The sequence below is a fragment of the Momordica charantia genome (assembly GCF_013281855.1).
Source record: "Momordica charantia cultivar OHB3-1 chromosome 8 unlocalized genomic scaffold, Mcharantia_2.0 BLBB01000008.1, whole genome shotgun sequence".
Taxonomy (NCBI): domain Eukaryota; kingdom Viridiplantae; phylum Streptophyta; class Magnoliopsida; order Cucurbitales; family Cucurbitaceae; genus Momordica; species Momordica charantia.
In genome coordinates, this window is record NW_028275166.1 from 11,555,085 (window position 1) to 11,699,263 (window position 144,179).

The 144,179-nt window shown below is 33.8% G+C and overlaps 11 protein-coding genes, 1 long non-coding RNA gene and 2 pseudogenes across 16 annotated transcripts; 7 read left to right on the forward strand and 7 right to left on the reverse strand.

The window, feature by feature from the left end:
* The first annotated feature begins 12,127 nt into the window (after positions 1–12,127).
* Positions 12,128–13,265, forward strand: LOC111025379 (uncharacterized). The gene has a single exon (XM_022303228.2). The coding sequence runs from the start codon at positions 12,195–12,197 to the stop codon at positions 13,086–13,088; it is 894 nt and encodes a 297-aa protein (XP_022158920.2). The 5' UTR covers positions 12,128–12,194; the 3' UTR covers positions 13,089–13,265.
* Positions 13,266–18,746: 5,481 nt separating this feature from the next.
* LOC111025375 (phosphoglucan phosphatase LSF1, chloroplastic) lies at positions 18,747–24,373 on the forward strand. 2 transcript variants are annotated; one of them, XM_022303219.2, is made up of 10 exons: positions 18,747–19,115; positions 19,513–19,619; positions 19,818–20,277; positions 20,450–20,521; positions 21,162–21,283; positions 21,577–21,792; positions 22,379–22,484; positions 22,573–22,685; positions 23,247–23,391; positions 24,057–24,373. In XM_022303219.2, the coding sequence occupies exons 1-10, from the start codon at positions 18,813–18,815 to the stop codon at positions 24,174–24,176; spliced, it is 1,764 nt and encodes a 587-aa protein (XP_022158911.2). In that variant the 5' UTR covers positions 18,747–18,812; the 3' UTR covers positions 24,177–24,373. The 2 variants fall into 2 exon arrangements, with proteins under 2 accessions (XP_022158911.2, XP_022158912.2); XM_022303220.2 differs by having other exon boundaries at positions 18,975–19,115; positions 19,485–19,619.
* A 663-nt stretch (positions 24,374–25,036) lies between these two features.
* Positions 25,037–32,565, forward strand: CA1 (carbonic anhydrase 1). 3 transcript variants are annotated; one of them, XM_088128201.1, is made up of 10 exons: positions 25,037–25,307; positions 29,466–29,521; positions 29,621–29,767; positions 30,085–30,133; positions 30,228–30,344; positions 30,426–30,479; positions 31,262–31,347; positions 31,666–31,771; positions 31,923–32,081; positions 32,353–32,565. In XM_088128201.1, the coding sequence occupies exons 2-10, from the start codon at positions 29,475–29,477 to the stop codon at positions 32,389–32,391; spliced, it is 804 nt and encodes a 267-aa protein (XP_087984327.1). In that variant the 5' UTR covers positions 25,037–25,307; positions 29,466–29,474; the 3' UTR covers positions 32,392–32,565. The 3 variants fall into 3 exon arrangements, with proteins under 3 accessions (XP_087984327.1, XP_022158915.1, XP_022158916.1); XM_022303223.2 differs by lacking the exon at positions 25,037–25,307 and adding an exon at positions 27,556–27,797; XM_022303224.2 differs by lacking the exon at positions 25,037–25,307 and adding an exon at positions 27,558–27,797 and having other exon boundaries at positions 31,923–32,116.
* A 1,116-nt stretch (positions 32,566–33,681) lies between these two features.
* Positions 33,682–40,974, reverse strand: ERA1 (Prenyltransferase family protein). The gene is made up of 14 exons (XM_022303226.2): positions 40,760–40,974; positions 40,572–40,658; positions 39,887–39,992; positions 39,572–39,607; positions 38,129–38,211; positions 37,992–38,045; positions 37,748–37,799; positions 36,988–37,052; positions 36,134–36,190; positions 35,765–35,837; positions 35,534–35,623; positions 35,358–35,463; positions 34,636–34,760; positions 33,682–34,106 (listed from the first exon to the last, which is right to left on the reverse strand). Exons 1-14 carry the CDS (start codon positions 40,879–40,881, stop codon positions 33,873–33,875), a joined length of 1,290 nt encoding a protein of 429 aa, XP_022158918.2. The 5' UTR covers positions 40,882–40,974; the 3' UTR covers positions 33,682–33,872.
* Positions 40,975–58,362: 17,388 nt separating this feature from the next.
* FDH (formate dehydrogenase) lies at positions 58,363–62,972 on the forward strand. Its single transcript, XM_022303229.2, has 6 exons — positions 58,363–58,600; positions 59,216–59,387; positions 60,809–61,349; positions 61,474–61,598; positions 61,999–62,111; positions 62,602–62,972. The coding sequence occupies exons 1-6, from the start codon at positions 58,511–58,513 to the stop codon at positions 62,713–62,715; spliced, it is 1,155 nt and encodes a 384-aa protein (XP_022158921.1). The 5' UTR covers positions 58,363–58,510; the 3' UTR covers positions 62,716–62,972.
* Positions 62,973–64,087: 1,115 nt separating this feature from the next.
* On the reverse strand, positions 64,088–66,794 carry PDE329 (calcium homeostasis regulator). Its single transcript, XM_022303227.2, has 3 exons — positions 66,393–66,794; positions 65,224–65,388; positions 64,088–64,522 (listed from the first exon to the last, which is right to left on the reverse strand). Exons 1-3 carry the CDS (start codon positions 66,756–66,758, stop codon positions 64,202–64,204), a joined length of 852 nt encoding a protein of 283 aa, XP_022158919.1. The 5' UTR covers positions 66,759–66,794; the 3' UTR covers positions 64,088–64,201.
* Positions 66,795–72,683: 5,889 nt separating this feature from the next.
* LOC148209512 (serine/threonine-protein phosphatase 7 long form homolog) lies at positions 72,684–74,708 on the reverse strand (annotated as a pseudogene).
* Positions 74,709–81,865: 7,157 nt separating this feature from the next.
* On the reverse strand, positions 81,866–82,390 carry LOC111025384 (uncharacterized). Its single transcript, XM_022303235.2, has one exon. The coding sequence runs from the start codon at positions 82,388–82,390 to the stop codon at positions 81,866–81,868; it is 525 nt and encodes a 174-aa protein (XP_022158927.2).
* Positions 82,391–87,437: 5,047 nt separating this feature from the next.
* LOC148209513 (uncharacterized) lies at positions 87,438–93,987 on the forward strand. Its single transcript, XR_015792692.1, has 2 exons — positions 87,438–87,612; positions 93,559–93,987. It is a non-coding gene; the product is annotated as an uncharacterized LOC148209513 (long non-coding RNA).
* Positions 93,988–94,967: 980 nt separating this feature from the next.
* Positions 94,968–95,713, reverse strand: LOC148209514 (uncharacterized; annotated as a pseudogene).
* Positions 95,714–103,457: 7,744 nt separating this feature from the next.
* On the forward strand, positions 103,458–109,199 carry LOC111025381 (uncharacterized). Of its 2 annotated transcripts, none has more exons than XM_022303230.2 (19): positions 103,458–103,792; positions 103,983–104,020; positions 104,170–104,192; positions 104,742–104,848; positions 104,954–105,005; positions 105,165–105,249; positions 105,411–105,501; positions 105,698–105,736; positions 105,855–105,922; positions 106,010–106,072; positions 106,163–106,218; positions 106,299–106,381; positions 106,599–106,691; positions 106,785–106,886; positions 107,004–107,084; positions 107,173–107,264; positions 107,380–107,395; positions 108,449–108,559; positions 108,641–109,199. In XM_022303230.2, the coding sequence occupies exons 1-19, from the start codon at positions 103,667–103,669 to the stop codon at positions 108,740–108,742; spliced, it is 1,428 nt and encodes a 475-aa protein (XP_022158922.1). In that variant the 5' UTR covers positions 103,458–103,666; the 3' UTR covers positions 108,743–109,199. The 2 variants fall into 2 exon arrangements, with proteins under 2 accessions (XP_022158922.1, XP_022158924.1); XM_022303232.2 differs by having other exon boundaries at positions 106,299–106,372.
* A 5,348-nt stretch (positions 109,200–114,547) lies between these two features.
* Positions 114,548–118,472, forward strand: LOC111025382 (serine/threonine-protein kinase 54). Its single transcript, XM_022303233.2, has 6 exons — positions 114,548–115,080; positions 115,969–116,090; positions 116,842–117,038; positions 117,156–117,330; positions 117,691–117,825; positions 117,983–118,472. The coding sequence occupies exons 1-6, from the start codon at positions 114,768–114,770 to the stop codon at positions 118,187–118,189; spliced, it is 1,149 nt and encodes a 382-aa protein (XP_022158925.1). The 5' UTR covers positions 114,548–114,767; the 3' UTR covers positions 118,190–118,472.
* Positions 118,473–120,654: 2,182 nt separating this feature from the next.
* Positions 120,655–125,479, reverse strand: CYP38 (cyclophilin 38). Its single transcript, XM_022303234.2, has 7 exons — positions 125,121–125,479; positions 123,950–124,243; positions 123,661–123,860; positions 121,918–122,153; positions 121,455–121,597; positions 121,157–121,228; positions 120,655–121,077 (listed from the first exon to the last, which is right to left on the reverse strand). Exons 1-7 carry the CDS (start codon positions 125,289–125,291, stop codon positions 120,850–120,852), a joined length of 1,344 nt encoding a protein of 447 aa, XP_022158926.1. The 5' UTR covers positions 125,292–125,479; the 3' UTR covers positions 120,655–120,849.
* A 5,824-nt stretch (positions 125,480–131,303) lies between these two features.
* LOC111025742 (bidirectional sugar transporter SWEET4-like) lies at positions 131,304–133,405 on the reverse strand. The gene is made up of 6 exons (XM_022303639.2): positions 133,123–133,405; positions 132,748–132,784; positions 132,425–132,641; positions 132,182–132,343; positions 131,951–132,070; positions 131,304–131,780 (listed from the first exon to the last, which is right to left on the reverse strand). The coding sequence occupies exons 1-6, from the start codon at positions 133,163–133,165 to the stop codon at positions 131,631–131,633; spliced, it is 729 nt and encodes a 242-aa protein (XP_022159331.1). The 5' UTR covers positions 133,166–133,405; the 3' UTR covers positions 131,304–131,630.
* Positions 133,406–144,179: the final 10,774 nt, after the last annotated feature.

The following is a 144,179-nucleotide window of genomic DNA, read 5'->3' on the forward strand; positions in this document are numbered from 1 at the left end:
TTTGGCAGCAAAGGAGAGAGAGAACTCTTCTGCTGCCTTAGAGGCTACCACCACGCTGAAGGGCGAGCTGCTAAAGGCCCAAGGCGAGGTGGGTATCTTAAGGGCCGAGGTGGATGCCAAGGCCGAGATTTTGAAGAAGGAGGGTGAAAAGCACAAGGCCCACCTTCGAGCAGCCCATGCGATTACCAAGGGGCTGGAGAAAGAGAAATTCCAACTCTTGAAGGAGAAGGACGATCTCGCTCAGGTCCTTGAGGAGAAGGATACCTCAATTGGGCGCCTCACAGCCGAGCTTAAAGACCTGAAGGAGCGCCTAACCAATGGATCTCTGCTGGAGGAGTCGTTCAGGCAACACCCGGACTTCGATGGGTTTGCCAAGGACTTCAGCGATGCCGGCTTCAAGTTCCTGATGAAGGGCATTGCTGCCGACATGCCCCACCTTCAGATCGATCTCAGCGATCTCAAGAAGAAATATTCTGAGAAGTGGGCTTCTGGGCCTAATGGGACACCTGGGCCTCAATCGCTGGTGGACAAGTACATCAGGGAGCTGGACTCTGACTACTCCTACATGGAAGAAGAGGATGCTCTTAGCCAAGAGCCCAATGAGATCGGCACAACGTAGGAGGAGGTTCCTTCCCAGCAGGATGGATCTCAGGAGGTTAACCTTCTAGGCTCCCAGGGCGAGCTGTCCTCCCACCTCGGAAGTAGCTGAGGCTCTCTTTCCTTCTATCTTTATATATTTTTTTTGTAAGTCTTTTGGGTAGAGCTGCAAGGTATATAAGCCTTGGCTCTGTCCTTTTTAATCAATGAAACTTCCATTTCTCCATTTCTGTCTGTTCTTTTACTACTTTTCCCTTTAAGAATCTTTTTAAACTTGCTCGTATAAGTTGGAACTTATGAAGGAACAGATCCATTTCGCACTTCTAACCCATAACTTTTGTAAGTTTAAAGGCTTGTGAGATAACTCTTTTCACATCGCACCTTTTTCCTAAGGTTTGAATTTGAGAGTCTCTTTTATTAATCTTTAATATTTCTCCTCGAACTCGGAAGTCCGAAAGAACACTAAGCAATTGAAACTTTCTACATCGCACCTTTAACTTGTACGTTCAAAGGGTTGAATTTTGTGTCCATAGTTAATATTCACATCGCACCTCGAACCCGTAGGTTTAGAGGATTGAATTTCTTAAACCTTCAACATCGCACCTTTAACTTAAGCGTTCAAAGGATTGAATTTTGGTTCGTAATTGATTTTGACATCGCACCTCGAACCCGTGGGTTTTGAGGATCGAATTTGATCAATTTTTGCCCTTACTTTGCCGATTTTAAGTCTTATAGGAGTCTGTGGCCCCCATTTAATTTCTAATCGAACTCGGAGTTATGAAATTAAATAACCTCATTTATTGAAAGTTCCGCCCCTTGAAAATTTTTACAAGCCCATTTTGGGACTATTTTGACATTTCAAGGGTAATAGCGCTTCAAGTGCTCCGCGTTCCATGGATGCGCAAGCACTCTTCCTTCTAGGTCAGCCAGCATATAAGTTCCAGGTCGGACTATGCCTTTGACTTCGAATGGTCCCTCCCAACTTGGGTCCAGGGTGCCGACATGACTCTGAATTTTTCTTAAGACTAAATGTCCAACTTGGAAGCTTCGAGGTCGAACTCGGGCATTGTAATGTCTGGCCATTCTGTTCTGATACTCTGCTAAGCGCAGCTGAGCCATTTCCTTTTTCCCTTCCAATAAGTCCAGGTTAAGAAGTAGCTCTTCCTCGTTCTTTGTTGGCTCGTACTGTTCTACCCTGTTTGTTGGTATGCCGATCTCGACTGGTACAACAGCTTCGGAACCAAAGGCTAGCGAGAACGGAGTTTCACCAGTTGACTCCCTTGGGGTGGTTCGATATGACCACAGAACCTCAGGTAGCTCCCCGGCCCATCTTCCCTTTCTGGAGTCCAACCTTAGCTTGAGTCCTCGCTTTATGATCTTGTTTACTGCTTTAACTTGTCCATTCGCTTTTGGATGCGCAAGGGACGAACTGATGTGGCTTATACCAAGTTTTCTGCAAAAGTCCTTGAACTTTGCATTGTCAAATTGTTTTCCGTTGTCTGTCACGATATCATTTGGTATGCCAAAGCGGCACACACGTGACTCTGGACTCTGTGATGTGGGATAGTGCCTCGGCTTCAGCCCACTTAGTGAAGTAGTCCACAGCGACAACGGCGAACTTTGTATGTCCTTTGCCCAGAGGAAAATGTCCTATGATGTCTACCCCCCACTGCGCGAATGGCCATGGGGCCGAGATGGGGGTGAGCAGTTCGGGAGGTTGATGGATAATGTTTGCGAAACGCTGGCAGTTGTCACAAGCTTTCACGAACTGCTTTGCATCCTGCTCGACACTGGGCCAATAGTACCCTTGTCGAACCACCTTGGCCGACAACGACCTGGCGCCATAGTGGTTTCCACACACCCCTTCATGGACTTCCCTAAGAATGTAAAGGCCTTCTTCGGGAGTCACACACTTGAGGAGAGGTAGGGAGAAGCCACGTCGGTACAACATTCCTTCTCGAAGTGTGAACCGAGCTGCTCTTCGCACCATCTTCTTTTGCTCCTTCGGATCTTGCGGTGGGTTTCCTTTGATGAACTCCACGATTGGGTCCATCCAAGTAGGTGATGGAGTATTAACCTCCATTACATCTGGCTCCAAGATTGAATGAGTGTCCAAGATCTCGACCAGGACTGATCTAGCCAGGTCGGTCTCATATGCTGATGCCAATTTGGCCAAGGCATCTGCATTAGAGTTCTCAGATCTTGGAACTTGACTTACCTCGTAAGTCCCGAACTGGGCGAGGTGCGATCTGACCTTGCTCAGATATTTTTCCATCCGGGGGTCCTTCGCTTGGTACTCCTCCTTGATCTGATTTACAATTAGCTGGGAGTCACTAAAGACCTTTATGTGATTAGCCCCCAGTCCTTTGGCAACGTGCAGGCCTGCTAGGAGTGCTTCGTACTCGGCCTCATTATTTGACGTCCGAAAGTTGAACCGCAGAGCATATTTGAATCGCTCACCTCCTGGTGCGAGCAAGACGATTCCTGCCCCGCACCCCCTCTCGTTAGAAGATCCATCAACGAAGATCGTCCACGGGAGGTCGGACTTGACCAACTGAGGTGGTGGAGTGAGCTCTGCGATAAAATCGGCCACTGCTTGTTCTTTCATCGCAGTTCTGGGCTCGAACTGGATGTCGTACTCGCTCAATTCCAATGCCCACTTCATCAAACGCCCTGATGTTTCAGGCTTAAGGAAGATATTCTTCAGGGGCAAGTTTGTAAGTACTACGACTGTGCGCGCTTGGAAGTACGGCCTGAGTTTTCGGGCCGAGGTGACTAAAGCGAGGGCCAGCTTCTCCATTTGAGGATATCTGGTCTCAACCTCGGTCATGGCCTTACTGGTGTAATAAACGGGGCTTTGGCTCGCACCCTCCTGCTTGATCAGTGCCGAGCTGACGGCGCTAGCAGATACCGCCAGGTACAAATAGAGTTTTTCCCCTAGTAATGGCTTTGCGAGTAGAGGTGCCGAGCAGAGATAGTCTTTTAACTGCCCTAGCGCTTGCTCACACTCTTCCGTCCATTCAAACGGTCCCTTCTTCCTGAGAACTTTGAAGAACGGAAGACATTTGTTCGTCGATCTTGACACGAATCTATTCAAGGCTGCAATCCTGCCATTGAGGCACTGAAGCTGCTTTACAGTCTTGGGTGCCTCCATCTCGATCACGGCCTTTATCTTCTCTGGGTTAGCCTCAATCCCAGGGTTATTTACCATAAAACCAAGGAATTTTCCCGAGGAGACTCCGAAGGCGCACTTGGTCGGATTGAGCTTCATTTGGTACTTGCGTAGCACTCCAAAGGCTTCGGTCAGATCGGAAAGATGCGACTTTGACTACTTGCTCTTGACAAGCATGTCGTCTACATACACTTCCATATTCCGACCGATATGCTTGGTAAACATTTTGTTCACCATCCTTTGGTAGGTCGCACCCGCATTCTTTAGGCCAAAAGGCATCACCTTGTAGCAGTACAGACCTTGGTCTGTTATGAACGCGGTGTCATCTTGGTCTGGCAAATGCATTTTAATTTGGTTGTATCCAGAGTAGGCATCCATGAAGGTGAGTAACTCGTGCCCGGCTGTCGCGTCCACGAGCTGGTCGATCCTTGGAAGGGGGAAGCAATCTTTTGGGCATGCCTTATTTAAATTTGTGAAGTCCACGCACATCCTCCACTTCCCGTTGGATTTTTTAACTAATACAACGTTAGAGAGCCACTCAGGATACAGAATTTCTCGTATATATTCAGCTTTTAAGAGTTTGTTTTCTTCCTCAACAATTACATCACTCCTCTCTTTATTTACAGGTCTTCTTTTTTGCTTTACAGGTCGGAATGATGGGTCTATGTTGAGGCGATGCACCATGATCTTCGGGTCCATACCAGGCATGTCCTCGTGAGACCATGCGAAGACGTCCGAGTTAGACCTGAGGAAGTTGATCAGTTCTTCCCTGTCAGTGGCCCCCAGCTTGGTTCCTATGCTTACTTGTTTTTCGGGGCTAAGTAAAGGAACAAGCTCGAGCTCTTCTGTTGGCGGGGAGAACTGCCTTTTGCCTTTATTTGGCAGGTCGGCCTCTGACTCCTGCAGTTTGCCACGATTGGTTTGTTCTTCCAAGGCGCATACTGCCGACCCTTTAAGCGCGGATGCATAACACTCCCGTGAGATTTTTTGCTCACCTGGGACCGTGCCCACCCCATTCGGGGTTGAGTACTTCAAGACTTGATGCAGTGTGGAGGGGACGGCCCGAAATGAGTGGATTATGGGTCTCCCGAAAATGGCGTTATAGGCCGATCTGCCGTCGATCACTATGAACTCGGCCATTTGCTTTACCTGGGTAGCATCTTGCCCGATAGTTACCGGCAGATCAATGCACCCTTCTGGGGAGACCGATTCTCCAGAGAATCCAACCAAGGGTGTTGGACTCTTCTTCAACTGTGACCTGGTCCATCCCAAGGCAAGATATGTTGGGAGACACAAGATGTTGGCAGATGCGCCTCCATCGATCAGTACTCTTCGGACCAGGACGTGGTCGATGAGAGGAGCGATCACAAGCGCGTCATTATGGGGCAAATGGACCCCCTCTAGATCGGCATCGCCGAAACTGATGGAGCAAGTGGGCTTCTGCTCCCTGATGATACATACCTCGCGTCTGGCCTCGCGAGCTAACTCTTTCCTTTTGTTTCCGGACTGGCCCCCACTCGGGCCCCCGAAAATAGTGTTGATGACCGCAGGTCGGTCATCCCGACGAGGCGGCGTTCTTGAACGCTTCCTCTCTTCTTTCTTTTCGACCGAGTTAGACCTTGGTTTGCCCACAAATTTTTTGAAGTAGCCGTCTTGAATGAGGTCTTCAATCTGGCGCTTAAATTCCCAGCAACTTGACGTATTGTGGCCGTGATCGCGATGAAAACGGCAGTCCTTGTCTTTGTTACGTTTTTCTGGGTCTCCCCGGAGCTTCTCGGGTCGCTTGAGGAGCTTTTCCATCTCAGTCTCCTCAATGTTTGTAAGTATTTCAGAGATTGGGATGATGGTCGGGGTATAACGTTCGTAAGGTCGGCTTCGGTTGGGGCCACCGTCCGACCTGCGATACTCAATTCGGCTACTGGAGAAGGATGGTCCCTTATCCTTGGACTTGACATCAGGCCTCCTCGTCTCCTAGTTCAATTTCTTCTGGTCGATCCGCTTCTCAGGTCGGCCAGTTTTGGTTCGGAGTAGCTCCTGTCCATCAATGACTTTTTTCGCCTTCTGCAATACTTCGGCGAAGGTGGCTGGAGCCTCCTCTCCAAGTTTTACTGTCAAGGTCTCATCGGCCAAGCCGGTGAGGAAGTAGTACATGGCCGAATCATCGGAGCAGTGTGCAACCTTCAGCTGCTCCTCATGGAGCCGTGTGACATATTCTCTCAGCGTCTCTCCTTCCTTCTGTCTGATGGTGGCGAGGTGAGTCGTTGTTTTCCTATCGTAGTGCCGAGAAGAGAATTGGCTTATGAACTCCTTTCTCAGCTGAGAATAGGTTGATATCGACCTAGCCGACAGTCTCCGGTACCACAGGCGCGCGCTGCCGGTAAGCGCGATCTGGAAGGCGCGGTATTTTATTGCATCCGTTGCCGCTTGAAAATCCATGATGCCTTTAAATACCTCAACATAGTCTTTGGGGTCCTTAGACCCATCATAGGGCTTCATGCTGGGAGTCTTGAACTTCGGAGGGATTGGAGCCTCCATAATATCCGAGGTGAATGGCGATTCTCCCAAGTCGCCATCGTCAAACGAGCTCTCCTTCTTCTCGCACCTGGCTTTGAGTGCCTCGACCTGCTCATCGAACCTGTGTTTCACCAGGTCGAACTCTTCCCTGGTGATCACAGCTTCTGGTGCTAGAGGCTTGTATTTTGATTGAGCCTTTAGGTTCGAGTTGGAGAATTCTCGGGAGTAGGAAGAAGAGTCTTCCGGCTCCCGAGATGCTCTCTTCTTCTTTTCAGTGAGATGCTTTCTCAGATCGTTATCCCGCAAGTTGTAATCCACTCCTTCATCGTTGGGAATGGGCTCGCGATCGCCAGGTTGGATAGATGGAGCTCCCTTTTCATCGGGTGCCCCCAGGGCTATAGAGGGAGACGCAGTTCGGTTAGCACGCGTTGCCTCGGCGTACATCTCTTCCACTGTGCGCAACCGATGGCGCATATAATCCAACTCGCGCTGGAGAGTAGACAGAGCTTCAGGGTCTGCTGTCTGGTTGGCCCTTTGGGAGGTCTTTCTCGACGTCCCTCCTCGGCCTCTGTTGGCTTTTAAGGGTTTTGGGTGAGCAGGTGGTAGCTCTTGGTTCGCATGGCGGGCAGATCTGCGCGGCAGATCTCCCTCTTGCCCTGCTCGGACCTGGTCCTCGACTATTCTTGCACCGAGGTCTCGCCGAGGGCCGTTATCAGCATTCACACCCCTCTGTTCTGTCGTATTGGCAGAGTTTGCTGGATGCACCATTTTTGCGTATATTTTTTTTTTAGATCGGGATGACTTAAGATGTCTTCCCCACAGACGGCGCCAAATGTTTATGCAGGAATTTGCACAACGGTTCTCCACGAATCGAGCTCGAACCCGATCTCCGGTTCCGACCTGAACACTAGAGTGGACCTGCACAAGAGGGTAAGCACTCCGACGCTCAAGTCAGTATAGATCGAACTCCTTATTTAGTTCGAGGTGAGATTCGATACCTGAGCGTGAAATGAAGCCCTCTATTTATAGGTGATGGATCCGACAGCACACATGACCGGCGGTTACATGTCTTTTCTCATATCGGACCTGTCGGGTTCCAAGCAGGTCGGACCCCAGTCAGGTCGAACTTTGGTGCCCATACTTCATCTTTTAAGGGGCAAACCCGGTCACCTCGGCGGGGCCAAGGTGGACCTAAGCAATCCTTTTTATCTAATTTCTTCAAACACGAATAAGGGTCCTCCACGTGTCCCGGGTACGTTTACCCCCAAACAACCCCAAACAAATGGTAACACTGTTCTCTTGAGATAAATTTTGTTCCCTCTATAATGCTCAAGATGTCACGAACAATTATCATTATTAATATGTGAATGCAATGGTTTAGCCACGGGACTCAACGAAGACTAGTATATAAACAGTTGTACAGAGAAAATAAGAGAATGAGAAACCCATCAAAGTTCTTTCTATCCAAAATTGAAAGGGAAAAAAATAATAAGAAAATATCCGTTAATATATAATGTTTGTGACTTTCAAATAGTCACATCTTCTTACAGAGAATTGTGTCTTTCGTTAAATGAAGTACTCATTCTTATAAAGTTGTTTCATTTATAAAATATAAATCTACTCACGAAAAGATTCTTTGCTATATTCCTCGGAGAAAAATAGTGGATTTGAATTCTCACCCAACAAAAAAAAAATCTATATTTTCTGTATTAAAAAAATTCAACGAAGAAGTACTTTTTCTCAACAAACAAAACATTAAAATGGATTACGAAGAATTTCGTAATCTGAATTTAATATAAAAATTAAGACGCAGAGATGAACATGTTACGTATGCTCATGTTTATCCATTGTACATGCTTTTGCAACTTGTTTTATTTATTTATTTAATATACCACCGATGAGCAAACTATTTATAGGGATAAAAGTTTTTTGCTTGTGTGTTCGCAGTTATTGATGAAACGACGGCCAGAAAGACTATTCAGAATATTTAAGATTTAATTTATAACAATAACAACAAAAATAAAAATAATAATAATAATAATAAATGTTGAATCAATCCTTCACAAATCTTATCCAGTATTATTGCCAAATGGATTCACAATGGGAAGAATTACTTAGACCGACAATACTTTTCATTTAAAGTATATGATGAATTACAATTTTTGTCCTTGCTGCTCTCAATTTTAGTTTTCCGTGGTCTTTTGAGTTTTTAAAAATTTTATTATAATTCTGATTAGGAGTAAATTATCGTATACTTGAAATGAGGCTATGAAAGCAACGTAAGTCAAGTAGTCAGAGTCAAATTTTCTGATTATACTAGGTCCAACTCGACCAGGTCGAGAGTCGATCAAATTCAACTGAGTATACATTCGAACCAACATATGCAGGCTCTCTCTATAAATAAGAGGAGAAGTTGGAGCACGAGGTACATTTTACAAACTCTACTTTTTGCTATCTTCAACTGAACTCACACACTTGTGGTCAGATTTATTGGGTGTGATGGGATTTAGGAGCTAAAACAACATCAGAACGGGTCGGGACGAGGCAAGAATGAAGTAGAATTGAAGAAGCAGGCTGCAAGGTCATTTTGGATGAGGAGGCAGCATCACGACGCCATCTAGACGTGTGCAGACATCTTTTGCGTCTATAACACCATGGTGCTAAAGATAGAAGCATGGTGTTGTCCCGATATTTAAATACAACAGTTTTTTTTTTTGCAATTTTAGTTATTGAAGTGGCACGAAAATTGAGGGGCAGCGGCAAAACTATAGTTGTAGTGCAGAGGTCGAGATCTTGGGGTTGTAGTGCGTAGTCGACAACCAATTCTCGAGTACTGGTAAGGTTTTTCATTCTTGTTTTCTATAATCATTTTGTGGTAGAAGCTAGGTGGCTTTTGTTGAAACATTTGGAGTGAGAGATACTGCATTCTCATTGTTCCAATCTTATTATAGTTGAACTCGCGTGTAACGAAAAACTGGACTGTTGGGTAAATCAATATAAATTTTTTGTGTCGTTTCTGTATTTTTCCTATATATTCTCTTATTGAGTGTTGGATTTAGTTTTCACTCAATAACTCTGAAAAGTGAAAATTTTCTTGGTAAGTACTTTTCTCAACAATGTGCTTAGGTGTGAACCCCATATCCAAATCTTGCAACAACTCTCATATTTTGATTAGATTAGCTCCCAAAATGTCCCTATATCGATGATCATTTAAATCATTGTAGTTTAAAATTATCTCTATCATAAAAAAATCTCATAAAATTGAAGTATCTCTCTCTAATTTGAAAATAAATTTGATCTCGAGTGATTCACATGTTTATGATAGATACTAAATTGACAAATTTTAAATTATAAAAGATTAAATTGTTACATATTAAAGTTAATAAATGACCAGACAAATTTTTTATACCAATTTGTTGTACCAAAAAAGTTACCTAAAAGCATAAGAGTTAAATTTTTCATATTAAATTTTAAAAACCTTAAATCTTTCATGGAAATACTAAATATAATTTCTAACCTAAAATATAATACTTTGAAAATTTAGATAACAAACAAATATAAATATGAGCTGATTAACCAAATTTTACTTCCCACCAAGGTTTTAAACTTCGATGACGTCAGTATAAATGTTGACAAAAATATCAAATATATATATATAGATTTTGATGGATACTTTTGAAAATAAATAAATGATAATAGAAATATTTAAAATAACAAAGAAGTATTTTACTATTTTCAAATAAATTAAAATATATTAATATTTTTGTTGAAATTCTTTATATTTTATAATTCACTCTTTTATGTTAATGTCAAATCTCTAAACGTATAGAAATGTCTAAAGATCAACTTTCTGTAACGTTCTCTTTCTAATATTTATTTGTCGTTTTTTGTTTCTATCTTTTTTAATAAAGAGAAACATATAACTACATTTAATAATTGTTTCTTATTATTTGTTTCTTTTTTATTGACAAAAAAAAATAGAATCACGTTTGATCAATTTTTTTTTTTACTCATCCTCTAAAATTTAAAATTTCAAAAGTAAATCTTTTTATATGAAAATTAACTTTTTAAATTAAATGCTTTTTATCTTGTATTTTTATTTTAAATATTTATTATGCATTTTATAAGTTAAGAATAATAAAACAATGCTTTTATTTATATTTTGGAAAAAATTAAAAACGGAAATATGAAATATAAAAATAAAATTAAAAAAAAAACTTGATTTTTTGTTGTTTCCAAAATTCCTACACAATTGAGAATATTTCTCAACAATGACTTGAGTAGCATTAAAATGACATCTACATGCCAAGAGAAGAGAAGTCGATGAGATCTGAAACATAACAATATCACAAGGCAGAGGAATCTAGCTCACAGCTGAGGTATTTCAGCCTTAGTAAGGTCGAGCTGAGAAATACAAAGGTAACCACTCTTAAGCCTATTATCTACCACCACAAGTCTCACACCAAGAATCACGCAGTAGTGTGCTAAGCGATTGGAGTGGAGTTGTTAAGGATCTCACGTTGTTAAGATGACCTAACAAGAAGTTTATAATATAAGTTTGCTACTCTTCTGATTGACAATTGATTTTGAAATTGAACCCCATAAATATTGATACAGTATCAGAGTCCAAAAGCTCAAACGACCATCTAATCGATGAGTGAAGAAAGCCACGATCTTTTTTCAATACTAATAACTCACAAATCTTTACTAACTTGAGCGTCAGAATATCTGTCCTGCTTTGAACTTTTTGTTATTTTATTTCGGTCGTTGTCTATTAAAATAGAAAAATATGGTGATTTTTTAAATTATATTTTTGAAGAGATTATCCAGGAAGGAAAACACTCGAAAGCGCCACGTGTTGGGAATGGGCGTTGGTCGATATGGGCGCAGAACGTGTTAGTGAAGTAAAGGGGAAGGATCTCACACACGGATTTGACAGCTGTTCAAGTTCGTTCAACTCCACCTTCTAAATTTATTAAACCTCATCCGTACACCAATTCCATTACCATTTTACAGCCGTTGAATTAATCAGAAAATAAATTCCTTTTCTTTTTTATTATACATTTCAAATTTCCACCGTGGCAGCCCTGAGTTGCCTGCCTCCCACCTTACAATTGGAACCTCAATCGAATGGATTAGTAAGCTTTTTATAGAGTAGTTTCGAGTTGCTACCCTTGTGTTTGGAATTATAATACTAACAAAATATAATGTTTTGCTTATTTCTTAGTTTTTGTTTTTATTTAAAGATTTTAAATTTTAAAATGGATTAAATTACAAGTTTAATTTATGTTGCGTAAGACACCTTGAGCTTTATAAAATTAATTAAATTATTTGTTTAGAAGTGTTTTACCTCTATTCTTTATTGTTTAAAAAGTTTAATTAAAAATTTTAAAAATTTAACGACTAAATTGAGACGACTATCAAAATTTAATTTCTAAATTTGTAATTCAACTTATTAATTTTAAATTTAATTTTGAAGAAAATTAAAAAACATTTTGGTCATTTATAGTTTTAGTTCTACTTTCTTTTTAAAAATGCATAATTGAATGTAGCAGACAAGACACTATTATCATTTTTAAAATTAATTTTTAATTCTAAATAAATAAATAAAAACTTTTTAAAATTTACTGACTAAATTTAGTCTAATGTCTATATTTGTAATTTAACTTATTAATTTTGATGTAGAAAAGAAAATTTTAAAACTTAAAAGAAAAAAAAAGTTTTTATTTTTCATATAATTTTGGTCCCATTTATATTTTTAATTCCATTTTCTTTTTTTGTCATGACTCGCGGACTCCGATTTCAAACCACTTCTCTCTCCACATATATATATTAACCATTCAATTCCATTTTTCTTTCATTCCGAAACTCACTCACAGCACTCTCACAGAACTGTGTGAAACAATAAGTCATGTCTCTGCAAATTCAAGAAGAAGATTTGGGAACGTGTCCGAGCTTCAGCAGCTACTCCGCCGGTACAGTCTCCGACGCCGCCAGAAGAGCCGCCGGCGAGTTCTCCGGCGGATCATGTCCTGACTCCGACCGCTCGTTCTTCGATTTCGATCCATCGCCGTCCGTGAACAAAGCAGAGGAAGCAGACGACGACGATTTTGAATTCGTCTCGCTCCAGAAATTTGGCGGCGGTCCGATCGCTCCGGTGTTTCCGATTTTCGATTCCGATCTTCTGTTTGAGGAACGTCAGGTTCGAGGAGCGGAGATCGATGATCGAGATCCGGTAATCGTGCAGCAGATTCGAATTCCGTTGGAGAAGCTTATAATCAGAGATCGCGATAACGATCCGCCGTCGCCTTCATCGTCGTCGTCGTCCGCGGCGGACGAATTGGAAGGAATTCCGTCTGGAACGTACTGCGTGTGGAAACCTGAATCCGTCGGAACGCCAAATCTGCCGTGCAAGAAGAGCCGATCCACCGGATCGTCGTCAACGAAGCGGTGGGGGATCCGAGACCTCCTCCGGAGGAGCCACAGCGACGGAAAGAATTCGTACGTCTCCTTCACGCCGTCGACGATTTCAGCCGCAACGAAGAAATCAAAAGAAATCAAATCGGAGACGAAACCGGCGAAGGAATTGAAGGAGAAGAAAGTTCATTCCGGTGACGTCGCCGAAAAATCGAGCGGCCGGAGATCCGCCGGAGATCAGAAGAGGATATTCTCGGCGCACGAATCATTCTACGTGAGGAATCGAACCTTGAAAGAAGAAGGTAAGAGAAAATCGTACCTTCCTTACAAGCCGGACCTGGTTGGTTTCTGGACGAACGTCAGTGGATTGGGCAGAGCCGCTCCATAATGGAGCATTTAATTTTGCAATTTCAAGTTCTGATCATGAGGTTCATTCATCTTTCTACATCAAAATGTTTAGATATGTAAAATGGAAAAATAAAAGGGATTGATGAACAAGTTTTTATTTCATCTTTTGAATATAAACTGAAGATTTGTATAAAGTTAAATTATATTTGGGATTCCATATGAGGATTTTGATGAAATTTGGGATAAACAAGTCTAACAGAATATTGGCAATACAATGAAGTTTAATTGGGATTTTTTTTTCTCTAAATTTATAAACCCAATTCAATTCCAACCCTGAGATAATAAGAAAAAAACGAAAATTATACTAAATCACGTAAAATAAATATGTATTTATAAAAATATCATCACTTTTTATTTTTCAAATGTCATAAAGGTGACTTTTTATGGTATAATTTTGTAATTTATGTTATTTTTATAAAATTTTAAACCTAATATTATAAATATAAATAAAAATTCCATGTGTGCTATTTTTTAATTCTCTTGAAAGTAAAAAATATATGTCTCAATAAATTAAGCTAGGTCTCGAGTTTGACATTAATTTCTTCGCTTAAAATTTTTTTACTGTTGTTACGAAATAAATGATGTACTAAAAAAGGAAAGAAATTATAATTTTTCAAATTCAAGTGAGAAAAATTGATAAACTTCAATTAGGGGATGTTTAGGTTTTGATTTTAGTAAGTTTGGCTTGTGTTCGCGTGTTTGAGCTCTATAAATAAGTTAGTATTAGAAACATTCTCTTATTTAATCTATGTTTGGTAAGTTCAAACTTGTATTAATGCATGACATAAAAATGGTTCAAATGTTGTTTTGGTTCTTTTTTGTTTAGTACCTTTTTTTAAGCAACTGAGCTCATGTTGGTAAAACGTAATAAATAATTATAAATTACACTTATAAACGCTAAGTGGTATAAGTTTCATTTTGCAAGCTAAACACTATGCATCCACAAAAAAAAATTATATTTTAACTTATGTGACAACTAATCAATCCATGACTTGTTTTCTCGGCCATTTTAGTCCCTGTATTTTTTACTTTGGTTCATTTTAGTCTCTTTATTTTCAAATTTTATTCATTTCAATAATTGTACTTTTAAAATTACGTCTGCATTGATACAAATTCATTGATAAGTTACAGAAATTTAGTGTGTAAAATGTCATGTTAAAATTATGATCGAAATAAATGATATAAAATAAAGAGATCAAAATTATCATTTTTTTAAGTAGTACAACGATCAAAATAGAAATTTTAAAAGTACAAAAATGAATCAAAAGTTAAAATTACATAAACCAAAATAGACAGTTTAGAAATAGAGTGACTATAGTAATATTTAAATATTTATTTATGTATTTGTTTTTTTAACTTTAATGTTGGGTGGGATTTGGGAAATTGATTTTGGCGTATCCATTGTCATTAGTTAGTCAAAAAATGAATGAAGAAAGAACAGAGAGTGGCGTGGAAGGAATTTGGGATTTTGGATTTGGCCACCCTTCTTTTTGGAGCCAAGTGGAGGGTGGAAGTTGGGGAAACAATAATTATAAACCATAATTAAATATTATGATCCGTCCGCCACTGGTGGGCTGCGCAGATGACGACACGTGTGAGTTGATGGCCGATTGGGGAAGCCCAATCTCATCCGTTATAAATAAATATTAAATATATATTCTAAATATTTTCCACGTTTTCAGTAATTAAATAAAGGTTAAGCATTTTACTTTTGAAAAGAAAAAAGAGTAAGAACTTTTAAATTAGTAACGTTTATAAAACCGTTTGTTGATCATGCACACGTAATGGTAATGGGGGAAGTCGTGAGGGAGAATATGATAGAGGATTATTTACGAGACATTGAATGATGGATATCATGCAGATCCTGTAAAGTTTGTCGAATATATTCATGGGTTGAGAATAATATTTGAAATAACAAATCTCTTTGGTAGGTTTGTAAAAGATATTTAAAGTAAGTCCAAATTATTAAAGGTTTTTGGCCTTATGAATTAAATAATATTTAATTTTAGATTATCCATGTTAAAAGAAATTATTGAATTGTTAACTATTACATTTAGAAACAACTAATATTAGAAAATAGTATGATGAAATTTACTTTTGATGTAATTACGTAGATCACTACTTGTGTTACAATACTCTTAAAACTTTTTTATCATTAAATATAATTTGGTTGAAACTATGATATCAATTTGATTGAGTTTAAAATTTAATTTGTGTTGCGAACTAGAAAAAAATGAAGAAAATTATTATTAAAAAATATAAATTAAGAAATTCAAAATTAAAAATCGATGGATTAATTGCCTCTTACAAGATTGTTTACAAATTTAATTTAATTATATTAAATAAATGGTTGAACATTTCCCTAAATAAGGCATGAAAAAAAAGCAAAAAAAAAAAAAAAACATTAAACCAAGACTACCCAACCCTACCCCAAACACATGCTGCTCAAACAAGTTACAACCTTGTACTTCAAACACAAGCTACACAAATCGATTGTTACACAATATCTCAAGGTCAACTCCACAAGCTTAACAAACCGATGTTACAGATGCCGAAGTTGCGGGCCAAACGCCTCCTTAGACTCCATAGGATCCTTAAAAAAAATTACGAAAGTTATGAATCATGGATATTGATAAAAATTGTTTAAGTTAATGAATGAGATATTAATTATAACTTAATTAGGCTATAATCCACCCATTTTTAATTGTCATTTCTATAATATTTATATATTAATATCGATTCTGACTCAATTACTTAATCATTATTTTGTCATTATATATAAAATATTAATATAAATATAATGTTGATGGATATTTCAAAAAAAGATTTATGAAACATATATAAATATCAATAAAACTATTGGATGGTTTTTTTTAATTCAAATAATATTAGACAATGATGAAAAATACGTAAATATAAATAAAAGGATCCTTTGTTTCAAAATTTAAAAATTATGAAATTCGTAAAAAATTATATATAAAAATAAAATAAATTTAAAATGTTTTAATATTGAAAGATCTAACTATAACTAGCTTGCTAAAATATTATTCTATTTTTAAAGTTTCAAATTTTTGGATCTTAAAAATTAAAACAATAAACTGAGGTGACACAAAGATGTTTTTAACGTGGTTCGGTTTCCCAACCTACCCTACAAGACCACGTCCAAAGAATAAGATTAACAATCAAAAGTTAGTACAATTTATGATCAATATTGACTTATATATGCAAAAAGAACTCCTTCTTAAATCATGTCGCAATACTTGATCGACTCCTCTTTCGATTGAATCTTTTCAAACACAAGCTCCCCTTATATTGCAGACCATCGCTTGAACTCCCTTCAATGGTGGATGTGTCTTCTCCAATACTCGATAGAAATCTCACAAAATAAAAAAACAACTCACAAAATTTCACTTATCGAATTACATAAAAAATTCTCTCAAAATTTTACATCATAAACAATGCTTGAACAATTTGATAGAATAAACAAACTTTGCTCCACACTTCTGGCTTGATATGTTCCAAGATTACACAATAAATAGACAAGAAAAATTGAGATGTGAAGGAAAGTGGATTTATCACCATTCCAATTCAACCACAAATCTCTCAATATACAATTAAAATACAATTTTCATATAATCAATTAGTAAAATATTCCAAGAAATAAAAGTTGGAAACATTTAAGAGCTCAAATTCAAATTCAAACATACAGATAAATTGAATTATACACATAAAATAAATTGAGAAAATGATTAAATAAAACTTAATGTTTTTGACAAAAATACCAATAAATAAAATTCCTTTAAAAAAGAATAGTAATAATTTTAAAATATAAGAAAATAGAAAAAAAAAACAAAAATAATTAAAATATTATATAATTATCAGTCTGAAATTAAGACTAGTATGAGGAGGAGAAGGTGAACTTTGAACCTTATGGTTGGCATCACTGAAGTCATGGAAAAAGAAAGGTGATATTGGGTATAAATACATTTCTTTCATTGGGCTTTGGCTTGGATATGATAGTGGCCGTCTGCTAAAATCTTTTTAGTTTTGAATTTTGGTGGTTGACATCTCGAAAGGCAACATGTCTTGAAAATATTGAAATGTGAGATGATATTTTGTTGATATAGGAGGAAAACGAAACCGAAATGTCAGACCTCTCGACATTTCGATATGTCATTTGATAGTTTATACTCTAGTTGAGAGAGTTTGTCTCTAATATGGGTGAGAGTAACTAGTAGACTAGATTAAACTTGATTAGAGTTAGAGCATCCAAGTATACTAGACCTGACTCGATTAGGGACTGGAGCACCCTACCAGAGGGGAGGAGTACCTCACCAGGACAAACATCTCCCAACCAAGTTGAACTAAACCAATTGATCATAGTAGATCCGACCAAGGTTAGACCACTTGAACCAACCCAAAGTTCAACTAGGACCTACCTGGTTGTGTTATAATACATATATTTGAGTTTTGGTTGCTTCTTGGCTCAACTAGCTTCTCGTCTCACCTCGTTGAACTACGACCTATCTAGGTTTTCTAGTATCACCTAATAACTTAACTAACAAACTATGGAAACACTAGTGAAATCTCAAGCAATGACTTTTTTTTTTTGTTATTTTCTTTCTTTTTTTAAAAATTATTTTCAAAATTCAAGCCAAAATTTGAACATTTTTAATACTCAATCTTAATCTTAGATAAGAGTAATGCTTTAGTAAAATGCATTCATTCACATGAGTTTCGTCAATCTTACACATTATAACTTTATAAAAGGATTGGTAGTTCACGACCATCATATATTATTTCACATACATTGAACTAATAGTAGTATTTGAGATTGTTCATATAGTTTCTTAAAACATGACCTTCATAAATTAAATACTTTAAAGTAATTAAATTGTCATGATGCATACGATATTTTAAAAGCTTACCTACTACCATGTTCCTCTCAAGTCACATAATCTCTGCACTATAATGGATATATATTGTAAAAATATCCATTTTTTATTCATACTATCAATTGATATTTCTCAAATGTTCTTACAGGATTTGCTGAAATTTGATACTTCTCAAAATTCATAAGGACAAATTTTTTTCCCCTAAATATTTTGAATTTTATAAGCATGAATTGATTTTAATATTTTCATAGAATTTAGAATTATCTACATGGATCTAAACCTAAACCAATTGCCTAATCTGATTGGGTGATTGGAATCTCAAACAATCATATACCGTTCATTTGAACGTAAATGATATCACGACACGTGTCCTCTATCCCAATTGGATACCTTCTGAATCTAAATGCTGTGTTGGCACGTTTTACCTTTTATATTTATGACATCAATAAAATCTGGCGGGAAGTTTTGTTTCTCTACTTCTCGATAGAGCATTGTTAATCTACAATCACACACCAATCCAATCAAACAATCCACGTGTCCCCTTAATTGTACGAAATGACGAATTTACTCTCTCTCTGGACCATAATTCGCTAATACAACAGGCGTACCACCTGAATTCATGGTCGCCCACGCAGATGAATAGAAAAAAAAAGAAAAAAGAAAAAAAGAGTAATAAAAATAATAAATATCCTCGTGAGTGGGACCCACCTATGTTCCACGTTAATCGTCTTTGCAAATTTCCGATTCTCACAAAACCGATTTGGGATTTCGATCTTCAGTCTTGTGAGGAGTGGAATTTGAGTTCGAAAATGGCGGTTCTGCAGCTTCCTTGTACGCGGACTATTGATAGTTCTTCTTCGCCATTGTTGAGAGGTAGTAGCTCCTCGTTGTTTTGGGGAAGAAATTTTATACTGGCTGGTCCGAGGGTGAAAGCTCGATTCAATGGTCGAGTTGTTAAGGTTTTCGCGATGACGGATGGCTCTTCTTCTTCTTCTTCTTCTTCATTTAAGATGAACCTCAATGAGTACATGGTTACTCTTGAGAAACCGCTCGGCATTCGGTTCGCGATTTCTGTCGATGGAAGAATCTTTGTTCATGCGCTCAAGAAAGGGGTATTTCTATTTTGTTTTGATAATTTTCGAGTTTCAATCTTGTTGCTTAGAGTTCTGTGGTGTTGTTTTTGGAGTACCATTTGGCTGAACTTTAGATTGAGCTGCGAACCTTTTCTATGGATGTTCATGCGAAATTTTGTTTCTAATTCGTCCTTCCTACAAAGAAAGTGAAATGTTGCCAGAGCATGATTTGAGTTTCGAATTCATCTGTTGATAGAGATGATTAATAGGGATAAATTGACATTTGATACAACAGAGAGAATCAGAATTGGACCAGAATTAGAGCCCTAGAAATATTAGTTGTCTCATACTTCATTGTAATTAAAATGTTTTCGCATTGATTTTGACGTGTTTCTTTTTTACTTCCAGAGTGATGCCTTAAACTTAATCTTTATAGGGTAATGCTGAAAAGTCAAGAATAATCATGGTGGGGGACACTTTAAAGAAGGCAAGCGATTCATCAGGCGTCAAGCTTATAGAGATCAAAGACTTTGGTGATACACAGTATGCACTTTTCACTTGATAGAGCATTTTATCCTTACATTGCCTTTTAATATTAAAAATTTGACCTAGTGTTGAAAATGTATGAACTAAGCATCTTAGTCTTGAAAGTAGATAGAATTTTTCTATGATTTGATTTTGAAGATTTTCCCCATTCATCATTTTTATGTTTGTTTTATTTTCAGTATTTGGTTTCTTCAGGATGATGCTGAAGGAGAAAGCAGGGTCTTTTAGTCTGGTTCTTGAAAGACCTTTCACGCCATTTCCGATTCAACAACTGCTGCTTTCAGACGATCTAGATATTCTATTTAACAGAGGTAGAGTACCTATTGCTACTTGGAAGAAAGAAGTTTTGGCATCAAATTTACAAGCATCAGATGCAAGCAGTGGGAGTTCTGGCTTTACGACTTTCTCCTCTAAGTTCTCAACATCACAAGGTTGGAAATTTCTTAATTATCAAAATGGAGATGTAAAATCACATATGCAGAGAAAAATTCTCACGCCTCAAATCAGCCAAATTGTTGGTATATTTACTGAAGAGGAGCCTGGAGATGGAGAATGGGCTCATGGGAGCTTCCCTCTAGATGAATACGTAAAGGCGTTAGAACGGTCGAAAGGGGAGCTATATTATGATCACTCTCGTGGTATGAGCTACAGTAAGGTGGGTTTTCTGTTTTCATTGTAAAATTTAATACCGTTTGTAGATTGCGTACAGATTTTACATTTTGGATCAAGAATTTGTTAATGCACTGAGAGAGCAAACTTTTTGCCTTTTCATGCTTCATACCATAGCGTGGTGCTAACCTTCTGATTTAAACGTGCCGTGCTGATAGATCACAGAGCAAATTTATGTGGGGTCATGTATACAGACTGAAGCAGAAGTGGAGACTTTGTCAAATAGCGTGGTTAGTGCCTTTTCAATGTTTGTTTATGTAATATAACCATCAGTAATGCATGCATAGAGGTTCATGTTGCTGATAGTAACCATTAGGAGGCACCTCTTATTGGAGTTCATTGCTTAGCTATGCTGTAGATGATCTTCCAGCATTATTCTCAAAAAATTGGAGAAAAGGTGTAATCCAATATCAAGATACTCACTAGATTTTTATGATACCAAAAGTTGATGTCGTCCTAAATTTTATGTGGCATGTTGTCGTTCTGTGTCTTGTTGCATATTTAGACGAGTACAACTAGACCTAGTTTTTGAACCATGTTCTTAGAGTGTGTTTGAAAGTGATTTTAGGCCAAATCACTTTCGTCATTGTCAAAATTTACTTTCCTTTCCATTGATCATATTTGGCAAATTAAAAATTTGATTTTAAGAAAGTTTAAAATCATTTAAATTGATTTTTTAAGGTATTACTTGGATGGTGATTTTAGAAAATCAATTATACTTAAATCTCTTTTTTAAAATCACTCATTATACCAACCATCACTCCCAAATACGCCACCCTTGTGTGTTGAAATTTGCTTTTCCTGATGCTCGTCTGCACTGTTCTGTTCTTGGTCCATCTTGGTTACACTTGTTTTGAACTTCTGCTACAGGGAGTCACTGCTGTACTGAATTTTCAAAGTGCAACTGAGGCAGGAAACTGGGGAATTAATTCCAAGTTAATCAATGAGTCATGCCAAAAATTTGATATTCTCATGATCAACTACCCCATCAGGTGAGTTAAGGCTTTGTACCACATCCCGCTCAAGTTGAAAGAATGTGCTTATCACTGTGGTTGTTTCATAAGAATATTTTCAATCTCCTAAACTAACTCCTTTTAGTCAGAGATTGAATTATAACTCCTTTGAATGCTATATAATTCTTTATATATATATATATATTTTTTTTAAAAAATTCTTTACTAATATTGCTCTGTCAAGATGTGATTCTTCTATTGTGTGAATGCCATGAGGTAGCAATTAAAAACATCGTAGCGTGACTGATTTGATAAAATTTATTTTCTTTCAGGGAGGGAGATTCTTATGATTTGAGGAAAAAACTTCCATTCTGTGTGGGCCTACTTCTACGATTGTTGAAAAAGAAGCACCGAGTTTTTGTAACTTGTACCACTGGTTTTGATCGATCTCCAGCAAGTGTGATTGCATATCTACACTGGATGACCGATACTTCTCTTCATGCAGCTTATAACTTTATCACCAGTTTGCACTCCTGCAAACCTGACAGGTTCGTTAATAAGGATTATGTGTTTCCATTGTAGAATATGTGTTAAAATTTGTAAATAAGGTCTAAAATGGTTATTTTTTAATAGTACAGAGACCAAAATGATCATTTTAAGTACAATAACTAAAATGAACTAAAGTTGAAATTAAAAGTATCAAAATAGTATTCTAATCTAGTCTTTTTCACACTAACCATCTTTTCAAACCTAATATAGGCATGCTTACTCGTTAATTTCCACATCAACTTTTCATTCAAAATATTAACAGATGTTTTCTTGTCTCTTATCTTTTAAAATGAATCTAGGCAAGCTTACTCTTTAATTGTCACATCAACTTTTCATTCAAAATATTAGTAGAAGTTTTCTCAATATATTTGAAACAATTATAAAAATTTAAGGATAGTATTGAAACTTTTGAAAGGGTAGAGATATTTTTTAAACAAATGGCAAAGTTGAAGGGTATTTTTTTTATAATTTAGCCTAATTTTTATTTTCTATTTATCAGTTCATTTGATAAGGATTATGTTTTCAATCTTCGCTTTTATATTTCTTTTCTTAGATTTAAAATACATTCTCAAAATCTTTTTGCAGGCCAGCAATCGCTTGGGCTACATGGGATCTGATAGCAATGGTGGAAAATGGAAGACATGATGGACCCCCCACTCATGCTGTTACCTTCGTATGGAATGGACAAGAGGTAACCTGTAGAACTAGTCTGCGTATCTTCACATTATTCTATTTGTGAAGAAAAAAATATCTATTCCCAACTTTTTTGTGTGGCACAGGGGGAGGATGTAAATTTGGTTGGAGATTTTACTGGTAACTGGAAAGAACCGGTCAAGGCAAGTCACAAGGGTGGGCCCAGATATGAAGTAGAAATGAAACTTCCTCAGGGAAAGTAAGTATAAATACATTATCTTGATACTAAATCCATCTTCTCTGTTGATGATCTTGGTTTCAAATTTTCATGGCGTTTTTAGCATCATTGGATAATCTCATCTATTCATCGGTACTAAATTCAACTCGAATTTTCTGCGTCACTTCAAATGGCATAGTTATTTGAATTCTTTCATTCTACCTAGTTTAACATCATTTTATTTCATTAATATGACGTGAATTTTTGTTCTTTTCTAAAATTTAGTTATGGGTACTCATTTTTTTTAAAAGAATGTCAACTTGAGCATGATTCAATTAATTAAAGTATTGGTAGTGGTAACTTTTTTATGAGTTTGAAAGTTCGAATCTCTATTCTATCATGTAAAAATGTGTCCGCTGAGGAACAAAAACTTAGAAAACTTGGAAGTTCATTGTTCATAAAAATGAGTGGCTTATTTACTTATCAAACACTCTGCACAATTCTACGGATGTAATAGAATAGCCAAAAAATAAAGAGCCACTTTTAAAGAATGGAAAGAAAATGTAGTGTTAAATGCAATATTTAATTTTGATGGGCTTTCAGGTACTACTACAAGTACATCACAAATGGCCAGTGGAGGCACTCAACAACTTCACCTGCTGAAAGGGATGATAGAGGGAATGTCAACAACGTAATAGTCATTGGTGATACAGCCAGTGTTAGGCCTTCAGTTCAACCGCAAATAAAAGTAAGTCGTCTTTTTAAACCCTATTTAGTCTTAAGTTTAAATATTATTTGGTACTTTAGTCCTGGTATGTTTAAAACATTTGTTTTGATCTCTATAATTCTAAAAAATAACTATTTTAGTCCTTATTTGTAAAATTTAGACACAAAATTTATACACAGTAGAAACTTTTAGTTACAAATTTATGGTTACATTTCAAGAAATTTGGTGGGTGAAGTATCGTGCTAAAATTTTGATAGAAAGAAATGAGATGAAAATAATGGGACCAAATTAGTCGCTCTTTAAAAGTTTAGAGACTAAAATAGATGTTCTAAAAGTACAGAGACAAAAATAATATATAAACCGAAGGTTTAATTATGTTTTTGAACTTTGAATGATACTTTCATTTAGACTCTATTGTTAATATCATCAACATAACGTTGATGTGGTATCTCTGTTAATCTACCAAGTTGTTTGTCATATCATGCTAACTCGGCCAAAATTCATTTAATAGACCTACAACTTTAGTATTCCGTTTATGGAATGGACTAAACAGAAATATAGTCTAAAATTTAAAGATGTAAATGAAATTTTTTAAAACTTCAGTGACTAAATAAACCTTAGACTTAAAGTTTGAGACGTATTTTGGGAATTGGTATGTGTCTTATATGAGTGGTATTGTTTCGAAGGATGCAAATATTGTGAAGGTAATTGAAAGACCGCTGACAGAAAATGAGCGGTTTACGCTGGCGAAAGCGGCTCGTTGTGTTGCATTTTCTGTATGTCCAATTAGACTAACTCCCAAGTAGTTTGATCACATTTTGAACTGTAAATTGCTCTTTGGTGTCCCCTACTTCATACATGTAATAATATTCACAATGTAATATGAATAGGATATTATGTTCAGTAAATTAGTAAATTAGTGCAGCTAAAAAGGAAAGAAATAATTGCTCCAACAAATAAACTTTTATTACAAAAGTATGAATATGGACCCACTTTGAGATAAGACTCACACTTTGTTCACTCACTCACTTGATTTATTGGGTTGATTCACCTATGAAAATCAGTCAAACTCTTTACCTTTTAGTCGAAAACATGTACATTAATCATGATATTAAATATCCATCGATACGTTGTCATGTCCATCAACATTTCTATGTATTCATGGATTCGACATCGACACGAGGAATAAATTGAAATTTTCATTCAATTATATATATATAATATTATTATTAGTCAATCTTAAATTTATTTGTAAATAGAAAAATATTGATTTGTTAATTTTGATATTTTTTACGATTTTTTAATTTCTTTTAACTTTTACATAAATATCTATCGATATAATCATTTTACCAATATTTGTATGAAATTGAGATACCTTGGGACCATATTTGTTACTAATTGGTATAGGTGGCTCCATATGAGCTCATTAGAGTCATGGGTGGCGTTTCCTTAGCGCTGTGGCCCCCACTCGCGTCCGACTCATCGAAACAATGTCAAGAGAATGTCGACATTGTATTGTAATGTGTAACTTGTACGTAACGCCTTTCTTCGCCATTTTCTGTCGCCAACTTCCTTCAAATTCCAATCAATGGAACGCCTCCTCTCTCTCTCTCTCTCTCTCTCTCTCTCTCTCTCGAAACATTTCCGCCATGGGAGACGAGACGGTGGCTTCATCTTCATTCCGCCGCCTTCTCGCCGGAGAAGGCACCCGGTTTTCCACAAACTTCCTCCGCGTAATTCGAAATTCCGCTCTCTCTCTTCCCCGTCGCCGGCGCCGGAACGGAACTGCCCAATCTCAGATCGGAGCGCCCCGGTCCATGCGATCATAGGGCTCTGTTTATTTGGGCCTGTTGTGTGTCGGCCCATCTACCTTGTTTAATGACTTCTCGCGAGGCCCAATTCAAGCCCACAACTTCCAGCCCGGCCCAACAACCGAGGTAAACATCTTCAATTCCTTCAACGATCGTGTTTATCGGAGAATTTGGATTAGATGATCATTTCTATACTGTGTTTTCAATGTTTTCAAATTTTCTAATTTTTATATAATTTTAGTGTGTATATAAAAGATGATTATAATAAAATCACTTGATCAGGATGATTTCATAACCATTTTATTTTTAGTTTGTTATTTTTAAAATTTATGTTGTTCAATTCATTGACAAAATTTTTGACTTTTAAAACATATTTGAATTCTTAATCAAATTTTTAAAAAAGTTTTAAATAAAATTTGATCGGTAGATTTTGAAAATATTTATAAAAGCTATTTGACAAAATATACGATAAATTAATGTTTATAAGTTTGATTTTTAAAAATAGAAACAAAGTTTAATTTTTAAAAATAGAAAAAAAAATGAAATGACTATCAACCTAGTCTCAATAATTCATAATTTAAATTTGACATCAATAAACTAACAACTTTATTTTAAAATTTCTCTAACCATGCAAATTATTAAATATTCGTAAATAAATTAAATTTATCCAATCCATCAACTTAAACTTTTAAATTGGTGGTTTATTTATGTTTGAACGGGATGTCATGTGTTGGTATAATTATTTTTTGAAATGGATGGGAAAAGTTTTTGCTTGTAGTGAGAGAAAGGTAAGAGAGAGTGAGATATGGGAGAGAGGAGAGAGAAGATACGAGGGAGCTTGAAAATGGTCCATGTGTCATAATTGTTTGCCATTGGAGTCCATTTTGAGGATAAGAGGTCGAGGATATCTCTTCTTTCTTTCCCATTGTCTCTCATTCACACAAATGCTTCATATCATAATTTTGTGGTACATATTCCTTTTTGGGGATTCAGGATCAAATTTTTGAGATCCAACCATGCCTCATTTTATCTACATTTTTCTCATTATTCCTAGAGAGAGAAAGAACACTACTTTTTCCAACCAAATAAAATACTTGAGACTTTGTTTTGTTTCAACGTCCAATTTAATTCCTATTTATAAAATTTTAATTATACACAATAAAAATTATTTAATATAAATTTATGGTAATATTTCAAGAAAGTCTTGTGCTAAAATTGTGATAGAAAAAAATTTGATAAAAATTAAAATAATTATTTTTTAAAAGTACTTGAATCAAAGTCAAAATACAAGAATTAAAATAGATGTTTCATAGAAAACTAAAATGAACCCAAATTTAAAACACAGATAAAAATATTATTTAAATAAAAAATTAAACTTTTATATTAACATTTTTTTTGTAATATGTTAAAATAAAGTAGTTTGATATATTTGTTTTTGTTTTTTAAGATTGTGCCAAATTTTAAAAAATGTTACTAAGAATTAGCTCGCCGACAAAAAAATTTGTGGACTGTTTTGACCATCATCTTATAATATTAAGAAATAACAGATTCTTAACCGTCGGGTCGCATTTTAAAATTATAAAAAAGACAATTACAATATTTTACTTTCTATTTCCATACATATGTATAATTTTTTAAAATTACCACAAAAGTTTACCTTTTCTATCAAAATTTTTTAGGTTAGGATGTATTTTGTGCTTACCAAAATTAAATATTTGACAACCGAGAGAAAAATGTAAAAATTCAGATTTTTTATTATTTTATTTTTTTAAATAATGAGCTATCAATTTTCTAAGGGTCGTTAGACATAAATTCTCGCTCGGAACAACCCTAAGTATTATCCTAAACAATTGATTTCATTAAGGAAAATATTTAGGTGTCGACTAGTGAGCACTTATCTTTATGTTAACTATCATTGAATTTTTTACCGCTCATTATTAAAAAAAACCTATTTCTTTACCTTCGTATCTTATTTGTCAAAAATCCAATACTCTTCTATATAAGATAAGAGGTGCTAGGTGCTGACTAGTAAACTTCTTTAAGTTCAAATTAGCTTAAACATTGTTAATTATCTTTGTTGTAGCCAATAATCTTCCTAAAATTTATTAGTGTCGTTAAAAGTCTAATTTGTTGTAGAAGTGTACGGCAGTCGAGAGCGATCGTCATTAGATAATATCTCTTGAAACGTTTGGAGCAGAGAGTAGGTTTCAATATTGAATATGTGGAGAAAAGGCATTGCAATGGAGAAGAGAGGGAGAGAGAGAGAGAGAAATTTGGAACACCCAAATCTGATCCAGCAAAGAAGAAGCTGTGGTTGAGTTTTGGTTCACTTTCATTATCCCAAAGAAAAGGAATTCAAAAGCTTTTATATTATAAAGCCATGCAATTGTGAGGCTTTGTGGCACAATGTCGACGGCTTCGATCAACACTACTGCTTGCCTTCACTCTCACTCTCTCTCTCTCAACAAGCCCTCTTCATTTCGCCCTTCTGTTTTTGCCAAACTCAACAACTCTTCTTTTCCTTCTTCCTCTTCCTCTTCCTCTCCTTCCGTCCCGAGCCTCATCCAAAACCGACCCGTCTTCGCCGCCCCTGCCCCTCTCATCGCCCCCACTTGGGTACGTATGCCATTCCCTCTCTCCATATCTCTCCCAGCATTTTCATGAAAAGAAACAATGTGTCGGACTGTTTTATATCGTTGGATGTATAATAGAAAATTAAAAAACAATACTAACTTTAGTAATGTAGATGTATGAAACAGTTATATTATGCCACGGTCGTTAGAAAACAGCCCCATCGAATAATTTTCATCTGTGCATTTACATTCATATGATTATATATTATTAGGAGTTTATTTCTTGGATGGATTAATATTTAATCTGTGCGTTTTTTGAATCTTTTGTTTTGTTTGTTTTTTAGTGATAGCTTAGCTAGGAATTTAGGTAGTTTGCTGTCAGTTGGAGAAAGTGTTGGTTTGGAATTTGCCCATTTCTTCCCAAAAATTTGGATACAATATATAAAATACCAAAATTGTCCTTTATTTTTCTGATAAAAAAAAATAATAAATCATTTGAAAATAATAAAGTGTTAAGAGACAGAGAGGAGAGGTACACTTGTCAGAATTGAGACCATGAATATTCTTCAACAGAATGTCTCTCTCTTCACCCCCACATATTCATTTCTTACGTGGGTGACACATCAAATATGAATGTGGGTGAGGAAAGATATTTCTCATTTCACCCACATTTAATTTTGTACCATTAATTCTCATCTTTCACATTTTTTAGTTCCACCGTTACAATTACAAAGTGATATATAGAATTATTGACCTTGATAAGGTGTCACCTCGAAAGGGTAAGTTGATTGGTAAGGATTTAGGGTCTCTCTTGATCATATTGATTTAAATGTCTCAAGTTTAAATTTTCTGATGAGTTTAATACCAAAAATTTTTCATATCTCTTGGGAGGTCGGACCTTGAGATAGATGCGGGTGTCTCTGAGCATAAAAAAAAAGAGTATATATACGTGTGTCTCGTCTACTGTACTCTACTCGAATTGACTATTCTTTCCACGAATTGACGTGGGTGCATAGTACTTTAATTTTACTCTTTTTTTTGCATCAAAATGAACCTTTATTTTTTAAAAATAATATTTATTCGTTTGAAAATTGTAATGGTGGCAGTCGGTGATGTCTTTCATCACCCACATTCATATAGTTTGACATGGGTGGGTGCAGTGAGAAATGAGGTGGGGAAAGTGATTTCTCATACGCGTGCATGTCACGTGGATTGCTCGCAGAACCCACCAACCTTTTTTCCTCCATCGTGGCAAGCTGCTATTGGTCTCCCATTGGGACACGTGGCAACATCCCACTGAACTGTGATGTTTTTTAATGTAACCGACATGTAACGTAATGCATGGCATCCCAACTTCACCCATCTGTTCCCTTTCACAACATAATTGTTACGTTAAAAAAAGTCTCTTTATTTCCACCTTTAAAAATAAATAAATAAATAAAAGCTCAAAAAAAAAAAAAACACAGCAGAAGTTAGTTGGCGAATTGCACACCAAATTAATCTCTAAATTTAACCAAAATTTTCTCTTTAAATATTTCATTTCAATACCTTCCTCTTCGCTGGAAAAGTCTCGTTTGGTAAGATTTTCGTTTTGCTAGACTTTTTGTTATTCAAAATTAAGCATGTTTAGGAATTAGTTCGTTATTATTTGTTATATATATATATATATATAACTTTGTATTTCTTATTAATATTTCTTTGCTTGTTGCAGAAAGAAGATATGGGTTCATATGAGGAAGCCATTGAAGCTTTGGAGAAGCTCCTCAGGTACTGCAAATAAGGTCTTGAATATATATAATTATTTATTTTTATAAAAAAAGTTGTGGTATATATTATTAATTATTAATTATATTTTGGTGGGTGCAGAGAGAAAGGAGATTTGAAAGCAGCAGCAACATCAAAGGTGGAGCAGATAACAGCAGAATTGAAAACTGCAGATGGAGGGAAGCCAGCATTTGATCCTGTTGACAGAATCAAATCTGGTTTCATTCAATTCAAGAAGGAGAAATATGAGTAAAATTTTTTTTCCTTTATAACTTCTGAATAATTAAGCCCCAATTTTCTTGGGATAATATTGAATTTTGTCGTGTCTGTGCCTATAATCTTAAAGAGGTATGTTATGGATCGAAAGACTTTAAAATCTTTCAAAGTACGTGAGGGTATAATTAATTACCTCCCTCATTTTTTCTTCGATTTGCCCGAATTGCTGATGCGGGTAGTAACACGATTCCATGAATGTTGACTGACCATAGTTTTTTAAAATAAAAAGAAGAAACAGTTACCAAAAGCATATCATCCGACTTGTTGTGACTTCCCTTTGTATGTTTCAGCAAGAATCCAGAGTTATATGGTGAACTTGCAAAGGGCCAAAGCCCCAAGGTATGACTTTTTTTTTTTTTTTTGATATAATTAATATGCTTAAAGTTGGATTATGTTGAGAAAAATTGAAGGGTTATTTGTGGAAAAAATGCAGTTTATGGTGTTTGCATGCTCTGATTCAAGGGTGTGCCCATCACATGTTCTTGATTTCCAACCAGGGGAGGCTTTTGTGGTCAGAAATGTTGCCAATTTGGTCCCTCCATATGATCAGGTATTTTCATTTCTCTCTCTTTTTTTAATATTATTTATTTTGTTGTGTGTGTTATAAATCTAAATATTGAGCTTTTTCCAGAGCAAATTCTCAGGAACTGGATCTGCCATTGAATATGCAGTTCTGCATCTCAAGGTATATAAATATATAAAAATACTCCCCACGTACACATAGATAGAGATTAATGACATTAAAAGGAGGAAAAAACTAAAAAAATAAATAAGTTATTTTTATGTTAGTTTGAAACTAATTTAGTGGTTAATTCTATCTAATATTCTAAAAAATAAAAAAGAAAAATTTTGGGATTGGATGGCTTTCTTTTATCATTCATTTTGTTTTGTTTTTGTCATTTTTTTCTTTTTAACTTTAAAGCTCTTTTTAGGAACCTTATTGTTTCTCGATTCTATCTCATCTTTCTTGTTATCTCTTTCTTTCTTTTAATCCAGAAAAACATAATTATGTTTGGTAACTCTTTCTTGCTTTTTGTTCTCTCTTTTTTATTAAAAAATAAACGGAAACATGTTTGATAACTATTTTTTGTTCTATGTTGTCTAAAATTTTAGATTAAAAAAACATAAAATTTTTATATAAAATTTAATTTTTCAAACTAAATAGTCAAATTTTTATATTTATTTTTTTATACATATTGTGCATTTCAAAAATAAATAATGATATGATAATGCCTTTTATCTCTATTTAAAAAAAAAAACTCAGAATTTTTTGTTTCTAAAATTTCTACACAATTTTAAAAATATTTCTTAAAAATAAGAAACGAGAAAATAGAACAGTTACCAAACAAACATAACATATATAGAACATTACAAAACGGATTCTAAATTTTCATAGGAATATTTAAGATTCGATTTTTTCATTTTTGTGCCATGTAAAATAGAAAATTGGAATTTATACTGATGCAGGTGCAATACATTGTGGTGATTGGCCACAGTGCTTGTGGTGGGATTAAGGGACTTATGACCTTCCCATTTGATGGAAACTACTCAACGTAAGCCCTCTCCTTCAATTTCTCTTCGATTCAATATAAATTTCAAAAAGAAAAGCTCGCGATTTTTCGCGATTAAATTACTCGTAAAAGTTGATCTTATCGTGCAAATCGAAACCATAATTCCAAAACCCGTAATTTTACGAGTGGTAGCTTCATTTGTTCTACTAAACAACATAGTCACACGTAAAAATATACTAATTGACGACAACCTTCAAAAGAAATAGTTATCGAAACATATTTCGACTGAAATTTTAACAAGCATCGTAAAAATTGTATTGAATCTGATTAGAACTCACATTTTCTGAGTTTTCAATACAGTGATTTCATTGAAGAGTGGGTGAAAATTGGTTTGCCTGCTAAGGCCAAGGTGAAATCGAAGCATGGTGATGCAGGTCTTGGGGAACTATGTGCACAATGTGAGAAGGTAATAATGTCATTTTTCACTTCAAAATCAGAGGTTCCAACTTACAAAGTTTGTGTCTAATAGGTCCTTAAACTATTAAAAGTGATAATTTGACCGCTTAATTCGGAAAATTTCATGGCCTTTTTTTCATTTTTTTTTTCTGAAAATGCAGGAAGCAGTGGGAGTATCACTTGGGAATCTGCTAACCTATCCATTTGTGAGGGATGGTTTGGTGAATGGAACCCTAGGACTGAAGGGTGGTTACTACGACTTCGTTAGCGGATCCTTCGAGCTCTGGGGACTCGATTTCAGCTTTACTCCGTCTTTGTCTGTATGAACACCATCTATTATCGGCGGATCGATCTGGTTTTTCTCACTGATTTTCATCATATGATGTACTTTCAATTGTACTGTTCTGGTATATAAGTTTGACAATAAATATGAGGTGGAGTTCATGAGTAACTCCAAGTTCTAAAAAAGTTACCTTTTCCCCATTTCTTTCACGCAATGAGAATGATGCAAAATTTTAAAACTATGCTTCATTTTTCTCTATTTTTCTTCTTTTTTTTACTCTACCAAAATTGCTACTCTTTCTTTGGTAGGTAAAGGATGTGGCCACCATTCTGCACTGGAAGCTCTAGGGACATGTTTAGAAGTTCAATCCTGCAAAGATGAGACTTCTTTTTAATAACATAATCTTTGGTTATGTAGAAGGAAAAAAAAAAGTCTGTTTTCCTGAGGACTGAATCTTCCTTCAATTTGATTGAAACCCATTTCAGGATTCACCAAATTCTAAAAGTTCCATTTCCATTTCATCTCTCTTCTTTTTTCTGATCAAAATTGCATTGGGGATGTAACCAAGATAAAGCACAATATTATTTATCACCAAAATTAAAATAAATTGTTTTAGGCATAAGATGAAAGAAAAAGAAGAGGAAGAAGTGGAAAAAAAAGAGATTCTTGGAGCAGCTTCCAACTTCTATAAAGTGGAAAATCTTGGATTGCATCAGTTTATAAAATGACAATAATATAAAGCATTGTCTAACTAAATTAACAATGGATTTACCGACACAAGTATTGCTTAACTAAAGGCATTACCTCCATAAATTCTCATGTATTTTAATGAATAATAATAGATTTGGTTGGTTTGAGGGTCAGCAAGGTGTCTGAACTTCATTTTTAAAAAACTTCAATTGGTACACACAAGAAATAGACCAATTCGACAGCCTTATGCTCAATTTCTCGTGGGATCAGATTCTGATCGGTATGAGTCAAGATCTAAATACCAACACTAACATAACTCGATGATTAAGGTACCTTGATCATTCTCTAAAGGTCAAAGATTCAACCTCTCATTCTCACATTTATTGTACTAAAAAGAACTAAGATGCGAGGGTCGCCAAGAATAAGCTATAGATGTGTTGGCAAGCACGCTTGTGTGTCTGTCTTTAAATTTTCCACTCTTCTTCTCTCTCTTAAATATATAATAAAAAGTAAAAGCTCAAGTTATATAGATTCTTTTTATTGCATCATTTCCAAAACTATCAATAAAATAAAATATAGGGTAATAATTATTTTGGAAATAGGACACGATCTTCAAAATCAGCTCCAAGAATGATACACCAGCCTAAGCATAGCTCGACTAGTTAAAGCATATATCTTCGACCAAAAGATTAGAAGTTCGAGTCTTCACCCCTACATGTTGAACTTAAAAATAAAAATTAAAAAATAAAAAATAAACCCTTCAAGAACGATATTGCATGAGTTTGCTAATTGTTTGGCCTCTTTTAGAACAATTTGTTTCTATTTTTACTTTGAAAATAACTAATAAACATGATACATATGGTAGCATTTATCCTCTTTGATATCGATGATAATTTATAGTAAACAAACAAAGGTCCCTTCTCCATGGTTATGATATTGACAAACAATGAAAGAGATGTAGCTAAAAATGACATTAGGACATTGAGATAAAAACTCAATATCATGGCATAACCTAATTAAATCCATTATCATTATGCATACACAAGATAAACCCATCCAAGAAAATGGAAGAGTAGACAGCCATCTGAGTTTTAAGGCCTAAGAGTATGCTATAGAGAGGTGAAGGGGAAGAGATTACCTATTTCCCCCTAAAGAAATCAAGTGCTTCAATGGAACGTTCAAAGACAACATTGTAAAGCGGATGGACAGGCTCCAAGAGGTTAAAATAGGGGCCGACTACCGCCTTGGGGAGTGGCGGAGAATCTTCCTTCGACAGGCTATACTGACATAATGAGAGGCCACTCAGGCAATAACATGTGTGGTAGTAGTCTTTTGGCTTCCCAGGTTTGTCTCTTAGTCCACCCTCTGGCACCTGCATCCGAGGAACGGGCAAAACTGAACTAAATAAACGAGAATACATACAAAGAGAGACCCGGGTTACAAATGATTGTTTCCAGGAAACACGATTGTCAATATTGGAACAACAAAAATACAGGAACAAACAAAACATAAAACTCTTATCAGGTAAATCACTCACTATGGTTATAAAAATACACTGTGGAATAAAATGATGAATGTGATCTAAAATGGGTGAATTCAAGGATTCCCAGTACAGAGGAACATTCAGATATTTTGTACAATGACCATACATCTTCACAGATGTCAGTCAATTACTTATAATTCTCAAATCAGTTTCAATATTTTACATATCATATCACATCAACGCTATATAAATGACAAACATAAAGACAAAAGTACTAAGCCAATTATTGAGTTAGTAATGTAAAATATCTAGGTGGGGGTTTCCTCTTCACCCGACTGTTTGGCTGTTCCGTTCGTTTTTTCTTAATATCGTCTGTTTCTTACAGAAAATATATATAAAATAACTCTTTAATGTTTACCTGCGCGCATAGAAGTATGTATTGCTGCAAGGCTAAGCAGTTGAAAAGAGGTTGACTACTTGGAAGCTTCTTGATAAACTCATAACCAATATCATTTAAATTGACCTTTTGAGAAGTACCTGTACCTAATGAGAAGAATAAACATCACAAGATTAACCTCGTTGAGGATGAAATCATAGGTATAAACACGATATTAAGTTGATACCAAATCTGTGGTGTAAATTTCATACTTCAACTATATGCGGACTCCTAAGAAATGTTTATTCTTCGTTAAAGTTGGTATATTTTAAGAAAAGACCACGAAATGGGTAAATGGGGGGCTACAGTGTAGTGTAAACTGCCCTCTCAGTTTGATGCAAGTTGGACTCATAAGAAATGTTGAATCTTTAACCTTTGTTCAGTTGGGAATTTTTGGATTCAGAAAGCAAAAGGAAAAACATGTTTTGGAATTGTGCAGTTTCAAGTTTGTGATGCGCTATTTGGCTGAAACAGGACAACATAATTTTTTTTAAAGAAAAAGGTGAGATGATGATGAAGACATTTGGAATAGGCTAAAAAATGTTCACCCGTTATTCGTCCAACAAAATTAAGCCATTAGATTCACGTTATTCTTGTTTTATTTTTAAGATGTCTTATTCTTGAGCATATTTATGATAATTAATTCATACGTGTGTTTACCTTAAAACAAAGAAAAACAAAAAGAAGAGGACTTGATGGCATACCAGTTAACAGGCTGTTGATAGAAGAGCCTTCTTCTTGAGCATCAGATCGAACCGATGGTTTATCAATATTCAAACTTAATCTTTGTAATATCGAGCACACACCTCCCTGGATTTCATAAGCTAATCAAATGGTTACCAAGAAACACTGTATCAAACAATACCAGAACGGAACTAACCTGCCAGAACGAGTAGCAACCATCTACCAACTTATTTGTTCTCCCTTGAAATCCACACTCTAAACCAGCTTGACGAAACACCACCCACTCCTAATGTAAAACAGTAGATGTCAGGGTTTCAATATTAGGCATATTATTTACCATGTAGCATTGAAACCAAAAGACAAGCTTATAACAAACATGAAACGGAGGATTAGGAATGATAATTAATTTTCCTCAGTAAAGTCTTACAACTAAACTCCGCAAGTCCAACCGGTGAACCTCATTGATCAGAATCATAGTAGCCAAACCACAAAAGGTGTACCTGATGAGGTAGGTCAATATTAAGAACAAAAAAGGTTATTCATAGGAACAACAAAAGATATTCTTAAGTTAATGATCGAGAATCTGGAATTTCATTCAGAGAAATGAAAGAACACAAAAAGATATTCTTAATGTCAAGCATTATAAGATTGATACCTACAACTTCCCTGATATTATGAACCTTCAAAGTATCTAGAGATTACACGTAAACAATCATATGATTGTTCATCTTACCACCGACAAAATGTATTGAACTTGGCATCCACGAAGATAAAATGATGAAAAGTAGAAACATACCCACCATGAGCTTCAGATCCAGGTTCTCCTGCAATGCCACCTTCAAAAGTTTGACAACTGCAATAAATTATAAACATAAGAAAACACAGCAGATATTGTCACTTGCCCATCTTAATCTTTCAACGAGCAACATTTCCAAGCTAATATAATAATAATTAACTACGGAGATTTCCACTAACTGCTCAATAGTTTCACTTTCGGCAGATTGTTGACTCATTTAAGGTTTTCATATCCAATCACTATGACTATATCACTATCCATAGAGAAAGTGTGCTCAATTTGTAACCCTATATCCCAGTTTATCCAGCAATAATAGGCATCCCATGGGGAACAGCTCCTGCTGCACAGTTTCGTGCCCACTAAGGTTTTTGCTTGAGTCACGCATCTGAAGATTTTCAGCGTACAGCCAAATTACGACATCCAATTTCGCAGTCTGCACTCAATTTATCTTTTTAGGAAATAAACTAATTACATTGAATAAATGAAATTCCAAAAGGGAGGGGGAAGAAAACCAAAGCTTCATGCCAAAGAAGATTATAAAAGTTCTTCCAAGTGACATAAAGAGTACTTGAACTAAAATTTTAAAAAGGTAAAAATTGCATCAAGCAAGAGGCACAAAAATGAGGGAATCTAATGATTCTTTCAAGCCACAGGTGCTCAAAAAAATGGCTCTAGCTAGCTGCAAATAGAATCTTCTTCTCCTTAGAAAGATGACCACCAAATATAAGAGAGAGGTGGTCAGGATTTACTTGATTTTTGTTTCTCAGTTGTTGGAAGAAGCTATAAATCTACAGGGTTCATCACAGACTCACAAAAGTACATGCATGAAAACATAGAGAAAGTTAGGAACCAACCTTAAAATGTAATTTCCAACATTTTGAACCAGTTCATCATCCAAGATGTTCAATATACTAGCAACCTGACAGGTAGAACAAATAGCCATTGTGGTTTTAGTCCCTATGCATTCAAAATGTCTATTTTAGTCCTTCAACCATAATAAATAGAAATTTTGGTTTTCTTTTCACCATTAAATTTGCTGCCAATTGTTTAAATAGTGGTAATGTGGTAAGCTAGTTATTTTTTTCAAAGTTCAGAGACAAATAGATATTTCAAAAGTTTGGAAAGACCAAAATGGTTAATTTTTATAAATTCAAGAACTAGAATAAACATTTTGAAAGTTAGAGACCAAAATGGAATAGTTCTAAAGTTTAAAGACAAAAATGAGATTTAAACCAAAAACAAAACTCCATAAATATCACCTGCAGCACTGGTAAAAGTAGCTAAAAGACAATTAATTCCCATTGAAACGATGGGCATTTCTTCCCTACAAGAATGAGTCTCTTTATCAACAATTTTTAGCTAGAACCTACAGATTCAAAGTCACCATCCTTGATATTGCTATGTCTATACTCATTGATGAATCATGAATGATAACTAACTTCAACAAATAAAAAAAGCAGTGTATTCATGCAATAAAATGCAGAGTCTATATTAATGCTAGAATAAGCCATCATCAATTTCAAAGAAATGAAAACATCCAATTTGCTTAAACAACCAAAAATTGCATGCATACGTAATGCAACACATTTAGATCCCAATAAGATGCTGACTTACAGAAATTGCAGTGTAGCAAGCACGGGCATCTATTTCTCCTTGATCATGCATTCTAGTAAAAACCAGCAACGGAGAATATTAAAAAAATCTCCACCACAGAATGATAAATCAAGCACTAATCTTGAACAATGAATATAGAGTTGCAATGATGATGTGAGGTGCCAAGATACTTCTTAGAAAGACATGAAACAAAAAAAAAAGTGGGATCATAACTAGGGTTAAGTTATTAGGAGTGACATGATACCTGAAGCCTCCACTAGGTTGTTTCATCTGCAGCAAAAAGGTGTATAGTTTATGTCTGAAAGATTTTTCAATGATAATGTCATATCACTGCAAAATTACTCAGAAAAGTAACTGATCCCAAGATCATAAACTGACCACCTATTAATTGACGACAAAGCTTCATGACTGCCCAATGTGACAAGTGAGTTCACTGCAGCATAAGTTGTTGCTAGGTGAGGTAACTGTGGAGAACCCAAAACTTAATTAGTACACAGAAAATATCAATTCAATTACATTGAGGACTGTAAAATAAAAACTGAATACTTTCTAGTTGTGCAGATCCACATGATTAGAAAAACCGAAACATAATGCTTGAACTTAGGCCAGGGGCCCAGGGATGGGATCAAATTAGTTAGACCATTGTTTAAGGCTTAGCAGGCTTAGCATGCGGGAGAAGATTTAGTGAGGTTGTCAGTAGCAAGTAGCAAGTAGCAAGTAGCAAGTAGCAAGTAGTATACAAGTGCAGGAGGGAAGGAAGAGAAATCTAGATGGAGAGGAGAGGACTCCAGACCTCTCATTCTCAACATTTGGTACTCCTACAAGTACATTTTTTTCTCAATTCAGCATTTCCTTCTCAGGTTCTAGTTCTACCCACGTAAGCAAACTGCTATTGAGTAGCCAATTTGTTGTAAGGCAAAATCTTAGAGACAACCAATTACTTTACTAAATTCCTTACAAGGCTAAAAGACTAATTTAGAGGGGAGAACTCCAAACCTCCCAACACTTTGGTACTTTCTAACTTTTCTTAGTATCCCACGAGTATTTGCTAACCATTGTGTATTTCTATCTCAGGGTTTCACATAAGCGACTTCAAATGATTGGGACTTCTGGCAAGTGACACATATGCACAAAGCACATACATTAAGATGAAATTTTGTAGTAAGGCAGAAACTAGGAAGCAACCTATTACTTAACTCCTTAAAAGCCTAAATGACTAAGTTGCATGTTTTATTTCTTTTTTCATATATCCGTGTGTCTGGGCCAGCTTACGCGCACCTCAACTATTCACGGGCCAACCGCCTAACCTTAATACATTTGGTTGACAAGGAAACTCGTAGGACGTTAAATCCTAGGTAGGTGGCCACCATGGTTTGAACCCATTCCCTCTAAGTCCTTTGCTATTTACATTGGCCCTCATTGACCACTTGGATCATCCCATGATGGTTGACTAAGTTGCATAATTTATGCAGAAAATACTATATAACATAGTGATTGTTTTTTATACTCAAAACCCCATGTTTCAATCTTGAGTGGTTTCAAAACTGAAAATGCACCTGACTTTCAACATTTCATAGTCAGGAATTCTTAAATTTTGATATCAAAATCGCAGATAGGTCACCACAAGTTGAATGAATATATGGACCTTTTACACATATTTCCACATTGATGCTTTTCTTTTCTCAATAAGAAACATCATTGCATTATTACTAACAAGGCTTTGTATCTTCAAAAACCTCCTAGAAATGAAGTTGTCTAACAAAAATCATATGCCAGAAATAGCACCAATTTTCCAAATAAATCATTATTATGAACTTGACTCGCCTGTCCAGGTCCACCTCCATATCCACCATTTGGATCCTGTAAGTATGGGAAACAAAAAAACAATTTCAACATTCAAATAATTAAATGTTGCATCCCTATATTAAGCATGGAATTTCAATTCATGCAGTATCTATTTCAAATAGACACCAGAGAAAAACATCTGAAGCAAGAATAAAAAAGGAAAGGTAATAAAAGAAGTTTAAAAAAACAACAATAATCATTCAAGGATGCATAGTTCATACTGAGAAGTGTTCCAAATCTAAGAAAGATACGTTCATAAATGATGCAACACAAGAAGAGGTGGAATGACCGTACTTGACAACGATTAAGAAAGTCAATGGTCCTAGCCTCCAGTTCAGCATGTACAGAGTCTCCCAGTAGAGCAATTGAATGCAGAATCCAATAGCAAATCCAAGGACGACTGATAAAATGTCATTAGAGGCAAGAAGAAAGACATGAGTAAGCTAGCATACAATGCATCATAACTGCTCAATCGGGCATGTGTTATATGGTTGAATGGAGTAACTGGGCAATCAAAAAACACAAGTAAAACTTTTCCATGGCACTGAGATTCCCAACTAAAGCCTTGACTTGACTGCAAATCATGTACTAATTTCTAGGAGACAAGAGCTTCATCAAGACAACCTTGCATTAGTATTCTAGAACCCGGCTGAACTAAAAGAATTACTCGTCTTAGATCTGCACTAAATCCAAGTAACAACAGAATAGTTAATAAACGTAATTACTTTCCAGTTAAGTTCCAACTTCTTAATATTTTCAGAGGAGACAACAAAATAGAACACTCGAACTAATCACTTAGCAACAAAAATAGAAGTTTAAATGAACTTAAATGCACAACAAACGGACTCGAAAACCACTTATAGAGTTTATCCCGCTTTAAGAAATGGAAAAAAAATCGTAGAAAAATAATGAGTTTACAAGCAAAGACTGGATAATATTTGAAAGTAAGAATTCAAGTGTGTATAAGAAATAGAATTACTTGGCATCCAGTACGCGAAACGAGGGTCCCAGATGATCGAGACCATTGGTAAGATATTCGATATGATTTTCACGTTGAAGCTCCAACCTAGAAATAGTGAAAAAAAAAAAAAAAGCAACCATTAAAAAAGTTCTCCACCTTCAAAATGATAAAGGATTTTGAGTCAGAAAAAAATCCTAGCTCATTACATGAATTCTTGCGCGGTGCGAGGAGACCGGAAGAAAAAGTCGTAAATCCGAGCAACCTCAGACTCCACCATCCTTTGATTTCGCTGCGTCACCGTAAGCTCCGCCGGTGCCGGAGCGTCCATGGTTCGCCGTCCGTCGACCCTGCGATTCTCCCTGGTTCGCTTCGCTCAAGAGCAAATTCACAATGACGTGCCGATTAATTCTTTGGCGCCAGATTCCTACCAACCCTAGCGCCTCGGGTTCACGACCCGATCCGGACTACCCGTACCCGGTTCAAAATTACCCGATCTAAAACCAAAAAGGCCCCTCGTAGATATAATAAAAAATTAATAGTAAATCGTAAATATTAGAACCCAGTAATATACTATTTTGTTATTTTTTTAGTACAACATGGAGATGAAGATCCAAACTTAGGATGGTCGGAGATAAGTACCTTAACTAGTTAAGCTATTAGTGATGTGTGATTCTCGTTGAAGTGGTGTGTCAGTAGTGATCTTGTGTGGGATATGATGTGACATTACAACCTTGGACCGATATGGTATCTGGTCTTGAGCAAAGGTTTAAATAGAATGCAAGAGATTGTATACCTGGTGTGACTCCTCCACCTTTTATAAAAGGGGAGCATTGGGAATCGAAGTTATCATCACCACTGTCAATACAATAATAGTCCTTTCACTAAATATCAACTAACTTTTTGCCAATCAGAATCATCCTAAGGTTGGAGCCAAACTGACCTCTACTTAATAGAAGAGGAGTCCTTCTTCCCCATCTTAGAATTATTCGAGGCTCGGTAAAAGGCTATATATTATGCCTAACTTTGCCCTCATAGTATTGGCCCAGAGGTGAGTTGTTGATCTCTTTATAGACAAGTCAACTAGGTAGGTCAACTCAAGTTTTCTCCTTCTACTTGAAAAGATTAAATGCAACAAGCCTGAATGATGTGGGAATTGGCGAGGCATGTTCGTCTCTCTCATAGAGGTGTGCAAAACAAAGTGTTGTTTCTGAAGGGATCGAATCCCAAGCGGAAGCGTTTTATCGATTGTGATTCAATTTAGTTTTAGAAGAAGAAACGATACCGGTTCTTATAAAAAATAGAGCAATTCTATTTAAAACCAAGGTTAAGCCTCACGGGGAATAAGAAAAACACTTACTTTTGAAGACCATTGGCGGATTCTCTTCCTCGAGCACAAGCGTCGTGATAGCACGAACAAAAACTCCCGAAGACGTGATTGAACACCACCACCAAGTTACCTCGCTATGTCTCAAGGACTTAAGAACGAGATTGTGGTATCTCGTATCTCGGAGAAATGAGAACGAAAAGAAAGGAATTGAGAATCGGTTTTTGTGAGAGAGAGCGTGTTCTTCCTTTTTGATCAACAACCTCAAAACGCAAGGAAATTCCCTGTGTTTTATAAAGAAATGAGGGAAGATGGAGACCAGAAGAAACTTCCCACTCTCCACCTCACCACTTTCCAAACAAAATTTCTGGGGCGTGGTGAGCAAATATATATATATATATATATATATATAATTTAATTTAATAAATTAATTAAATTAAAACTATTTTAATTTAATTAATAATTATTTAATTATTTAATTAAATATAATTAAATATTATTTAATTAAATAAATAAATATTTGAATCATATTCAAATATACATAGATTCACATCAAACTTTAACCTATAGTATTAATATGAATCATATTCATATTATTCTCTCATAATATATAGTTTTATAATGTATTATCATACATTATCTTAAATTGTGTCATACACAATTAACTCAAATTCCTTTTAATTAAATTTGAACAATTCAAATTACTTTCCAAGATTTTATATTCTTAATCCCTTTACGAGCTAGCAAGGGGACTTAATGGACCTACAGATCAGAAGCTCCAACGTTACGAGATTAATTTGGTTAAACTCATTAACCACCTTAATCAACATATGTTAACTACGGGTTACTCCACTAAAAACCCGCAGATGAACTCTTCTCACTATAGATTATTTCTATGTCAACGGATATCGACCATTAATGGCAAGTCAATCCTTCACGAGTGCTCGTAACTCAAGCTAGGTCAAATCACCGTTTTACCCTTGAGCTACATCTTACTCCTTAAATACCACTACTCCTTAAATGAACAACTCAGTTATGGTCCGACCAGTAACCGGAAGTCCCTATTGGGCCAGTGAGAGGGTGGAGCGCCTTGTTCAAGTCCCGGAGTCAGCATTTAAGAGAACACTCATCTACTCCCCTAAAGTCTGAGAGGAGTGAATTCCATCTTGTGAAATTATGTTCACAGCTCCTCACTCGGTCTCGTCCCCAAAAATGATAGGAGTGTTGAGTCGGAGACTCGGACCACTTTCACCCATACAGATTAAAGGACGAGTCCTCACGGGCAAGAGTCCATAACTCATTCAGGATTGAGAATGAGTTGTCTGATCATCCTATGAAATAACAATCTGTTAGTTAACGACGTTATATCGAAAGATTGACTATTTTGCGGTCCGGTCTTATACAAACTCATTGTATAGGATACCCTCACTCGCATGTCCCCACACGAACGACTTGGATCGAGTTGTCTGTAACATTTACAAAGTGGGTCGTATCCATAGTGTTGCCAGGATAAGGTACCCAACTTTATCCATATACTATAGACCTTTTAGGTTATTTACGGGACATTATCCACTTGTATATTAAGGATATATCAAATATATACCTAGTATATCAGGGGTATATCAATTAATACCCAGTATATCAAATATATACTCAATATATCAGGGGTATATCTATTGGGTGTGTTGCTCTAAACTCGTAGTTTGTATTTATGTAGAAACAAATGTATATTCAATAAAATTTATTCAATAAATTTGTTGTTGAATTCCTAGTATTTCATTGTCCAAAATCCAATAAACTAAACATCCAAGGTTATTATCATGTAACCAGAACAATATATATACTGGGTATATATTTGATATACTAGGTATACGTTTGATATACCCATTTTTACAATCTCTAATAATTTTTATAAATACCATAGAGGGACTTCCTTGAGCTGTGATTCCATTGATGGGCGCAATGGGAGACCATGCAGCTAGAATTTCAACTCCCGGCTGTTGGTTTTTTGGCCCTTAATCTCAAATTAATTAATTAATGTTTTGATGATAACAAACATAATTTTATTTATTGACATTTTGTATTTTAAAGTATCCATAGCGTAGAGCTCATTATAACGATTACAACGACTGTTAGATCATCCAAATCGGAGCTCAAACGGAGAAGTTACGATCGAAACAAGAAAGGAAAATACCCGAGAAGATGATGTGGACAGTTCGTAAGCTTGACAAATGACAAGCTTGTTTTGTTAATATATATATATATATAAGGAAAATAAAAGAAATGGTTAAAAAAAATTATCATTGTAACTTTAAAAAATTATAAAAAAAAAATTAATTACTTCATGTCAGCATTTAATACTGACATGTGTTAGTATAAAAAAAAAAGTTTTAAAAATTTTTACCGTTTCTCACGTGTGTATATATATATATTATTATTATTATTATTATTATTATTATTATTATATATATATTTCCAAAATTGTCACAACATTATATATATATTTTTTATTTTATCACATCATTATATATATATATGTTTTTTATTTTATTTTATTTATTTTATATATATATTATTTTATTATTATTATATATATATAATTGTTAATTATTTCTTTTTAAATTTACCTCAACCTTTCATTTTTAATAATTAAAATCTAATGGTCCAAAATTAAACTTAATTTTTTTACCATTTTTTTCCCTCTATTTAAACTCAACTTCTCCTTCAAAATTATACAACAATTCTCTTATTCTTAATCCTCCATATCTTCAAAATTATCGTTTGCTAATCTCTCCAAGTTCTCAACTTTTCTTTCCATCTTATTTGTGAGAGAAATTTATTGTTATGAGGATTGAAATTTTTGTGAGCTCAAATTTGTATATTTACTCTATTTGAGACTTTGTAAGTGTGTTTAGAAATTTCCAACTCATTGTGACGGTGTAATCCTCACCGTGGAGAGGATCGTCTTTGCTCTTGTCAAGAGCAGTGTACCGGTCTGACTCCTACGTGGAAAGAGTCAGAATTTCAGTTTACAACCCAAGAGATGCTTGGAAAGTGGGGTAGGACAGTTATGCCGAACCACTATAAAAATTTTCGGTGTCAAATTTCTCTAACCCTCTCTCTTATTTATTTTTGCAATTAATCTTAGAATTTTATTGTTTGCTTTAGGGTTGCCATACCTATTCAACACCAGCGCAGTCAAATCCGGCTGTATGAAATTACATTAAATCAGTATGGAAAATATTTTGTTGCAATGTCATCGCGACGCGGAGCGGCCGACGTCATCCCTTGACGGTTCTCTTTCGAGATTAGGGTTTGGAGTCGCCACCAATCATCTACAAGGTGTGATTGGTCACCTATTTAAAAAACTTGGTCTACGAAAACAGAATTTTGGTTCGGGAGTCGGTTGAGCATAGGGAAGGTGTTAACACCCTACGACACCCGTTCGAAAACGGTACCATATTTTGTCGAAAATTATCCTATTATATTTGGTCCAAATAGAAAAATACTTTGTGTTTGATTTTAAATGTCCCAAATTTATTGGTTCATATTTTACGATAAAATATGAACCAACAAACATGAGTGGCGTAAAGACCATTAGAAAAACAAATTGGAGCTTCCAAAATAATTATTAAAAAATGATTAAAAAAATGAAATAAAGTTTAATTTGAGGCCCGCAAGGACTCAAATTTGAGACATGAGTATTAATACCCAAGTACCTTGTCAATGTGCCAACACCTTAGGATGCAATTTAAAATTCTTTTTTATAATTCAAATTTTTTATTTTTGAATTTTGTTTAAAAAAATGAAAATCCTTTCTTTAAAAAGAAGAAAAAGCTTTTGTTTAAAATGATTATTTGATTAAAATAATGATAAAAAAATGAAATAAAGTAAAAAAAAAAAGGAAAAATTTTTTTTTTTGAGGTACACATGAAGACTTGAACTTGTAACATGGGTGTCAATACCCAATGTTATGCCATACACTATGATATGTTATTTAGGGTCTTTTTAAACAACAAAGTTTATTTTCGAAATTTATATTAAAAAAAAAAGAAAAAAAATATTAACGAAAAAAAAAACCTTTTATTTTAGGGATTTGAAATTCGTTTTAAAAAAAAGAATCTCCTATTTAAAATCAAATTGGTTTTAAAAGAAATCTTATTCACTTTTTTCAAAACTTAAATAACAAATCTTTACATACTTTTTAAAAATATTATTTCAAACCTAAAACAAGATCTTTAAAAAAATCATACTGGAAAGAAGAAAACAAATCTTACTATTTTAAATAAAAATTTAAATTTTCAAAATCTTTTATTTTCTTTCCTTTAAAATTTTTTTTGTTCTTTTTAATAAAAAAAAACTTTATTAAAAAAAAAACTCTCTTTCCAAAATAACGTTTGTTTAAAGCTAAAAGTTCCATTTTTTCTATTTCTGAACTCACCTTCTCACCTAGACAGTTTTAAACAGAGGTTCCTAGAATGTTGCGGGTCAATGAGGTGTATATCCGAACGGGTTCGCCGAAATTAATTTGCGCCAGTGTCGGAGTTGATCGTGGTCGAAGGTTGCCGGTGTAGGTGAAGAAGAACAGAAGATAATGGTAAAAAAAAAAAGAATGCTTTGATTTTTTCTCCTCTCTGTCTGGGTTTTCTTATGTCTCTATATGTCCTTTAAATACAAAAAAAAATAACAATAACATGCGTGAGTCAAGTAAAACCAGAGAGAAAAAAAAAGAAAAAATAACAGTAACATGCGTGAGTCAAGTAAAACCAGAGAGAAAAAAAAGAAGGGAAAACGTAGGGAATGACACCGGTAGAACCTTGACCAAGAAAAATCAAAGGGAGAAAAAAAAATTGTTAATATCAAACGTTTAAAATAAAATCTTTATTTTTAAATTTGTAATTTTATTAATAAAATCAAAATCTTTAAAAGAAAACCCTTTTTTTTAATTTAAATTAAAACTTTAGCTTATAAACAATAATAAAGTAATCTTTTTTAATGAAGATATTTAAAAATAATAATAATAAATAAATAATAATTAAAAATTAGCCGGACCAATAACGGTGTCTACAGCTTGCCCCCTTTGTGTATCCTTGTAGAACTAAAAGGGTAGACAAAGCCAAAAGACAAAGTATTGGGAAGGCGAAATTTTTGTTCAAAGAAGGTATGATATAGATGGACTCAGCTTGACACTAGGTGGGATCTAGACATGAAGGACCTGTACTTGACACAGACTTCGACCTCGATCTTGGATCAGATTGGATTTAACCGAACATAAGATGCAACGGACTTGGCTTTAACACAGGCTTTGACCTCGACATGGATCGGGTTCGATTTAACTGAATGATAAAATGTAACGAACCTGGCTTTAACAACAGGCTTCGACCTGGACTTGGATCGAGTTCGATTTAACCGAAGATAAAATGCAACAGACCTGACTTTAACAACAGGCTTCGACCTCGACTTGGATCGGGTTCGATTTAACCGAATGAGAAAATGCAATGGACCTGGCTATAAAACAGGCTTCGACCTCGACTTTGATCGGGTTCGATTTAACCAAAGATAAAATGCAACGGACGTGGCTTTACAACAGGCTTCGACCTCGACTTTGATCGGGTTCGATTTAACCCGAATGAGAAAATGCAATGGACCTGGCTATAACACAGGCTTCGACCTCGACTTTGATCGGGTTGGATTTAACCGAAGATAAAATGCAATGGACTTGGCTTTAACAATAGGCTTTGACCTTGACTTGGATCGGGTTCAATTTAACCGAATAAGATGCAACATACCTGGCTTTAACACAGGCTTCGACCTCTACTTGGACCGGGGTTCGATTTAACCGAATGATAAAATTCAAAGGACCTGGCTTTAACACAGGCTTCGACCTCGACTTGGATCGGGTTCGATTTAACCGAATGATAAAATGCAACAGACCTGGCTTTAAGACAGGCTTCGACCTCGACTTGGATCGGGTTTGATTTAACCGAAAGATAAAATGCAACAGACATGACTTTAATAACAGGCTTTGACCTCGACTTGGATCGGGTTCGCTTTAACCGAAGATAAAATGCAACGAACCTGGCTTTAACACAGGCTTCGACCTCGACTTGGATCGGGTTCGATTTAACCGAAGATAAATGTTTGATCACAAAAATTACTAAGCTAACGAGCTTGGCTCGGACGAAATTATGACCTTGAGGATGAGCTGAATTTTGCTGAGCATGAGACCTGCAAAAGAAAACACTCCGACGCCCAAGTTAGGAAGAATCCGAGTTGTATTCGAGGGAAAATACAGTGTTCGCGTACCTTGGATAGAAGCAAATGATTTCTATATATAGACAAAGTCTCTTACATAATTCCCGTCAAGGCCTCAACGGCTCTTTAAGGTAAGTGTGAATCACGACGTGATGTCACGAAATTAGACGGAATATATGGTTGAGCAAGACACATCTAGGTCGGTTCAAACAAAGAACGGGAACGAGACCAAAAGAGATCTTCGTCAGCTTGGTCATAACGAATGTTGGCTTGGTAGATAATGGAAGTACCGAGGTAAAAAAAAACTGGCTTCACAGACTTAAAGCCACATGTGTTTTTCTATTATAATAAAGATGTGCCACGTGTGAGGTAGAAAATCACCTCCAACAGATTAAACTGCAATTTCTTTAAAAAAAGGCTAAATTTATTTGATTTATTAGGAAGTTTGTTACCTAAGTTCAGGGTTTAGAAATCCTCTTAAACTAGCTAAATGCATGAGATATGCACTTGACACATGACAGTAAAACTAACAAAAACCATGTGTTTCATGCTAATGGGAACTTCCAATGGCAGTATGTAGTACTTATCGTAGCGGGAGTCTGACATCCGAGCGAGAGGTCAGACCAATTCTATTTATCTTGGCAACCGACACTACACTGCGTAGGTACCTGTGCAAGTGAGACGCTGGTCGATCCTAGAAACGCCCGTAGTGGCGTGAGGAGTCAACAACTGGAATGCCTAAAGATCATAAAGTATGAGATTGAAATGGATGCGGTGGAAAGCTGTACTCATATTAAATTGCGTCCCCTTGTAAACTAAAGAGCTCCTGCCAAAAATAGCTAATGAAGATTGGGGGTACCATGTCGCTAACAATTGAGTGTGCCTTATCAACTAGCTCTAACTCTGAAGGTCGAGGAAAAGCTAAAGGGATCCAAATGAGGCTCCACGGGAAACTGCTGCGCGACCTCTAATGCAACTATCTTATGATGGTTGTGTGCATCTACAAATGTATATTGCCCCAATGTCACGAATGATGCTCCATTTTATTTTGCATTTATTTTTATCACTCGAAAGTGTGTGACAGCCTACGATCTGTTTTTTATTTAGCTTAACTAATGAATTTGATCTTCAATGCATGATGCAATAATGTATTTGCATACTGAAAGCTAGAATGCAACATGTATGCATGATACTAATTTTGTTTTGACAATGGAATGTGATTATGAATGCACAATGCATGATACTTTAATTTTTATAATCTACCCATGATATGAAAACTTTTTTTTTTTGAAGAATATATATGTCAATGATGTGAATGAATGATTTGTGAAAATATAGTTGAGAGAACAAGAAGTTTTTTCCATATTTTGCAGAGATATTACTTTTTTGTCTACTCGCATCCTTCCTATTAGCAATTATTTAGCAAAGAATCAAACGAGAAAAAGTAATGTCGACATGGAAGAAACCTGCCAACTCTTTTTTCTTTTTCATTTTTCTTTTTCTTTTGTTCTTTTTTTTTATGAATGCCTTCACCAGACCAATCAAAGGTGTAACAACAATGAGACACTGTAATATTTTACTAAAGGACACACAATGTAATATTTACTATATAATATTTTATTAAAATCCGGGGGGCATGCCCCCGATCCCTTCATAGATTCGTCCCGTCCACACCGTACTTTTATATATAATTATAGATTACCACTTTTCCTTTACGTCATAGAGTATTTGCTAAGGTATCTATAAAAATATTAATTTTATAATAATATGTCAGAATTAAGTTTTTAGATTGATTGATAATTTAATATGATATCAGAGGAACTGCTTTGAACGAACAGTCAGGTCGACTTGACCTTCGATCCATCAAAAAATCTATTCAACTGACAAGCGATTGGTTTCTTGAAATTGCTTGCTATCCGGCATCGACCTTTTATTTTTATTATTTTATATTTTAATAACTATCCTACCCTATTAAAATCTATTATCTCCAGCTCAGGTTTCCAATTTTACTCCATTCTTCTTTACACTCTATCTCCCTTGCTACACTGTGATAGCACACTTTGTGAGCTACATTTCATGAGATTTAAATTGAAATTATTTGTTATTTTTCGTTTTTTCATGACAAAATTAAGCACATAAGATATTTTTGCAGAAATAAAGTATCGGAAGGAAACAAGACATATTTCGATCAAAATGAGAGAAAAATTGGAATCAATTAAGTGACCAAGATAGAATAACAACAATGTTTGAATCCAAAAACCTCATGAGATAGCGCCATGGCGCTAGCCTAGAGCGCTGTGGCGCTCCGAAGTTTAAATTTCGCGTTTTTTGAATGGTGTAGCGTCATGACCTTGTGTATAGCGTTATGGCGTTGCTGCAACAATTTTTTTTTTTTTATAAAAATAGAGTTTTGCAGCCGCCCGAGGGGGAGAAGTTTGGATTGAAGTTTTTTGGTAGTTTGACTTTTTGGCTAATTTGGGAGACAAGTAGACAATTGGAGAGCTTAGACACCGTCTGTCTCTCTCATCTCTCCCGACACGCCTCCCTCGTGTTTTCTCTCAATCTCCATTGTTTACATCGAAACCAATCGATCGACGCTAGCAATATATTAAAAAAATATGGTTTTTATTTTTAGAAACCGACCATGTCAATTTCAGTATCGCTTTCAACGCTGAATCAACGACGAACCCTTTATCACCCTAGTTGAGCTTAACCCAAAAGATTCACACTTTTAATGACTATATTTGACATTTGAAATATGTGAAAAACCACTATCCCAATTTCCTATGAATTATTTTTCCGAGTAGTTGCCATGTTGGAAAGATTGTGTTGGGTTGTGGGTCCACCTAGATCACACCAGATGGGCACTCCATCAGGCCACACCTTAACGAGAAGATGAAGCGAACACGCCACGTCAGATGTGGGCCCACGACAACTCTCCCGCACCCTCAAAACGACAAATCGGCGTGTCAAAATTGAACTTTGAGCTCGACATTTACTGTACGCCGACACGACTCCTGCAAATATGTTTTGGAATTGTCTTTAATTTATTTTTATATAAAAATAAAATTCTAGTGAAAATATTTTGAAATGGTTGTTTCTAGAGTGGATTCGTTTTACTTTCTAGATTTTCAAATATTCAATTTTAATTCTTAACTTTCATATAGAAACAATATTTTAGTTGTTATAAACGTATAATAAATTTCTTTTTAATGAGGGCAGATATTGGAATTTGAATATCTGAATATAAGAGAATGAATAAGATATTTTAATTATATTTATGTGGATTAATATTACATAAATTTAACATTAATACTCTTTTTCATTTACTCGATTAATTATTATATTTGAAGTAAAAAAGTTTCAAAGTTTGAAAATTTTTATATACAACATTTAAAAGTTGATATCTCAAAATAAAATAAGAAAATAATTGAAGTTATTATTTTTTTTCCTCGAGAATTATATTTGAAGTTATTTTACCCTTCATAAATTTTTGAAAAAATAATCTCGTATACGTTGACAATTAAGATTTTAAATGTCGACTTGGTGAAAATGTTATGTCTCAATTTTATGAAAATATTGATGGATATTTCTGGAGAAGTTATAAGAATAAAAAGATCATAAAGAATTTTAATTACAAAGAAATTGTCTTAACCTTTCTAAAGAATAATTAATATTAATCTTGTGCATATATCTCTCCTGTTAATATCGAACCTATAAATACATAAAAATATCGATAAAAACGTCGACATATCAACTGATATTTAATACTTTGATAACTACATTGAATCGGTACAAGTCACACTGTTTTTTTAAAATGTATTTCATGAATTAAGATTATTTTATAATTTTTTTTTTTTGGGAAAAGGATATTTTTGAAAACAATCAATATTTAAGGAAATGGATGCAGATGAGACGTTGTGTATCGTCACGTCAATTCTCAGTCAATCATTTAAGAAAAAAGCTGACTCAAATATTAAATTAATTGTATAAAAATGCAAATTAATTATTTTCCTTTACCCTAACAAATAAAGAAATTATATCATAAATTTAAGACGTACTTAAATAGAACATAAATTTGATTTGTTAGATGCGTTTTATATTAAATTCGAGTTTAAATCTGATTTGAATTACGCTATGTTTTCTTGTAAAAGTTAAAACTCAATACTATATTTTAAAGGCTTGAGCACAATAAGAAAATATATACGGTGGAGGTCAAACTGCATCAATTTGAATTAATCGAAAGTGGTAAACTAAGCTAGCTAAGGGTATGTACCAATATGACCCACTATCGAGTTGAGAGCCGAAACATCTCCCAACCGACTTGAGGATTCCGATCTTAGATCCGACAATAATCGATCTGGAGGCCTGACAAGTACAACCGCCAGTCGGAGCGGTTGTAACGGCCTTGTTCCCCCAATCTATAAAAAGGACACTTCACCTCATAACTCAATTTTAGTTCAAGAACGACTTACTGTAGTTTGCGCCTGTACTAACTTGAGTGTCGGAGTGTTTGCTCATTTTGTAGGTCTTTCTTGCCTGAAGGTCGCACCTCACTCGTCCCAGTCGCTACGTGGCTGATACGCAATAGTTTGGCAGAATCATGCATCAACAATATATATTATATTTGAAAAACTATATTACACAAAATACCTATGAATATCACCCTTTATTTCAAAAATACTTCTATCATTTCAAAAGTCTTAATACTACCCATGACATTTCATAAACGTTTTAAAATATTCTTTAAACAAACATCTGTTAATATTTCAACGAAGAATTGAAGTGGTAGAATTATGAACGATGTGACAATTGACGTGAAAACTTACTTATAACAATTAGCTGACCCTACAACAAATTTGATCTTTAACGTGGTCGATTATGGATTCATCATATTTATACTCAGTAATTTTTTTTACCGTCATTAAGGTTAATTTTGGTTTATGTAATTTAAAAAACGTTAATTTTAATCTATATACTTTCTACTTTTGTTCATTTTAGCCACTGTATTTTCAAAACATTCATTTTGATAATGTATTTTTAAAACGCAATCAATTTAGTCCATACTTACTTTTATACACCATAGAAATCCATTAATACAAATTTATGATCAAATTCCAAGAAATTTGATGAGTGATGAATCATGCTAAACTTATGATAGAGAAAATGAAATTTAATAAAAATAAATAATCAAATAGTCACTTTTTAAAAGTACAAAAATCAAAATAGACGTTTCGAAAGTACACGTACGAAACAAGAGTTGAAATTATATGAATTAAAATAGAAATTTTAAATGTATGAAAATAGTATTTAAATATTTATTTTAGTATGCTAATTAAATCGTATTAAAATATATAGGGGCATATAATTAGAGAGAAAGAATAGCTCAAAATGATAAAAACTTTATAGGACCAAATAATTAGAGAGAGAGTGTGCGTGTTAGTTGTATAAGATAAGATTTTATTTTAGTTTTGTTCCTTATCCCTTTGGGAGGTGCACGTCACGGTCAATCGGCGTCAACCAATGGGATTCATAATTTTGGCGTCATATTTTAAATTCAACTTATTGTTATAAGTTTATAACCAACAAATAATACTCATTTTGCTGTACTAATAATAAAAAATACTCGGTTTTATACAAAAATAAATAAGATTTAAATACTATTTTTACAGTGTAATTTCAGTTTGATTTATTTTAATCAATGAATTTTCGAAATGTCCATATATTTCATTTATCTTCTTTAATTTTTGTAGTTTCAAAACATATGGATTAGTCCCTAGACTTTTAAAATGTGACTATTTTAGTTAATATTTTAACAAAAAAATTATACATAAGAGAAACCATTTAATTCAAATTTACGATCACATTTTAAAAAATTTAGTGAATTGAGCGTCGAGTTAAAATTTTGATCAAATAAATGAGATAATAATGTAAATTGATAGACTAAATTCGTCGTTTTTAAAAGTACAGGGATAGAAAAAATATATTTTGAAACTATGGAACTAAAAAATGAACCAAAACTAAAAGTATAATGATTAAAATCGACGTTTTGAAAACACGAGACCGAAGTTAAAGCAAAACTAAAAATACAAAAATCAAGTTGTTTTTTGACATCGCTCCTATAAAAAATAATACTAATCTATGATCAGGAATGATTGAAGATAATTATACTTTAGCCTACGACTTCTATTTACTAGTTCAATTTCAACGAGTTGTTTTTTTTCATTTTTTTCTCAAAAAATAATATGCTTTCTAATATAAAAACTTTTGCAAAACTAACGTCTATCAAATATTTTAACTTTGCATAACTTTTTATAAACCTATATGTTTGCACTAATTTTTAGTTTAATAATACACGGGTTTGAATCCAGAGATTGGAGCTCTAAGTTAGTTTTTGCCCATTTTTTATTGAAACGAAATTATATTTCCATACATTTTCCCATTTTCATTTGTTTTTTTTTTTCTCGATGATATACTTTACATCGCTAACTTTGTATGCGCTATTTTTGGCCAATCACTTGGGACATCTTACAACTAATAAGATCTTTAAAATACAACCTATCTACGTTATATTTGTTCGTTAAAAACACATGCCCTACGCGTCATTGCTAAACATAGCTCAAAAACTTTATCCTTAGTTTAACATATGATAGCACATTATATTGTAGGCCTCAATGGTCATTATATATCTTCCTCGTATTACAAGCCCAAGGGTCCCAGCCACCTACTTGACACCAAACACAATTTGGATATAGGGGCGAAACTGATGAAGAATGCCCATCTCTTGATTTGTTTTAGATTAAAAAAAGGTTAATATATTGATAGTCTATTTAGAGATTATAATTATATAAAAGAATTTAATGTACAAAATTTAATTTTGTCATGAAACAACTCAATTTAAGATGACACCTACCATAAATTTACCATTATATCATTTTGTACCTACATCTAAATATTAATTATTTTTGAAAATCCAAAATTGGTTATTTGGAAGTTTACATTTTAAATCTCTTAATTTTTGTCTAATTATTCTTTCAAAAAATAAAAATTACCAAATCCCAAAATACTACTCAAATCCACAAAATCCTCCATTATTCCAAATTTTCAAAAACCTCCTTCCGACCTTTCTTCTTCCGTTTGGTTTCCTTCCACGAACTGTTCCTTCCACCATTGTTTCCGTCCGTTCAAGCTTCTTATTCGTTGTAAAAGCACACCGTTCTAGCTTCTCCTTCGTCTCCGACCGCCTGTCCATTGTTTTCGTCCGTTTATGACGAGGTTTGGTCGTCGACCGTGTATCTTTAGTCGCCGACCGGAAACCCATAGCAGGCCGTAACTTCTTCTTCGTCGTCGGTCGTCCGTCGACCGTTCGAGCTGTCCCCTTATCCCGAACATGCAGATATAATATATATCCACAACTAAGTACCATTTTGGTAGTTATAATAACTCAATAATCGGATATATTTTATATTTATCATATAGGTTTATTTTGTAATTGTATTTGATTGCATTTGCTAGGTTAATGTTAATAAGAGCAATTCATAATAATGAAGCATGTGCTAGGGTGTCTAAATTGATAGAATAGGTTAATGGTTATATACGGATATAATATATATCACACTATATAAGTTTATATGAGATTAGGACTTCAATAGTTAAAGATTATATCTGGATATATTTTATATCTATTATTAAAAATCAAATTGCAAGATACAATCCAACTCTGTTGCTTTTTGTTGCTGCCGAAAACTTTTGATGTTATACTTCATAATATCATTAAATCGTAGGTATATTTTCCAAAACATACATACAGAAATCTAAAATGTTCGGTGGTTGCCTTGCACTATTTACATTTTTGTCTTTTGGATGTCCGTGGTTCAACCATAAACCATTACATCGAAAGTGGGAAATAATTTTTTTTTTGACAAGGACAGTGGTTAGCTCCAATGTAATAAAAAATTTTCGTTACAATGACAATGGTTAATTGCACGGAAATATCAAAATTGGATTTTTTTAAATTAATAATAATGGTAAATCATAGGAAAAAATATTTTTTATACGAATCTTTTAAATTACAAAAAAAAAAAAACTATAATAAGAGTAAATGTAATAAATAAAAGTAAAATCGATATTATAAAAAAAATCCTACCAGAAGACATTATCTCTTAAAAAAATTATTGAAAAAGTTAAAAGATTTTAATTTTATCTCTAATTTACTTCCATCAATTTTTTTTTTCTTTTTATAAAGTTAGAAAGTAAAATTTTGCTTCTCTCCATAAAAACTTTTACCTTCACTCTAGTTTAAACACTACACGTAATAGGGTCTCTTAATTTTTTGCCACCAAGTCTACCAAGTCGGACCCACCGTATAAATATCTAAATCATACAATAAGATCTCGTCAACCTGACAACGAAAGACAAAATTTTCACTACAAAACTTTATCATGCTACATTCAAGTTCGCCTATAAAATCTATACGATTCGTTTGTTTAGTTATGACTTAGACTATTTTCACGTAAAACTATAATTGTTAGTATAAAATTTGAGTGATCTATAATTATTAAGATAAACAATTTGCTTTAACCACATCTATATATAATAATCTTTTAACCATCACATCTTTACTTGAACTGTCAAAATCATTTTGAATAATTCCAATCTACTCATAGCTAGATACTTTTGCCGTCTTTATTTCTTACAAGTATAATGGTAAGTCTCACGAAGTCATCCCTAAAGTGTGCTTTACCATCCATATATAAGATCTACATATTTTCTTTCTACTTTTTACTCGGCCATAAATCCTTAAATAAAGTAGAAATCACCTTAAAACTTTTAAAATCATAGGAATTAATTTTTTTTCTAAAAAAAAAAATTCATAGAAGCTAAACCTAAATCCTATAAAGAAAATTAAAAATAAGCTCAACCCTTGGAGATTAAATTTAAAATTTTAAAACTATAAAAACTAAATTAAAACTGTGACTAAATATGAAATTAATCAAAACTTTATAAAAAAAATAGTTTAAATACTATTTTGGTCCATGTAATTTTATTTTCTAACTTTTTTTTTTTCATTTCAGTTTATGTACCATTTTGTTCTTGTATTTTGACAATTTTGGTTTATTCATTTTCATTGTTATCTCATTTCTTTCAAATCATAGTTTTAACGTGACGATTCTCACTCACTAACCACATCCCGACCCAGCCACAAATTCTGAACTTTTTGGCTGAAGTCAACCTGCCACAGGCGCATCCAATGGATTCTGTGGATACTTTGTGCTTAAAGGCTTCTATCATTTTGGAGTCGTATTTGGATTCCCTTACTTGTGGTCGATACACCTAGTTAGACGTAACACAAAGTCTTGCTCAAAGGGTCAGCTCCGAGGATATAGTAACTCGAGATGATCTTAGTATGCTGCTCGGCCAGTTGCATAATCCGGACAGTGAAAACGGTAATTTAATGAAGTGTAGCTATATATTTATATTAACGGATTTTTTGGTCCCTTCATTCTTATTTTTATCTCATTTCTTTCGATCACAATTTTGACAATTCACTCACTAAATTTATTGAGACATAGCCATAAAATTGTATTAAAGGATTTCTCTATTGTCTATAAATTTTGTATTAAAATTTTGCAAATGTGGACCGAATTAGTCACTAAGATCACAACAAAGGTTTTTAAACCACAAGTATTAAAATGACCAAATGAACAAAAGTTTAAAGTACATAAACCAAAATATTAAACTTAAAAAGTCAAATAAAAAAACACCTTTGTCCCTTTACTTTCATTGAAGTAACGATTTAGTCAATGAATTTTTGTAACAATTTAGTCCTAGTATAAAGTTTGTAACAATCTAGTCCATATCGTGAAAATATTTGTTAGTTTTTTTTTATATATATTTAGATCAATAAATCGATAAGGATCTGTATTTATAAATTAAAAGACTAAATTGTTATGTGATAAAAATCGACATCTAATTTTGATGAGATTTTTTACGGATTTTTCTTACAAATTTTTTAACTATAAAAACTAAATGGTTATATATCAATGTTCAACAATAATACTAAATACGGAGGTGGAAAGTATTTCTTAACCCACGTGAACAAAATATGAGAGAAAAAGTAGAATCAAAACACTGTAAAAAAGAAAAAAGCAATATTTGAATATTGAATGAATAAAAGCAAAGAAAGAGAACACCGACGTGGCGGCGTGCAGAACAAAGGCAGTCTCCGGAGAGAACAGAACTGAAAAAGAAAGCAAAGAGCGCTTCGTCTTCCAATGGGACTTCGCCAACTATAAATACAGCGCTGCGAACCGTGAAACTCGTAATTCATCACCATCATTCACAATAAAGCTTTTTCAGAGAGAATCAGAAGGCGACAATGGCGATGAAGCAGGCAGCTACCACGGCAGTTCGAGCTCTTTCTTCCTCTGCAACCTCGCAATCATCGTCTCTGGTCCGCCATCTCCATGTGAGCCCCTGTTCTCTCTTTGATGCTAAACCAATTTGATTTTCATGTTCATTACGAAGTTCGAACTTCTTCTTCTTCCTCTTCCTCTGTGGAGGAGTAGCAGAAGTTGCGGATTTCTCCTTAATCCCTCGCATGCGGACTCCTCTTCTCTCGTTCTTAGATTCTTGATTTTTCCCCTATTCTTGGTTAATTAAGATTGATTGCTACAATAGGAAACCTACTTATTCGTATTTCTGTGTGATTTATGAGTTTGATTGGGGAGCTGGAGGAAGGATTATGGATTATTGAAGTTTCTTTTGAGATCTGTTAGTTTTTTTTAGTCTCCGATCATTATTAAGATGGATTGCTACAACAGGAGTCCTAATTTGTCTCTGTGTGATATCGAGTTTGATTGGGAGCTGGATGAAGGATTAATGGATAACTGAAATTGCTTTTTGTGATTTGTAATCTGCTCGAGTCCCCGATCGTAAAGATAGATTCATAGAACTGGAAAGCCTACTTTATGTCTCTGTTTGATTGTGAGCTGGAGGGAGGATTTATGGATAATTGGAGTTGCTGTCGTGATTTGTGAATATCATCTTAAGTGAATTAATTAATGGCTTTCGTTTTGAGCAGGCTTCTCCAGGGAGCAAGAAGATCGTCGGAGTGTTTTACAAGGCGAATGAGTATGCTGCTCTGAACCCTAATTTCGTGGGATGTGTGGAGGGAGCCTTGGGCATTCGCGAGTGGTTGGAATCGCAAGGTCATCAGTATATTGTTACCGATGACAAGGAAGGACTCGATTCTGGTACGCATTAGACAAATACTTACCCGATGTGCATGAATTTTCTACTTTGGAAATGGCCTGTGATCTTGGTTAGATTCAAAGAACATTCGGGGCCAGAGTAGGAAAATTCTCGTTTGCAAGCTGAAATGAGATAAAACGAAGACATTAAAATATTTTAGATATAGAAGTTTTTAATTGGGCTTCGTATTCTAAAGATAATATTTTAAATTTGAACTTTTCATTTCAACTTTAGTAGTCAATATTTTAGATATGTTTTCACTTTAATTTTCTTTTTACTAAAAAAGCATTACATGATTGCTAGTTGGACTTTGTCACTCAACTGTTCAATTTCAAATAATTGAAGTGTAATACCTTTTATGGAGTCCGCGTCAGGGGCTGCCGTTTTCAACTATCTGCAGATTCTTCTCAAAATTCAAATTCTCTTGGGTCATATTATTTAGCTCAACATGTATATATCTTTATGACAACTTAGTGTAGAAGATCTTCACTTAGACTTGTTTTCTTTCTAAATTTAGGGTTCACCTGATTTGTTTGCTTTCTAAATTTAGTCCTCTCTCCCTTCCATCTGAAATGAGAGCGTAATCAAAAATCAGAAAATTCCTTCTCCGAATATTTTTCTTCTCTATACTTATTTGACAAGATGTTTCCCAAATAAAACTAACAAAATTGAATGTAATTTCTTTTTTTTACGAGTACCACAACTCTGGAGTGGGATTTGAACTTTAAAATGAATATATATTTCAATTATGCTCATGTCAGAAAATTGTATAGACTAAAAAATATCCAATTTTTGGAGTATGCTAAACAATCAATTTAGTGCCTGATAATATTTTGTTCTTAATAGAGTTATTTGACCACTAAGAGACGTTAGGTAAGCCTTAATATGGAAAATCTTGATAATATGATCAAAAGTCAAAATTTAAGGCCTCGTTTTCTAATAGATTGGTTTTTAGTTTTCTATTTTTAAAGATTAGATTCCTCTCAATTTTTTTACTTCTTTTAACAAATTTGAATCCTTATCCAAATTTTAAAAATAAAAACAAGTTTTAAAAAAATAGTTTTCAAAATTTGGCATACATTTTAAAAATGTTTTTAGAAAGTAGATAATAGAGAAAAGTAGTGTTTACATGCATTCAAAAAAATAAAATAGTTTTAAACGGGACCTAAATCATTACCATTCTAAACACATAACTAGAAATTAACTTAAATTAATGAACATTACCATGATTTAAGTTATAAATATATTTTTTGGCATATTACTTATTTTAACATGACAGTATCAAATGATCTATGCATGATATCAAATTAGTTTAGAACATAAAAATATTTTAAATCCCTACAAAATATATATTGCAGGTGATTAATCACATATTATCTGTGTTCTGATTGAAGTCATGTGGTTTTCTGCATCCTTGTTTCAGAGCTTGAAAAGCATATTCCAGATCTCCATGTTCTCATAAGCACCCCCTTCCATCCTGCCTATGTAACTGCTGAAAGGATCAAAAAGGCCAAAAACTTGCAGTTGCTTCTCACTGCTGGAATTGGATCTGATCATGTTGACCTCAATGCTGCTGCTGCTGCTGGACTAACAGTTGCAGAGGTTACTGGAAGCAATGTGGTTTCAGTTGCAGAGGACGAGCTAATGAGAATTCTCATTCTTGTCAGGAATTTCCTACCAGGACACCACCAGGTTATTAATGGCGAATGGAATGTCGCTGGAATTGCTCATAGGGCTTACGATCTCGAGGGGAAGACAGTTGGGACCGTAGGCGCTGGGCGAATCGGCAAACTCTTACTTCAAAGGTTGAAACCTTTCAACTGCAATCTCCTCTACCACGACCGACTCAAGATCGATCCTGAACTTGAGAAGCAGATAGGAGCGCAGTTTGAAGAGGACCTGGATGCAATGCTACCAAAATGTGATGTACTTGTCATCAACACTCCTCTAACTGACAAGACAAGGTATTGCTTCAACTTTAGACTGTAAATTGAGATGATAAACATAAGAAAAACTTTGAATAATACTCTAAATTGGAAGCTTGGATTCTTCATACTAATGGAAATTGATTCTGCTTCGCTGCTGCAGGGGACTATTTAACAAAGAGAGAATTGCCAAGTGCAAGAAGGGAGTGCTGATTGTCAACAATGCTCGAGGAGCAATCATGGACACCCAAGCAGTTGTTGACGCTTGTAACAGCGGACATATTGGAGGTAATTTAAGAATAAAATTCCATACTAATGTGTCTGGATATAACACCTTGATCTGTCACGTACATCGGAAAGCTGAAGTGGCGCTATCGCCATGTCTTGTCAGCTTCCTACATGTAATCATATAACATATCAAGGTGTTCATTTAGCTTTTGTTGGCGATATTTTACTTTCTAGTATTATATAATCAGATAATTGACATTAAGAGACTAAATTGATATGTTTGCAAAAGTTTGGTGTGGAAGTATGAGATCAAAACATCACAAGTAGCAGAATATAGAGACTGAAATTGTAACCATTCAATAAAATCATTATGAGTTACTATGGATCCATTAAGTGAAGTAAAAGAAACTCGAACCAATTGCATTGTTGGCTAATACTTCAAAGAATTCTGAATATGCAGGTTACAGTGGTGATGTGTGGAACCCACAACCAGCTCCAAAAGACCATCCATGGCGTTACATGCCAAACCAAGCTATGACACCTCATATTTCTGGTACCACCATTGATGCTCAGGTATAGTTTCAAAATAAGAGCAATTGTTTTAAATCTAGAAGAATGTATATAAAATAGGCTAATAAATTATACCAAAATGGCTTTAGATTATGTAGCTGGTTTAAAACGTATATTAGGGGCAAAAAATAAAAGAAATGAATTACATAGAATGATCCTAAAGTGGTTTTTAGTTTCAATTTTACCCCAATCTTATAAAACAAATTAAAAGATGAAGGGTAAAATTGAAACGTCTAAAGCGGTAGGGGTAAAATTGAGACCATGATCGGCCAAAGCAAGCATAGTTCAGTGGTAATTGACATATATCTCCAATCAAGAGGTTGTGAGCTCGATCCCCCACCCCCACATGTTGTACTCGGAAAAAAAAATTGAGACCATAACCAGCCAAGAACGTTTTATATGCTTTTTCCAGTGATCTTGAAAGAGGTATTTTATTTTATATATAAAAAGTTAGAAGGTAAAATTTTATCTGAGTTCATGCATTGGATGGCAGTTGCGATATGCTGCGGGAGTGAAGGACATGCTTGAGAGGTATTTCAAAGGAGAAGAATTTCCCGCTCAGAACTACATCGTGAAGGAAGGAGAACTCGCACCTCAGTACCGATAAATAGTTCTCTCTCTGATGCTTCTCTGGCTTTGGCTTGGAATTTGGATTTAGCTCCCTCCCCCTTTTGCCATTTTAGTCAAAAATAAAAATAGTTTCCAAAATAAAAGTTGGCTTCCATGGGATCGGAGTTGCTTAACTTGTTTCCTTAAATCAGTTTCTTGTGAGTCTTTGTTGGTAATCAGACGTAATGTAATGTAATTCCATGTAAAATGGAATGTATGAGGATGAATGAGAGCTTCTTACTTTTCCATCCAAAAGTTGTATTCATCGAATTGAATGAATTCCCAATGAAAAAGATTGAAAACCAACAAAATCGACCAAGATTTCACTCATTTGGTAGAAAACTGGTAAGGATTCTCCATTGAAAAGAAAAATGTTCTATAGTAAATATGAGCTACTTCTCTTATGGCCGATAAATTTTGGGATGAGATCTATGAATATAATATGAGCCTAAAGAACTATGATTTTGAGAGGATGTATTAAAAATTCAACGTTGAAAAGATTTCATCTCGACTTGTAGTATTGATAAAACAACAAGAGCTATCTAAATTGACTTAATCAATGATGGTTCTATTTTGAGTTTCAAGTTACACTTGTTCCAAGCAAATACGACTATTAATAATGTAATGGATCTACTTCCCATTCATATTGGGTATTAAATATCTAAAGACATAGTTGGTATTTTAATTGACATTTCTAATATAAAATTTCTATTATGTCGTATAAAAAATTGTAACATAAAAATAATATCATAAGAATTTTCAATTTATTAAAAAAGGATGTTGTTGATGTCGAATTCTAATTGAGGTGATAGGTAGGCTTCTAAACTCATTAAGGTAGTCAACTAGAGTGAAAGTTTATATCGGTGTGCAACTCTGCCACATGAGTTAGTTTAAATCGGTGTCGAGTTGAGCTTAGTAAGATTATGTAGAATTGCATCCCTCTCTAAAGAATGAATCCCGTTTTCATAGGGGAACTTTGAGCAGTGTTATTCTACCATTTTTGGTTGGTGCTCTATAACTAATAGCTAGTGGATTCTACATCCGTGCACCTAGGTCGATGTTGAGCTGGTTATGTATGAATCATGTCTGGCCTTCCTTGGTCTTAGCTTGTTTAGTGTGAGGTCCAAACATTATTTTTTTAGATGAAAGGACCATGTGGCAGACTCTGATTCTACCTATAACAAATGAAAGACTTATTTATTGATTTAAAGATTTTTTAAAAAATATTTATCCAACATCAATATTTTTATCGACATTTCCATAAAATTAAGACATCGACATTTAAAACCTTGACCATAACATAATTTAATCGAACATTTTAGCTTTATGAGCAAATTATATCAACTCGATTTTACCCGAACTCACTACTCTAATCTAGAACCATATTGATATCGTAATTAACAGGCAATATTTTCTAGACAAGAGAACCGTGCAGCAGAAAATTCAATTCTTACAAATTATGCAACTCAATATAATCATCATTATTAAGTCTCACTCTTCTCTTGGAGGAATTGGAGGTCCTTCATTTGCAGCAAAATGGCTTCTTTTGACAAAGGCTTCGGCTCAGGAACAATGGCACTGTCTTTGCCTTCAGCAATTCTAACTGCCTTCTCTTTCACAATCCTTTGAATCTCAGTTTGCCCAACCGATGGAAACACAGCACTTAGCATAATTACTATCAGTTTCTCATCGTCTTCCTCTATCGGATCTCTCCCGAACGAACAGACATAGATAGCGTCGAGAGCTTTCTCGACTCGGACCTGCATCGGGATGTTTGGAGTAGCAGCTTTTACTTTTCCTCGTCTCTGGAAGAAGAATGTATATTGTTAGTTGGTGTAAGATGACTACGGTGCTTATAGCTTTCATTAGAAGAATGCAAAAGTTTAAATCTCATTTTGATCGTTGAATTACATGTTCATTCTATTCTGATCGTGAACTTTTGAAATATTCACTTTAGTCCGTGAATTTTTAAAAATAAATAATTAAATAATTTCGATTATTACTGCTATCGATTGTTTAACAAACGAATAACGTGGATTCAAATATGTATTAAAATACTAATTAGGGTTGATTATAGACCAACAATAAGGAAAAGACAATGAGAAAGTTGACGGTAGAGCAATGACAATGATGACGATCAAAATGATCATTTTTTGAGATTAAAATATATATTTTAAAAGTTCAAAAACTAAAATAAGACAAAGGTTGAATTACAAGTTTAGTCTAAGAACTTTCATCACTTTCAATCTCGTCTAATAGGTCTCTAAGCTTTCTTCTTTTTTTTTCTTGTTGAATAGTCTTGACCTATCAGACATTTTTTAAAAAAATCTACAAACCCATTAACACAACGCATTAGATACTTTTTAAAGTTCAGACATTAATTATATATTAAAAATTCAGAGACTAAACGTGTGGTTTAACTAAAAATAAATGTAAAAATTTCGGATGAAAAATAGAATTCGAAACAAATATAAAAAAAGATGATGTAAGAGCAAGATTAGCCAACCTCTCTAGCCTCATTCATCATGGAAAGGAAAGTCTCCTCTTCAAATTCAATATCATCTGAAATCCTGAGCCTTGCCACTCCCTCCAAAATCTCCTCTGTTTTAAGCAAACCAGCTCCCACAGCTGCCAGCCAACAGCACAATAGAACATACAATGGCTCTCCTGCCTACAATTACCAAAACTTCACTTCAAAATCTTATGATTGAATTAAAACAACATATTATTTTGGTGCTGTTTGATCAAAATATTTTCAAAACATTTATTTTGGTTCCATTTTAGTCCTTATACATTCGACTTTTCATTTTACTTTCTAAACGTCTGTTTTTGTCTCTGTACTTTCAAAGTGGTCCATTTTGGTTTTTGATTGCAAAATTTTAACACAGATTCAACAAAAAAGCTAGAAATCACTACATTTTAAGAAATATATTAAAAGTAGTGTTTGAAATTGTGACTAAAAAATGAGATAAAAAATAAAATAAAGAGACTTGATATTTTCTTTTTAAGTATAGGGACCAAAACGAAAAAAGTACCTAGATTAAAATAAATAATAATAATAAAAAAAACGAGACCAAATGAAAATTTAAGACTTCATAAGATTTGATTTTAAATCTTTTTAACTTCCACCATTAACTCTACTTAGAAAAGGGTTCGCCTTAGGGGTTTTTTTTTTCCCTGACAGGAGGGCTTGTGTAGCTGATTTTTTTAACTCAAATTTTAAAAATTGGGATCAATCAAGATATCAATCTCACCGTAAAAATATAGATACTGTCTATTTGGTCTGAAATAGTGAAATGTAGACTTTTGACTCGAGCTTGAATTTGATGTTTACATGGTCCATGAAGTTGCAAAACGAACACCTTTTAATTCTTAAAGTTTGAGAAATAATTTTAAATAGTTCACCCCAGTTAAAAAGGATAGAAACCAAATATTAAAATAGTATTGGAAAAAACTAATAATAGAAAATTTTTATCCAATCAGTGTTAACTATTTAAAACCACTTAGAAAAAACTATAATAAATACACTCTAAACTCCAAATAAATTAATAATTCTTCCACAGTAGAAAGAAGAGGTTTCAATTAAACACCATAACATTTAAAAAAAAAAGTGATTTGCTAAAGAAAGTAATTAATTAAAAATCTCTACATATATATATACAGTTACACACTAACCTTGCCTCTTCTGTTTTGAAATTCGTAGAAAGCCCTAGAATCCATGACCGTACATTTCTTCCCAACTCGTCTCCGAAACTCGGCGAAATCGATAATGTCGGTGCCGACGCCGCCTTCGTCGCTGAGAATCCTGGCGATCAGGCCGACCACCGGGAGAGAACCGATGACCTTGTTCGCGAATCCGGACAGAGAATTCGGATTCTCCATGTACGATCTCACGGACAAGGCTCGGCGGCGGCGGAGGAGGAGAATCGCCGGAGAAGTCGGAATCGGATTACAGAGGAAGCAGGTTCTGGGCTTGGGAATGGAAATGGAATTGAGATTTGGGCGGAAAGAAGATGAAGTGGAAGTAGAGGACAGGGACATGGTTTTCGAGTGGCTCTGCTGCTGGATTCCCAATTCTGACCTCTCCTTTATATATGTTATCCGATTTCGGATTCGAACTCTATTATTGGGCGTCAACCAGGCCCAATTCACTGTTCAATTTTGAATATTTAATCAGAAAATTAATTTTTTTTATAAAACTTTTACTTTTTTTCAATTTAAAAATCAGAGAATAAGAAACAACAAATTATCACCAAACATCGATTTTATTTATTGTACATTCTTTTGTATTAAAAAATAAGCAGTTACCTGAATGGAGTTGAAATAAGAAACAAGAATATTAACAAATGAACCTCAAATTTTCACTTTTCATTTTTAAGATTTGATTCTTTTTAAGTCTCGTTTACTTACAAGGGATAGGAATGGGATCAAAATGGAAATGTTATTTGTTGTTTTCTAAAGCAATAAAAAATATGTTTACTAAAATGGTATAGTTACGGAATAAGAATTAGATATATAACAATTACTATATATACAATTTTCTGATTTCTAACTAATTATAATTACATTATTGTACTAATTTTTTCAAACTAAAATAACAATAAATTTTAATTTATTTCATTAATATGATAGTAAATATTTTTTTATTAAAAGAATTTATGTAATATTAACCCATAATAAATAATTAAAATAAATTACAACATTTAAAATAATTTTTTATTATAAAAACCATCATTTAATATAAAATATTATTAAATTTTATTATTCTAACATTTAATAATAATGAAATCTATTTTGACCCATTTATTGATATTAATTAATAATAACAAAGCAAAATTTAAAATTAAAAAATTAAATAGAAATTTGTATTATTCTATATAAAATTACATAAACTATAATAAAAGTTGTATAAATTTATGTTAGAATAAAAACTATTAGTACTATAAATAAAAATAATAATAAATTGTAAAATAATTAATTAAAAGTTATAGGTCTCGTTAATAAATGAGAAGAGGTAAAAGTTTAAAGTAATTATAACAAAGATGTGGGGTCCATAGAGTAAGAAACGATAATGATAAGCTTGTAGAAAATGAATGAGATTACACATGTAGAAATAGTTACAAAGTTTGAGATGATCCCGTTCATTGATTTTAATCTACAATTGAGTAAATACCATCAAAGAAATGAAATATTTGATTCTCATTCTTTTGAAGTAAATGAGGCTTTTGTTAAAAAATATGTAGAGCGTGAATTTGAACCTCCAACTCTCTATCGAAAATATAAATTTTAATTAGTTGAGTTATGTTTAGGTTGACTTAAATTTTTTTTTAATATGATGTGATTGGTTTTATTTATATAAGATAAATATTATTTTAAGTTTAATTTAAACAATAAAGGACAAAACTCTAATTCATATCGACATATTTTCAAATATAATAACATGATTACGATTTTGCAAATATATATATTTTTAATTTCATATCTCTATTAAGACATTTTTATATAATTTTATTTTTACTCTGGTGTATATTACTTATATGTTTATCCATCTATCACCTGTCTATAATAATTGATATGAGACTATCACAGATTATCTATTAGTGATATAATATATTATTAATGGACTCTTAATAAGTGGTATAACATATCATCGATAGACTATAATTAGTGATATAGTCTCTTATTAATAGACGGATAGACCTTTCGAAGCTATTTTAATATTTTTAGTGAGTAAGAGCTTATGTTATTATTATTATTTTTTAATTTTAAAATCTAGAATGTTATTGGTATATTTGCAATTAATTGGAATTGTTTTGCCACTTATACAAATTCTTTGGTATATATAAGTGATAGAATGATTATTAATATAAATTTATCAATGATAATCTACCAGGAATATAGTATATATCATTGATAGACTTATTTAGTCTATGAGTGATATACTATATGAATGAGAGTCTCAATTAATGATAAAGGAAAATGAAGTCGAGGACTTCATTGTTGGGCTAAGAGAATAAAAAGCACAAACCTATTTTTGTATACTTCTTCATTATTTCTCCCTTCGAGCTGTGAGTGATTCTTTTGAGAGATAGCAAGAAGAGTTTTTCTGTAGGATCTATTATATTAAAGAGTTTTAAGAAGCTTGTCGAGTGATCTATGAGCATTTTCTTTGGTGAAAAATTGAGAGACACCATTATGGAACGATGGTATATTATTGAAAAATTCTACTTGACATTTTAGTAGAACCTGTAATAATTGCAAAGAACGGGACATAGCCATATTTGGTGAACCAACCATATAAAATTGATATTAGTTTGTCCTTAATATTTTTTTTTGCGTTATTATTTTGCTTAAGGTTTAGGTTGAGTTATCTATTATTTAAACTTTAGTTCTAATTTAATTAATTTCATTATAATTGGAACTAGAACTTGATCTATGATTAAGTTAATATATGTTGGGAATGACAAATATTATTTTGTCCCACATTGGAAGTATAACATTTGGGAGGTTGGTTTATAAGCATGACCTGTGTATTCAACTTATAAACTTGGTGTGAGGTAAGCCAAAACTAAAGCCCACACGCGCATTACCACCATCGTCAACATTTGAGTGTGTTTTCATTGTTTTTAGTAAAAGCTTCGGACCTCGTTCTAGCTACTTAGTCCAATCCTTATTCATTCTCCAAGTATATTTTTCAAACCAAATAACAATTAATATTGACGAACTTGTAAAGTTCAATCCCGTAGGAATTCGTTATAAAGTTATATAAACTTTGTGATAAAAGTTAAATTCATTTTCCATGTATAATTTTTAGAAAATAAAAACAAAAAATAGATATAGATTTAAAAATAAAGCTCAATTTAAAAAAAATTAAAAACACAAAACCAAAAAACAAAATGGTATTTATTAGACAATACCTAAATTACCAACAATTTTCATTCGATTCACTCATTTTCCATTCGCATCGTATTTTTGTCCAAAACCTACCCATTTACACTCCAAAATACAATCTATCATACAAGATTAAACAAAAAATACAAACAATAAGGGAAAGAAAAAGAAAACAAAATCAAATGCAGTAATTAAGGCTTAAAATACTTCTTAATAGTATATTACGCAATAAGAGAAAATGTCAAAGAAAACTGGATATCGCAAAGAAAAAGTTTCATCATGGAATAGATACACATTCTTGCACAATTGAAATTAATAACCTGCTTGTTACTTGGCTCGATATGGATTATGGAATGGTGAAAAGTCTTCTTAATACATTAAAAAAAACATTTCAAAACGTTTGGTTACATAATTAACAATAATCTATGTCTTTCGAAGTTGCATGATTACTTTAGTATCTCATCGACATAATCCTTCAAGACAAGAGTCTTGTTCTGCTATTGATATGTTCAGACCTATATATCTATTATGCTGTACGACTGAAGCCTTAATGACTGAAACTTTAATAATTGATGGAAGTCCCATGAAGAACTTTCTGCTAATTTCATAGTGATTTAGACGGAAGAAAAAATTATTCTACTTCTAAGTAACAAAAATATCAGGTATCAAGTTTCAGCAACCACAGGAACAGAAGCTTGATTTTGTCAATCCAACATATCAAAATAATCCACTACTTTTACAAAAATAAAAACAGAGAAACTTCACTAAAAATATGAAGGAGAAATTGAAAGAAAAAAAAAACAAAAATATGAGGGAGTTGAGAGGCTTACAGACAGCAACGACGACCTTTTCAGATGACCACCAGTGACGTGCGAGAATGGAGGGGGCGGGTTCAACGTGGATCAAAAATCAGAGGGGGAGGGGGGTTCAAAGCCGATCGAAAAATCACCGGGGTGTGTAGGACCGTTCGCCAAGGTCTAAAAATTGGAGAGGATCGTTCGCCGGGGTTTACAGAAAATGGAAAATGGAGGGGGAAATTTGGAGAGGAGCTTTTTTGATGACCACCGGCAACGAGCGAGGGGACAAGTTCAAGTCGATTGAAAAATCGGGTGTTTTTTTATTAATAATGTTAATAATAAAAGTTATTTTAAAAATATTGTATTTTAATTAAAATCGTTTAAAATATGGTATGTTTGGAAACTTTTTTTAAAAGTACAGTAGTTTTAAAAAAGTGGAGGGTGGACGACCATGTTGATCTGTGACGTATTCAACATCATGATGTATGTTTCTCCTCTAACCATCATGGTAAGTATCGCCCTCTTGTAGATGATTATAATGTTATAATAAAAACAAACATTAAAATCTACTCCTTAATTTCTACAGAAAAAGGTGATAGTGACAAAGAGTGTCAAGTATATGCCGTTTACACTTTCATTAGCCAACTTTCTCAATGGTTGCATCTGGACAGCTTACGCCGTCATCAAATTTGATATCTATATGCTGGTATGTGTATTCTCCTCCCTACTCCTAATACAAATTTTTGCAATAATGAAAAAACATATTCTTTTTCACTCCTTTCTAGTGTTTACCAAGTTAGAAACCATAACAATGTATCAATAAGAAGCCTTACATTTTTATTTTTTCGAATTTCTTTTTGCCTTTTTAGTATTCTTCCATCGATATTTCGTAGATTTTTCTATCCATAAGTTGGAAAGTTAGGCATTTCTTCTCGATATCAGGCCCTAGAAGCTTTTAATTTGACCAATATTTTAATTTATAAAAACCTTGCAGATAAGCAATGGTGTTGGAGCAATTTCATGTCTTCTCCAACTAGTTCTATATGCATATTACTCGGTATGGGGTTCAAAAGATGAAGAAAACACTACGAAGGAACCTAACAAGATTCAACTCTCCACCACGAAAGAACGATGCGAAGTTTAAAGACTCAAATGTTTTTAGTTTTTTTTTTCTTTTTAGTTCAAAATGTTATTCTTAGTCTACAATTAGATTAGTGAGTCTCTTTTTTTATTTTTTGAACAAGATTTGTGAGTCCTGTTCTTTATGGCTTGTTATTCAAATAATAATAATTATTTTTTTATTTTCATTTTCAGTTTTACCAAAATATTATATTTGTAATGTTTCATTTGATTCTAGATTTTTTAACAATTTATTTCTATACAAATTTGAGGTGTTGGATTTTTTAAGATGAGAGTTTAACGAGTAGGGAGATAAGTAAAGTTAAAACTTCATATTAAAAATGAACTAAAATGCAGTGTAAATTATTACTTAAGCATAACTGTGATATTCAAGTTACATAAGTGAAAATTATAAAAGTAAACACTACAAGAGTATATATATACACACACCATTAGAGAAGTGAAAAAAAAAAACTATTGTAAAGAGTAGTATATATTGTTTACATGGAAGTCGATTTAAAATATTACTTTTTTAAATTTTGTGTAAACAAATTGTAATTCTAGTTATAAAAAAATTACAAAAAAAAATAGAGAGAGAGAAACCAAGACTTAGCCTAATCTTATGCTTTTTTTTTTCTGCACATCTTTTTTTTTTGAAAAAAAAATAAAAGTTTTATTTTAAAGTAAAGTAGTAAAAAGTTTTATTTTAAAGTAAAAATAGTAAAAGGCTTTGTTTTTTAATATAAAAGTTTTGAGCAGGCCTCTATAAAGTTGTGGAGTAAAAAGTTTTATTTTAAAGTAAAAAGTTATTTATTTATTTTTTAGTTGAAGAGACGACCACATTATTTTTTGTTTAGGGTTTTAAGTATTTTTAAATAAAATACAAATTAGGTATATTTATTTATTTATTAACTGAAAATTCACTTTTAATCTCTAGTTATTATTAACTATATTAATTAAAAAATCCCCTCAAATATATTATTAACTATATTTTTAAAATAAGTTTTATTATTAACTATATTATGCTGTGTAAACAAAAATCATGATTTTATGATTTTCTTATATAATCATGAAGTTATCCATGTTAGTTCAAAATTGGAAATTAATATTATAAATAAGAGAACAATGTTTGTAGTCCGTCAATTTACAGTCTATCGATCTAATCCGTTCCACAATGGGGACGTCGCCGGTTACAATGTGGCTGACGACGAATTAGTGGTGCCGCTGGTGTCTCTTGACTCTCTGTAGGGTTTCGATCTTCCGTAGGGTTGAAGTATTGTCCATGCTCTCCACGTCCACGTCTATGGCCCCCTCCATAGCCATACTGCAGTGGCAAAGATGGTGTGTGATACTGACTAGTACCAGGAGTCGGTATCATGACCATAGGCGTGGACGGACTAGCATCATCCTGTGTCTGTGTAAATGGTGGAATGTCTTCAACCCTATGATAGATAACTTCAGGTACGAGATCGTCAAATCCTACTGGAGCATCTTGATCTACTTGACGTCGTCCTCTACGCCTAGGGCCACGAGCAGGAGTAGGTACTTTGTACATTTGATGAAGGCTCTGAAGATGCCTCCGCCAACATTGCACAACCTATTAATTTCGTCTGATGACGAGAGAATACTGATTTGCTCGAAACACGCAGCCTACATAAAAAAAATTAATGGATATGTATTTATTAATTTGAATAATTGTTATAACGAAATAAAAGATTGTACCGTAGCACCAAATGCTGTTCCTTCTCGAGTTATATATCGTCTGGTGATTATCGTATACCAGCTCATGTATCCTGGATCACAAGTACCGTCGTCGTCGACTGGAGGATTGATAACAAGAAATTGGCTACGTATGTTCCACCTCGCCACAAAATGTGCAATCTGATCCTGCCAGGTGCTATCTCGAATGTCGATGTCATGTATCCTCTTATCCCAGCATGACACCTCTGGAATTGTTTGTTTCATACCAAATTGTCTTGTAACTCTATCAGGATGATGCCACTCCACAATATGAAAGCATATGAGTGGACTTACAGTGCACCAGATGTTATGTCCATTGACACAGAAGTCGGGTAGGTTGTCAAATTCCTTATCATATGGCTTCCAGATCATCTGAAATTGTAATAAAAAATCGTGTAATTAATTATAAATCAATATATATTTTTACATTATAACATTTAAAAAACGTACCGAGCCTGGTGGCAAGAGGTCCAACATGTATCTGTACTGGATCAAAACATGTGTAGATACTTCTGTAACATAAAATTGATCTCTCCATCTACAATAATATTATAGGTTAGTACAACAATTGAATGCGTAAAAAAATTTTAAGAGAAAAATAGGACAATATTTATATCGACGTACCGGGCAGCTAATGGTCGACCCACGAGATCGTGATATGAGATGTGACGACGCTGTGGAGCCATCGTGGGGAATCGATCCCAAGCCCATACTTGTAGAAGTATAATTGGACCAGCAATGTCACAAGAGTCAGAGCGACACGCTTTGCACAGATTTCGATACAACCACGCCAAACATGCTCCACCCCAACTGAAACGTCCAGCTATCTCGAAATCGGCTAATAACGGGAGAAACATTAAATACACCAAGTTGTTAGACTTATCGGCGAATAGACTACCACCGATAAGCTGCATAATATAGGCACGAGCGTATCTGGCAATGGTTTCCTCATCAGCATCGTCGACTAGATTACGAAATTGGGAAGCTAGCCAAGGTAGACTCAGCCTAGAGGCTATGATGTGCGCAGCACCTGGAGTCACCCCAAGTAATGCTTAACAGGTGCTCTCCAATCATAATCAACGCGACCAATAACAGGCTCGCCATCTACTGGTAACCCAAGCTGCACCGCTACATCTTGTAGAGTGATAGTACACTCTCCATCACGCATGTGGAATGTATGAGTCTCTGGCCTCCACCGTTCCACAAGCGCAGTAATAAAATGCCAATCTAATTGGATGAATCCCAATCTGGCGAATTCGTAAAATCCAGAAGCGCGTAATGCAGATTCAATTAAAGGATGCAATGGGATGGTACGATCAAATACCGCCTCTCTACGTATGCAGTGCAACTCCTCGTTACACTGACCTTGCCAAACTAACTCTGATCGATGTTGAGTTTGGTCATACAATACAGATCGATCGATAGGACCTGGGTTTAATTCCATAATCTAATACAATAGATAATCATTAGTTGGAAAATCAAATATAAATTTTAAAACAATAGTCACAACACAGAGTATCAATTAAACTAAAGGTACAATTACATAGAGTTTTCAATTACATCGACAATTAAACTAACACAGAGTACAATCACATCGACAATTAAACTAACATAAATGATTCAGACTAAAGTTTTCAATTACATCAACATCTAAGAAGGTGCTTTCCGTCGTCTCGAGGGACAACTTCTTCGATTGTGACCAAGTTGATTACAAAGCCCGCATCTCTGTTGAACACTTGGTTCTCTCCAATCCATCTCGTTATGAATACGCGAGCTCCTTGGTCGTCCAGGCAATCTCAATAATGTTGGATCAGGGTGCAATATAGGTAAGTTTGGGTGAGCGATCCAATAATCTTCATTCGGGATTGGTTGAAATTGAGGAGCGTAAGACTCAGCATACCTTGAAAGCTTGTAAGGCTCCTCAATGTAGTCCTCGTAGTTAAAGTTTAAGTGTGAACAATCTGCCATTACATGAGAACATGGCATGCCATACGTTTGCCACTTGTTGCATGTACATATACGTTCTTCGGTAGTAATTCTCACTATTTGTGTGTTCCCTCCTTTCGAATTGTAATAGTGAAGCCTTGCTTTCACATGAAACACACCTACGACTCGATCATAACTGACTACAGTGTGTTTGCTGGATCTCACGACCCATCTAACAAGCTTATCGTAAGCATACCTATTAAGCTTGATAATGTAAGTTAACAACATTGACATAATGCAAGGATAGTAAACAACGCATTAAAAAATACCGGGTGTATTTTTCGTTTCTACTTAAAGCATCTCTTGTCTCCTCCCTCCGCTTCTCGAAATATTTTACGCATCGGTAGAACGTAAGTTCTACCAAGGCAGTGATAGGTAACATCCGAGCTCCTTTCAGCACCCCATTTATGCATTCGGAAAGATTGGTTGTCGCCCGCCCATATCTATATCCACCATCATGTGATAGGGTCCACTTCTCAATCCCAATGTTGCGGAAGAAATTCATACAAGAACTATTCAGTAATTTAATATTTTCCACCTCCTTGTTATACTTTCGAATTTGGAATTGAGCACCGGCACGATATACCGAATCTTTCAACTCTTTACAATTGTATTTTTTGTTGAAGTTGCTAGAAACATGTCGTAGACATAATCTGTGATGCGATTTAGGTCCGGTCCAACCATTGTCTGGATTATTAACCGTAGAGATAATACCACCATGTCGATCTGAAATTAAACATATCTCTTCATGCGTAACAACTTTTCTTAGGTTTTTTAAAAACCATCCACAGGTCTGACGACTCTCTTCGTCTACAATGGCAAACGCAAGAGGTAACAAATGTCCATTTGAATCGACTGATGTTGCAATCAATAGCTTCCCCTTATACTTTCCGTAAATGTGAGTACCATCTATTTGAAGCACGGGGCGAAACTCCTGAAAGGCTGCAATGCAAGGACCGAATGACCAAAATACAGAATGAAGAATGCCATGACCCGGTTGTCCATAGTTTCTAATTTTCCATTCAACGATTGTTCCTGGATTAGTGTGTTTCAGCATGTACATCTACTTTGGCAAAAGTTGATATGACTCATCACAGTTACCAAAAATACGAGCCAAAGCTTTTGTTTTTCCTTCCCAGACCCTCCCATAAGGAACATGATATTCAAATTTTTCCTTGATCAGATCTTGAAGTGTCGCAATACTCATAGAAGGATTAGCTCTCACTGCATCACAAAATTCTCTACTTATCATATTTGAATCCAATTGACAATGGCTTTGATTAAATTCTGAATATATGCAGGAATGTTGGTCCACGTACTTTGTAATCTCCCATAAGTTAGTACTTTTCTTAAGAATCGCACGAAGTCGCCAATTGCATCCATCTTGCCACTTCTTACATCTAACTGTCCATATAGATGGTGTCGACTCTACAACTTCGTAAGGATGGTGACTCTTTACAGCAAAACGTTTGACGATATGTTTGTATAGTTCTTTTATCATTACACATGAACCCCTTGTACAACATATCAGTTTCAACTGTCACTGGTCGCAACATGGACTCGTGTTCTGCAATACTGTTAACACTGTCCATGTCAAATGTTTGAGAAGGGAGCTCATGTTCACCATCGAGTTCCAATTCATCAAACTCATCATCTGTCGCTGTCCTGAGTTCTATAAACCTATTATCAGCAGTTAAGTCTATATCTTCATCTAAATTAGTCGTTGAAGGTACAACTGACTCAGGTTCGGGATCAAGACATTGACTATGATCAAGATATTGGCTGGGTCCCTCGAGATCCAATGATTCAAGAGGGATATCATGTTCACTGTCGAGGTCAAATGGGACATTCGTCATATTTCTAACATTCACATATAATTCCACTAATTGTGGACATGGCAGTACAATAGACAACGTTAAATCCAATGCATTCTGGTTCTTTAATGGAATATAAATGTATTTAATGGAACCCGATGGTGTTTGATTAGGGTGTCTATAAACAAGTTCTAATTTACTTCTCCCCATATCTAACCTCAGTGACACTCCAACCATTTGAACAAAATGTTCAAACTGAATACCACTGTAGACAGTAAAACCTCCACTTGACGGTCCATCGTAATCAATTTCATTTACACCATCAACAGTACCTCCATTCATATACAGTACAATCGCCAAACATTTAGCTGCCATTTCAATCCTAAATTGGAAAAGGATATATTTAATTAAGGTCCTAATTAAATTTAACTACACCAATCAAATAAATAACCTAAATTTATTAAACATTACGCACATGTATTAAATAAAAAAGCAAATCAATAAAATAAATTAATTACATAAATATATATTATTTAAACAAATAAATAATATATTAATTAACAATTAAAAACAATTAAATACATTCACCAACAATTAAAAGTAAATATATGATTTTATAATTGCCTAAATTCATCCAATAAAGAAACGAATTAAAAATATATGTACGTATTAAACAAATAAATTAAATACATTCACAAATTAAATATAACACAAAATACAAATAAATAAATAAAATTGAATAATAATAATAAAAGAAAAAGTACCTTTATCCTTTATAATTCCAAAAAGAAAGGAATAGAGTGGTCCCAAATCTAACAAAGGACAAATAAAATTAGATTACAAAACAATAAACAAACAAAACAAACAAAAAAACAAATAAAATTAGATTACAAAACACCAAACAAACAAAAAAACAAATAAAATTAGATTACAAAATAACAAACAAACAAACACAAAAAGAAAAAACGGAAAAAAAAAGGGAGAGGCAGCCGCTCACTGGAGGAGGCGACGGCAACGGAAGAGCGGAGGAGGTGGCACGCCGACGGCGGAGCAGGGAATCGGCGGGGGAATAAAATAATGGTGGTGGGGTTTGGTGGTGGGGTAGGCATTTTATAAAAAGGGTTTGGGGTGGGTTTTGTAGATGGTGGTCTCTAGACGTGGTCGTCTCTTGAAGAGACGACCATCTAAGGTGGTCGAAGAGACGACCACGTTCAAAACTGGTCAAATTTAAATAACATGCAACGTGGCGCCCGACGTGGCACCACGTTGCATGGTCGTCTCTAAGAGACGACCACGTAGGATGGTCGTCTCTCCTTTGGTTTTTTAAAACAACAATATTTTTAAAAAAAGTTTAAAAAACTACCCTATTTCGAATATTTTTAATTAAATAACAATATTTTTAAAATAAGTTTAATATATAATAATATTAAAAAAAATCCTTGAAAAATCAAGGGGGAGAGGGTACGCAACAAAAAATCGAGGGAGGAAAATATGTTCTGTCGTGGGAGAGAGGGAGTGGACAAAAATTAGGGCTGAAAACTTATTGCACCTAGTTTCATCGGAAATTTTTTGGGCTCGACGAAATATGGATAGTTTTCCAACGAAACAATAGTTTCATCGGAAAGATTTAGGCTCGACGAAATGTACTTTGTCGGCCTATGGGTTTTAGGGGTGTTCAAAAAACCCAATGACCCGAGCAACCCGAACAACCGAACCGAAACCGTAAGGGTTAGGTTGGGTTGGGTTTTTGGTAGAACCAAAAGTTCGGTTGGGTTCACGAGTTGAAGGGTTTTTTTCTCAGTTCAACCTGAACCGAACCTATACTAAACTAATATATATATATATATATATATATATATATATCTCCATTAGGGTTTTGTTTGCAACCTCACGCGTCTCCCTCAATCCCACCTTCCCTCCCCCGTCCCACGCCGTCCCACCCTCCATCCCATCTCCCACCTTCCCTCAGTTCCACCTCGCTTCCCTTCATCTCCATTCCCTTATTCTCTCGCCCACTTCATCTCCCTCATCTCTTGATTTTCGAATCCTTCGTCTCCCTCCCTTTTCTGTGTTGTTATTTTCTTCTTTAGGTGATTCACTCGGCCTCCTCTGCCCTTTCCTATATGTGTAGTTTTTTTCCCTTTTGTAATCATTCCACTTCCTCTGCCTCCCTATCGTCGTCTGCTGCATCTCTTCCTCTCCCCCATTCGTTTCTCTCCTATCCTTTATCTCCTCCCTTTGAAAATTTAATTTCAACCCGCCAACCCAACCCAAGCCGACCCGAAAATATAAGGGTTGGGTTGGGTTGCAAAAGTCATTTGGGTTTTTCAAGTAGTAGAGTCAACCAACTCGAATTTCGAGTTGGTCCAAAAAATCCCTCTAACCTCACCCGACCCAACCTGTGAACACCCCTACGGGTTTTGCTTGACGAAACTAAGTTTCGTCGGGAAAAACCCTGATACCATTATTCTCGTTGGGCACAGCTTATATATAATTCCGAAGAAAATAAAAGCGTTGGCAAACATTGCGTCGGAAAAAACCTCAATTCTTGTAGTGTTTTGAAATGAAAGATTTAGGAGATGCTGATGTAGAAATAAGGAAAAATAATAATGAGTGTTCCTTATGTCAATCATACTACATTGAGAGAATGCTGAAAAATTTGATCACTTTGATAAATCACCTGTAAGAACACCTTATGATGATACCATGAGTCTTAAAATGAATCAAGGCAATAGTATATCTCAATCTGAATATGCAAAAATCATAGGTAGTGTCATGTTTTTAATGAATTACACTAGACCTAATATTGCACATGCGGTAAGTAGATTGAGTAGATACACTCATAACTCTGGTAAAGATCATTGGATTGCTCTACATAGGTTGTTAAGGTATCTTAGGGGATAATGGACTATTGTTTGCATTTTAACAAGTTTTCTACTGTGATAGAAGAATATTGTGATGCAAACTGAGTTATAGATAATGATGAAGTGAGCTCCACTATCGAGTATGTGTTTACTTTTGGCAGTCGAACTATCTCATGAAAATCAGAAAAACTCAGACCTACATTGCTCGCTTTACCATGAAATCTGAGTTCATAGCACATGAATTGGCAATCAAGAGGTTGAATGGATGAGAAGTCTTCTTGGAGACGTGCCACTGTGGGGGAATCTGTACTTGTATCCATACACTGTGACTCATAAGCTGCCATATGGATTGCCAAAAATAGTGTGTATAATGAATGATAAGAGATGCCACATACGTCTAAGACATGGAACTGTGAAGCAGTTGCGAAAAGATGAAATCATATCCTTGGAGTATATGAGGTTCGAGAGGAATCTAGCAGATTCTCTCACCTAAGGCCAAACAAAGAGAGTAATTATGAAGTCCTCAGGATGTATGAGACTTAAGCCATGATACTTACTCACTGGCATGCATCCCTAGCCTTTCTTTTGGGTGGTCAATGTATGAACTTGATGGATGTAGTGAAACATATGTGAATCCATATCCCTTTTTTGGGTGGTCCATCCATGGACTTGATGAATAGTATTCAAAGTCTTCATAGCTCAATTTTTTAGTGGTTTATCTATGATAAACTTGATGAAGCGACAACATGACTATGGAGGTGAGACCGCCTTCTATGAAAGAGTTGAATAGCCTCTTTCTAGAGCTTTCACGATGACCCAAGGTGTATATGCATGACCACTAAAAGCATTTGATAACTATCGCAGAATCAAAATCGAGGATAAAAACGTGTTGTGGGGGTCTCAACTATAAACATTGGAAGTTTAAAAGGTAACTCACTTTCATTACTTAGGTTGTTGCCCTATTTCATTGTGCATTAATTCAAATCTAAAGATATTAATGCTTAAGTTTTTTATCATTTGCTCAGAAAATTCATCCTTCTTCTTACTTTTTTTTTACTATGTTGTCATTCATGGGAGATTGTTGGGAATGACAAATATTAAAACCTGTTTTGTCCCACATTAGAAGTATAATGTTTAGGAGTTGGTTTATAAGCATTGACTGTGTATTGGGCTTATAAACAGTTGGGAATGACAAATATTAAAATTTATCTTATCCTACATTGGAAGTATAACATTTGAGAAGTTAGTTTACAAGTATTGACTGTGTATTGGACTTATAAACTTGGTGTAAGGTAAGCTGTGCGCCGCCGCCGCCGTCTAGCTCGAGTTAGAGTCTGCCTTGCTTTTTGGGATAAATTTCTTCTACAAATTGGTTTTTACGGTTTTTTAATTTAGTCAAAACCACATGGCGATCTCAAAGGCATTGGTGGATACGTTGATGGATGAACGTTGGCTAAGGAAGTTAGAAGACGGGTGGTAGTTGTAAAGAAAGAAGTGGCAAGTTAGAGGACATGTGAGTGGCCACAATATTTCTGGATTTTTTATCTTTTAAAAAATTAAATTCTATTTTGAGCTTTTTCTTCAGTATAAACAAGGTCACTTCCCTGCCAAATTGAATATCCAATCTAGTCATCTAATCATCCAAACAAGGTCACTTCCAGTGCCCGCAGTGGAAACATTACCCTTTGGCTGCAGCCTTAGCCTTTTTCCTCTTATGGACAGCAGCGGGGACATTTTTATTCCTCTGTCTACCCTTATTCTTTTTGAAGTTCTTCGAACCCGAAGAGGAAGGTCCAGACTTAGTCCAAGAGGTCGAACCTTTGTGGAAGTTTTTGTTGGAGGTGACAACATTTGCCACTCCTTCAAGTCCCTTGTTTTTCATGAGGGACTCATAAGTCTTGAGCTCGTTGATGAGCGTGGTCAGGTTGTATTCCAGTTTATTCAGCGTTGTTGTGAAATTGAAGAAACCTCTTCAGAAGAGACTCCAAAATAAAACTGACTTGGCTGGACTCATTGATGATAGCATGATTCATCTTCACCACGTTGAAGTGGACCATCATACCGAGAACATGTTCCCGGACAGATGTTCCCTCCTTCATCCGTGAGTTGAAGATGAATTTGAGAGCTTCATGCATGACTTGTGAGGAAGGTTTTCCAAACATGTCATGCAATGAATCCATGATCTCGTGTGCAGTGATCATGGTCTCATTTTTCTTGTCCAAAACATCAGATATGCTGGCTAAGATGTAGACTCGAGCCTTTAAGTTGGCATTTGTACATCTGTCATATGCGATACGAACAACTTTCGTGTCGTGTGGTCCAGGGGCCTCCGAACAGGTCTCTGTTAAGACAGAGTAGAGATCATCTACTACGAGTATGGTGTTAAGGTTCATTTTCCACGTGAGATAGTTATCCCTAGTTATTTTATCGACGACGAAAAGTGAAATTAAAGATGTAGACATAATTGCTGAAACAAACAAATTATTTACATTAGAACTTTGCAAAAACTCTTTTAACAATCAAATTTAGCAAATTAAGAAAGAATCAACTCTAACAATTAAATAATTTGCAATGATACTCAATGATTTAGAACAATCGTCACCGAATGGTAGTGAATTATTCCCTCACTAAATTGAGACTATCTCAACCAAGCATTATACTAGGATAACTCTTACCCCTATAATGATTAGCTACCATTTCCTTTGGTCTAGAAATCATTCACTAATTTAATAATTTCTTGTAAGTGTAGCCCTTTCATTTTAGACCTTAAAATTCCGCCCCGACATGCCCACCGAAGGGTAGGACAATACCGTTGCAAAAACTTTAGAACCCTATCCATTTCTGGAGTTTGCCATAGCACTGATCTCATGCAAACACTTCCGAAGGGAGAATGCTCCCAAGGCACCACGAGGCCGAGCATGAAACTCTTTCTTTGCAAACTAATAAAGGAGACCGTAGGTCACACGACCTTCTCCCACTGACTTTAAATACTTTCTCTATGCACCTTGATATTGACCCATGCAAACACCTTCCGAAAGGGAGGATGCTCCTAAGGCACTATGCGGCCGAACATGAATCTCACGGTGTGAACTTCACGGAGAGTATGAGGGAAAGAGTATATATTATACATACCTCGTATATGAAACATACTGGTATGTTATATAGATGCAGTAATCCTCCCACCAAGTATTTTATAACTTAAGGTTTATTATTTAAGAAAAAACCGGCTAAAACATTTTCCTTAAATAAAAACATTTGCCCAATACAACTTGTTTATATTGGATAGTTTTACACTAATGTTTTTAGTTTATGAAACGATTTAATAAACTAAAACATTATTGCATGCTTTTATAAAATTTTGACTAATTCAACCCCCAGGTCGGCTTCCATATAGAAGTGTTCCCGAAACGGTTAGTTTAAATACCTCAACCTAGACAGAACCTTGCTAAGACATGATTCCCTTATAGGCAAGATTTTATAATTAAGTTTTATTTTTATTATTTTTATTTTTTAAGAAAAAACTCTAATCTTATTAGGAAAAAAAAACTTTAACGTAAGGTTAAATTAATTAATTTTAAAACTCTTTTTAAAACAAATTAAAACATGCAATACGAAGCTTTAAATATACATATAATTAAACTTACAGGTATGCATCAAATAACATTCATAAAAATATAACAATTATATTTACTAAAGAAATTCCATGCTCAATGCAACTTATTTTCCATTAATTAACATAACAATTATATTAATTACAAGAAAAATACATCATGCTTCATATAACAGTTACATTAATACAATGTATGATTATGCTATTACTTATGGTAGGATTTTAATCTAAATGACATACTTTATGCATCATACATTTAATTAAACATACGTTCATACATAGTTGCTGAAATTCAAACTCAGGACCTCTACTTCAACAAGGAAACATTGGACCGTCTGGGCAATCTCCCAACATTGTGAGAAATTTTGCAATCCGCCTATATTTGAGCACCCATCCAACTTTTTTTTTTTTCAAATTTACAGCCTCGGGTCTTCTCCTTCAATATCGAAAATTCTTCAAACTCGTGGCCATAAACCTTTGAATTTATACAGACACGGACTTACACAATGATTTACAACATGAAATGACCAAAAACACCGGACCCTTTACATTGTCAAATCAAACGAATTTATAAATCTAAATGCCAAAACCAACAAACATCAAATTGCAAAAATCCATAAACCTTGAACATCAAAATGCATAATAAAACCCACCATATTTTCTACAAAATTTCAACAGAAAATTCAGAATGAAAAATCACGCTCTGATACAATTGAAAGGATGTTAATCCCGGAGCGGAAGCAGTAGAATGCATTCTTGAATTTCTTTTGAAATTGAAAACACATAAAATATAAAACAAGGAAGAGCGTTGAATTTTACCTTTGAAGATTCTCCTTCGTGTGATCCCAATGAGACAACACCACTTGATCTTCCTTGCTATGTCTTTCGGTCGAGAATCCAGATTGTGGGATCCAAGAATTGAAAGAGTAAGAGAGTTGAGAGATTTCAAGCCTTTAGCTTTTTTCCCATCTAGCATTCGTTTAGGGTTCAACTTATCTTTATATTTATAAAGAGGAAAATCCTAACATCATTAGGATATCTTATCCTTTTGAATATTAGATATCTTCTCTTGAATCTAGGGAAAATGCCAAGTCCATCAGGACATCTTCTTATTTTTAATTAATAATAAATTAATTAATTAAATCAATTAACAATTAATTAATTAAATTAATAATTATTAATCTAATTAATAATTAATTAATTTAATTATTAATTATTAATATAATTAATAATTAATATAATTAAAATCAAAATATTAAATAAATAAATATATTATTAATTATTAATTATTTAACTTTTAATTAAATATCACATATTTAATTAAAACTATATATTTAAATCATATTCAAATGCATCTCTCTTGTATAACCTATAGTTTTAATATGAATCCAATTAATATTAATTACTTGAATCCTATTCAAATATTTTTCTCATAATATATAGTTTAACTATTGAATCTTTATTACAAAATAAACAATATATATAATGTATCATAATATACATTATATATATTCCCTGATATATAATTTGAACATTTCAAATTCTCTCAAAATCTTGATCATCGTTTTATCGTTGTGAGCTAGCAAGAGAACTTAATGGACATACAGATCAGAAGCTCCAACGATAGAAGATTAACCAGTCAAACTCATTAATCGAGTTAATCAACATTCGTTAACTGCAGGTCACTCCACTAAAGATTCGCAGTTGCACTCTTCTCACTACAGAATATTTTCATGTCCACGGATGTACAACCTTCAACGGCAAGTTAATCCTTCACGAGTGCTCATAACTCTAATTGGGTCAAATTACCGTTTTACCCCTAAGTACATCTTGCTCCTTAAATACCACTTCTCCTCTAATGAACAACCTGATTATGGTCCAATCAAAAACCGAAAGTCCCTCTCAGGCCAGTGAAAGGGTGGGGCCCTTTATTTAAGTCCCGGAGTCAGCACTAAAGGGAACACTCATCTACTCCCCTAAAGTCGGGGAGGAGTGAATTCCATCTTGTAAAGTTATGTTCCCAGCTCCATACTTGGCCTCGTCCCTAAAACGGTAGGAATATTGAGTCAGCGACTCGGTCCGCTCTCACCCATACAAATCAAAGGACGTGTTCTAACAGGCAGGAGTCCATAGCTCAGTTAGGATTGAGATCGAGTTACCTTGTTATCCTATTGAAATATTAAACTATTAGCTAACAGCGTTACAACTAAAGATTAATTATTTTGTGGTCCAATCTTATACAAACTCATTATATAGGATACCCCCACTTGCATTTCTTTACACGAATGACATGGATCAAGTCATTTGTGTTGGGTTTTATGTCCTAAAACTCATAGTTTGAAAATGACAGATATACTTTTATCATTCAATAAAGTTGTTATTGAAGGTTTTAATCAATAAGTAGTTATTGATCCAATAAAATATTCTTACTATATCTAAATCCAATAAAATAAAGGATCCTAGACTGTTACCTGAGACTCAAACTCTATGTAAGAGACATAAATATGGATCAAGTTTGAGTTAACAGCCTAAATGGTCTATAGTATAGGAATAAGGTTGGGCGCCTTATTCTGGGGACACTATGGATGCGGCCCACTTTGTAGCTAGTACAAACGATGTGATCCTAATTAGTTCATGTGAAGACATGCGAGTGGGGGTGTCCCGTGCAAAGAGTTTGCATAAGATCGGACCATGAGATAATCACTTTTACTTTATAACACCGTTTACTGTTTGAAACTGACTATCTCCACTTTGATGGCCTAGATAACTCGATCTTAATCCTGAGCTAACTATGAACTTCTGTTTACTCGGGATTATCCTTAGATCTGCATGGGTGAGAGCAGCTCAACAGCGCTGGCTCAATAAGCCTCCCATTTCAAGGGTAAGACCCGGTAGATAGCTAGGGACATAGGGTGCAAGAAGGAATTCACTTCTACCCAATTTTGGGATAGTAGAGAGGTTGTTCTCTTAAGAGCTGAATCCAGGTCTTGAACAATTGGCGCCACCCTCATCAAAAGGTTTGAGAGGATTTTTTGATTTGATAGTTGGACTACAAATCATTGTTCATCAGAGGATTAGTGGGACTTAAGGAACAAGAGGTAATTACAGGGGTAAAGCGGTATTTTGACCCAGCTGTAATTACGAACAACCTATGAAGGGTCGACTTACCGATCATGGTTATATCAAATGGACATAATATATCTACAGTGAGGAGAGTGCAGCTACGGGCTTTAGTGGAGTGACCGCGTAGTTAACGATTGTTGGTTAACTAGGTTAAAGAGTTTAACCGGTTAATCTCGGATCGTTGGAGCTCATGATCTGTAGGTCCATAAGGTCCCCTGGCTAGCTCATATAGGAATAAACTTGGAATAATTTGAAGAAATAATTCAAAACGTACGAATTAGGTTAATCATATGAGATATGATTAAGTAATTGATATATGATATCAATTTGAGAAATTTGGACAAAATATTTAAATAGAATTCAAATATTAAAATTATGAATGCGGATTCATAATCGGAGGCATGGATTTCATCAAACATCGGATTTTGGAAAAAGTCAAATAGTTGACTTTGACCAGAGAAAGTCAAAGGTTGACTAAAGTAGATTAAAATAATGTTTTTAACCAAGTTGGTAGAAAATTCCACTAACTTGTTGAGTGGAACATTTAAATAATCTCAAAAATCCACTTTTTGACACTTAGCCATGCCATGCATGAGTGGAATGTGTGTTGTAAGCTTTTGGTGAACTTAGACATGCATTTTGACACTTAGTCATGCCATGCATGAGTGAAATATGTGTTGTAAGCTTTTGGTGAACTTTGACATGCAAGAGTTGCATGTAATTTGCCTATTTAAGAAGACTTTTGTTCAAACATCAAGATCTCTTGGAACCTTTGGTCATTTGATGTGTTTTCAAAAAGCTTACATAACTCCTTTTAGCTCCACTTTTCTCTAATTTTTTCTTTCTCTAAAAAGAATCCCACCACTCTATTCCAAGCTTTGAGAATAGCTAGGAAGATCTCTTGGTGGTCCTTCATTGGAGCTATTTGAAGATTTTTGAAAAGCTACAAAGGTTTGTATTTTTCTCTACTTATCTTTAAGCATCATAATGTATGATCATGCATGTTTAATCCTAGGTTGTATTATGCATCTAGATTGTTATTTCGATTCTTGCTCACTTCCGCTGCGCATGTATGTATTTTCTCCATCAATTTGTAACTATTACAAAGTGGACCGTATCCATAGTGTTACCAGGATTAGGTATCCAACCTTATCCATGCACTATAGACCATTTACATTTTTACTGGAACATTATCCACTTGTATATCGAATATATACTGTATATAGAAAATATACAATGTATATTAAATATATATTGTATATCAAATATATACATTGTATATTAAATATATACATTGTATATTAAATATATACTTGTATTTCAAATATATATTGTGTATATTAAATATATATGTTATATCAAATATATACATTGTATATCAAATATATACTGTTTCAGTTACATTAAATAACCATGGATCTTAGTTTATTGGAATACGAGTAATGCAAAGAAATAATAAGATAATTTTTTTATTGAATAAATAATTCGTTCATAAATTACAAAAACACGAGCTATCGGCACCAAACCCAACAGGATGAACGTTGGCTAAGGAAGTTAGGAGACGGGTAGCAGCTACAGAGAAGGAAGTGGTTAGTTAAAGGACACGTGAGTGGCTACAATATTTTTGGGTATTTTATCTTTTAAAAAATCAAATCCTATTTTGAGCCACTCCGTCACTATAAATAAGCGTCACCTCCTGTTAAATAGATTCATCCAATCATCCAATAATTCTCTCCTATTCTCCAGCTCCAATCCATTCCACTACCTTAAATTGAGCATGGGTTTTGTCGCAACGTGACTGCGACGCGAAGCGGCCAACGTCCACTTTTTAAGGGTCTCTTAAAATAAAAGAAATTTTAGTCGCCACCAATCACGTCGAGGGTGTGATTGGTCACCCAATTAGAAATTAAAGAAATTTTGTCTACGTAAATTAGATTGAACTCGAGAGTCATTTGTGTATAGGGAAGGTATTAGCACCTTACAACACCCATGAAAACGGTTACCGGTATTTATTTTTTATTATTCAATTTATTAAATTATTGAAGGTCCACAAAGGTTTATTTTATTTTATTTTTAAATGTCCATGTTTATTAATCCACGTTTTAGAAATAAAATATGAATTAATTACTATGGGTGACATAAATGCCATTCAAAATATGAAATTTTATTTTAGGAGAAATTTCATGTATTTAAGAAATTTAATAAATTCTTAAAAATAATGTTATTAAAATCCCTTTTATTTGTTTAGAAAATTGTGAGTGACTTTTGAAATTTGTTTAAATTGTTTTTAATTATTAAAATTTATTTTAAAACCGAAATTTCATGTATTTATGGAATTTATAAAATTCATTAAGAGAACACTACTTTTTCTAAAATTATGGAATTTTTTATTTGCACGAGAATTTTCATGTTTTTATTAATTTTAAGAAAATCCACAAGGAGAACACTACTAATTCTCAAATTTGATTTATGTTGTTTAATGAAGCTAGCTTGTGAAATTAATTAAACGTTCATTTAGACATGAAAAATATCAAATAAAATAAATAAAGAAAAATAAAGAGAAAAAGAATGAAAATAATAATGCAGGGAAAATATGTTCAACACAGCAAATCAGAACAACTCTCATGAAATTCCTCTCACTAAAATAAAATGCTAAATTAATATCTCACATACATTTCGCAAAATTTGAAAAGAAACTAGAGAAAATATGAGATTTCAAACCTTTGAATGATTAGTTTGATTGGATTTATGGATTAGGAGAGACGTGAAATATCAATATAGCAATTGGAGAAGATGAAAATATATGGTGAACCTCAAGGTCTTCTTTTTTGTATTTTGTTTTTCTCTTCTGTCTTTCTCTCCCCTCTGACGTGTTAGAAGTAGGTTTTGGAGAGAGATTATCCTTCTATATGGCAGTATGAAAAAAAGATTTGTGAGGGGATAAGGAGAGAAAGCCTTCTCTAAAAAAAACTAAAAGATTATTTTATTGGAAGGTGACAAATGGATCTTTTGATATTCCAGAGAAGACAACGAAGACTTTTCCCTCCTGTTTTGTTCTTGTGTGCTCTTTTCCTCCTCCCCAATTACAATAACATCAATTAGTTTATATAGGCCAAAAGAAACTTGGAAATAAAGGAAGAGAAAAGTAGGTGTGAGAAGAAGAGGAATATTAGAGGGAGTGAGGGAGAATGTGATGAGAAAGAAAATGGAGAAATCAGTGGGAAGAAGGAGAATGTGAGAGTGAACGAGAAATTGTTGAGAGGGAGGGGGAAGTTGCGTATAATTGGATTTTTTGAAAATTTGAGGGTATTTTCAAAACAAATTGAAAAAGGTGGGTGATTTTCAAATTATTTGGGGAAATAGGGGGTTGTGTCTTTTAAAGAGACCCATTTGACATGCATTCAGTACCCCAATACACGTAAACGACCGTGACAGACAAACTTACAGATGGAGTTAAGACGCCCGTTACTCCGTCCGTCACGGGTCTGAGACGTATCTAACCTTGGAAATCGAAGGAATCCCTACTATGTAGGGATTCGGCGGTGCAGGGAACATTTCGGCCCTGCACCCGATTGGACGACCTCTCATCCTTTTTTGTCTTTTTTTGTAACTTCCCTTTACATCTTATCCTAACTTTTTTTTTCTTTTGAATCAATTGTTTTATCAATTTATATTATCTTTTGAATATTTTAGGTTAAGAATTTATTATTTATATTAATAAATATTCAAAAATTAATGACTATTTTTTACAAAAGATTTTATGTTTGAAATAAAATCTTTTATTATTTTATATTAACATACGTATTTCGTATTTTTATTAACTTAATAATTAAATTTTTTTATAATAAAATCTAAACCTAAATTTCATAATTTATCTGAATTTTTAAATTCTCTATTAAATATACTTCATAGATATAAACATAAAAATTCATAAAAATAAATACATAGTAAAAATTGAAATGCATGTCTTGAAATTTCATTGATTACAATAAAACAAACCTCAAAATTTTTGGACAAAAAATAAGACTTAACCTAATTCATATTCTTGCTCATTTGAATCATCATCGAGGATATTAGCTCCTCTTCGTTGTCGACTGCTTCTACGATCTAGTATGTCTCCTTCAAATTGCATCGATCGATATATTTTGGTAATATTAGATAAATGTATTCTACCGCTATTAATCATATTGGGCATGACATTCTAGCAAAAAGATGATAACAAATTAAATACTAATAAATAAGGTGATATAAAAATTTATTTATGATGTTAATTACCAAATAATTATATGATGCTCCTACCATGGTGAGAAATTTCTTTTTAATGTGATTGAACCAAGTATTATAATTATGATTAACGTCTGCACCTCATTTATAGGGTGACCATTAATAGTATTATTTTGGCGGTTTTCCCACTTTTGAATTTGGGGAGCCAAGTTCGTTCCCAATTTTGTTCACGACACCCGCGTAGGTCATATGTGTGAAGACGTATATCTGTGTTGCAAGGTACAAGAATATATTACACCCACCCAAATTGATGTATAACATGGTTTGGAAATTGCCACTCTACCGCATGAAAACATATGAGAGGACTCCTAGTTGTCCATATATGCTGATGAATAAGACAATATTTGGGTAAGCACCCGATTAAGTGCCTATATGGCTCCCAAATAATCTGCATTAATTTTGTAATATTAGTCCAAAAAAAAAAATTTAACGTTAATAAACAATCACACATAAATAAAATTAATAATACTTGATCCAGCATGAGTTGATCCAACATGAATCGGTATTGGATAAGTACGTGAGTCGGGGATTCAGTAACTCTAAAATCGTCGTTCCATCTACATTTACGAGAAATTGAGTGTTAGTTTTTATTGAAGAAACATACGTGTGAATTACTTGAACTAAAAATTAAAATTACGTACTATACTGCTAATAGTCTATCTCCTAAGTCATTCTCATGTATATGGAGTTTGTGGGGTGCTAGTAGAGGGAAGCAGTCCAATTTGTAGTAATATAAATGCTATATCTGCTATAGCTTGTGCATCTATAGCTATAACTTTGAATAACTGTCTATAAAGCTAGGCAAGACAACCCGCACCCCAACTATACTCAATGAGGAAAAAGGGAATTGCCATTTCACAATCGCTCTTCTACAACTACCTTTCGCCCAACATGATCACGAACGAAGACAGAGAATTGCGTAGATAGAAGGACGAAAGGAACTAACCCATTTGTCCTGATCGGAACGATTGAAGAAAGAAAGAGGCTGATGGCCCCTTTCGCCCAGGGGGCATCGTCGGAGAACAATGTCGGAGATAGGGGGAGAACCTTCCGTTGGTTACGCCCTTGTTGTGTTGGTTCTTCCATATTTCGTTCAGCTATATCAAAATCTGCTAGTAGAGGTATGTACATCAAGTGAACTCTATTGTTCGACTTATCTGAAAATACAATACCTCAAATAAGGGTAAGAATGTATGCCCTAGTATAACGTTGCAGAGCCTCATCATCAACATCATCTGGCAGATGGGCAAAATCATCAAACTGGTTTGCCAACCATGGTAAGCTAAGACGAACACCAACTAAATCTCTTTTTCCTGATGTAACACCTAGTAATTCAGTACACACATCCCGCCAAGTGTTCTGAAATGATCCAACAAGAGCTTCCCGTCTATAGGTAGTCCAAATTGGATGACAACATCCTGTAATGTGATAGTACACTCTCCATGCGGCAAGTGAAATGTGTGTGTCTCTTGTCGCCAGAGCTCCACCAAAGCTGTGATCAAATGTCAGTCTAACTGTATAAAATTCAAACGTGAAACACCATAAAATCCTACTTGTCGTAGATATGAATCTATGCAAGGATTTGGACATGTCAACCTACTAATAGCAGCATCTCGACGTCTACAATGTAAGGGGTCGGTGTATCCAGTTTGCGAGACCAACTCAGACTGTATACCTTGAAGATGTAAAACAGATGAATCATACGGTCCTATTCTATTATTATCCTCCATATTCTGATAGTTTAGTAGATTAATAAACCATATATTCATTAGTTTAATACAATATTTATTTGTTTACACTGTGAATTAAGTTAAGATTTAATGTAAAACATTACATTCATCAATGATTCCAGTATGATTACATGAAAAATGCCACAATGGAAAATGTAAAATGGAAAACACTAGGGCAATAAAAATTACACAGAAAATGTTACATCAAACATCAAGAAGTGGGATTATGACCTCGATTAAGGCAATTTCGTCGATTATGCCCTTCTTGCCTACAAATTCCACAACGTATTTTTATTGATGGCTCCCTCTAATCCATCTCATTATGCTTGTGAGATGTAGATGGTCTGCTGGCACCTCTCACTAAATTTTTATCAGAATGAATTTTGATGAAGTTAGAGGTGGGTTAGCTTCTTTTATCCGGAATAGGTTCAAAGATGGGTGAATAACAAGATATATAGGTCTCCATATTATAATGCTTGTCTATGTATAACAAATAATCCATGCTGACGCTTGCACAAACTGCAATGGCATGGGAACAAGGAATCTTGTACCATTGCCACTTATTACATTGGCATGATTGCTGCTTGCAATTCACACGATGTGTGGCTCCATCTGTAAACGTCTGTGGATTAATTGTAGTGGTAACATCAAATGTTTCACTATTCATATCAAACCTACACACATTGTGTGCAGTGCCACGTGCTTTGATTTCCCTTGTTTATAAGGATAAAAAGGAACTAGTTAGGTGCTGTTTTCTCCGTGTTTTAAGCTTAGTTTAGTGTCTAAAAACGTTTCATTTGGAGTTATCTTAGGTTATACATGCATATAGGACATTTTTAATTATTTAGAGTTGATTTCTAATGAAAATTACAATTTTGTGTAGAAAAAAACCCAAGCTAGGCACCTTGTCCAATTCCAAGAATGCCCTTAATGTAAAACACAAAGTTTTCGTGTGTTTTGAAGCTTCCCCAAGCCCTTCCACGTGTCCTCCATGCATTGATGATGGCCAATTCATCAAATTAACTAACTAAAAGATGTTGTAAAGGGATGACTCTCCATGAATGTCTCAACCTCCTAACCGTTTTGAAGTTCCTATAAATACAGCAGCTCCCCTCACTTCAATCATCATCCTCAAGTGATCATTTTCAGCTTTAGACACTTTACTCTCAGCTTATTTATGTTTTCCCTTTAAGTTTTAAGTTGTTATTGTTTTAAACTTTGCTTATTTCAAGTTCATCTTTTATTTTCCAGCTTGTTATTCTTCAATTGTACGTTTGATCTTATTTAATTAAAATTCCAGCAAGTTTTTTGATATTCGTCTCTCTCTCATTACGAAGTTGTAATCACACAATCTTGTCAAATCAATTGAGTATTGCTCCCCAGTCTTGAAAGAGAACGGGTTAGGATCATTCGGGTTACAACTCCACCATTTTCAGCTTGTTTAAATTCGATTCATCTTTTAATCATGTATCTTATTTACATCAATGTTAAATTCTGTTTTTACTTTAAAGTTATGACTAACTTTATTTTCCCAAGCTCGGTTATTGATGATTAGCTAAAGTTTTTAAAATCCAACAAGGCAAGAGGCGTTTTTCTCTTCTTTTATCATTTAAGGTTGTTTCACAAAGTTAAAACTTGATTTGACCAATTAGTGTTTTAGTCAAGCATCAATACTAAAAGGGTTGATACATTTTCACAACTTTAATGATTTAACTTTGGAGAGAAATACTCTAGTCATAAAGATTTCGCTCGGGTAGCCTAGACATAGGACATCGACCTAAGGTTACAATTGGTTTTTATTAAATTAAGTTCAATTTTCTAATAGACATATTAGGGATGAACTTATACCTTCAAAATCACTTAAATATAAGAAGATGGCGAAACAAAACCGATGAAAAATAATGAGAGGCGCATGGCGCCTAGTTGGAAAAAAATTGTCGTATTTTTAGCTAATTCTAAGTAACTGGGTTGCGTTTATTGCATTGAGTTTTAAAATACCAAAATCAACATTTCCCTTGATATTTGTTACCACAAATTCAATTTCAAAGTCACCGATCAACATCATTTTCATTAAAAAGACTTCATTTGTCCCTGAGGATCGATACTCGAAATACTCATTCTGTTTTACTACTTATGACGGGTGTACACTTGCACTCTATTATTTATTTTCATTCCAAAATCCCGAACATGCTTCCCAAGGAGTTAATATTCCAATGGCATACTTAACAATTATATTCAAATTTATTAAATGATCACATCATTTTCATTTACAGGAAATGTATTAATACAAATTTACCTTGTGAAGCATTCCCCATTTGCAATGGCAGCTTGTTTCTTAACTCTTCGTTTATCAAAATAATATACAGTTCGATAGAATGTTACTTGGACCAATGTAGTTATAGGTAACTTTCGAGCACTTTTTAGTACACCATTAATACATTCAGCAATATTTGTGGTACACCATCCATATCGGTGTCCGCCATCATATGCCCGTGTCCATTGTTTTGGATCTCATGAATTGAAGAATCTAATGAATTTTTCATTTGCTATTTCAAGCTGATCCATACATTTTTCGAACTTTGGAACTTGAAACTATGATCCCGCATGATATACCAAACTTTTCAATGTGTTATACTTATATTGCTCATTAAAATTACTTGCGAGATGTCGCAAACAAAACCTGTCATGTGCATCTGTCCATCTATTTACACGGTTTCTTATGGCAGATATGATGTCTTTGTGTCTATCAGAAATCAAGCATATATCCTTCCTATTCCTTACCACCTTATGCCTTAGATTCTAAAGAAGTCATCCCCATGTATCATCACTTTCTTCTGGTACAATGACATATGCAACACGGTAAATGTGGCTATTAGCATCGACGGATGTCGCTATTAACAATTCCCCTTATACTTCCCATATAAATGTGTTCCATCGATTTGAAGCAAGAGTCTCCAATGCTTGAAAACTTCTATGACTAGTCCAAATACCCAGAAAACGCGTTGAAATACAGCTTCACCAGTACCTTCTGCTCCCATCAATAACCAGTAAACTATAGTACCGAGATTAGTTATCTGTAGTACATTCATCCACTTAGGTAACATCTGGTACGATTCTTCCCAATCACCAAATACATTTATAATGGCTTTTCTTTTTCCATCACATACTCTTGAATACCCCACGGAATAGCCATATTTTTTCTTTAATATTTCCTACAGTGTTGCAACCTTGATGGATGAGTTAGATTTCACAACGTTATGGACTTCTACTGCAATAAGATTAGAGTCCAACAGTTTATGATCTTGACTCAATCTTACATAGACACAAGTGTGTGGGCCAATGTATTGCGTGATCTAAAACCTCCTATGCTTTTTCAGGTAGCTCGCACGTAGCCGCCACATGTAACCATTGTCGTATCTTTTGCATTTAACCGCCCAAGTTTTGTTGTTGGACTCAACAACTTCAAAATGTTGATGACAAAGAACAAAAAAAGCTTTTAACAACATTTTTTACATCAAACTTTGTTTTAAAAACCATTCCTACATGCAAGTTGTTAGAGCCACGAGTTTCTTCCACCAAATCCACCTCAGGCATAAAACTCATATTGCATCCATATCTAAATCAGTGAACATTTCAGGAACTTCATATTCACGATGCACGTCATTTGACTGCTCTAGACAATCTTCATCCTCATCAGTTAAAATATCCTCAGCATTTGTGGCGATAGATTGGTCATCAAGATCATCGTGGGGCAACTTCGTCGTTTGTCCTACATATTCTACTTCTTCATCATTTGTGGCGATAGATTGATCATCAAGATTATCGCTGGACAACTCTGACATTTGTTCTTCACCATCTACTTCTGCATTGCAATGCACAATTTGAGGAGAATTATCTACTTCTATAATTGGAGAGGAATTATCAATGTAAGATTTAGTAATGAAAATATCTAGAGTATTTGGTAGGGATGGAGTAATGGTCATCATAAACCTAAACTCATGCTCGCCTCGTAGTGGGATAGGAACTTACAAAGTTGATCCTGTCATATCAATACTTCCATATCTGAATATGACCTCTAATCTCTGTCTATAGATAATGCTTGACGTAAATAGTCTTTAAATGTGTCGAATTGGATCTCACGAACAACAGTTATTTGAAGACATGTGGGAGCATATTGTACTCAATACCATTCGGTCCATTGACAATATATCCATTCATGTAACACCTAAATCCCACACCTTGTCTCCAGGATGGTTATGCAACTACATTTGATGTTTGAAATTAAAAAAAATTGTATTAGAAAATAATAATAATCTATATATTTAGTTTTAATGTTTAGGGTGTTTAGTTTTAATGTTAGTATTTAGGGTTTTAATGATTTGTATTAGGGTTTAGGGTTTTAGGGTTTATGGTTTAGTGATTTGTATTAGGGTTTAGTATTTTAGAGTAGGGTTTGATTTCTATTAATGGAATTTAGGGTTTAGGATTTTAATATTGAGATTTAGGATTTGAGAGGTTTAGGGTTTTAGGTTTATGATTTTAGGATTTAAGGACTTGTATTAGGGTTTAGGGATTTAGTGTAGGTTTTAGTATTTTAGGATTTTAGGGTTTAGGGTTTAATTTGTGTTAGGGTTTAGGGTTTTAGAGTTTGGTTTTAGGATTTTAGAGGTTCATTTTATTGTTTAGGGTTTAGGGTTTGATTTATACTTAGAGTTTTAGGGTTTCGTGTTTTAGGGTATGCAATATACTAGCTTAAATAAAAAGCTATTATAAGTTTGAGATAGCAAGAAAATAGTACCAAAAAAGACTATTATAAGTTTATGATAGCAAAATTATTTCTTTCTATATATCATGTGATATAGTACAATAAAAGAGCTATTATAAGTTTAATATAGCACAAAAAGAGCTATCTAAACCAATAATAGTGTTAAATTAAAACGCTATTAAATGTTTTCATAGCAACATAAATATGCAATAATTTCTTCATTTATTATAGCGTACGCAGTTATAGCTATTGAAAAACGCTATCAAAAGTCATGGACTTTTAATAGCATCGGCTGTCACGACTTTCAAAAAATGCTATAAAAAGTCTTTTATAGCATTTTTCATGAGCTATCGCGTATCCCTTTTTTCTTGTAGTGGTTTAAGATTATAATGTTGGGATTTTGGGTTTAGGGTTTTAGAGATTTAGGGTTTAGTGATTTGTATTAGGGTTTAGGGTTGTAGTGATTAGGGTTTAGGTTTTTATGTTAGATTATCAACTTAAGAAAACAAACAAATATGTATGGCATAAAGGTGAAGACAAACATATTATTATTTCGTATAACTTATAAAAAGAAAGATAAAAAAATCAATACTATAGTATTTAACTCATTAAAAAACCAAACATAATATTTCAAATATATATAATACCTTTCAAAAATAGTATTTAACTTATTAGCCCATGCTCCAAAGTAAAAATAAAATACACTTTAAAAATAAAATTATGAGTAGTCTTTAATTACAATATTTTTTTTATATAAACTTTAACACACATTTAATTAGACAAAAAATTATTAGTTTCTCTAAGAGATATTTTGAAACTAAAGTATAATTTAATATCTTTCACAAATTGTCGAAACTTCTAAAATCTTTAAAACCAAATATAATATCTCAAATATATATATAATATATTTTAGAAAAAATCTCTAAATTTTTTTTAACTGGATGAATTTATTTTTTAGTTTTTTAACACTCCAAAGTAAAAATACATTTTTTTTTTTTTCAATATTTTGCTTAAATTTTATAAATATTTTAAAAAATAACTAAAAATGAAGTAATTATCAAAATCACGTTAATTCATCACAATTAAAGAAAAAATGGTTTGAGAGGGAAACGAAAGAGGGTGAGAGTGATGTGATGATTGATAAAAAAAAAATCTCTAAATTTTTTTTAATAGTATGAATTTATTTTTAGTTTTTTTAACACATACATGCTCCAAAGTAAAAATACCTTTTTTTTCATTTTCAATATTTTGCTTAAATTTTATAAATATTTTTAAAAATAACTAAAAATGAAGTAATTATCAAAATCATATTAATTCATCACAATTAAAGAAAAAATCGTTTGAGAGGAAAAGGAAAGGGGTAAGAGTAGTGTGATGGTTGATTAGGAACTTGTGATTATCACCCAAACTCCCACAAAAACACCAGGTTTCACTATTTTTAATCATTTTTCCGTTTTCATTTATCAAAACTTACAAACTAAAAAATAAAAATAAAAAACAGTTTCCTCATCCACGTTAGATTCATTATTTTTTCCTTTTTTGCAGTTTCAGTTTTTCCTTTTTCAATACAATTTTTATTTAAGTTTATGCACACATTAACTTAGTGGTAGCTTATAATATTAGTTTAAGATATATTAATTTCAACAAAAATATAAGTATTGTTTCTAAAAAAAACTGAAAAAAAAAACTAATTACAAATTTTAAGCTAAGTTTGTCGGTGGACTACTTATTTTAATAATTATTAATAAACTTTAGAAATATTAATCACTTACAAATATATTTTTTATAAATATAAATAACTTTAATATTGGATAAATGTTAAACTATTTTTAGTTAAAGTTTACATAAATATATAATAAAATAAAATTAAGATACCACGTGCAAGGCACGTATTAAAATACTAGTTATAAAAAAACGGACCACAATAAGAAAAATGAAATACACATGCACTTTTGAACTTCAATTACTAAAACAAAAATATGCAAAAACATGCCTCAAATAAATTTCATAAATTACAGATGATATATTAAAATCTTTCCATATCTCAACAATCAAATATAATATTTTAAATATATATAATAAAATAATTAAAGATACATGTGCGGTAGACAAAATCTCCAATAATATCTCCATGTTTGCTATTTGTTTTAAATTTGAACTGTTCATACAATAAAAGAAAATTAATAATAAAACTAAAATTTTTTAAAAATAAACAATAAAATATTTAACAATTGAGAAGAATGAAAAGTCAATAAAATGGAAGGGAAGAATGGAAGGAAAAAAAATAAAATGAGAGTGATGGGGAAGATAGAAAGAAGAACCAGAGGAACAAATTATGAGTTATGGGGTGAGTGAGAGGGAGAATGGAGAAATGAGAGTGTTTAATACAAGAAAAGTGAAAGGTGGATGAAAAAATAGGGTGTTTAATAAAAGTTAGGATGAGATGTGAGAGGGAAGTAAAATTGGAAAAAAAAAAGATGAGAGGTCGTGTGTGCAGGGTCGAAAAGGTTTCCTACACCGCTGATGCATGGCACGGATTCCTTTCATTTCCAATGCTAGATGCGTCTCTCTAAGATACGCATCTAGTCTTGTGACGGGCGGAGTAACAGACGTCATAACTCCATCCGTGAGTCCATCCGTCATGGTCGTTCACGCATTCGAATAACTACAGTCTTTGAAAGACACAACCCCTTATTTTCCAAATAATTTGAAAATCATCCGTTATTTTAATTTTTTTGAAAATAACCTCCAATTTTAAAAAAATCTCGTATAATTGGAAGATTGAAAGAGAGCGAGAGAAGAAAAAAAAGGAGTGGGAGAAAATTAGGGAAAAGGGAAAATTGAGAGAAATTAAAGGAAGATATTTTATTTTTTTAAAATTAAATTCTCTTTAAAATTCTCAGTTCAAAATTCATAATTTCAATTTCAAATTTATTATTTTAGTTTTTGTTATTTCTATATTTTATGCATTTTTAATAACAAATAATAAATACCGCAGAACAAATATCAAATAATAAAATGACACAGACGAAATACGGTATTTACAAGATTGATTACATCCCTATTTCGACGAGTGCAGTTTGAGTTGGAGGTTGTATTAACTTGGGAGTATACCGACAGTAAAAAGATTTAGCACCTAGGTTGTGTCGATTTTGCTTTCAAGGTAATAGTTCCGCCCACGACACACCAAATTTAGCTCCCAGCTCCAATTTTGTCCTTTATTTTCTAACAATATATATAATTGAATTTTGATTGAGATAATATATAGTTAGCTTTTTTTTAATCATAACCCAAGTTATTTTAGTATTTTATGTTAGTGGGCTTGGGTTGGATATTTTTTTTCCCTATATTTGTACATGTATAATGTTGTTGCTATAATTGTAATTAATTGGACTTGTTTTGCCAAATGGCCTAGTGGAGAAAGTATAACCTAATTAATAGGGTTAAGTTTAGGATTGGATCATTTTTCTATAACAAAGACGCTTCATTAAAAACGAACATTAGTCACATGGGCTACCGAATAAGTAGTATCAATGTTTGTTGTACACAAAAGCCAGGTGGGAAGTCGGAAAACCATAGAAAACTGGCCCTAGTGTTCACCGCTTTGGTAGCCAAACGATGCACCACAGAATTGAATTAGCTTGAGTGAAGTTGAAGGAAACATGAGAAAGTTGGTAAAGCCAAAACCAAGACCCACACGCGAGCCACCGCTGCCGTTCGGCCGACTTGAGCTCAACAATGAGTCGAGTACTTGGAACCCAAGTTCCAAATTCGTTTAGATACTCCAAATCGCTTGAAAACAGATGAATTAATGTCGTAACATAATAACCCACCTCATGACACACACTACTCCACTTCTTTATGTGATAAAGACTTTTGAAAGAAACATTGGTCTATCTTGGATACAATTGTGAAAATGTAGGGAAAAATCGAAATTTGGTAGCATCTCCTTTCACACCCTTTTCGCTCTTTTGCATCAAAATAATGCATGGTCAGTTGTTTCAAGGCATTTGATCCCTATAATCTTTATACCTCGTTTTCGTAAATTTTCTCTATTCTACCTCTGTTTCACTTATCGAAATTTGTGTGATGACTGATATATCGTCTGCATTTATTTACAAACTCTGGAAGCCTTCTATATTTCCAAGTCTCTTGTATTAGTAATACAACATGTTGGACAGGGGATTCGAACTCACAATCTCTTGGTTGGAGGTATATGTCAATTACCGTTGAGCTACGCTCGCTTTGGCGAAATGTGCTCTCCTTTGACATTCATTTTTGTCTAAGAAAAATTAGATTGTTTCACATTTCCCACCTTCATTCGGAGCCCCTTCATCAGGAGTTCATAAAGCTTATTCTTTGTTTATATTTGTGGTTTTAAGAAATATATTCAATAGTTTTCAATAGTTGATATTATTTCTCCTGCAACTTTGATTTTGCGTCAAAGATACCTTTCATTAAAATTAGTGAGTTATGTGAAATTCTTGTGTTGTTTTTTCTTTTAATTAAAAACTAGTAGGCAGGTGCAACTAAGGTTGAACAAAGAGTAAAAAATACCGTACTTATTCAAGTTTAAAGTTAAATTTGGTTCATGTATTTTTAGTGGAGTAACGATTTAGCTTTTGAATTTTATTTTGTAACGATTTAGTCCTTGTATTTTTAAATTTGTTACAATTTGGTCCTTAAACTATAGTACGTTAACAATTTAGTCTCAGTAGTTTTAAATTTGTAACGATTTAGTCTCAATCATGTTTTTTTTAATTCTTATACATTTAGATTGATAAATCGATAAAGGATCAAATGTGTTTATAAATTACACAGACTAAATCGTTATAAGATAAAATTCGATACTTAATTTTCACAATAAGGACTAAATTGTTATCAATTTAAAAGTACAAAAATAGTTTTTTAAAAAAAAAATTAAAGTACAAAAACTAAATTGTTACAAATTAAAGTTTATGGATTAAATCGTAACTTTAACAAAAGTATAGGGACCAAATGTATTTTTTAACCCAATTGAAATTTTAGAGTAAAATTATTAAGTTATAAATTTAATCCTTGAATATTTAAGATTTTGTCCAATAGGTTATTCAACTCTAAAAAATATAGGATAGATCTCTAAACTTTCACGTTTCAATTTTGTTGAACCTTTACTTTAATTTTGTACTGATACACAATTGAAAAAAAAATTATGTCCCTATTAGACATAAAATAAAAAAATTTTAATTATTTTTTGGACTATTTAGGACATATCAAACACAAAATTGAAAGTTAGAAATCTATTAAGTACGGTTTAAAGTCAACAACTTACATGTTCGTAAAAGTTCAGGAACTAAATTTGTAGTTTAATCGAATAAAAATTGACATATATTACTAAAATCAAGACAAAAATGATCAACAATGCCAAGGTGTTCAAATTTTCGTTGGCATGTCAACATTTACATTGACATTTCAATGAGTTCTATATCGACATAAAAGATGGATCGGTGCAAAAAAAAAAAAAATCAATAAAATATCATTGGTATTAATAAATTTTAACTTATTTAGAAAGAGTGAAATGTTTATTTGTACTTTAAATATTTATTTTAAATTTTATTTTTCTTTTCATATTTTTTTCAAAAATATTTATAGATACTGATATTTTTGTTTAATACAACATGTGTAGATGAAGATTTAAATAAATATATGTTTTAATTAGTTGAGTTAAAACCTTTTTTAATATTTCTATCGACATTTTTATAAAATCAAAGACATGAAAAATTTGACCCAGTGGTAAGAAACCTTAGTAGAGAAGTCTGAGGTGATTTTTCAACTGCTACGTTAAAACTATATGCTGGTCAGAGTCTTGCTCTTCGGTAATAAATCTCGGTTTAAGCCACAGAATCGATTCGGGAAAAAAAAAAAAAAAACGCATTTCCATCACATTTAAAAATTAGAATTTAGCAAAGCCCAATTCGTCGCCACGTCTTTTTGGCGGCACTTTCTCTCCACTACTCTCTCTTCTGTACTCCATTTCTCCGCTAAAACAAACGTCTCTTCTCTCTCTCTCTCTCTCTCTCTCTCTCTCTCTCTCTCTCTCTCTGCATCTTCCCATTCGCAACGAACCAAAGCACGTTCACTCCATCTTCCACACCTCTCAATTTTCCGTTTCCTTTCTCCATAAATCCGCGCTTCCTGTCTCTCTCTCTATCCCTTCGCCTTCGCCTTCGCCGGACGGAGTTTTCCGATGGGCGCTTCTCTCAACGACGAACTCTCCCTCGCTCCGGTTCACGACTTCAACTCCTCCTTCCAAGACCTCCGCTGCTTCAAGCACGTCCATGACAACGTCCACGGCAACATTTACCTCGATCCGGTAACCTCTTCTTCACTCACCAATGCTCGATTTTGAGCCGTAATCTGGATAATTTTCTGGTGTTTTTCTCTCTTTAATGGCTGCCTGATGGATTCGGTTCTGGTTTTGGTTTTTGTTGTGCAAATGTTGCGGTGCCTTCGACTACTCGGATTTGGAATTTGATTTTCTGAGTTTCTTCCTGTGCTTGCAGCTCTCTCTGAAGTTTATTGATACCGAGCAGTTTCAGAGGTGAGTTAGTGCTGGAGATATTTCTTTGCCTCTATATTTCGATTTAATGTATCTAGTTGGAAGAAAATAAGATACGGCTTGGTTAGTGGTTCTGAAGATACTGTTTATGAGTTGTAGTCTGATTTATTTGATTCATTCCCGTATTGCAGGCTTCGTGAATTGAAACAGCTTGGTGAGTTCTCGTCCTCGATTATTTATTGTCGTGAATGATGTATCTGGTATCCGTACTTGTTTATCCAGGAATTTAAGTTCGCTATGTATTTAGGAAATTTGTATATGGTACTGTCGGTTAATGAAGCATGGCTACCTGTTTTAAACTAGGAATCTGAATGCGTTTAGCGTTGAGTCAAATATTTTTTAGAGTGCTCCTCATTGTATTGAAGTTGTAGGTTAACAAACAACCATTACTGATGAGGAGCCCATGCTTCACTCGTTTGTTTGGTTTCGATATTATATATTGGCATGTTTATGGTGACTATATTGTGGAAATTTTGTACTTATTCATCGCCACCAGTGAAATACCAAGAAAATTTATATCTCAGTGACATGGTGAGGAATTTTTACCTTAAAGAGCTTATTTTTAAGATTGTTTTAGACTGAAAATTCTTCTCGACAGTGGCACAGTAAGGTCCACCTCAAGTCTGTTTGGCATAAATTGTAGTTATATTCAATGTATACTATTACTTTCATGTGGTTACGATCAAGCTTGTTACATGTTCAGGTGCGTCGCATATGGTATATCCAGGAGCTGTACATTCTAGGTTTGAACACTCGTTAGGGGTGTATTGGCTTGCTGGAGAAGCTATTCAAAAGCTTAAGAATTATCAAGTATACATTACTCTTTTTGATATTATGTTTACTTATGCAATACTTTTTTTTATAAAGCAGTTTTGAAGACAATTTCTTGTTGATTTGATGTCTTTAATCTTGTAGGGAGCAGAGCTTGATATTGACCACTGTGATATCCAAACAGTGAAGCTTGCTGGTAGTTTTTCTGTCTCACGTACTTTTTCTAATTTATTCAACTTCTCGTGTGTGATATCTGTTGGTATTTTACACCTTTGTTAATTTGTACTTCTAATTTATCTGACTTTTTATGTGTGATGTCTGTTGGTTTATTTATTACTTCTTTGTTAATTTGTAGGCCTTCTGCATGATGTGGGCCATGGGCCTTTTAGTCACCTGTTTGAACGCGAGTTCATCCCCCAGGTTTTCAGTGACTATGAATGGTACTTAGCAACTTTATTATGGATCACCTGTGGTTCTGAATCTGTATTTTTCTTGGGAAGAATTACATGCCTGAATAGTGTTTTATTTACTTAGTTATGCAGAAGTTATATTTGTTTTTCATGTATTTGATTGTTTTATTTTTTTATTTTTTCCATTATAGGTCCCATGAACTTATGTCAGTTAAGATGGTTGACTATATGGTTGATGAGCACCACATTGATATTGATTCTGGAATGATAAAAAGAGTTAAGGTAAACTGATGTCGTACCAACTATTCTGTACTTCTTTCTCTGAGTCAATGCTTATCATTCTTACATTGGCTACTAAAATAATTTAAAAAAATATGAACAGAAAATATTGGTCAACCGTTAAGATGCCTTATACGTTCAGACCTCACCAGTTAATGATTTAAAGTTTAATGTTGGTGGTTCTTATTGACTTTGCCAGGAGATGATACTATCTAGTTCTGAATTTACTCGGCCAAAGGTAGGAATTTTGTTTTTATTCTTTTGGGAATTAATTGCTGGGAGAAAAAGATCGGATAAATTGGAGGGGATTGGGAATGAATTTTATGGTTTGTACCTACTTTTTATGTGATAAATAGGGTTCAAGGGCGAAGGGTTTCCTGTACGACATTGTTGCAAATGGAAGAAATGGAATTGATGTGGACAAGTAATTGGTTATTGATGTTTCGAAATTATTCATTCAAAATTGATTACACGAGTCTGCCAGTTGAAACATTATAATTACTTACTTTAGGTTTGATTATATTGTTCGTGATTGTCGAGCTTGTGGTCTAGGATGCAATTTTCAGTTTCAGAGGTATAGTTGAAATTATATCAATATATTTTTCCTGGGGGGGAGTTGGCGTGAAGGTGGGTTCCCTAAAAGTTGTCTGTGCTTTACATGCAGGTTGATGGAGACTATGCGGGTTATTGATGATGAAATTTGCTATAAGGCTAAGGACTGTCAGTATCATCAGCAATATCTGTTTCTTTGAAGTACTTTTTGCCTTTAAATTTGTAGTTTATGAGTTGTAATTTTCTAGATCTTACTGTTCACAAGTTGTTTGCTACTCGGGCTGATTTGTATCGAACAGTCTATATGCATCCAAAAGTTAAGGTACGTACGGTGAGAATACTTCACTCACATTAGTTATTTGTCTATACGCTAAATACTCCCTCCCTTGCCAAAATTTATCCTCTTTTTTCAATCCTACCCCTATTTTTTATTATTATTTTTTAAGAATTCGTTTACTTATTAGAAATAGTTTGTTTTAGGAACTAGAAATAGAATTAAAGTCTGAGAAGACAATAAATTAAATTTCTTCTGCTTTTGGCTTGTGCAGGCCATTGAGCTTATGCTAGTTGATGCTCTGTTGAAGGCAAATGATTACCTTGAAATTTCATCCCACATCCATGATCCATCCCAGTACTGGAAGGTTTGAAATGCCATTTACCAGAATTCTCTTGCTCGTGTGATTGTTTTTCTATGTTAATTGCTTACCGTGTTTCTCCTATTGTTTAAAATGCAGTTAGATGATACTATAGTTAAAACAATCGAGACAGCTCCAGACCAAGAACTAAAAGAATCGAGAGATTTGATTTTGCGTATCCGAAGAAGAAATCTCTACCAGGTTTTGTCATTTTTTTTTTTCTTCACTGTGCCTTTTCTCTTCTATGTTGTGGAGTTTGGATTTATGTAAATGTGTACAATGTTAAGCTTACAGTGGTGAACTTTTCTGCATTTCCAGTTTTGTAATGAATATGCCGTCCCAAAAGACAAACTGGAAAATTTCAAGGATGTAACTGCCAAAGATATTGTTTGTTCTCAGGTTTGTAAACCTTTTATGCATACATGCTTGATATAGGGTAACAAAGTTTAGTCTGAATTTTAATATTGTCCGTGACATTGTTGTTTAGAAAAATGGTGGAGTGCTGCTGCAAGAGGAGGATGTTGCTGTCAGCAATGTTAGGATTGACTTGACACGTGGTAGAAATAATCCTCTTGACAGGTTGTTGAGAAAGTTTAGTTCCATCTTTTTGGAGTCATCCTGATGCGGTCGTTGTGATAATTTGTTTGTTGCTAACTTGATCTCTCTTTTTCTGCCTGTTGAATTCGATCTCCAGGATATATTTTTTCAAGGTACATTTCTTCACTCATTGGCCATTTGAACCTTGGTACTGTCCAATTAGATCTTCTGAGTGCTTACAAACTTTTTGTTATGTGAATCTTTGTCATTATTCAACCATGCAATTTTATATTTGAGGTGACATGACATGTCACCTTTGATACAGTCAATCATAAACCTTGTTGATTAGGGATTATGTTCACGAGTGTCATGGCCACGGTTTGGCCAACATGAATATAGCTTAGTGGTAAATAACATTTACTCGTTTCTTTGAGGTCGGAAGTTTAAATCTCAATACCTCACGTTTGTTGTATTAAAAAAATGGCAATAGTTGACCACAACCTATTTAAGTACATGCCAAAATTTCACTGATTATGATACCTCCACTTTTCTGTGGAACTCAACATTTTCCTCAGTTAAATTAAGAGGTTGAAATAAAAGATGTGAAGTAGCTATTTTGTTGAGGCACAAGTTTCACTTATAACAATTTCTTGGCATATGAGTACGGGACTTGTATATGGAAATGGTGTCAGTTGATCAATCTAATAATAGTTAGAACTTTGATCCTCTCTCTTGTAATAAAAATTTCCCTTATTTTGATAATTTATAGAGGAAAATTCCCTTTACCTTCTCTTTTGATAATTTTTTCCATACATTTTCCCCTGCCATTTTTGGAACATTTTCAACGTTGTGTCTAACATTCTTTGTCAACAATTTTGCGATATTAGATAAAAGTGACACTAACCTGCATTTAATATTTCAAACATCTAGTCAAGTTGAAATGTTGCTTGAAATTGGATTCCTTGGTTGGAAGGAACACAAAGTAACTTGATAAAGGGAATCATTGGTGAATGGTGATTACTACAGGGTCCACTTTTGGAATGTCAGTAAAAACTTTAATGACAACCTAGATTTAATTCCTACGAGTACAAATATCGTATATCTTATTTTTCGTTCTGAAAAATCTGTTTCTTCATATAGAATAAAAGATAAAATTCTGTTTGGCAGGATTTTTGTTTTGCCATCAAGTTTCTTTGCAGTATTATAACAAATTCGGTTTTGTACAGGATTATGAAAGCGACGAGAAATTCAAGATCTCTGATGATCGCATAAGCCATTTACTGCCAACATCATATCAAGATATGATAGTAAGGGTGTACTCCAAGAAACCTGAACTGGTCTGTATACTTTGATGCAAATTGGTGATCATGTTTTTGTTTCTGTGCCCAAACTCCAATACCTTTCCATGTAATTTACAGGTAGAAGCCATCTCAGAAGCATTTGAAAACTTTCAGTTGAAAATGTATGGGATTAAAACACAAGTTCATGCAACACCGGAGAAGAAGAAACGTCGCATTTGATATCACTTGTCAGGATTTCTTATATTCTTTCGCAAAATAAGACTACTACTACTATAACATCACACAGACTTACGATTATATAGGTTCGTGATTTTGACATTTCCTCCTAGAAACTAGATTCATGAGGAATTGTACATGATATCCCTTACTGATTTGGAGCTGGTTTAGCTGGAGGATCCTGCCACGAAAAAGTTTTTGGTCAGCTAGTTTTTTTGTCAACCTTTTGGGACAAATGCTGAAGATCTTGAGTCTGCGGAATACCCAATCTCGCCCGGCAGCTTTTAGTTTGCGAATGGTTATCTTTGACAAGTTTTTATTTGCATACTTGTCTTGTTGAATTCAGTATTGTACATCTTACTATACTCTGACTTGTTTGTAATGTCACATACGTTCCTATATAAAGTCATGTCAATATAGAACAATATTAGCCTTATACACAATGATTTGGAATTGTCAACTTTGAAGTTTGAACAATATTAGTACTTGGGCTTTGTGACACCTCTCGAACTTTTTTGGACAGAGTTCAACTGTTACAGGGTGGAGATCAAACCATAGACCTTTCAGATGGGAAATATGCTCGAAAGACTTATTCAGAAAATGCAGGCGTTCTAATATTTATTGGTAGGTAGAAAATGCATCATTTCTTCTTCTCTAAGAGACATCGTTTTCTACATTTTACAAAATCTACAACAGTAGTCTTTCCACAGGTAAAAAAAGTTCCATGACATACGGTATGTTGCGAAAAAATCGGGTTACATCTTACATGTTGATATAATCTGATTGTGCTGCCATTTGTATTGTTGTGTTGTAATTGTAAAGACTAAGGTCTAAGAGTTTTGGAGAAGTTGCAGGTTTGTGGAAAAGGGTGAATCTGGATGCATGGGAAATTCACGAGGCACCTCAAATCTGAGCCATCCACAGAAAAGAAAACAGGTACCTCACTCTTAAGCCCCGTGACTCTACCCTCCCCTTTAATCTCTTCTCTTTCAGTGCTCCCTTGAAGTCAAAAAGCTTAGGCTTCACGGGTCTTTTCCTTCTTTTACTGCATTGAACATTTCTTAATTTGCTCATTCCCTTATTTACCCAATAGTTTTTGGTGCAGTAAATAGTAACCTTTTTATTACTTTTCCACTTCAATGTTTTGTCCTCTCTGGTACTCGTTATATGGTAACTATATTTAAGGTTAAAATAATTTAAATATAATTTTGGTTTTGTACTTTTTGCCTTCGTTTATTTTAATCAGCGTACTTAACTATGGTTCATTTTAGTTTTTTTACTTTCAAATGTTCATTTTGATTTTTGTACTTTTAAAATGTGACAATTTTGGTACTTATTTGCAAAATTTTAACACAAATTTTATATAAAAATTACTATGGTTCATTTTGGTACGTACTTAAACTATGGTTCATTGTGATAGAAAGGAGGAAGGTAAAAATGAAAAATGAAGGGAGAAAAATTGTTACTTTTTTAAAAGTATAGAAATCGAAATATTCATTTTGAAAAGTAACCAAAATGAATCAAAACTAAAAATGCACAAGTGTAATGGAATTTGTGAGGTGAATATGTAAAATTGATCAGGTAAAAATTACTAAACATTGTTTGTTTACCATTGGAAAGTTTGCAAAACTATTTGAGAGAGATTTATAAAGCTAAGTTTAATTGAAGGTTAAATTATAGGTTGTAGTGCGTGAACTAATAATTGATGATATGTCATGAAGCCGTACAAGGGAGTGAACCAATAGGATAAAAATAAGGTTAGGGTTAGGTCGATCAAAAAATCGAGGGAATAAGCAAGAAAAATACATTTTAAATTGGATATTTGATCTGTCTATCCTTGGATTTATTCTATTAGCCTATTTCTTTATGCACGTCATACTTAATCATTACTAATTAATTACTAAGTAGTTTAATCAACATTTTAAGTAGTAGTATTATTAACAACTTATTAGAATTAAAATTATTTTTTAAAGTTCAAATAATTATCAAAGTTGGAAGAATATTAAATTGGTAAGTTGAGCATCATGGATACTTGGAACTTTAGTGGGGTGTGAGTTAGAGAGAGGGAAAGCAGCAAAACTATTTTAGAATTTTAGAATAAACGGTAGAAAGATACCTGGTTAAAAGATGCTTTTAGTTCCTACTTTCATCAGTCCCTGAACATTTTGTAACGTTTTAGTTTTTGTATTTCTAAGTTGGTAACAATTTAATTTCTGAATTTTAGTAGGTAATAAATTAGTGCTAGTAGTTTAAAATTTGTAACAATTTAGTCCATACAGTGGAATTTTTTTTATCGAAATTCAATGTTGAATTTTATTAGACAATAACAATTTGGGGTTTTGTAGTTTGTAAACACATTTGGTCTTTCATCATTTCATCAATTCACATTTATAAGAAACCTCATTGAATCTAAACAACATTATCTACAATAGATACTAAATCGTTACAAATTTTAAACTAATTGTAACACATAAAATTCAAAAACTAAATTGTTACAAATTAAAGTTCATGGACTAGTCGTTATCCCAACGAAAGTATAGAGAAAAAAAAAGTAATTTTTAACCAAGATATATATATTTTTTATTTAATTTTTTAAGGAGAGAGAGAAGCAAATTTAATAGAGGCTACAGTGAAATGTGCAGATTCTAAGTTTATATTATATAGTGAAGAGCATCATATTGCTCACCACTGGAATAGCATCTTATTCATTGTTTATAAATTTGGTCACTTTTAAATTTTTTTGACTGAAAATTCAGAGGTCACTTTTGCAATTGTCTGCCTTCACATCAATAACATTCTTTGTTCGTTTTCTAAAAGGGTATTAAGAATACTATTTTTCGTTTTAAAATATGTTATAATATTTCTCCTTTTCATTCTTTTTGGAGGCTAAGTGGGGATCTGTCTCGCCACAAACATTGGAGCACATTTAATTACATAAGCAATATATTCTTCAATCATAAATGGAAAATAATTGACAACATCCCACATATACACCATAAATGTCAGGTGTGTATTGATTGTTTGTCTACCTAACTGAAATTCATATCCTTGTGTTCGTGTTCGTGTTCGTGTTCGTGTTCCTGCAACATTTTTAATAGGTCTTTTTCTTATTTTTTACCTTGAAATTGAACTTTTTTCCTTGTAATATGTATTTAAGAAATATTTATAGCTAAGATTTTACACCTTTCAAAGTCTGTATTTAAGAAATATTTTTCTCAATTTAACATGTTAGGACTAAAAATACTTGACATCAGAGGTTGAAGAAATTGAATTTTATGTTTAGTATTTTAGGTTCAAACTATGATGACTACTTATTTAGAATTTAATATCTTATGAGCTTATAGATATAGATATCAAAATAGAAAAAAGAGAGCATATCATAATTTATAATTTTGCATCTTCTATCTCTAGTTTTCTTTTTTCTTTTTTAGGTTATAAGGTCAATATCATTCATTAAATTGAACTTGCCACTTGGGGTATAATTAAAAGTCTATCATCCAGTGTAATGGTTTATCACCAACCAAGGAGTGGAGTCATCTAAGAAAAAACTAAGGTGCAAATAGAGAGGGGCTTTTTCAGTCCAAAGATTTGCTATTTTGTTGAACTTCTATCAAACATGCAGAAAGCGAATTAAAATGAAAGAGAGTTAATTGAAGGATGTAAAAGACCTAATCACATTGGTCCCCCAAAAGTTGTTTGTATGTTTGCAAGATAATGAATTGCAATAAAGATACAACTTCAAGGTGAGTCCAATTGATACTTTTTTCGAAGCGGACCCCTAATAACTGCCAACAATTCAACTTACAAAGGGGTATATAGTTTGTGAATAATTCGGTTTGTCTAGGGTATTGCAACTATTGCGATAGGACGATGTCTAGACTAGTCGAATCCTTTCAATTGTAACATGTGGCATATGTATTTAGTGTCTCCAACTTTGGAGGTGGAACAGAGTCGAATGAAGTTGTTGCCATATTTCACTGAAATCACATTTATATTATAGAACTTTGTGCTGTGAGATTGAAGAATCCAATGAAAATTTTCTTGGATTTCAAGTGTTTTATTTTAGATTTTAGGTGTTTTATTTATGTGGTGTAGGTCTTGATCGTTCCATAACGCTCAATTTATAATTGTAGCTAAATTTAAGTCCTTAGAGAAGAAATAGGTCTTGGGTGGACCAAAAAAAGATCATCATTTCATACTGTCTTCACAAATTGACATCCAAATAAAACGTGAGTGGTGATCTCTTGATCTCCACCAAGAATCTTTAGGAATTGATTTATAAAAGTTGTGTATTCTAAAAACAGTTACTTTGGGGTAATAATTAACTAAAGGAAAATTTCATTTGTTTTGAAAGATGAAATTTAAAAGAGGAATGAAATTACTAAAGATGATTTTCGTAGGTCCCATCAATAAATTTCATCCCTATATTATTTCTTGATTTCTACTCCCTCGAATTAAACTTATACAATTATTTCTTTCAAGTTACCACGAATTGAAAAACTGATGTTTTTTTTTTTAAAAGATGAAAAAAATGACGTTGAGATATTCTTAAATTTAAACTTTAATTAAGATTTTTACAGCTCATTCTCGTACACAAACCCCATAATTAATTAAGTCAAACAAATCCTTAATTAATTATTGCTCCCTCCCGCGTAAATCTACACAGCAAAATTAAAATAATGCATCATCTTCAGTTCATAACTTCCACTTTAACTGTTTTTGCAGGTGCATGTGCCCCTGAAAACGGAAAAAGAAAAATTAATCACATACATTTATATAAATAATATTTTCAACAGGACATACATTTAAATAATATAATATTCAAAAATATAAATTTTTAATGCATGATTTTTTACTTATTTTAGTTTATATTTATTCCCTATTTACTAAAGAGTTTTGGGTTTAATTTTCATTTATTTTTACCCATAAATTTGTGTTAACGTTCACTCTTTGGTCCCTCACGTAACATAACCATTGGTAAGGAAATGTGAAAATCTATTTCTCTCCACTCTATTCTCCCCATTCTCTTTCGCTTCTACCAAATCCGGTGGTCGAAAGAGGTGGTAGAGGACCGAACGGTGGTGATCGACGATAGTATAGAAGGAAAAGCGGAAAGATGGATGTGGGGTGAGGAGGAGGACGGTCGGTTAGAGGAGAGAAAATGGTAAGGACGGGAGAAATTTTTTAATACTTTTTACTACATCACCTATTGAAATATTATAAAAATAAATACTTTTACCATGCAAGCATTAAATAATATAAATTAATATTAAACGATCCTAATTCTATGCAACATTTTAAAATTCAGCGAGCATGAGTGAAAAACATAGGGATAAAAGTTTAACATTTTAAATCCTAAATACCAAATAGAAATTAAATTCAAAATTAAAATGTAAAAGTCCAATATTTTAAATTTTAGAAACCAAATGGAAATTAAACTCAAAATTCAACGGTAAAAGTGTAACATTTTAAAACTCAACAACAAAATAGAAGCCAACATGAACTTAATTTAAACCAACACGAACATAACTCAACAGCTAAGGTATCTTATTCATTTCTTTGAGATCAAAAGTTCAATTCTAAACCCGTTGTACTAAAAAAAATATGAGCGCATCTTGCCCCTTCGGTAGAAGTCGGAATTTCAGTCCAATTGAAAGAATAGGACTTTCATCCAAAGAAATGAATAGTCAAATGGAAGAAAGTGGAAGTGAGAGTGAGAGTTTGAAATAGTGTTTTCGTGAGGGAGGAAAAAACCGATGTGGGTCAAAAACAGACGTCGTGTTCAGCCAAAATCCATGCGCCCACATGGATGATCGAGAGAGGAAACACACAGTAGAAGAAGTAGAACTACAACTACAACTACAATCCACCACTCCTCTCTCTCTCTCTCTCTCTCTTCTTTCTCTCTCTCTCTTCTACACCCTCAAATACACACAAAACCCATCATTCCACTACCCAAAAGAGGAACCACCCCTCTGCGCCCGCCCTCGATTTTTAATTTGTCCAATTGATTTCTAGAGACTGAAATATGAAAGAGAAGAGTGAAACCGGAGGTGGGTATGTGAGGGCGGATCAGATAGATCTGAAGAGCTTAGACGAGCAGTTGCAGAGACATTTGAGCAAGGCATGGACCATGGAGAAGAACAAGAGGAGGGAGGACGAGGAGGGAGGCGGCGGCGGCGGCGGAGGAGGACGAGGAGGAGGAGGAGGAGGCGGAAGGCCGGCGATCACGAGGCAGGAGTGGGAGATTGACCCTTCTAAACTCATCATCAAGAGCGTTATAGCTCGGGGCACTTTTGGAACTGTTCATCGCGGGATTTATGACGGCCAAGACGTTGCCGGTATGCCCCATTTCCCCAAATTCGTAGTATGTTATTGTTTTTTCTTTTCTGGGAAAATCTGTTCCTAAGTGCATGGTTGAAGAACGCTCAATCGGTTCTGTTTTCTCTGGTTTTTGTTATTTCATTGATTGTGGGTTCTCTTATTATCCGCATCTGGTGAATTTGGGTGTTCCTTGTTCACGGCGGAAGATCAGTTTATGATTAGCGTATCGTTATTTGCTCAAAAATGAAATGGGGTTTTTGAGTTTTTTGCTGGGTTCTGCTTGAATAGCTGAGGAATTGATAGGATTTGCCTTAATCATGTTTGAAATTATGACAAAATGAGAATCAGCTCTGTTCTTCTACATCCATTGTTTTAGAAATGGCAGAGTTCTGCTTAACTTTTTTTTCTTTTTTTCTTTCTTTCTTCTTTTTGGAGATATTGTCCTCAACAAAACCGTGATTCACGAGATTGGCTTGAGCCGACAGTTACTTGCATTAACTACTGCTCTGTTCTTTTTTTACAACTTTTGTGTGTCCCTATTAATTGTTCATGCACCCTTTTTCAAAAACACAGTTACTCATAAAATTGAAATAAAAACAACAAATTAATTTGAATTTGAATCGGAGTCCCTTCTTGCATAGTTAGCCTCCGGACTCCGTTTGCGGGCTGTCTTTCTGTATGCTCGTCTGTTGTCTTTGTTCTCCTTCATCTTTCTCGATGAAAACTTGGTTTATTATAAAAACAAAATAAAAACAACAAAAGTCATCTCAATCTTTAGGTTTCCAAAATTAGAAATCGTTTAAGCTTTGTTTTAGTGTTGATTTTTGCCTTATTCTTGATGAACTTTGGGGCATCTGTTTCAATAATGCGTTAGAAGTCTAAATGTTCATTAATTTTTCCCTCAGTTAAACTTCTTGACTGGGGGGAGGAGGGTCATAGGTCAGAGGCGGAAATCGCTTCTCTTAGAGCAGCTTTTACGCAAGAAGTTGCTGTCTGGCACAAGCTTGACCATCCTAATGTTACAAAGGTAAAATTTTATGGCGTTCTTCCTAACTTCCTTGTTTTGTTTAGAATTGGCTTTTGACGTGACCGTTTATAGTTTTAAATGGATGAAGGTTTAGAGGATTGTTACCTCTTTTTTGGTCATTAATGAATATACTAATTAATTATGAATGCTTCCCCTGTAAAGTTACCAAGTTCTCCTTGGATTAACACTTCTACTTATAGGTATGAAACTTGTCAAATTTTTTTATCATGTTGATGTTGCCTTTTATTCTATAATTACTATTGAGATCATACATCTGGTGTTTTCTGTATTGTGTCAACAACTGATTCCATCTTTCATATTTGCAAAGGACAAAAAAGTATGTAGTAGTAGACTATAGTAATAGTGATATTTGCGTTATTGGTGTCGAGTCTTTAAACTAGGTGTCTAAAACTGCAATGAGACAGTCCCCAAGGGATAGCTTGAGTGGCTTGGGGCCTTAAAGAATAACCTTGAGATCTTGGTACGCAACTTCCACCAAGTGATGGAGTATGTAGGTCGCCAACTCCTAGGTAGTAAAAAAAAAACTGCAATGAGACAAGCTACTGGCTGAATTTCTGATATTACTGTAATTGCACTATTCGGTGTTTGGAATAAAAAAGTATCATATTTGGACTGTCCCCTAATAGCCATTGGATGAAAATTCGAAAGTCTTCATGCTCTTAATAACCACTAGATATAGATTCGAGTTACTTTTGTGGTTTCTCTCTGCTAACCACATTAACTTTTGCAGTTTATAGGAGCAACAATAGGCTCCTCAGATCTACATATACAAACGGAAAATGGCCAAATTGGCATGCCGAGCAATATTTGTTGTGTCGTCGTGGAATATTGTCCTGGAGGTGCTCTGAAAACGTACCTTATAAAGAATCGGAGGAAAAAGCTGGCATTCAAAGTAGTCGTACAGCTAGCATTAGACCTTGCGAGAGGGTTAAACTCGAATCCTGAATCTCTAGTTTTTTGTTCACTCCCAGAACTCTGAATTCTGCAACTTTTTGTACATTAGACTTGTGCTTTCTTAAACTCAAGGGGAGCTACCATTTGTAGGTTGAGCTATCTTCATTCGCAGAAGATTGTTCACAGAGATGTCAAAACCGAAAATATGCTTCTTGACAAAACGAGAACAGTTAAAATTGCAGACTTTGGTGTTGCTCGTGTTGAGGCCTCAAACCCCAACGATATGACTGGCGAGACCGGAACCCTTGGTTATATGGCTCCAGAGGTATATGCTTGAATCGCCTTCTTCAATTCTGTGCTTCTCTCTGGCCTCCGTAGTTGCTTAACTTTGATCTCAATGCAAAAATTGCTTTTTTTAATCGGAAAACATATTCCATTGTAAAATTTGGGATAGATAAGTTACTGTGCGTTGTGCGTGGAGTTCGCTGAGCAACTTTCCTGGCCCAGAAACTTGTTACGCCTTGTACAAGCCCCAATTCTATCAATATTTTCCTGTTTCTTGAGATTTAGTCCTTCATTATGACTGCTGTTTAGTTTGTTTACTTGGTTAATATTATTAACCAGTTGGCCTTTTGCTTCTGCAATCCTTCAGACCTGACTTCAAGATGACTTGGAAATTTGACAGGTTCTCAATGGCAATCCATATAATAGGAAATGTGATGTCTACAGCTTTGGCATCTGTTTGTGGGAAATATACTGCTGCGATATGCCGTATCCCGACCTTAGCTTCTCAGAAGTGACATCAGCTGTTGTCCGACAGGTAGGTCGAACGGATATATCAGATATCTTTAGTTTCGTGAAATTGTGAATGAATTTCATCCATATCATAGCAATAGCAATAATATCTAATTCTGAGTAGACAATGTACCTAACTTTAGTATAAGCTGAAGATGAAAGACCATCTTCTCTAACTGCAGAATCTGAGACCAGAGATACCTCGGTGTTGCCCGAGCTCGCTTGCAAATGTAATGAAGCGATGTTGGGACGCTAACCCGGACAAGCGTCCTGAGATGGACGAGGTGGTAACCATGTTGGAAGCGATTGACACATCGAAGGGCGGAGGCATGATCCCCCTCGATCAGTCTCAAGGCTGTTTTTGCTTCCGCAGGTACCGGGGGCCTTGAACATGGTGTTTGACTTCTTCTTCGAGCAAACCAATGGCACGGCGGCAGCAACAACAATGACGCAGTATCGAAGATATTGAAATTGTAATTTGGTACAATTGAAAAAGGAATTGGAAGTTGAGAGTGAAGGGAATAAGTAGAGTGAAGGTTATAGGTTTAAGAGGAGCTGTGCAATATGTGTGGTGGTAGTGTGGATTTTGTAACCTTCCCTCTCCTTGTGAAGAAAAAAAATGAGTAAATTTTCCATGGAAGATAAGAGCTTTAATGAATGTTCTTCTGTTAACTTGGATTGAACATTTACAAAGCACCATTACTAAGAAGATTTGGGCAGCACTTCCCTTCAAAGGGTGGTCTTATAATCAATATATATATTTAGGGGTGAAAAAACCTTGGGTCGGGTCGGGTCGGTTTCGGGCTCTCTTAACTTTTTTTTCAGCCCTTTGGGTTGAGAAAAAAGTTTAAAAATAATGCCAGATCATATTCGATAAGATTCTAAATATTTTTGAGCAAAACAAACATTTCAATATTGAGATTTAAATTATTACAAAAGATACAAAGTCTTTTTGATTCATCACTTGCTGAATTCCTAATTTCTATCATGCCTTCAATTCTATTCTTAGACTTCAAAACTCTACCAAGAAACTAGAATTATTACTTAATATTTAGCATAAAATAAAATTTATATAAATGCAAAAATCTCTCTTTCGCCTCTTCTCCATGTCTCCATTCTGATTGATTCGCTTCTTCTTTCGCGCAAGCGCTTGATTTGCCCCTTGTTGTGTTGCATTTTGTGATCCTCCGCTTCAGTCTGCCTTTTTCGTCTCACCGCGATCTGACTTGGATTTCCAATTGAAATGTTAGCTCCAGGTTTTGGGCGGCCCATCTTCGGCTGCGTACTCCTCGTCTGCGTATCTCACACTCCCAAAGCATCTTTTTTCTTTCATATTTCATTTTCCTTTCCTGTATTTTTCTTTCGATTCGAGATATAGGTCGGCTTCGTGCATCTCTATGTTTCCCGGGGGTGCTCCTCAGGTATGCCCTTCCGGTGGGTTGTTCTCTTTAGATGAATTTTTAAAAGTTATGAATAGCTCAAAATATCACCAAATTGCTTCCTCATTAAGTTTGATAATATTTTTATGTAAAAATCATTATCTTGCCGCCCACTATTTCAACAACCCCTAGAGGGAGAATTAAGTGTGAGAAAAATAAGGACCTATTTGACACAATTTTGTTGGGTTGCTAACAATAGCAATAACCTCAAGATCATGCATTTCACATTATTAGAACCAAGAACATAAATGAAGAATGATCAAACCTGAATCCAATCACATTTTCGGTAACCAGAATTCAAAAAACTCTATGGAAATATGAGAACTGAAATATGTTTGGACTATTAGAGACCATATCCCTTGTATCCTCTCTTCCCTAGACCTCAATTAAACCCAGTAAGAGTAAATAAGTATCTACCTAAATAGTCCAATAATAATTATATTAATATGTGTTCCACGATTTATTATTAGAATATACAAATATTCTAACAATTTCAGATACTATTTAAACTTTAAGAATCTAGATATAAAATTAAACATTTTAGGATTTGTTAACTTTTTTTTTTTTTTTTTGAAATTTGCATAGGCCAAATCAACTAAATGGCTATAAAAAATTCAAAACTATCTATATATATATATATCTGATCGAAAGGACTAATCAGATGAAAATAATCAAGTTTGGCTAATTTTTTATTTTAAATGTTATGAAACTAAACAAGTAAATAATTAAACTAACTGCTGTTTAAATTAGAATTTCGTAAAATTACGTGTGTTATTAAAATCGATAAAATTACAAAAATCAAAGTAGTTTGGTCCAAGATGATCACAGAATGAATATATAGTTTTTCCTTTTGAAAGTCATATATAATTACTATATTAAAAAATAATCACCAATGTTTCTTATTTTTATTTTTATTTATTATTTATTATTTTATTATTATTATTTTTTTTTTTTGCAAAAGAATTACCAATGATCTGATCCTAATCACTGTGGAGGGTTCTCTTTCTCCCTCACCCTCTCTCTCTCTCTTCTTTTACATATTTATTTTTATATTTTGGTCTTTATATGGTAACTTTTGTTCATTTTAATCTATTTACTTTCAAAACATTCATTTTGATCCCTATACTTTAAATAAAAAAGAATAACATATTTATAAAATTTTAATACAAATTTTACACACAATAGAAATTCTTTTACACAAATTTATCGCTACATTTCAATAAATTTGGTAGATAAAGTGTCATGCTAAAGTATGACATCTAAAAAGTAATGGACTAAAACAAACAAAAGTTGAACCAAAATATACGAAGTACATGAACAAAAATAAATCAGAGGCATCAAAAATAGTATTTAAATCTTAATAAAATAAAATAGATAAAAAAATTTGAAAGCACATAATGTAGAAGGCAATCATATAAAGTTAAACTCATTGCACAGAGAGATGCCAGTTTGCTTCATAAATGAAATGATCTAATTTTGGGATACAAAGTTGACTTACAAAACTAAGGCCGAGGAAGGAAAAAAATAAACAGGAGAAAAAGGACTAAGAAAGAACACAAGGCAATGAATTGATTCACAAGGCAATTCAATATTGATACTAAGAAACTTCCTTAGCCAGCAATCTTGTAGCTCGGATTCACCAAGTTATCGAGGCCAGAGACTACCTGTATCGACTCTATAATGTCGCCAACTTTAAGATCTGCCAAAAAGTCCTCATTTTCGGTGACGTAACCGAACACGGCGTACCGACCATCCAATATATTAGCATTACTAGGAGTCAGTTCACTTTCCTTCAGCAGCCAAAAGACCTGACTAGATGCTGAATTGTTATCAAATTCCTGCATTCAGAGTAATGAACATCATAAAATTGGCAGCCCATATTTAGGAGAGCGAGAGAGAGAGGGAGAAAATTATCACCTCTCTAGCCATGGCCATGGTTCCAAATGCATTGAATGGAAGTTTTGTTTGGGCCTTGTATAGACCAAGCTCCTGTTTGAAACACATGATAAACCGATATGTAAAACTGGAGTACAGAATCTAACTTCACAACAAGTTTTTGTTCGGGAATTGAAACCGATCGAGTATGGTTTGACTGCAATTTGTAACGAAATGAATGCCGCGATATTTAATCGATATAGGCGTAGTTGTATATACATGCATAAATATATTGGTCAGAGAGCAAAACATGCATCTTGAAAGAAAAAAGAGGCCTCACTTCCAAAGTTTCTCCATAGAAAGGTGCTTTCTCCCCATCAACCATGATTTCTAATGGTACAGTTCGGGTTTTCTCAGTACTAGGATCAATGAAACCCTCGGCAGGACCTTCTGGATCACCAGTCTGAACGACAAAACCGTCCGCTGCACGAACAGGACAAATATATTAGCCTCGTTGAGTCATGTCATATTATGATATGAAGAAATCAAGATTTGCAGCTGCAACAATAAAAAATCTGTCCACTTGAACACGTTCAAGAGAATATTAGAATCTCTCTCCTTAAGAAACTCACAAAAAAGAAATCGCACCAGAATAATCATATTCGTAAGGTTTAAATCGTAATTTGGTTTCTGTACTTTTAGCTTTTGCCTGTCTTAGTTCCTATATTTTAAGCTTCCCACCCCACTCGTTGAACTCAAAGAAGGATTTGCTATTTTGAAAGCAAAATTTGCCTGATATATACCTCTTTGAATTTCCATGCCATCGTAGAAGTGCCTTTCGACCAAGTCGATGAAATTCCCAGCACTTACGGGAGCGTTATAGCCGTCTAAAACTATGTGGAAAACACACTCATTGATGTTCGGATTATCCTTCACTTTGACCTTCATATCCACGGCTGCTCTCCCCTTCAGTAGAGGCATATTTTTGTATTCTTCAGGCACTTCAAACGGGAAGCCATCGACCATATCCTCTTCAACACTGCAGAAACCGAATGCCCCACGAAGATCTCAGCTGCAGTCAATGACAAGGGTATATATGAGATTATAATTTAACTGACTATTATCTTTTATTACTCCTTCCCTAACCTAATTTCCACATATAAAACCACTGTGCTTTTCTAAATTGTTTGGATTTCAGAACATGGATAGGCTGAAAAGACAGTAAAGATTGAAAGTGATAGGTGCTGGGGTAATTAGAAATATTATTAGAGTATTTAGGTCATATTAATCATTAGTCGACGAGTTTGTTAGCGGGAGTTATTGTAAATAGAGTCAGTGGAAGGAGCGGAAGGGAGACAATTGTTTAGTGAGTTTAGACCTAGGTAAGGATACTCAGGAAAAGAGTTATTGCATTCATTTATCTTATAATCTTTCAGTATTATTCTAGTTATTCGCAGATAGCCCAGTTAGCAAGGGCTCGAGGTCTCTTGGTCATACTGACTTAGAGGTTTCATGTTCGAGTCTTCTGGTGAGCTTAATACCAAAAACCTTTGATGTCTTCCAAGTCCGGGCCTTGAGCCGGGCACGGGTGCCTCTGGCTATAGGGGAGCAAAGCTCCGACTCCCAATTTGAAAAAAAAAAAGTATTATTCTAATTACTTGGGTTCTATCAAAAAGTCTTTCTTAAAGATGCTCCAAGTTCGAGAGCTAGAAATGGAGATTGTTGGGAATCAGGAAATAGTTCAGCTGCATATTGATAGAACTTGAACAACTAAAAATACATTGAAATATAAAAGATAGAGAACACAATGGCTCCAAGTAATTCGAGGTATTTGGACCCTCTCCTCTTGAGATGACTCAAGCCTAGACCACATTGACCAATTGCTTACCTTCGTCCTTTTTCCATCACTCTATTTATAACAAATCTCCACAACCAATTATAATATACCCTTTAACACCCTAATAACATTCCTAATTCTATCCTAATAGCATTTCTATCCCAGAAGGTGCACTGGAACAACATCTCCCCCTTGTTTTTTATTCTAACTAGTTGGGTGGCCTTTTTGTAATCTCCTTACCACGGGGTCTAGATTGGACTCATAATTGACATTCCGGCTTGAACATTTTTACTTTTTAAGTACAGTAGTTTCTTATACAAAATGAAAAAGAAAATCTTGTAACTAATGGTTCTTTGTTTCTTGTTGAAAAATGTATACTCTTAAGTTCAATACAGGATTAATACAGCATGCCCCCTTCTTTTCTGGTAATTGGCAACAAAATTATGCAGTATCAATATCTTTCGACTTTTACGAATATATACTTCTCTTGAATGCCAATGCAGCAGGGTAGAGCTAGAAAATCAAGTTGAAGGGAAAAAGTTTATCGTATAAAGAAAATACTAGCTACTAGTTCATCTAATTCGATATTGTTTCTTTTTTTATCGAAAAAACTTGTGTAAATGTTAGTCATCTCAGGTCTGCTCTAGAAAAATAAAAAGAAGCAATTATCAGGATGAAGAATATGGTGTACTAATAGCATAATACTCACCTGCCTACATAATTAAGAAGCTCCTTTTGTTTTGGTGCAACTGCATCTCTATCTCTGTCCTCCACAATCTTTTGGAGCTCATCCATTCCAGCTTCCAATTTACCGAGAACTTCGCTTCCATGTTCCTTCTTCGATTCTGCCAACCCCGATATAATCAAATCCTTCCCCTGCTTGAGTGTTCGAGATGCCTGCCTCACATTCTACATTGCAGGAAATATATGAATGTTAAAGCATATTTGATAACGTTATTGTTTTTAACACTTGTGCTTATTTATTTGGTATAACTTACCCTCTCCACAGAATCAAGTGCCTTGACTCCAGCAATTTTAAGACTTTCAGAGATGTCTTCAAGTGGTTTTTGAACTTCCCTAATAGCTTTATTGTTAATAGGCAAAGCATATCTCAACAAAGCTCCGGGATCCTTTATTGGCGGACCGGATATCAACACGGACAGGTCGGGAATCACTGGACCAGCAGTCGCATATGCATCTGCAGAGGAGCCTAATGTAGGAACCCCTGTAATTAAACTAAATGCCAAAGCCGTTGAGATTGCAAACTCCTTCAAGCAAAATGGACTGCCGTTCTGATAAACAAAATATAAACTCATTCAACCCCTTTGTCGCCCATTTCTTAATTCATAGGTCAAATTTAATCTGACTCTGAATATTTAATCTCTAAACTTTAAAACGTTCAATTACGTTCCTAAACTTTAAATTGTGATCCTATGCCGTCTTTACCATTAACACCGTTAACTAAATGTGACGTTGCATGTTTATTAGGAAAATGTTGGCTAATTTGGTGTGGTATAATGAACAACAGGTGGGGAGGAAGTAGACCAATTGAATAAAATACAAAGTCACACGAGTACTAGCATACTTCCCTACCAAATACAAAGTCACACGATTACTAGCATACTTCCCTACCCGACCACACTATATTCTTTTTATTTTTATAACTAGGAGTTGGAACTTTGCTCCCCTATACCCAGAGACACCAACGCCCGCCCTAAGGCGTGGACCCAGGAGACATCAAGGATTTTTGGTATTCAAGACCACAGTACCACTATATTTTATCTAACTAGTTTACTTCTTTTTGTCACATTGTCCAAAATCTATCAATTCTTATCAAATAAGCATATTGCATAATCATTTAATTAGAGAAGCCTAAGAATGTATATGAAAATTTTCAAAGTTTGGAGATTAAGAACACACCATCAACAAAGTTAAACGACTAAATTTGTAATTTAATCTAATTCATATGCCTTATAACTTAGAAGCTAAATTCCTCAGTTCTGCAACAAAATATCATAAAAAAGAGGGAAAATCCTATCAGACCACAACATCAATGAAGGTAACCTTTCCATATCATGTTCATTTAGGGTTCCACAGGCTTCAGCATTGGTAGGAGCAAAGTTTTGACGCCATCAAATCGAAATTTACAATTGAAGATCCAAATCTTACCTTCGCATTCTGAAGCTCACATTTAATCCGATTGGAGGAGGAGCATCTGGGGCCAAATGTTTTGGACCAACCGCCATTCCAGAGCTTGGAGGAGCGACAATGGGTGGTGGGTATTGAGGATTTGGAGGTGACTAGAGAGGAACAGAACTTGCAGGAGATAATGGCCGCCATTGAAGTGAACTTAAAAGGTAAAATACAGTCAGTTCGAAAACCCAAATAAGATTGGATTAGGATTGAGAGAAAACAAAAGGAGTGCCTGAAATCGAAGGGATGGGGAAAGGATTGAGAAAAAGAAGAAGAAGATGAAGATAAGGTTTTTGATTGTTTGGTTTGTTATTCACAGATTGTGAAACACGATTGCTCATTGTTCTTGGTGGGGTCTCCTTCGCTCTCCTTTTGGATAAGAAGATTATGGACAGACTTGAAAATTTCACCAACCATCATTCTTATCCTCAATTTTTTAGTTTTCTCCATTATTATTACATTCAATTACAAGTTTACTCGCTTACTTTTAAGATTTATCTCTAAACTTGTGTCGGATCAAATTTCAATGACGATAGAGATGTCTCTTTATCAATAGAAATATTGATAAAATGGCAATAAATATTTCTATAAAGTTAGAGAAATAAACCAATCATAAATATTATTGAAATTAACAAATAAATATTTTTCTATTTATAAATAAGTTAATATTGATACAATGTCGACGAATATTTCTATAAAAGTTAGAGAAATAAAAAATTATAAATATTATTGAAATTAACAAATAAATATTTTTCTATTTATAAATAAGTTAATATTGATACAATATCGACGAATATTTCTATAAAAGTTTGAGAAATAAAAAATTCATAAATATTATTGAAATTAACAAATAAATATTTTTCTATTTATAAATAAGTTAGGAATGATTAATATTAATATTATGTATAATTACTGATATTTTGTTGACATTTTCATATTTTGTCGATTTCTTTTATAGGATAGTGAAAGAAAATTGAACGAGAAAATAAAATATAATTTTCAGAGGAAAAAATAGATTATGAAGAGAAAGAAAAATTATAAAAGATGAAATTCTTGAAATTCTAGAGAGAAAAAATTAGGAAAAATATTAAGAGAGAGAAATGAAATTGGTCTGTTAGAAAAAAAAAATACAAAAATTTAGAGAGAGACTAATAATAATAAATATTCAAAATATGAAAATTTTAGAGGGAGAAAAATAGAGTTTGTAGAGAGAAATTTAGAAATAAAAAAAATTTAGTTTGAGAAATAAATTTTTTAGATATAAATATGAAAAAGAAAAAAAATTAAGTATTAGAATAAAAAAATCAGATTTTGAAAAACAAAAACCTCTCGTTGAAAACTACTTTTTTCTTTTCTTTTCTTTGGAAATTTACATAGAATTTCAAAATGTTTCTGAAAACAAAAAACAAAAATTGAATTGATTATCAAACAATCCTATTTTTAAAAAACTAAAAACCAAAAACCAAAATCAAAAAACAAAATGGTTATCAAACGGATCCTTTAGATTGATTTCAAGTAAGTTTAATTATTAGGGGAAACTTTTCCTCCTTTAGAATTAATGGCACCATGTTTATATGTTTTGCAGCTACTCACTTTTAATGGATATTTAAACTTAAATTTTCAAAGTTTAGTGCGAAAAAAATAAATAACTGCCTCCATTCAATATCATTAAGGGCCAAAGAAAATGAAAATTTTTCATTTCTTACCATTAGTTAGCAATGACTAAAAATGGAAGGTATTTTTTTAAATTCAACAATATGTCAATGAGATTTGAACCTCCAACTTTTTAGTTAACCAATTAAATTAAGTTGGCAAAACAACCATCTATTAAATTGATAGCAATGTAACAAAAATGATAAACCATTTTGTTACTATTCCACTAGTAACACAAAATTGAAAATTGATGGTTGATTAGAATCTTTTAAAGTATAAGAGTAACTAAATAAATACAATATTTAAGGAATTAGTAATCTATTTAAAATAGTCTTATAAAGTATAAAGAATGAACCGTGGAGATCAAAATCACAATAAGGTAAAAAGAATAAATAAAGAAAAAAAAATTTTGGGATCGGAAGAAATTTTGGAGTGTTAATATGAAGTGTTATGGCGCTAATAGAATATGCGTAGCTCACAAGCTGATAGTACATTTATATACTTATAATCTTAAAGATCATATAGGGATAATAGTCGATGTTTATCGATTAAATTTATAATTGAACAACGAGCAAGATAAATATTCGGTTAAATTTTTTAAAACATCTTTAAATATTATATATTTGTATAAATTAGCCTAACTGTAAAACTAATAAATAACATCAACCAAAGTAAATAATTAAACTTATATATTTGTTATTACTTATTATTTGATTTCTTTGTTTCAAATAGTTTTATGGGTTAAAAAGCTTTTTTCTTTTGTCCCTATACTTTCGTTAAAGTAACGATTTAGTCCTTAAACTTTAGGTTGTAACGATGTAGTCCCTGTACTTTTAAATTGGTAACAATTTAATTGTCAGACTTTAATATGTAACAATTTAGTCATTGTAATTTAAAGTTTATAACGATTTAGTCCTCATTGTGAAGTTTTTTTTTTTATTAAGTTTGTTATATACATAGATTGATAGACCAATGATCTAGGGACCAAAATGTTTATAAATTAGAAAAATTAAATTGAAGTCTTCATTTTAATAAATTTTTTCACCCTAGAGACTAAATTGTTACTTTAGTGAGAATACAATAAGGAAATGCGTTTTTTAACCTAGTTTTATGGTTGACATTACAGTGAGATTCTTGAGATAATTGTGTTAGTTTTTGAAATACTTAACACCCCCTTCATAACCCTTTCGTTTTTTGTTTTTGGTTTTTTTTTAATATTTTAAAATTTTGTCATTATTTCTATCTCTCTCCAAAATTTTCATCTTATTTTTATTTTTTTTTGTCCTAACACACCACTCTCATTTCTCTCACTAAAAATTTAATATTTTTCCAACTTTTCTCCCTCTAAAAATTTAGTCTTTTATAACTTTTCTTTCTCTCCCTAATCTATTTTTCCTCTGACAATTATATTTTCTTTTCTCGTTAAATTTTGTTTCACTATAACTTTTTATTTCTCATTGTATTTATTTATTTTCTCTAACAAATATATTTCGAACCTTGTTTTTATCTCTAAATTTTTTCTTATTATTATTTTTATTTTTCTTTCTAATTTTTTTTCTTCGGTATTCTTCCCAACTTTTCTCTTTTATCTCAAAAATTGGTTTTCTTTTTGTCTTTAACTTTTATTTCGCTAATTATTTTTTTTCTCTCAATTTTTTTCTTTATCACTCTAAACTTTCTCTTTCAAAAGTTTATTTCCATCTCTCTAAACTTGTATTTTCATGTCTTAGGAGTGGAAAAGAATTCCCGGAAAGTCGGGTCTCCGCTCCAAAAATAGGAAATGCATGCCCCGATCCGATCCCCGATTACATTTTTAAATAATTAATATATATTTTATTGACATATTTACTAAATTGTGAATAAAATATTATATAGTTTTTAAAAAACTAATTACTTATACTAGCTTATAATAATTCTAAAAATAATTAATATATATTCATTACACTTTTTTATTTTTTAAATTCTAAAATAATTAAAATCAATTATAAAACTGGCAATTTTTCCTGCGAATATTCTCATCCACAAATAAAGATTCTTTAACCTGAATCTCAATTCCCGGACCAAAAAACAAGGTGGGGATGAGGACAAAAATTTTTTCACGAGCACAAGAATGGGAGAGGACATGATCCTCATTCCTGACCTAACATCATTGTCATCTCTACTCTACATATAATTTTCTTTCTCTAATATACATTTTCAATTTTCTAACTTTTTAAAAATATAAAACTAAAAATGATTACTCTGTTAAAAAACAAAACACAAAAAATAGTCATCAAACATATATGATTTTTGTTTTTTAAAAACAAAAAACTAAAAGCCAAAAACCAAAATGGTTATAAAGGGCAAGTTAGAAATTTGATCTCACAATCTTTCGATTGACGATATGTGTCTTAACCTATTGAGTTATGCTTAAGTTAGTGAAATACTTAGTTCGAAAATCTTCTATAATAAAAAGTTCATAAATTACATTAGCATATTTTGAATTATATATATATATTTTTTTAATTAGAGATTTGGAAAATTCTCCCTTTTGCTATTTAGGCAACACTATTGTGCCCATGTATAGATTTAAATTCGTGAAAGGGAATCTAGTTCAAATTTAAATGAAAATTTGATAAAGAGAGTCCAAATTAGTTATCTTTTTATTAAAAATAAACTATGTATTTCAAATTTAAAAAAGTAGGTTTATAAATATATAGAGTAGGTTTATATATATATATATTAAGAAAAATATTTAAAAATGAAAAATTAATTGAATAAAAACGAAAAATGTTAGATGGTAGGTATTTGAATACACAAAATTTTGAAGAATGGAAATTCGTGGAACAAATGTAATTGGTGCAAATTTAGATTCGTCCTCAACTTTGAAAATTATTATATTTTGGTCCAATTGAAAAAAAAAAAAAAAACCAATTTGGTTGTCACCGTAAATTACTTTAGACGATATTTTTTTTCTTGAAATACAACAACATGTTGGGTGAGACTTCGAACCCATAATTTTTATTTAGTCGAAAATATATGCTTTAATCAGTTAAGTTATACTCAAGTGGGATACTTTTAACAGGTGGATAATATAATTTAATTTGAAGTATATGTATTAATGTATCTCATATATTCGTGTTGTATAAAATTGTTGAGGCGATTATTAGATAACTGGAATTAAGTAACTGTTAAAACACCGCATAGAGAGGTATTTTCCCTTCTACTACTGTTTTCTTTCTGGCTGCAGAATTTATTTTTCCTTTTAAACTTATCACGGTTGAAATTGAATATCAGTCATTAAAATTTTAAAAAAAATTATTATACTAATATCAAGAAAAATTTTGCTTGAATGCATTCTGATTTTTTTTAATATTGAAATAGGGTTCATTTAATTTATTTAAAATTTTAATCTAAAGTTTAAAATCTAAACTCTAGTTTTTTTTTTTTAATATTGAAATAGGGTTCATTTAATATGTGCCTTAACTAATTGAATTTTGACAAGGTTGTTAGTGAAAATTTTTTATTATGATTCTTTATTTTTTATATAGAAAAAACTATATATATCATGAGCTTCTATTATTTGGTGGCGTATTTATTTTTTTAATTTAGGGTTGAATTTGAGTATCACATTTATCAAGTAATAATTTATTATTATGTCAAACCGAGCATACCTCAAGTGGCTAAGACACCTATCTCTGATCAGAAGATCATGATTTATAAATTTATTGTCAAAACTTTCACAAACATGCTAAAATTGGTTCTAGATGAGATCATAGCTCCAACTCAATCGACCTTTGTCTCAGAGACAAAGTATAATAGATAATGCCATAATCAAGTTTGAGTGCATCCATTTGAAAAACAAAAAGAGGAAAGGAAAGCACAGGGTCACATTGCTAAAACTAGACACGTCTAAAGCTTATGATAGAGTTGAATGAGAGTATATGAGACAGGTTACGGAGAAATTGGGTTTCTGCCAAAGATGGATTTCTCTTGTTATGCAGTCAGTCAACTTTTTTGTGCTGATCAATGGCGTTCAAGGAGCAAGATTTCAACCAAAACGGGGTCTTCGATAAGGATATCCTTTATCCCTTATCTATTTCTATTATGTGCATAAGGGTTGTCTGCCCTTATCAATAGAGAACAACAAGGCCTATTAACTAGTTTTCGCATCAATAAGCATTGTCCAACTATCTCTCATTTATTTTTTTTGCAGATGACAGTAATTTTTTTCAAGATGGCAGCGAAGGATTGTCAATCAATGAAACGCATTTTGAAATCTTATGAGAAAGCCTCTGGGCAGACCATTAACCTTTTTTTTCCCTTCTACTACTGTTTTCGGTTGAAATTGAATATCAGTCATAAAATTAAAAAATAATTTATTATACTAATATCAAGAACAAAAAAAGAGAATATATTTTGCTGGCATGCATTCTGATTTTGTTACATTGAAATAGGGTTCATTTAATTTATTTAAAATTTTAATCTAAAGTCTTAAATTTACCTATATCTACTAGTTTATCTAAAATTATCATATTTCGATGTAAAGATAACAAAAGAGTACTAAATGTAAAAGATAATATAATGGAAATAAAAAAATTGGTAAGAAAGTAAAAGATCCAACACCATTAGTTTGTACAGAAATAATATATATTATATATTTTAAATCTTGAAATGAATGAAATAGAAGAAATTTATAACCAAAATCCAAAAACAATAATAACTATATGACCAACAAAAAGACACATTAACCCAATTCTACTAAAAAAAAAAAGAAAAAAAGAAAGAAAGAAAGAAAACTAACAATAATGTTTTCCCTATTAAAAGAAATATATAAAAATGACATTTGAATCTTTAGACTTCACATCGTCCTCGCATGGTAGAGAGTTGAATCCTATTAGGTTCTTTATCTGTGTTTTCTTCATCTTTTGAACCCCACACCGAGTAATATGCGTATAGAATAAGTTGGAGAAAACCTGAGACTGCCCCAACACCATTGCTTATCTACAAAATTTTCAGTTAAAACGTTGGTCAAGTCAAAAACATTTATTCAAATACTTAAATGTCGATATAAAATGTCAAACTTTAAAACTCAAAGATAGAAGAATCTAGGAAATATTGATATTTGTTAAGGATTGCTAAAATTTGTATTAGAAGGGAAAGAGTGTACGTACCAACATATAGATATCAAATTTGACAAGGGCATAAGCTGTCCAAATGCAACCATTGAGAAAGTTGGCTAATGAGAGAGTAAATGGCATATACTTGACACTCTTTGTCGTTATCACCTTTTTCTGTTGAAATAATAAAATATAATTTAATCTTATTCTTATTCATGAAAAATATTACATGTTAAAATCACTACTAGGAGGGATAAATGGAAAATTGAATTGAAATTTACTTACCATGATGGTTAGGGGAGAAACATACATCATGATGTTGAAGATGTCACAAATTATTCCAACCATTAGTGATCTATTTTTGGTTCCGTGCAAAACTAACATGGTTATGACAACAATGATAGCCACGAATATGCCTTCGATCAGAAGACAAACACCCACTTTCTTCTGAAATAAGAGCAAATTAAACATTAAATTAGTAATTAAATTCAATTTTAGAAAAACACTAGCAAAGAAAAAAAAACTTACTCGTCCTTTGTTATCAGCAAAGAAGACGAAGATGGCCAAATATGCAAGTTCAATAACAAGGCCAATACCGTTAATGGTGACGACCAAAACACTGTCAGGATGAACAAAAGGCATTCCATAGAAGATCCAGAACATACAGTTTAGAACCGTTGCAATGTAAGGATCTGGCTTGAACTCTTCCACAGTTTTCCTCTTAATGATTTTCCAAAATGTTGGTCTGCATCCCATCCCATATATATGACCAAAGTTTAGAGGCTTAAACTTATAATTTAATTAAAGATAAAAGATGTAAAAGAAATTAGGAGTTGGTGGAGAGAGCTTACAGCGGGGAGAAAAAGAGGCCGAAGGAGATGACATTACCTGCACACAATTCAGAGAGAAAATGAATAAAAATAATCAAAAAAACAAATTTCCTTATAATTCAAAACCAAACTGTTAAAGTTTATATAAATTAAATTATGCACCAGAGTTCAGTTTAGCATAAAAGGAAAAAAAAAAACACTGAAATCAGTTGAATGTGTTCATCAAAGCTGAAAGAAAATATGGAGAAGAAACACTGAAATCAGGCGGCGATCATAAGGGAAAGAGAAGATCGAATCGGATATAATCTTCGTTCATCAAATTATTTCACACAGAGAAGAACATTATAGAAACTTGAAAGCTTCCATTAAATTAAAGCGATTAGAGTGAAAAATTACCGATAATGCCGACGATATTGCGGGCAACAGTGGCGTTCACCATCTTCGATTCGATTATTAATTACTTCAGAGCAAAGAAAACCGATGGAATTGAACAGAGCGATGAGAAAGAATTAACGAGCGAGGTAGCAGAATATATAGCCATGGCGGAGGCTTCATCTTCCTGATACTCATCGTAAAAGAAATTTTGTGTAGAATTTGGAATCCTGATCCTCATCGGAGTAGGAATTCTCTACGGAATTTGATTTTATTTGCGCGCTTTTCGCTCTCTGTTCTTCGTCTCTCTCTCAACTTCTGAATGCAAAATGCATTGGCGGATTACGAAACGGCGTTCCGTAACTCTAACAGAACAGCTGTCAAATTTAGTCTTCATAATTACACAACCTGCCCTTCTTTCCTTTTTTCCGATTTTTATTTTTTAAGATAATACATTGTTAATGTTAAATTTCAATTTTTATGTTTAAACTTAATTTTTTAATTTTATTTTTACTAACAAATGAGCTCCATAATATTAAGTCTCACACGCATTAATTAAATTAACGACTGCATAATATGATTTAGAGTTATGTCATCTACATAAAATAAGAATTGTAAGCGAAAAAATTGGATGGAGTGAATAACTTGGTATATTAAATTTAATAAGATGATGGTCTGTTCTCTCGTGTCACTTAAAGTTAAATCATTATTTGTTAGTCCTATCAATATTTGGAGACCAACTATCCATTTAATTAATTTCCAAAAAAAATGACAATTATAAATTGAGGCTAAATTTAGAAAATTAAGAAATCTATTTTGTTTTGTGTTTCGTATGAGATAAAATAATGGCATGACATTTACTTTAGTTCCAAAGTCAGTTTCCTTTAAAATTAATCTATATATTTATAATTTGTCAATGTTTTGTTATTTTTTATCTCATTAAAATCTTCTTAATATATATATATGCAATTAGCAAAAGTATGACTAAATGTGTTTTTTAACTGTGAACAAATTTTACAATTTTTTTTAATAAGGAGATTTTACAAAATATGACCTTTGAGAATTTTTTGAAAAACTGAAGGGATTTTCAAACTAAATTGAAAAAAATGGGTGACTTTTGAATTATTTGGGGAAATAGGGTATTGCGTCTGTCTATTCGACTGTGTCTCTTAAGAGACACATTCAGCGCTCCATTACGGACTTTCAGACGGCGTAACAGGTCCGTTCGACGGAGTAACAAGTCCGTCTGACAGAGGGACGGGTGTTCCCGTTACTCCGTCATGGGACTAGATGCGTCTCAGAGATGCATGTAGCATTTTTTTCTTTTTTTTTTAATTTTGTTTTTACTTCCCCTCACATCTCATCCTAATTTTTATTAAACACCCTAATTACGATGTTCGTATTAAACAATCTCACTCACATCTCATCTTAGAGGGATGCATACGTCGTCGGTGTTCGTTGAATGGACATCGCTACATTTTTTTTCTTTTGAATTAATTGTTTTATCGATTTATATTATTTTGTGAGTATTTTAGGTTAAGAGTTCATTACTTTATATTAATAAATATTCAAGAAAAAATATTTTCTTTTTTAAATAAAATATTTTATTATTTTATATTAACATATGTATTTCGTATTTTTATTAACTTAATAATTAAAATTATTTATGATAAAATCTAAACTCAAACTTCATAACTTATCTAAATTTTTAAAATTTCGATTAAATATACTTCATAAATACGAACATCAAAATTCATAAAAATAAATACATAGTTAAAATTGAAATTGCATGTCTTGAAATTTCATTGATTACAATAAAACAAACCTCAAAATTCTTAGAAAAAATTAAGACTTAACCTAATTTCTATTCTTGGTCATTTGGATCATCATCAAGGATATTAGCTCCTCTTCGTTGTCGTCTTCTACTACGATCAAGTATGACTCCTTCAAATTGCATCGATCGATATATTTTGGTAATATTAGATAAATGTATTCTACCGCTATCAATCATATTGGGCACGACATTCTGGAAAAAAGATGAAAACAAGTTTCATACTGATAAATAAGATGATATAAAAATTTAGTTATGATGTTAATTACCAAATAATATGATGCTCCTGCCCTGGTGAGAAATCTCCTACTAATGCGATTGAACCAAGTATTATAATTATGATCAAGGTCTACACCCTCATTTATACGGAGACCATTAATAGTATTATTTTGGCAGTTTTCCCACTCCTGAATCTGGGGAGCCAAAGTTCGTTCCCAATTTTGTTCGTGACGCCCGCGTAAGTCATATGTGTGAAGACGTATATCTGTGTTGCAAGGTACATGAATATATTGCACCTACCCAAATTGAAGCATAACACGATTTGGAAATTGCCACTCTACCGCATAAAAACATATGAGAGGACTCCTAGTCGTTCATATATGCTGACCAATAAAGCAATACTCGGGTAAGCGCCCGATTAAGTGCCTATATGGCTCCCAAATAATCTACATTAATTTTGTAAGATAAGTCCAAAAAATAAATCCAACGTTAATAAACAATCATACATGAATAAAATTAATAATACTTGATCCAGCATAAGTTGATCCAAAATGAATCGGTATTGGATAAGTACGTGAGTCGGGGATTCAGTAACTCTAAAATCATCGTTCCATCTACATTTACAAGAAGTTGAATGTTAGTTTTTATTAAAGAAACATACGTGTGAATTACTTGAACTAAAAAATAAAATTACGTACCGTACTGCCAATGATCTATCTCCTAAGTTATTCTCGTGTATATGGAGTCTGTGGGGTGCTAGTAGAGGGAAGCGGTCCCATGCCCAAATTTGTAGTAATATAACTGGTCTGCTATATCTTGTGCATCTATAGCTACAGCTTTGCATAACTATCTATAAAGCCAGACAAGGCAACCCGCATCCCAACTGTACTGTCCAACTATACCAAAATCTGCTAGTAGAGGTAGATACATCAAGTAGATTCTACTGTTCGATTTCTCTGAAAATACAATACCTCCAATAAGGGTAAGAATGTATGCCCTACCATAACATTGCAGAGCCTCATCATCAACATCATCTGGTAAATGGGAAAAATCATCAAACTGGTTTGCCAACCATGGTAAGCTAAGACGACCACCAACTAAATCTCTTTCTCCTGGTGTAACTCCTAGTAATTCAGTACACACATCCTGCCAAGTGTGCTGAAATGATCCAACAAGAGCTTTCCCGTCTATAGGTAGTCCAAATTGGATGGCGACATCCTGTAATGTGATAGTACACTCTCCATGCGACAAGTGAAATGTGTGCGTCTCTTGTCGCCAGCACTTCACCAAAGCTGTGATCAAATGCTAGTCTAACTGTATAAAATTCAAACGTGACACATCATAAAATCCTACTTGTCGTAGATATGGATCTATACGAGGATCTGGACGTGTCACCCTACCAATAGTAGCCTTTCGACGTCTGCAATGTAAGGGGTCGGTGTATCCAGTTTGCCAGACCAACTCAGATCGATGGCTAGCTTGAAGATGTAAAACAGATGAATCATACAGTCCTGTGCTATTATTATCATCCATATTCTGATAGTTTAGTAGATTAATAAACCATATATTCATTAGTTTAATACAAAATTTATTTGTTTGCATTGTGAATTAAGTTAAAAATTAAAGTAAAGTATTACATTCATCAATAATTCCAGTACGATTACATGAAAAATGCCACAATGGAAAATGTGAAATAGAAAATGCTAGGGCAATAAAAATTACACAGAAAATGTTACATCAAACATCAGGAGGTGGGATTATGACCTCGACTAGGGCAATTTCGTCGATTATGCCCTTCTTGCCTACAAATTCCACAATTTATTTTTATTGCTGGCTCCCCTCCCATCCATCTCATTATGTTTGCGAGATGTAGATGGTCCGCTGACATCTCTCACTAAATTTTTATCAGGATGAATTTTGATGAAGTTAGAGGTGGGCCAGCTTATTTTATCCGAGATATGTTCAAATAGGAGTGAATAACAAGACATATATGTCTCCAGCTCATAAAAAACGTGTGGCATGTTTCACTATTTTTACTCCTTTTTTCCCTTTTCATTTATCAAAACTCACAAACCAAAAAAGAAAAAAAAAATTTCATCATCCACGTTAGTTCTCATTATTTTTTTTTCTTTTTTTCTTTCAGATTTAGTTTTTTCTTTTTCAATACAGTTTTTATTTATGTTTATGCATACATTAACTTAGCGGTAGCTTATAATATTAGATAAAGATATATTAATTTCAACAAAAATATAAGTATTGTTTCTAAAAGACTGAAACAAAAACTAATTACAAAGTTTAAGCTAAGTTTGTGGGTGGACTATTTATTTTAATAATTATTAATAAACTTTAGAAATAATAAATAATTATTAAATTATATTCAAAAATCACTTACAAATTTACTTTTTATAAATATAAAAAACTATTTTTTAATTAAATTTTACATAAATATATAATAAAATAAAATTAAGATATCATGAGCAAGATACATATTAAAATACTAGATATAAAAAAAGTAGGATAATAAGAAAAATGAAATACACATGCACTTTTGAACTTCAATTACTAAAACAAAAATATGCAAAAACATGCTTGAAATAAAATTCATGAAATTACATATGATATATTAAAAAATCTTTCCAATTCTCAACAATGATATGTAATAAAATAATTAAAGATATCTGTGTTGTAGAAAAAATCTCACTCCAAGTTTGCTATTTCTATTAAATTTGAACGGTTCCTACAACAAAAGAAAATTAATAATAAAACTAAAAATAAAAAAAACAATTAAATATTTAACAATTACCTTAGAAGAATGATGGTGAAGATAAAATGGAACGGAAGAAGGGAAGGAAACAAAAATAGGATTAAAATGAGAGTGGTGGTGAAGATAGAATGAGACGAAGAATGGGAGAGTGAGAGGCAGAATGGAAAAATGAAGAGTGGGTAAAAAATGAGATATTTAATAAATGAGATTTGTGGTGAAATAAAAAAAATTTTAAAAATAAAATAAAAAAAAGAAGTGCAATCGTGGTGTAGAGGTTCGCCTACAAGAAACCTCTGCACCCGCCAAAAAGGGATTCCCTACCATGCACGGATTCCTTGCCTTTCCAAGAGAGATGCATCTCTAGTAAGTCCGTCCGTTAAGTTCCATCTGTGTCCGTCTGTTAAGTTCCATCCGTGTTCGTCCGTTACTTGTTATGGTGCACTGAATGCGTCTCTTGAAGAGACACATTTTAATAAAAACGGTCAAATGCGTCTCTTTGAAAGATGCAACACCCTATAATCCCAAATATTTCTAAACTCACCCATTTTTTTTCAATTTAGTTTGAAAATCCGTTCAATTTTTCAAAAAAATCCGTTAGTGGAAGACGGCGGCTGTCTATGCCGTGGTGAGGGAAGTCTTGGTGCTGTTGTCTCAAGTGATCCTTATAGGGGCAAGATTTAATATGGCTGACGATGATTTTCTAAGCAAATATGTGGAAAGACTGAAGTTAACTGATGAGGAGAAGGAAATTCAATTCAACATGAAGGACAATGTGATCACAACATCTTTGCAAAATCTGGAGAGTTCTTTGGTCTGCAAAATTCTGACTATGAAGCAAATCAACTCAAAGATTTTCAGAACCATGATCACCCGGGTTTGGGATGTGGATGATGCAAAGATAAAAGGTGTTGGACGAAATATATACTCATGCCACTTCAAACATCAAAAAGACAAAAGACGAATTGAGAACGAAGACCCTTGGTTCATTGATAAGGCTCCTCTTTGTCGAATTTTTTTTAAATAACTACTTTTTAAAAACAAATGACAAAGGTAGGGTAGGATTCAAACTTATTCCAAAAGTAGGGTAGATAAAACGTAGCATTTGGCTGCGATTTCAGTAAAATCGCGGCCGTCGCCTGCGATTTAGTACGAAATTGTTGGGTGTGTTGCCATAAACTGGTAGTTTGTATTTATGTAGAAACAAATGTATATTCAATAAAGTTTTATTCAATAAATTTGTTGTTGAATTCATAGCATTGCATTATCCAGAATCCAATAAACTAAACATCTAAGGTTATTTTCATGTAACCGGTACAGTATATATACTAGGTATATATTTGATATACCCCTGATATAGGAGGTATATATTTGATATACCCCTAATATACGAGTGGATAATGTCCCGTGAATAACCTAAAGGGTTTATAGTATATGGATAAGGCTGAGTACCTTATCCTGGCAACACTATGGATACGATCCACTTTGTAAATGTTACAGACGATTCGATCCAGGTCGTTCGTGTGGAGACATGCAAGTGGGGGTATCTTATACAATGAGTTTGTATAAGACCAGATTGCAAAATAGACAATCTTTAGATGTAATGTCGTTGACTAACAGATTGCTATTTCATAGGATGACCAAACAACTCATTCTCAATCTTGAGTGAGTTATGGACTCCTGCCTGTGAGTGCTCGTCCTTTGATCTGTATGGATGAGAGTGGCTCGAGTTGCCGACTCAATATTCCTACCATTTTGGGGACGAGACCGAGTAGGGAGCTGGGAACGTAATTTCACAAGATGGAATTCTCTCATCCCCGACTTTAGGGGAGTAGATGTGCGTTCTCTTAAATGTTGACTCTGGGACTTGAACAAGGGGCCCCACCCTCTCATTGGCCCGAGAGAGACTTCCGGTTATTGGTCGAACCATAACCAGGTTGTCATTAGGGGAGTAGTGGTATTTAGGAGTAAGATGTAACTTAGGGGTAAAACGATAATTTGACCCAACTTGAGTTACGAGCACTCGTGAAGGATTGACTTGTCATTAATGATCGTATATCCGTGGACACGAAAACATTCTACAGTGAGAAGAGTGCAACTGCGGGTCTTTAGTGGAGTGACCCGTAGTTAACGAATGTTGATTAATTCGGTCAATGAGTTTGACCGATTAATCTCGTATCGTTGGAGCTTCGATATGTGGGTCTATTAGGTCCCCTTGCTAGCTCATAACGGGTAAAACGAAGATCTACTTCCACTCCGGGATTCACATCCCATCAGAAATTGCCGTCAATGACCGCGATTTCACTAAAGTCGCAGCCAGCTGCGACTTCGCTTTGATGTGGCTTCACGTGTAGCCACGTCTCTAAAGAAAGTCGCAACCAAAAATTTTTCTCGAGAACATCTCTCAAACCAAAGAACGAGGTGGAGATGGGGATTAAAAATTTTCACGAGCACTAGAATGAAGGAGAGCATCCTCACTCGCACCCACACTATTGTCATTTTTACTTTACATAGAAATTTCTCTCTCTAATATGTATTTTCAATTTTCCAACTTTTTAAAAAAGAAACTAAACATGGTTACCAAATATGTTTGGTTTTCTATTTTTTAAAAACAAAAAACAAAAAAATGGTTATCAAACGTATATGTTTTTGTTTTTTAAAAACATAAAACCAAAAACCAAAAACTAAAAACAATAAAACCCAAAAACCAAAAACACAAATGGTTAACTAAAAACAATATTTGGTGAACAATGCCATGAGATTAGAGATATGTACCAAGGGTAGAGTTGAAAAAATCTCGTGCATTATCAGTTTTCAGTACTTGGATATTGGCTTGAAACTGAGTTTGGATCATTTTATGAAAGGCTGTGAATAACTGGCTAGTACATTTCAGATTTATCTTGAAGGGATGTGATTCCCGGAGCGGAAGCGGATTTTCGTTGCTGATTTTAGGGATACAAAATCGAAATTGAAAGAGGGAAAATACAAGGGAAACCATTACCTTTGAAGAACTTTTCTTCTACGGTTTCCCACGAACACCACCACTACGTCTTCCTCGCTATCCTCTTGAGTATCGGGATCGTGCTTGTGGTAGCACCTTGATCGAAGAGAGGGAGAGATTGAGAGAGTTTTTGAGAGAAATTGGATGGGAGTTCTTTTTCTTGTTCTGTATCTCACTTCTTCTTCTGCTTCTCCAACACTTGGAGAGGAAGAAGAAGGGTGACGTGGGGTAACTCTCCACGTCACAACTCCTCCATTGCAGGGGAGTTAATATTAACAATAATATTATTAATATTATTAATATTAATATTAATATTAATATATATATAATATATATAATAATAATTAAAAAATATATATAATAATATATTTATAATAATTAATATATATATAATTAATTAATCAAATTAATTAATATAATTAATTATTAATCCAATTAATAATTAATAAATATATATATACATAAATAATTAACACTTAATTATTTATAAAATTAGAATCATATTCTAAAACATTTCTCTCGTATAACCTATAGTTTTAATGTACATCTTATGCACATTATTTTTAACCTATAGTTTTAATATGAATCTTATTCATATTAATTTTATTTGAATCTCATTCAAATAATTTCTCTCATAATATATAGTTTTAATTTATAATTAACTATATATTATAATGTATCAATATACATATAATCCCTTAAGTAATTTGAATAATTCAAATTCTTCCAAAAACTTGATCCTCGTTTTACCCGTTATGAGCTAGCAAGGGGACCTAATGGACCTACAGATCTGAAGCTCCAACGATGCAAGATTAATCGGTCAAACTCATTGACCGAGTTAATCTAGATTCGTTAACTACGGGTCATTCCACTAAAGACCCACAGTTGCACTCTTCTCACAGCAGAATATTTTCGTGTCCATGGATATACGACCATTAATGACGAGTCAATCCTTCACGAGTATTCGTAACTCAAGTTGGGTCAAATTACCGTTTTACCCCTGAGTTACATCTTACTCCTTAAACACCACTACTCCTCTAATGAACAACCCGGTTATGGTCCAACCAATAATAGGAAGTCCCTCTCAGCCAATGAGAGGGTGGGGCCCCTTGTTCAAGTCCCGAAGTCAGCATTTAAGGGAACACTCATCTACTCCCCTAAAGTCGGGAAGGAGTGAATTCCATCTTGTGAAGTTATGTTCCCAGCTCCCCACTCGGTCTCGTCCCCAAAATGGTAGGAATGTTGAGTCGGCGACTCGGGCCACTCTCACCCATACAGATCAAAGAACGAGCCCTCACGGGCAGGAGTCCATAACTCACTTAGGATTGAGAATGAGTTGCCTGGTCATCATAAGAAATGGCAATCTATTAGTTAACGGTGTTACACCTAAAGATTGCCTATTTCGCGGTCCGGTCTTATACAAACTCATTGTATAGAATACCCCCACTCGCATGTCTCCACACGAACGACCTGAATCGAGTCGTCTGTAACCTTTACAGAGTGGGCCGTATCCATAGTGTTGCCAGGAAAAGGTACCCAGCCTTATCCATATACTATAGACCCTTTAGGTTATTCACGGGACATTATCCATTCATATATCAGGGGTATATCAAATATATACCCCGTATATCAACTATATACCCAGTATATATATTGTCCCGATTACATCATAAATAACCTTGGATGTTTAGTTTATTGGATTTTGGAAAATGCAAAGCTATGATTCAACAACAAATTTATTGAATAAAACTTTATTAAATAGATATATGTTTTTACAAAATACAAACTACGAGTTTAGGGCAACACACCCAACATATCTTTCATAAGGAATGTCCAACTTAGACGTGTGTGATCATCGACAAAAAAGAAGGAACCAATGAGCTCCATTGATATTTTTTATCCTCAAAGGCCCCCAAATGTCTCCTGGATAAGGGAGAAAGGTTGAGATGGAGAATAGGTACGAGGTTGCTGTTCAGATACAACAGTATTCCCCCTAGTTTCCCGATCTGATTTGGTGGCGTACGACTTCCAATTTGCTGGTTTTCCATGTAGTTTCCAGCAGGTTCCTTTGACATGTCCCACTTTATGACAATGATCGCACCATTGTTACCCTTTGCGCTGCCGACTGTCATCATATGATTGGAAGTTGCCCCGAGCAGCAATAGCGATTTGATCATTGGGGTGATCTCGCTGGGAAATGAGAGCTGATCCATTTTGAGTAGGAGAATGTTCTCATGATCCCATCATGACTTGCTTTCGACTTTCCTCCCTGCGTACTTCAAAAAAGACTTTTCAAATACTAGGTAATGGTTGAGTACCAAGAATTCGACCACGAACTTCATCAAAAGATTTATTGAAACCCATCAGGAATTTGAAAATCTTCTTTGTTTTCACAAATTCTCAAAAGAGAGTACGATCATCAGAACATTTCCAATCAATAGTTTCAAATAAATCTAATTGTTGTCAATAGTGAGGTAAGGTGGAGTAGTAGGTCGTAACAGATAAATCACCTTGTTTGAGATCTTAGAAAGTAGTCTCTATCTGGAAAATCTCAGCAGTGTTTTCCTTATCGGAGAAAGTATCCCGAACAGCTTCTCAAATATCTTTGGCAGTATAAAATAGGAGAAAGTTTTCTCCAATTTCAGTTGTCATAGAGTTTATTAACAAGCTCATTAATTGATTATTTTCAGCCCTCCATTTGCAAAATTTTGGATCATTAGATTTTGGTGGTTCTGCTTTACCCGTGATATGGTCTTCTAGTCCAGGACCATACATGAACATCTTCATTGATTGAGACCACTGAAGGTAATTGTGACCTGTGAGCTTGTGGTATGTTACCTGAGTATTGCTGCTTTCGAGAAAAGTCGGGACATTATTCTGTGATTCTGATTTTGAATCTGCCATAGAGAATGGATCTACGAACAAAGGTGATCTGAAACAAAAACAGAGGACAAAAGAAAACCAGAAGAAACCAGATCTGAAGTGAACAAAGATTGAGTATTATTGCTGCTTCTGTGAGGACGGTGGCGGCGGCGATAGCGGCGGTTGTACGAGCGGCAGCGTCGGTAACAGATCTGAGCAGATTTGAAGACGATGATGTCGGCGAAGAAAAATCGTGAAAGCTGATTGTGCGGGTGACAGACGCGGATGCCTGCAGATGGAGGCTTACTCACGATGAAGGCCGACTGGATCTGTGCGGCTGGATCTGCTTGGGATGAAGGCCGCTGGGATGAGAGTTCTCTTCGTGAATGGTCGTCGCTACTGAGAGG

Coding starts and splice junctions, on each gene's coding strand:
- LOC111025379 (XM_022303228.2), top strand. CDS start 12,195: ATGTCTCTGCAAATTCAAGAAGAAGATTTGGGAACGTGTCCGAGCTTC.
- LOC111025375 (XM_022303219.2), top strand. CDS start 18,813: ATGGCGGTTCTGCAGCTTCCTTGTACGCGGACTATTGATAGTTCTTCT. Junction 19,116..19,512: donor TTCATGCGCTCAAGAAAGGG/GTATTTCTATTT, acceptor TAATCTTTATAG/GGTAATGCTGAAAAGTCAAG. Junction 20,278..20,449: donor GTGGTATGAGCTACAGTAAG/GTGGGTTTTCTG, acceptor CCGTGCTGATAG/ATCACAGAGCAAATTTATGT.
- CA1 (XM_022303223.2), top strand. CDS start 27,588: ATGTCGACGGCTTCGATCAACACTACTGCTTGCCTTCACTCTCACTCT. Junction 29,768..30,084: donor TTCAAGAAGGAGAAATATGA/GTAAAATTTTTT, acceptor TGTATGTTTCAG/CAAGAATCCAGAGTTATATG. Junction 32,082..32,352: donor GCTTTACTCCGTCTTTGTCT/GTATGAACACCA, acceptor TTTCTTTGGTAG/GTAAAGGATGTGGCCACCAT.
- ERA1 (XM_022303226.2), bottom strand. CDS start 40,881: ATGGACGCTCCGGCACCGGCGGAGCTTACGGTGACGCAGCGAAATCAA. Junction 39,993..40,571: donor TTTCGCGTACTGGATGCCAA/GTAATTCTATTT, acceptor ACATTTTATCAG/TCGTCCTTGGATTTGCTATT. Junction 36,191..36,987: donor GTTGGAAATTACATTTTAAG/GTTGGTTCCTAA, acceptor AATTTATTGCAG/TTGTCAAACTTTTGAAGGTG.
- FDH (XM_022303229.2), top strand. CDS start 58,511: ATGGCGATGAAGCAGGCAGCTACCACGGCAGTTCGAGCTCTTTCTTCC. Junction 58,601..59,215: donor CTCTGGTCCGCCATCTCCAT/GTGAGCCCCTGT, acceptor CGTTTTGAGCAG/GCTTCTCCAGGGAGCAAGAA. Junction 62,112..62,601: donor GTACCACCATTGATGCTCAG/GTATAGTTTCAA, acceptor ATTGGATGGCAG/TTGCGATATGCTGCGGGAGT.
- PDE329 (XM_022303227.2), bottom strand. CDS start 66,758: ATGTCCCTGTCCTCTACTTCCACTTCATCTTCTTTCCGCCCAAATCTC. Junction 65,389..66,392: donor TTCAAAACAGAAGAGGCAAG/GTTAGTGTGTAA, acceptor TGGTAATTGTAG/GCAGGAGAGCCATTGTATGT. Junction 64,523..65,223: donor TGATGAATGAGGCTAGAGAG/GTTGGCTAATCT, acceptor TTCTTCTTCCAG/AGACGAGGAAAAGTAAAAGC.
- LOC111025384 (XM_022303235.2), bottom strand. CDS start 82,390: ATGTCTACATCTTTAATTTCACTTTTCGTCGTCGATAAAATAACTAGG.
- LOC111025381 (XM_022303230.2), top strand. CDS start 103,667: ATGGGCGCTTCTCTCAACGACGAACTCTCCCTCGCTCCGGTTCACGAC. Junction 105,502..105,697: donor GAATGATAAAAAGAGTTAAG/GTAAACTGATGT, acceptor TGACTTTGCCAG/GAGATGATACTATCTAGTTC. Junction 106,887..107,003: donor GAAGAAGAAATCTCTACCAG/GTTTTGTCATTT, acceptor CTGCATTTCCAG/TTTTGTAATGAATATGCCGT.
- LOC111025382 (XM_022303233.2), top strand. CDS start 114,768: ATGAAAGAGAAGAGTGAAACCGGAGGTGGGTATGTGAGGGCGGATCAG. Junction 116,091..116,841: donor ACCATCCTAATGTTACAAAG/GTAAAATTTTAT, acceptor TAACTTTTGCAG/TTTATAGGAGCAACAATAGG. Junction 117,039..117,155: donor GCATTAGACCTTGCGAGAGG/GTTAAACTCGAA, acceptor TACCATTTGTAG/GTTGAGCTATCTTCATTCGC.
- CYP38 (XM_022303234.2), bottom strand. CDS start 125,291: ATGGCGGCCATTATCTCCTGCAAGTTCTGTTCCTCTCTAGTCACCTCC. Junction 123,861..123,949: donor CACTTGATTCTGTGGAGAGG/GTAAGTTATACC, acceptor CCTGCAATGTAG/AATGTGAGGCAGGCATCTCG. Junction 122,154..123,660: donor CTTCTTAATTATGTAGGCAG/GTGAGTATTATG, acceptor CGGTTTCTGCAG/TGTTGAAGAGGATATGGTCG.
- LOC111025742 (XM_022303639.2), bottom strand. CDS start 133,165: ATGGTGAACGCCACTGTTGCCCGCAATATCGTCGGCATTATCG. Junction 132,642..132,747: donor GGCCTCTTTTTCTCCCCGCT/GTAAGCTCTCTC, acceptor GATGGGATGCAG/ACCAACATTTTGGAAAATCA. Junction 132,071..132,181: donor TTTCTCCCCTAACCATCATG/GTAAGTAAATTT, acceptor TTATTTCAACAG/AAAAAGGTGATAACGACAAA.